The sequence below is a fragment of the Ambystoma mexicanum genome, chromosome 1p (genome assembly GCF_040938575.1).
Source record: "Ambystoma mexicanum isolate Mex_15411 chromosome 1p, UKY_AmexF1_1, whole genome shotgun sequence".
Classification (NCBI taxonomy): Eukaryota; Metazoa; Chordata; class Amphibia; order Caudata; family Ambystomatidae; genus Ambystoma; species Ambystoma mexicanum.
The window spans coordinates 78,093,112-78,237,290 of record NC_090921.1 but is presented as its reverse complement, the minus strand read 5'-3'; the positions used below and the strand labels follow the sequence as shown (position 1 = coordinate 78,237,290).

Here is a 144,179-nt window from a genome sequence, read left to right as displayed (position 1 = left end):
CAGTCCACGCTCCTCTACCAACACAAAGTGCTCTGCTGACTGGAATGCTGGTTCTCAGGGGTCAATTTCTTACAGGTGGTCCAGTTTCTGCATATGTGGTTACCTGCAAGGATAAAAATAAGACTGGCAAGCATTTGATTTTAGCAGAATGGGATGATACAAAGTGGTATCATTCAGATACATAAAGGCATTTGGGGAGGGAATTGGGGCCCTCTCAACTTCCTCCTATGGGGTAGAACAGGCAGAAACCCACTCGGAAGACCTCTGTGGGAGACCTACCTGAACAACACCAGGAGGAGACATAGGAAATCAAATTCAAAGGACCACCTAACACCCAGCCTCCTAGTGACCATGGCAGAGGCAAAGAGTGCACCCCTTCCTAAGGATTTCAGAAGGAAAAAAGGCCTTCGAGTCCCCAGGATTTATGGGGTACCAGGAACAATGGCAGACCCAAAACACCTCCTCCTGGAAGTAGTCCAAGGAAGGCCGACCAACACAGGCTTTCGATTACCTTTGCTACAGAGTACACTGGTACAAAAAGCAAACACTAAGAATAACCTAGCAATTATCACTTCAAGTTAGATTTTTGCTACAGTACTTCAGGTTTCAATACTTAGTTTGACACCTTCTCACATCTGCAACCAGGTTTTAGGAATGGTACATCAACTACACATCACATCTGTATGATTATTTAAGCAATAGAGCTTTGACACCAGGTCAGTTTCCTATGGATGTTGTAATATTTTAAGATTACTCTACAGCATTTGGCCGTATCAATAGAAACCTATTACACAATCAAATAAACCATGGAGGGTGGGCAGGAATTTTGTTATTCGGGTACCTTTTTTGAAGGCAAGCATAACGCAATGGTGGACTGAGAAAACAGAATGGCATAGCACTGTCGTCGCTGTCCCAAAGAAGCGGGTTTGATACGTATTATGGTTATTCCTCACTGAAGCCAACAATCTTTGCAAAATCAAACAGTAAGCATGATGGCATTGTATGGGATTGCAGCCAAGGGTGTTGAGGTGGCTAGCAGCTCCAGAGGGCCAATATTTGAGGCGCATCTTGTGGTTGCCATAATATATTCCCAAAGCCGTGACCCAGCTAGAATTAGAAATTACATTCCACACAACAATGCATTAGACATGTCTAGGACATTATTCTTTGTGCTGTTCAAATGGTTAAAGATGAAGTGGGAGAATTGTATTTATATATTAAGGACATGCAAAAGAAGGCACGACAGTGGGTTTGAAACAAAAGACTATTTAAATGTCAAATAATTGGCACAGGCATGTGTAGCATTCTTACCTAATTATAGGTTTATTATATAGCCTATTAATGACATCTAGACGTGGGTTAAAGCACACTGTTGCCTTAAACCATAAGAGTTGAATAGTGTATGAAGTATTTTGGGGGATTCACAGTTCTTAAATTCAGGGATTGGGGTTATGCTACATGATCAGGAAGCGAGTGGCACTCATTTTTGCTGGGTGGGTACCCATCTGCTTTAGAGCACTAGGAAAGCAACTTTACTGGAGTAATCCTAAAGTTATTTTGTTTAGCATAGGAATTGGATTCTGTGAGGAAGTACGGAGTGCGGATAAGTGCCTAAAAGTAACTGGAAATAGACACGCCTTTGAGAGAGTGAGAGGCATGTCATTCACAAACATAGGCTTTCTATTAGACAGCACATTTTGCACACCACTGTTCCACGGGTTGCCTCAAAACATACCAATAAAATTACTAAAGTAATCAACAAAAAAAAGGAGTGCACACCAGGCAAGTAGCAGCAATTTATTCTGGGCTCGGTTACAGCTGGGAAAGCGAAATTCAATGCAGAACTGCATGCAATGTGCTGTTAAAATTATGCCCTAGGCGGAGTCTGCTGCAGAGTCTTGTGGTCAGTGTCGGGCAGAGACTCTACAGCGCTTTTCTCCAGTATCCAGTTAGGGTGGAGATACCCTTTGTCCTCTCTCTACCTCTATTTTGGCCAGGACTTAAATTACCCAGCAAGCCGCGGAGCGGCCGCGGAGTCTGCTGCAGAGTCTTGTGGTCTTTGGGCTCTGCGGGCTCCCGCGGCGCTCTCGCGACCCCGGCCTATTCCATCTGAAGATTGTCAAGAGCGCCATATCCACCCACTGGACTGCCGTCTAAACTGAAGAAAAAAAAAAATCTGATCAAAGCTTGGCCACATCTTCACCCGGCCCACCGGGCTCGTTGCACAAGTAAGAAACCCTCCCCCGCTTTCACTTTTCCCAGCTCCCTACTCTTTCTGCAGAGGCGCCCACCAACTCCCTCCAACCCTTTGCTAACCATTTGTTGTTGGTACCCCGCCTACCGCGTCTTTCACTTCCCCTCCCCACTCTCCCCCCACCCTCCCCCTCCCGGCACGTCCGCTCGATTCTCACCCGCACTCACTGCTCATTTATCTCCCGTTGTACAACTACTGCACGAACCTAGCCCTCGTTGCACGTATCGCTATTTCCCAAATTCATTACCCCTCCTCCTCCGACGGCATCGACTAGGTCCCTCCCCCTTCTCCACCGACACGTCCGCCCGATTGTCACCTGCACTCACTGTCTATTCATATTCCGCTGTACTACTGCTACACGAACCTAGCACGTATCGTTAATTCCCAAACTTTCTGAGAACTCCATCAATCTTCCCCTCTACTCTCTATTTGGTGACGAAAACATCTCTCCCTAATAAGCTAAGGAAATCTGTGAAACAGCCCTATACCCCCCCCCCCCCCCCCAGCGCTATTGCCGTCACTGAGACCAGACTAACCAAGCTACTTGATGCAGGCGAACAATTAAGAGCACCCTGTAAACACTTCACGGTTTTTTGCGACAGAATTCACAGTACAAGGCTTGTAAGACCGCTTCCACTTCTGCCAACTGATCCCCATTCATTCCTTCTTTAACCAACGGAGCTACACTCTCGGAATTTTTAAATCTTTCACCCAACAGGAGATTGATAGGGCCAGTCCCTCAGACTGTGGTGAACAACATTATCAATACTATCAACATTATCAAAACAACGGAGACGCCACTTCGCGACTCTCTACTTCTTCACCCCACAAGAGACCGATAGGGCTCCCCCCTTGGATCTTGTGGCGAACAACACCCCCAAACCAACGGAGTCGTTACCTTGGGACCCCCAACTTCTCACCCCGTAAGAGACCGATTGGGTCAGACCCTTGGATCTTGCGACGGAAAATACTATCAAGTAATAGAGACATCAGACAGAGTCCCTCAGCCTATTATCCCACAAGAGACCGAAAGGGCTTGCCCCTTGGATCTTGTGGTGAACAATATTACCAAACCAACGGAGACGTCATCTCGGGATCCCCAACTTCTCATCCCACAAGAGACCGAAAGGGCTTGTCCCTTGGATCTTGTGGCAAACAACATTACCCGGAAGCAATTATAACAACTAAGAGCTTATAAGAACAAGAACTGAGAATCTGATACCTAGCTTCTAACGTCTTGCTAGCAACTCTCGCTCTCTTGTGGGTGATTTACTTAAAGAAGAAATGTCGTCACCTAGACCGAAGCAACAACCAACCGTGCGACCAAAAACAAGATTAAGAACCAAAATAGGTACAGCAGCATTGTCTGTCCTTGACGTATCACAGTTGACGTTAGAACAATCACTTTCGAGAGTCCAGCTAGCAAAACAGACACGGAACCCCCAGATACAGACCGCTACTCACGACACTGAACATCACCTTATTAAACATGCCTCTGATAACAACTATGAGGAAATATTAAGTGTAGCTCAAGCAGAAATCGTTCAAAACAAACTCCTAAAGGAAAGCGACTTAAATATACCTAGAATTTACGATGAACCAGCTCTGCCAGACCCCATCCCTAATACATCACACTATCCAGGCCTATCAAGTACGCCTGAAATTTCAGTAAGCGGAAACATTCTGCCCATAGAAACTACTAAACAAACCGATGAAGAACATCTCGATGAAATAGAACAAAAAAAAAACTGTGACAAATGGATAAAAAGACATAAAAGAACCGTTATACATGAGCTCAAGACAAGGCCAATCTGAGAAATCAACTAAATCACCTCAACCATCACTTGGGGACCGAAACCAAGAATTGCCTACAGTCCCTCAACAACAGACGCATAATAAAGAACCATACACACAGAACACGAACGCTGATCCAAATCACCGGTCCTTCAAAGAACACATCCAAGCCTTCGACGATGCAAAGAAAAGCCAAGAGGCGCCAACTTCCATAATAAAAGGACAACAAGCAAACATAGCCACTCAAGAATCAATTCAAGGAAACGATTGCACAGGAGAGTCTAACCCAAAAACAGTCGATGTACAGGTCATTAACACAGATCATACAGATATAACCCCCATTGGAATTGGACCACATGACCCCTCTAACAAAAGGGGACCTCACGAACCTCACAATTTACAATTAGAAGAACAACGGACTTCCATAACATTAAACAACTCACAAATAACTGTAACTCAGCAAGCGAAAAAGGAGAAAGCAAGACTAGCTAAGCTTGCATGGCTTCAAACACACAACTCAGGCAAATATCCACAAGCAACTGAAAACGTTAACAAACAAATTATAACCAAGGCAAAAAGATTATCAATGGATATAACAGAAATCGAATCTATCATGCTAAATCTTGACAAACGAAAAGAAATATTTGGCACAACATCAGGAATCCATAACTCACAACTGACTTCAACGCCTTGTCTTTTACAAGACCTTGGAAACAGAACAATCAAAAAAGAATATGAGACGATTCAATCGGGTAACCATAAGCCCCCCAATCAATTTAACTACGATACAGATGAATCATTTTACACGCCCGACATTTTCAATAAAACTGAGCAGTCAAAACAGGCAGCATATGCTTCAGAAAGCAAACGTCCAATCCCACCACCTGTGAACACCGAACAGGACAAAAACACCAACCCCAGGATTCCAACTACGATGCTTGACCTGCAAAATATGTTGATTGCAGTGCTCTCGCAATCAATGATACCTTTCATTAAGATCCAAGAATCAATGAAGGATAACATCAAAGATCAAGCAACTCTGTTAGCCATGATTCATTCTAAACAGATATACATCGAGAACTTCACCAATACACTAGAAGTCCGACTGAACTCAGAAGCGGAACAATCAAATCGCTGGCAACAACGACTAGCAGAAATGGCTAGAAGCGATCGAGAGGAAAAAACAAGCCTAAACCTTGAATTACTAACCCTTCTCAAAGCGTGAACAACAACAAAACCAACGAGTGGATATAAGAAATAATCAAACACTAGTTTCACAAATAAATGAAAATCGTATACAAAGTATAAAGGCACAACTGCAAATACCTGATGGAAACACCACCCAACAGAGATTCGTGGCTGCTACAACTTTACACCAAGAGGCACGAGGCGACGGCCATCCAAAAGAGAATAAAATGGAACAATACAAGATCTTTTCGAAAGAAAAAGCAATCACTGCTGCAAAACCAACACAGCCTAAAACCGTCAAAAAACAACAAATAGGCTCCAGAGCGTTTCTCAGAGCAATAAGACCCACAGAACTAATCCCACAAACAAGAACATTGGACTTGTTGGAAAAAAACAATTTAAGAACCGCGGAGAAGAAATCAGCGGATACGACCAATGTCATTACTAGGCAGTTACAGAACGGAACACCATCCTTACGCCCTCAATCCACATCAGATTCCGCTTCGCAAGAGGATGATCTACTAAACTGTACAACCCATAAACACCAAGACTCAAACGATATGTCATCAGACATACAATCTGTAACACCCTCAAGTTACATAATACTCGATGAATACAACAGCCCCAGAGACCTGCAGTCAAGACTGCAATACGAAGAAATCTCAGAAAGTTCTCTACAGGAAAATTCAATCATATTATCCGTTAGCAATTGCTCTTTATTAGCAGAAGACTCTGATCAAGTCACGGACAACTCTTTCATTGTACACATAACATCTACATCCGACTGCATTTTGCCAACGTTTATAAACCCATTGCAACAAACTCAAATCTACGAAATTCATATTGAAAATCGAATCAACAGAAAAGAACCTCTTATAATGAACAGAACAAATACTCTCCGCCTGCTTGGAGCAATACCTCAATTACAACACAGAACAACAACTGAGATTGATTTAATCAGTTTTAAAGATCACAAATACCTAGACAAAATTGTCGCTGAAATTTCGAATCAAGATGACCAAGAACTGATAGTATCAAAAAGTGCTGAATTTCTAAAACTTGGGTTCAAATGCTGGGCCACCACAACAACAAGGAAACACTCGGCAAGAAACGATAGGCCCGCTCGCACAAATGACCACCACGTCAATAACGAAAAAACGATCAGAGACAAAAGAGCAGACCAATGGAACCGTCATGATCGACCCTTTAAAAGGCTTTACGATCTAGAGCTTTCATCTGCTGAAACCATCTCTTCAAGAAGCTCAGCTTACTCATACTCATAACAACTAAACAATAAAAATCTTACATGGTCACTGTGCTCATGGAATACAAGAGGGAATCTTCACTTATACACTCAGCCATCAACTGATCTTGAGAACTTTCAAATCATTTGTCTACAAGAGACCTGGATCACTGATACACCAGCATGCGATGGCTTCCTTGCTCTCCTAAATCCTGCTATAAAAAAAAAATCAGGGAAGGCCAGCATCAGGTCTCCTCACTCTAATTAAAATAAACCCCTATTGGAGAGTATTGACAACCGAAAATATAAACCCGTGGATCCAGATGACCATAATAACAACAAAGACCCATCGAGACCAAAAAGAAAATGATGAAATAAAAATTGCCATATTCAATCTTTACTGGAATCCAGCAGCCATTACAACTAATGAATTTATCGACGCTGTATTCATTACAGTCGATAACCTAATTGACACCCACAGAAACCTGGAATTAATACTTTGCGGAGATTTAAACATCAAGCTCATCACACAAACTGGTACTCCACGATTACCTGAACATCTATCCGCTAAAGCGTTAAGATGGATGAAAGAAATCCCTATCCGAGATCTTAACCTGCTAAACCATGCAAAAAATAATTCTTCCCCCTTTATACCAACATGGAGGAAAGCTTCCTCTGTAGCAATTATCGACTATATCTTTCTCTCCCAAACTTTGCAAGATTCGGTCGACATTGCTCAAACCATAATCTGTGATACCAGCGATCACAATATGCTAACAGTTCAATCATACTCTACCAGACAACAAGAGGCAGCTTTAGTACTACCTTTACTTGAACTGGATGGTACATCATCAAGACTTCGCATCCCACAAACAGCACTAACATCACTGCCAAAGAAACTATTAACCTCCAAAAAGCCAGATTTGGAAAAATTGAATTATGAATGGATTCTGCTCCCGTTCCAGCAAACAGTCAAAAATCGTTCACAAAAAACCCATCTGCACAGTTACAATGAGGAAATAGCAGCAAAAAGGAGCTAGCGAAACGAACAAGACAGTTCAAGAAAAATAGACAACCGGAAAACACCAATCAGATCGCCAAACTAAAACAAACTTACAATAACTGGAAAAAATCTCAAAAAGCAATATTACTACAAAGTGATGCAGAAACAATAATGAAAACATATCGGACGAATAATACCAAAGAACTCTGGAATCTCTTGAATGAAAATCATCAAAAACAACTAAAGCTAACAGCTAATGTATCAAAGGAGACATGGGTCAGCCATTTTTCAAACATGTATGCAGCTCTACTTGATTCATCTGAACAAGAGGAAACCAAAAATAACATAAAATGGTCAGTTTCCATTTCATATGAAGATCTTTTATCCATGATAAATCGACTTAACACCTCAAGAGCCCCGGGCCCTGATGGACTTTCGAATGCCATGCTTAAACAAGATCCCTCGGCATGGGCAAGCTTTCTGCACAAGATAATTGAGATTATAAACTCACATAATCAAATTCCTACCACCTGGAAAACGGCAACAATAGTTCCTATACACAAACAAGGCCCGCGTGATAACCCACAAAACTTCCGCCCCATTGCCTTACTTGATCCTTTAGGGAAACTCTTTGCATCAGTCCTACAAAAACAACTCACTGCCTGGGCCAACTCGACGGGCAGATTCTCAACACGACAAACCGGATTCACCCCTAATCTTGGAACGAACATCAATCTTCTTCTACTCCATCTTATTAAACATGAAGCGATTAACAGCAAGACCAAGATATACGCCGCGTTCATCGATCTAAAAATGGCCTTCGACGCGATATCCCGGCAAAAATTATGGGCGAAACTTAAAGCATGGAACTGCCCTTCGAACATTCTCGAGCCCATCAAATTACTCTACTCAGATACTTCTATAAAAGTCAGGCTTACAAAACAAGGAATGACCACTGAAGCAATACCAACATCTAACGGATTGAAGCAAGGATGTCCTTTAGCAGCGACTCTGTACAACCCCTATACATCAGATATTGAACAACATCTGGAAAACAATAAATTAAACCCCCCAAAAATCAATTCAACCCCTGTCTCCATAATGGCATACGCAGACGATATTGTCTTAATGGACAAAACTCCATATGGACTGCAATATTCACTCACAGCCCTGAATAACTATATGATCCAAAATGACTTAACAATCAACATCAATAAAACAAAATCTATGCAATTGACGAAACCTCAACCTAAAGCAAAAAAACAACTGACCTTCAACATCAATGGAATCAAGTTGGAAAACGTGACAACATTCAAGTATCTTGGTATTACGATCAACCAATCAAATACAGAAGCAGAATGGTTGGATAAAATCGAGCAGAAGGCGCAAGCATTGGCACGCCAAGGCTGTATCCTACACAGAAAATTTGGAAAGTTTTCATTTAAACCAATAATTGCGTACTACAGGCAAAAATACATTTCAATAATAACTTACGGCTCTGAAACAATGCTGAATGCACAAGAAGTAAATTGGACGAAATTTGAGTCCATATTCTGGCGTAAGATCCTATCTCTACCAAAATCGTACCCCATGCCACGAATAAGGTACGAACTTGCAACTCAATCAATCACCTCAATGGTACGATGGAAACGTTTTGACATCTATCGCAAACTTCTGTCCGACGACAAGACACCGGCAATTCAAATTCTCAAAACTAAAACGGCGACATTAAATACCACGGCACTATTAAAATGGAAAAAATCTATCGCCAAGGAAATGGAACAAGATGAAATATCTCAAGAACTTCTAATGAAGCGCCCCCAACATGCCAAAGTTAAACTTCTACAAAATGACTGGCTCAAAACCATTGAACAGAAGAACTCCTACAAGCGGACGCTACACTGCAACAAGGACAATAGAAAACTAAATCAACCACAACCATACCTGCAATTATTTCCGGATCCAGTGATTAGATCAATATTCTTGAGAATTAGATTGAATATCCTGCCGACAAATTGCTACTTAGCCATAACAAACCGGATCCCTAAAGCAAATAATTACTGCCGTTTTTGTGAAATTCAAACTACTCCGGAGACCATATTTCACCTAGTTATGGAATGTTCGGCTCTGGCAGCCCAACGTATGCAATTTGGGGCCCATTTCGATTTGGCTTTAAAAGAAATGATCACGGATGAAAGATGGAACACCATCCTCAGTGGAACTAATAACAAATACATATTTACAGTTGTCCTTTTTCTGACTGATATCCTTCATCTCAAACGAAAAAAATTGTAAAAACCCTTCATACATTCTCTTCGTTTTTAGATAAGATCTACCATGATGCAAAAGTTTCACTAAACTAAGACATCAAAAAAAAAAAAAAAAATTATGCCCTAGGAAGAAACCTTCATAATCGAACAAACTAATTAGCATCAAAACATATTGCAACAATAGGTCAATCCACCAAGTGAAGCTTATTGGCAAAGCTATGTTATCCCCCTATGGCAGGACATACATTGCCAGAAATTATTGGGTGCCGCAAATCTTACCACACCACACTCATTCCCTGCTGCAACATCACAGTCCAAACCCACGGTTCCCACATCATAGTGTCAAAACATTGAGACATTAGACACGACCAGTGGAACTTGATCTGCCGTCGGAAATCTCAACAAGTTTCCCATGAGAGCATAATCGATCATGACACTACATCTGTCAAAACATTGAGACATTAGAGATGACCAGTGGAAGTTGATCTGCCGTCAGACATCTCCACAAGTTTCCCAAGAGAGCATAATCGATCAGGACACTTCATGAGCCTTGAACTGTTAACAAGTTATGGACTTAATGTTGTAGTCTAGGAACTCTTTGAGCCTCATCGCAGGCTGAGATGTGCTCAGGGCCAATTTGAAACAGCCATGGTGTATTTTCAATGTCCGTAAAACAGTTTCCAGAACTAATATGCTGAATTATAAAATGGTTGTACAATTTCTGGCATCCGTTGACACCCATGAGCTTTGTTTCCTGATCTGAAATGTATCAAGAGCTGCTTATTTCATTCCACAATATCCTGGGCACGTGTAGTTTGCAATGTGCCGTCAGCTTCTACCACTGCTAGACAAACTAATAAAATAGTACATTTATTTTCTAGTTAACATGAGCATCCAGGCCTATTAGTAATGCCTAAATCTAGTGTTCTATTGCACATACCTACCTGCATCTTAAGCCTTTATTTGGAAATTTAGTTAGAACCTCGTGCCTTTTCTCCACGCAGAACTTACATCCACACTAGACTGCGATGCTGGAAAGCATGCCCGCAGAAAATGTGGTGTGTAAATAAGTGCACTTAAAAACAATTTCCAACAATGTAAAAGTACATTTCAGACTGCAACCATTTCAATGGCCTGATTTCATACTTCAAAGATATAAATCAAGCATTTCTTCAACCATTGCCTCGTTGATGCAGACAGATAATCAGAACTGTAAAACCTTAAGGATCCATTTCAGAAAAGATACAAGCGTTCCGGAACACTTATTTTTCAGACTTGAAGCATACAAGAACTCCATTTTGTGGCATTAATGTGCAAAGAAAATGTATCTAATTTTAAAATGAGTCATCTTTCAATGGTGAACCTATGGGGGAAACAATTAGCTATGAGTAGGTGCATGATGCCAATTTTACTAATCTCACACATCCAAATCAAAGTTAGGTCTCAAAAACAAAATTGCCATTTTACATTAGGATTGAATTCGCCCATCCCATCTAGGTCAGGGGACTGTGGTGAATCACGTTTTGTCACAAGGCTGGGGAGGAGTTAAGGATACATAAGAACATGCACAAAGAATATAGGGATTAATATGTGAAGATGAGCCTTGAAGAATTTCTGGATACAACTGGAGAGTGGTGGCCAATGGGAAGGGAACAGAATAATCTAGAGGACTGATCCCCATAGAGACTGCAGACTGAAGCTATCAAGAGCGGGATGTTCAGTTGAGGTTTGAAATTGGTTTCCATAGAGTCAACTGAAAAACATTTGCTAGTGGAATAATTCCAGACTGACTGGGTCCCTCCACCAGTTCTCATGAAATTAAAAGCTACATTTAAAAGTAATTAGAATCCTAAGCAACCAACAAACTGTCCCTATATTATCAATAGTCAAATACTGAGAATAAAAGGAGGGAATCGTTAATTTGACAAATGCTAATTTACAGGAGTAATTGCCCACATCTCCCATTTATGAATGCCCAGTGAGAAGTAATCTAACTTAAGCCCAAAGTATTTTGTATCGAGAGGCACACTTTGAAACTGAAAGCATTTTGGTGCAACTTAAATGCAGACTTTTGGTAAATATAAACTCCATTACATAGAATCCTTGGCTAATGCCAGTGCAGAATCACACAGGCCAGAAGGCAAGTCATGATACACTGTTGTCTAATTTAATATCATGTGATAAGTGGCCATTGTGAGTCTATACATAAATCAAATAGCTGCACAATCAAAATTAACACAGAAATCATATTAAGAGAAAACCGTGCAAAGTGTTAAACCTCAGTAATCCTGTATCTTAAAATGCACAAGCAGACTTGTGCAATGTGACAGGGTAAGAATGATGAATATTTTTAATTTTGTAATAGAGCAGGTTATATCTCCGGCCAAAACACTTGAGCTAAATGAAACCTCAAAGCGAATAGATACAAATCAGTGCACACACAGACACGTGTTTAAAGCAAGACATGTATACATTGAAAGTTATCTACACATGTTCAGAGAAAGCTGCACAAACATTCTGAAAATAATGCACCCATGTTCAGAGAAGTGCTTGACATTCTGAGAACATTATTTTTCTAATTCAACCCTGTAGGAGTCAGTTGTGATCTGTTCTTGCCTCTATTTAAATAATCTGCACATTTACCAATGAAATACATTGGGTAGCCTAGATAGAAGCAATCATAGAAGGACAATATCTAAATTCATACAGTTTTTATAGTGTAATCTGCCATCATGCTAGCGCATGTCAAGGCTAAGACGAAGTCTATGAAGTTTCAGAAAATAACATTCGAACACTTGCAAGAAAAAACATTACAGTAATATTTCAAGGTAGCTGAATATGCGTGCAAAATTGTACATTAAGGGCATGATTTAAATGTTTACTTTGATCACGTTTAGCTCAGAATTTAACATGGTTTTCTCATAGGAATAAAATATTTCAAAATTAGCCACATTGATTTTCCCCAATTTGTGGCATGCGTCTAGATTTCATTAGGAATTGGCGCACTGAAAAAAAGTGTTCACTTAGACAATTTTGAGACCTTGACAATTTAAGATTTATCTATATATGATGCAATTCACAATTACATTTTGTACATTCATATTTTATACACCACACACACGATATGATAAACCACACACCAACCAATACACACAACCAATTTGATTAACATTTTCAGATTCTTCTTTATTTCACGCATGCACAGAATAAATATGAATCTTTCACCTGTATCTAGAGGCACATGCACATACATTACACACTTTACCTCAAAACATACAAAGCCAGGGCTCACTTTGATGTCAGTGTTGCGCAGAGGTAATAAATACCAATTTTTAATACACACTGTACAAACTGCTGTATTAGTTTCCCAGTTCATAATGATTAAGATGTTTCCACATGGCCCACAGTAAAAAATACCATTATAAAACACATTACAATAAGCAAAGTACTAAAAATGTAATTTACAGAACAGCCATGACCCCTTTAAAGTGCGCAGTCAACATAAGGTGAATCTGCAGATAAAATGAAGGACAATGCAGATCAATGCTGACTCAATCTGAAAGATCTAAAAACAGGAATAGTGTCCTATTTTATGTCCATATAAGCAGGACAAAACAAAATAAAATGATACAAGTCTTCTACTGCATATCCGCACATTGGGAAGCACTCTAAATCTGTGAAGACCTTCGAACTGGCATTGGCCAATGGCTGCTATGGTTCTGTTCGATGGACAGCTAACTCCTTACATTCCCTTTTCTCATTAGCTGCTGCTCTAAACAGGCTTTTGTAATGTGTGGACCGGGCAGCAGTGTGCTCAGAGGGAAGAATGCAGAGGCATTATTTTCAATTAAAAAATGACCTGAGTCAGGGAATTCTCTGCCAATTATCCCTGGCCAATGAGGTTTGAATAATAAAACGTGTTAGACTTGTCTTCTCATTTGACCACAGGCGTAACCAGAAGAGGATTGGTTCCAGCGCCCACTGGTCCTGATGAATAGCATAGCTGGGAGCGGTCCGCGGCAGTCCCAAAAGGCTCTTGAGGGATGTGTAGTCTTGTATCTGTAGGGGCAGCATTTTCATGCAGCCATAAAGGACAGCAGCAGTCGGGGTGCCATAAACTTTCAGTATCAAATCTAAGGGTTGACCATGGCATCGGGCTTCAAAACGGGAAAGCCCACCTACATATTGGGCCTGCTTTAGTTGTTGCTTGCCTAGATGGGCTATATCCATTACAAAAACTGAAAAACAAAATCCTAAATAATCAAACTCTTGGGATAACTGCCCCATTACAGACCATAGGATTCATTTTCACGAAATTCCTCCCAACAACACATGCAATCACAGCCGATTTTGAAACCTCACTCAAACCCGTGTGAATATTGATCAGTTTCTGAAGGGCCACTGGAGTTATAGCAATCAGAACTGTCTCATCAGCGTAAGCTGGGGTTGGGAAACCCCTACCACCCCATTTCAGCAAATCTGCCTGGGAGTCCGCCAGGGCTTTGTGTAGACCATCAATATACTAAGTAAAAGGAACTGGGGCTAAAACCCAGCCCTGGCAGACACCCAAACCAACTTCACAGCAAGCTGTGATTTTGCCCATCTGGCCCACTACGCACATGAGCTCGATTTCCACTGTGTAGCTCCCGCAACACAGTCAAGATCTCCTCTGGGCACAGTCTACAGCTTTAAACCGTTCACTTTGTCAAAGGCATTGCTCAGGTCCACGAATGCAAGATATATGGACTCAACCCTGGATAAGAAAATTTGTGACCAGTAAGTACAGGTTCAAAGCCTGTGCCATTGTGTGCACTCCTGGTCTGAAACCAAGCTGAATGTCAGAAGAGAGTTCCTTAAGCCATGTTTCAATATACCCCAGTAACACTCTCCCAAACATATTGAAAGTAGTATCAAGCAGGGAGATTGGTCGATATGACAGTGGGTTAGCATGGTCCCAGCTTTAAAACAAAAATAAAAAATCAGGAATAGCCGACAACCAGGAAACTGGATATTTGCTGAACTCCAAGAAGGCATTAGAGGCCACAGTTAACAGTGGTGCCCAGACTTCAACCTGATCTTGAGAAAGGTCAACTGGAGTAGCATCCGGGCTGTGGGAACAAATACGCACTGGTTTATTAATTGGCAAAAGTACCTCCTTGAGCGTAAAATGCAGGGTGGAACTGGAATTCAATCCCCACTGGGAAGGACTCATACCATTCAACAGACCAGAAAAGTACTCCAGCCATAACTGTTCATCCACATGCATTCCCTTTTGCGGTCACATAGACCAGCCCCCCATTCACAAATTCCCAAAACACTTTCGAGTCCTGGATAGCGACTGCCTCCAGCATACCCAGCCATGCTACCTCATCCAGCTCGATATTTCTAGTTTCCAAGGCTGTGCAATACCTTGTTCTTGACTCGAGGACATCATGCTTGGGGCAACTGAAGATTTTTGGGGGCACCAGAGCATTTCTTTTAGCAGAGACACCACCCCTTCCTATTAGCCTTCCTCTTGGCTTTCTGCACGAAAAACCTTCAAAAAAGGATCCCCCATCAATTCTACAAAACTGGTTTGCAACTGGGTAGTGTTGCCGGGATTGTTGCTCTCAAAATTTTGAGATGGAAATTTGAGTCCACAATTCTGGCCCAATTAATTCTCCAATTCTGGATCATCCCAACATCTACTAGCTAAGGGAAATTGTTATTTGCAGCCTTCCTCTTTCCCCAAAATCACCTGCAATGTGAAGCTTACTGGATGGTGAGCACTACTGGGAACCCACAGTACTTCAAATTCCAGGAACTTATTTCACATTTGCACAGAGACAAGCGTAATCAATAGTGGAGGATCCCTGATGGTTTTGAAATGTGGAGGGGTGGAATTCGCCAGAGGTCAGGGCAGACACAGCCATTGACTGCCCACATACCCATTGCATCGGCCAAAAATAAAATTTGATGCCTTTGGCACAGAGCCGAGCATCCGGCATTGGTGCTTTAGGGATTTTGAGGGTCATGTATTCCTAATGGTCTAAAAGATCATCCAGCGGGCCCACGGCCATTTGAAGGTTCAAATCTCCCCCAATAGGAAAATAGGACAATCTGCTCAATACCAGTTGAGTAAGAACGTTTGCAGCCCGTGTGCCGGCTATTATAGAAGTTTAGGACTGTTACCAAACTGCCCCAAGCAGCATTTGGGAGGTAATCCATGTCTGTCCCTGGCTTCCTCCCTACAATCAAGAGAGGCCTTTCATCAAAACACGCAGACCATCAAAGCATCTAAATGTGCAGCTTATATACAAAATGTACTTGTACGTATAATGTATGTACACTACACAAGCTCAAAATGAATATACAGATATGCAAAATGTACATGGACCGGTAAATTAGGTGCATTATGTACACGGACATGTAACATGCTCAAAATGAATGTATATCTTCTATAGCACATGTACACAGCATGGAGTGTATGTACATTACACAACTATAAACACTGCATACTATAAACCAATCATCACGTAACTGGAAACAAAGTTGACTTTTTACACAAAGGGGTTATGGTTAAACCAACTAAAATGTAGAGTCTACAAACATTATGCACCATCAATAAAATAAAGATTAAAAACCAAATATGGTAAACTTAACTCTCCCACAAAGCATACCATAAAGTAATGTACACATAACAGTTGTATAAAAAAAGTACATTAAATGAACACCTATAATAAAATACACCTAATAAAAGTGAAAACAAAGTATAACCATGTTTGTAATAAATCTATTCTAACACTTAAATTCTAATATATACATCGATTTTCCATAAACCACTACACCCCATTCATAGATAACTTTATCTGCCTAATTTACCAACGTCCATCACTCTTAGACACACCTGGTGAAGTGCTATGTGCACAGATATTTTCTGTAATCAAACAGCAGCACCAAAACTATGAACTTTTTATTCCATCGTAATTACTTACAAGTGATGGCAACCTACTCATAAAGTGGCTCATGCTCCTGATATTCTGTTGTGACATGTCGAGCCATTGCCTCTTCCCATTACACCAACATGCAGTATGTCCTTGCTTCTTTTGCCAACCGAAGTTCTGGCCCAGTATTTGCCAATACAGGTAGTTTATTCTCAGCAGTAGCAAAATTCTGCTTAACGCAGGTGATGCACATAGCTTAAGAAAGCTTGTATGGTCTTTGAATTTATTAATTCAATTCATGGTTTCAGGATAACTCTTCAAGGTTGCCAGGCAATCTAATGTGGTGCCCAATCCCATCTTTCTAATTTGACCACACATTTATTTTGGAAGTCTTCTTCCCAATCAGGATTCCAGTCAACAGCTCCAAGTCTTGTTCACCAATTTAACATTAACTAGTCCCAGCTATGCAAGCTCCATCTCCCAGACATTTTAATAATGGGCGCTTTGGCATGGTCTTGGATTTTATGTATAGTGAGCACCTTTTTAGTGCCTTTGTGGGTAAAGATATAAAGCCTATTTAGATTGGTACACTCGGCCCAAAACCTTCTATAAAACTTCCTTCTATTACCTTCAATCAATTTAGGTCGCAAAAACACAAGTCCTCTAGGCCATATAACATGGTGGGGCAAAAGCACCGCTTATATAGCAACAGTATGCCACAGGCTATAACTAGAGAAATCTTTGGAAAACTTTACGATAATTGCCATTAATACTACAGTTTTCCTACTGTTCTCGCAAATCTGTTTAGTTCCCTTAAGTCGCTAGCTCAATCATCAAGTATTTAAAGCTTTTCGTAGTCAATACGATTTCCATGCATCATGACCTTCGGGATATTGGTTTCTGTCATGCATGCTGGACGCTACGCTCGTAGAACAGCTAGACCGTTCTACTCCAAATGGAGGCTATTCGATACGTTACCGGGAAAACGACGTTTACACTTTTCACGTCGCTAACTTCACGTGACTTTTGCTTCGTCACGTGAAATACGGTATCACGTATTTAAGCAGCGTAGAAACTTCACTCGCTGCTTCTGATCGTCTCTATTGGCGTCGTGTAGCTGAACCTCTGATCTACATCCTGGTATATTCCTACAGCTACTTTTGGGCCTTCGATAGCGTGTGTTCCGCCACACGCTGATTCCTGGAGCTATCCCTTCGCGTGATAATCCACACGCGCTCCTTGTCTTCACACGCGGCTGGCCAAGGCTGCGTGAATCCTGCCCGCGTGTAAAATCCACACGCGCTCTTTGTCTTCATACGCGGCTGGCCAAGGCTGCGTGAATCCTGCCCGCGTGTAAAATCCACACACGCTCTTTGTCTTCATACGCGGCTGGCCAAGGCTGCGTGAATCCTGCCCGCGTGTAAAATCCACACGCGCTCTTTGTCTTCATACGCGGCTGGCCAAGGCTGCGTGAATCCTGCCCGCGTGTAAAATCCACACGCGCTCTTCGTCTTCAAGAGCGGCCGGCCCAGGCTGCGTGAATCCTGCCCGCGTGTAAAATCCACACGCGCTCTTTGTCTTCATACGCGGCTGGCCAAGGCTGCGTGAATCCTGCCCGCGTGTAACATCCACACGCGCTCTTCGTCTTCAAGTGCGGCCGGCCCAGGCTGCGTGAATCCTGCCCGCGTGTAAAATCCACACGCGCTCTTCGTCTTCAAGTGCGGCTGGCCAAGGCTGCGCGAACCCTGCCCGCGTGTAAATCCACACGCGCACGCTGTCTTCACACGCGGCTGGCCCAGGCTGCGCGATTCCTGCCCGCGTGTAAATCCACACGCTCACATTGTCTTCAAACGCTATTTTCTTCTAACTCCTGCATCTGTGGAATTAACAGAAGGATTGATCCCTAAGTGGGAAGGAAGCCTTTCAAGGATTATTGGAAGCGACTTTGAACTGAACTTTGGACGCTATCCTGTGGTGAATTCAACCCGTATCTAGCGTGAGCCTCGTTCCGTCCGGGATAAGTCTCCCTTACTAATCTTCCCTTCCCTGTCGTTTTGTTCTTCAATTCAAATCCATCAAGAGGCTTCTGGATTGTTCTACCCAGAGATACAGGTCAGTGTGATCATTCCTGTCATTATCTAACTCATCATACTCAGGTTGGAGCAGTTATTCATGATACTTTAATTTGTCCTAGGCTGGATTACCATACCTTACCCACGCCCTTTCCAGTGATCCATCGCTCTGCCTGTTTTATCAGCCAGAGGGTTGTATCATTTGGAAGGTCTTTGTTGACTTCACGACTATCAAGTCGGGTGAACAGGGATCCGGAAGACCCTACCTCCTGTATCCTTTTGAATATCGTATCCTTTTCAGTTGATACTTTGGTGCATTCTGACAGTTTCCCTGTGTGCAAACTGCATCGCCTTAGTTTTTTTCAAAGTTAATGTTTAGACCATTTGTGTACCTACACAACTCCATCAGTGATCGTTTAAGGCCAGAGATATGTGCAATCGCTCAGTATCAAACCAGCATTGGATACCCACCTTTGCTCACACTCCCCAATACCAGTGGGAGATCCGCAATGTATATGTTGAAAAGCAGGGGCACCAACACGCATCCCTGCTTCACTCCTCTGCGGGTTATCTGCATGTCGTCATCCCTGCTGGCCAACCTTAACTTGCACCGAGGTGTTCTCTTAAACCACACACCACTCGTAGTATTCCCGTCAGCACAGAACTCCACTTTCAGGCACAATGTCTCAACAGTATCAAAGGCCACTTGAAAAATCGATCATGGCAACACGCAAATAGTGTTTGCCTTTCATCTTGACTGCATGATAAAATTATCCATGAGGCTAAGGCAATGTACAGTACCCAACCCAGATCTAAATCACATTTGGAATTTTCCAACTTTGTCTGCTTGTTTAGGATAAGTGACACAAAAGATTATCCTAACACATCGAGCAGAGCATCGCTAGGAGTCTAACATTTGTGGGCTCCGATAGTTTGCCCATTTTATGTATTCATCAGAACTAGCAACAATCACCAGAAGGTTGGTATGGTGCCTTCAGTACAGACGCTTGTGTAGAGGCTCAAAAGCAATTTAGCCCAAAATTCCAGGGCCCTCTTCAATACTATATTGGCAATGCCATTCAGTCCCGGCACTCTTGATTCTTTGAGCTGGTTAATTGTATTCTCAATGTCATCCTGATCAAAGAAAAGGTTATAACTTTTCTTTGTGCTAATTACCTCCTGCTAATGTCTGTTGGGATAGTCAAAGGTGCTGCGAATATATTCCGCTCATACTTGTGCGCCTATAGTGTTAGTCACATGTTTTGTTTCAGTAGATTTGGTGCGACCTAGCAACTGCCACATCGTTGTGTCCTTGCTCTTAGCCACTGCAATCAAGTGCCGACATTTGGCATTTTTACTGGAGCATTGCCACCATTTAAAATATAAAAAATGCGTGATCAGGGCAAATATTCAATTTTGGAAACAAAAAAATACACCAAAATAAAAATGTAAATGATAACGTACAAATGTACAATGTATAGCCGGTCAAGTGGCACAGCGAGTAGAGCGCTCGCTCTGACATCAGTGCAGACAGAGCCTGCGAACGCAGGTTCGAATCCCGGCAGGGCCAAACTCAGCCTTTCATCCTTCCGAGGTCGATAAATGAGCACCACACACCGTGGGTAATAATAAGCAGCGCTCAGATACCTGAGGGTTCGTAGCGCTATATAAATGCCAAATTATTATTAATAGTTGAAGTAAACTAATCAGGCTATGCATTCAAAAATATGCAAACATGTAATGTGTTGTAAAGGAGGCAAAATGTAAATACTAACAAACGTGCAAATGTAATCACATTAAAAACAAACAGTTTTAATGATTTATTAATAAGATCATTACAAAACATTACACTTTCACTATAAAGTATTTCAGCAAAAAAATATTGCAAACCACAAACGGGGCGCGTTAAGGTTATGGTATTTAATAGAATTTATTTTAATTGGCTAAAGTATGTTAACTTAATGTTATTATTCTTAATGTTTGTAGACTGTTGGTATTACCTTAATTTTTTCTAAAGCTTTTTTCAAATATATGTAATATGCCATGGAAATGAATCCTTGTGAAAGAACCAGTAGAGAGACTTATGAAGGCAGGGAAATGAGTGACAAATTGTGCATTTATATGACCGTGATATTCTTGGTAAAGCCGGAGACCACTTTAGTTGAAGTGGACTATTCTTTAAAATACATTTTGAATTTAAAAAATAGCTGTTTTTGCCCCGACTTGTCAGTGGCACTGCATATAGGGGACATGAAATCAGACATGTCACCCTTATGGTAATCCAGAATTTAAATGTGTCAAAATGTAGTTCTTCAATTCCAGTATTTACATAAGAATGGATTTTTTCTTAATGTACTTTTTTTTAAACAAAAAAAAGAATGCATTTTATGTCTTACTGTAAACATCATGCATGGTGTGTAGAAATTGTGAATGGACACTTGAATAAATTAACACATGAAAGGCTTGTTAAAGAAAAAACAATCTGGAAAAGCTGGGTCTCACAGCTTTCTAGAAAGATGATCAAAGATAGAAAATCTCAGATCAGGAAGTTCCACAATTGAAAAATTCGAACCACAAAATGGTACAGCCATCCATCTGAGAAGTTAGTGTGATCAGGAGCTTCTTACATGTTTCGTCTTCTCAATATATGCTAGAAATTCGGGGCAATGGCTCTGGAGGCATAAAAAAAAAAAGAGCTGGACATCTCAATAGATTAACAGGGAACCAAGGCACAGAGAATTGCAGGGAACCAAGGCACAGAGAATTGCATAGAGTCCCTATGACTTCTCCTTGGTATCGTGGCTGCCACATTGTACGAATTAGGCACATTAGGGTAGAAAGAGCCAGTAAGAACGATTAAAACCAATGGCCTTCACTGGCGTTTGTTAGAAAGAGTCAAGGTCGCTGAAAGGTTGAATAAAATGACAGCCATGAGATGGTGGAATTTCTTCACTGCTGCAATGAGGCATACTGCAGCATGCATGAAAGTGCCCATAGGGGCCAGCGTAGTGGTTGGGACACCCATGAGTAGTGTGTTGCCAATATCCAGGTGGTAGCACATCAGAGCCTGGACGACAGATCTGAAGTCTGAGGTGGGGTGAAAGGTTTCATTCATTGCAGGAGTAAGAGCAAGTACTATGAGGTTTGCATCATCATGGCGAAGTGACTTAGAGTTCACAATCTATAACTAAGTAGAAACGTTTAGGGAGAGAACCAGTTGACATCCGTGCGCGCCAGATGTGTTTTGTGGCAGCCCTCTAGAGAACTTCTACCTCTGTTTTGGTACGGTTGAGATTCAAGAAGAAACTGGACATCCAGGCTTGAATGGTAGGCGACATTCATTTGGCAAAGGTGGTCGTCCTTCAGGTATGGTGGGGTTTCATCAGCATACTCATGTTATTTTGGATTTCACGCCAGTGGGTCCAATTAGAGGTAATTATTTTCAGAAGTAACAGCACCTCTGTCAAAAGGGGTTGTCGATGACAGGAAGAGGCTAGAACCTTGTGGGACTACCGCAGGGAACTAGGTTTTTCAATATACAAGTGCCCAGCTGGATGAGTTAATGTCTTATGGAGAGTCAAACCATTGAAGGAGTGTGGCAGCGAACCCCAATGTGGGAGGATAGGGTGTTGAATAGCACTTTGTCTATGGACCATGTTGAATACAGCCCAAGAAAGCACGGTTTGCTTTTGTCCACGAGTAGGGGCCTCGATTACCTGGATGGCGACAGTTTGAGTGCTGCATCGTGGTTAGAAGACGGACTGGTATTCTTGTAGTATTTGTTGGATGATCTTAGTGTAGTTCCCACTCTTGCCAATGAAGGGTAGCGAGGCATTGATGTGGACGAAAAAAAGGAGAGCCTCTTCCATTATGTTCCACTACAGGAATGTGGCTGGTATGACAGTTTTCATAGGAGGTGGCCTTGCGTGGAGCAAAGGATGCCATCAAGTAGGGTTAGGATCTTGATTTTCAACCATCTTGGGACATGAAGGTATGGAAGCGGTTCTATGGTGGGTATGGTGTCAATGACTGATCTAGTCGTTTTTGTCTGAAGAACACATTGAATGCATTGCACATCTACGATTTCGGGTACTTCGCGGGCTGATGCAGTGTTCGACTGCTTTGAAGGCGGCTCTGCTCTTGAAGGCTTCTGCTATGTGTGCAGTGCAGCAATCTGATTTGGCTCAGTTGATCATTCTGCAGGCTAAACAGAGCCTTTCCAGGTAGTGAGATGTGTTCTATTCTTGTTTAAGGAATTGCATTTTTACTATTGGTGAGTTCTTGTCCATCAGTGTGTGGATAGCTTAGTTTTGTTGATTCGTATTGTCACTAGTGCATGGATGTTGCCAGAGTGCAGTTGTGCTTGTTGAGAAGCAAGTAGACTATGGATGGAGTAAATTGGCAATCAGGATGGTGAGTTTTCTTCAGTCTTCCAACAGGAGGTTTTTGAGTGAGCAGCGGGGCGTTTTGGGTTTTAAACTCCCTCAACGGTAAGTCCTGTAGCTTAATCGGTATGGCTGCTTCAGTAGAGTTGTATAGGTGGAAGAGAATGATATCTGGTGAAGCGGTGAATACCAGGTCTTGAGTGTGGGTGGGAACCGTGATCAGTTTTGTGATGTGGATGGTGTTTAGGAGATCAAGAACATCTTTGGTTGCTAGCGTTCCTGGCAGATTGTGGTCTCCCAAGAAGTTAATGGTTGACAGTTGATGCAGTGAGGAGATTAGCGATTTCATCCAAGGCGGCGTTACTCAGTGCATGGCAGATCAGGTGGAAAGTGGCAATTGCAGTGTGGGAGAGCTGAAGGCTACATATCTGAACTCCATGAAGTCGTGTGGATGACTGAGGCCCCTACAAGACCTTCCTTTACAGTTGATCTGCTGCAATCGGCAGGGGCAAGGAAGTCCAGGATGTGGGGCTAAGCCAGTGCCAAGGTTGTGAGCCGTGAGGACATCCACAATGTGTGCCACGTGAAGTACTGCTGAGCTAATGAGGATCATGCAGCTGCGTGTTTGGGTTGAGTAGTTGTAAGAGGCTGCATGGGTTACAGTTGTGATGGTGCATGCCAAAGTGTAATATAGGCCAAAGTGAATAAGGGGTGATTCATATGGTGGTAGGGTTCTCGCTGTGTTGTCTAGGGGTTCCAGTCCTTCGCCCTTTCCAGACTCTAAAGGGACCAAATGGGTGTTGTACTGGTTGAAGCCCTTGATTCAGTCAGCCCTTTGCTCAGGACACCCTGCTGAGGAAAGTGGCACAGAACGAGGAGGGGAGCAGTGTCAGAAGAAATGATGAGTGGGAGAAAAGGGCCAGAAAAAATAAAATAAAAAGGAACAAAATGGTTTTCGCTTAAATCTCTTCACAAACCTTTACATTACACCGAGCTCAACCTTCTCCACCCAAACTTATCCCATCAGTACCTGGAAACAACCCACCCACAATTACTCAATGGCAGATTGGTCAACGTGTCTGCATTTGTTGATCCCTGATCAAAATGCAACTATTTGAAGTAAACAGACTAGACTGTCCTTAAACCATACGGGTCACTGTAACAAGCGACCACACCAATGTTGAGAGAAATACCAGTGGCCTTCAAGATTCTCCACAAGAATTGGCCCGTTGACACGGGTGGTGGCCTCACACCTCGAAGTGTCCCTTCCTGACAACAGCATTGGTCTCTCCAGTGCCCCTACTCTCTAAAAGCAGGGTAATCCTAGAGTGCGCCAGCAAAATGTACCAATAACTGGGTCCTCACTTCATTGTAGGCTGACCACCCATCTCCTACAGCAATTAAGACATCCTTTGCTACATCTGGGAAAGCAACCCCAACTTTCAATCCATGAACACCGTTGGAAAACATGTGTCCACCGATCCAAAAGGTCATGTCCCAAATCTTACATTCAGGGACGACTGCAGTCTGCTGGGTTACACCACATTTCCTGACCAATCCATTGTCGCGTCTTCACCTGCCACCTCCCTTTAGCAGACACTCAATGCCCATCTACCATGTTAATCTCATCCATGCTCTAAAAGAAAGCATTCCTTGCATCCCATTTCATCTCCTCTGGGAATGTGCTCCTGCTAAACCTCCAAGTCCTGCAAGACAGACCACTGTTTCCAACCAACATCCTCCTCACTGCCTTGGATGAAACAGTTCCATCTCAATCAAGAACTGGGCCACAATTTTATGGTCCGAATCCTCCATTCCAAACATCTGCTCTGTACCCTGGAACAAACCTGGCCAATCTTAAAGCTCTTCTGCAAAACCTACATGCACTTCCCACCTTACCGTTAAACACCACAGCAGCCTCCCTCCTAGCACATCATATCTAAAGAACTGACTGTTCAAACTGTCAAGCTTTGCATCACACACCACATTCTCTGAGGAACTCTTAACACAATTTCCACCACTCCCCTGTAAAGGCATCCATGTTGCATCTCCACCCTAAACCACTGCCTTCAACACTTTGCCCCAGCCCCCCCCTCCCAATTCCTTTGGCCTGTTTTCTGCTCCCCAAACCACCAGCCACCTTCAAATCCAGCATTCTTCATACAAAATAGGCTATGTTCCCCATATCAACTAATCAGCACCTTTCAGCCCGCAAAGCATGACATTTACACACAAAGTCCTCCAACAAATCATTTACAAAAGACTTGCCTCCCAAATACTGATCTGCCTTTCGTAGCCCAACTCTTGAAAGGTTGACCCTCAACACAAATTCTACTTTGAGTAGAACTTAAGGCTTCTATCCTCTACATATAACCATATCTGATCAGCTCCAGATGCAAAACACAGGCTGCTGGTGGAGCCTGTGCCATCTTAGTCCTTGACCCATTGGATCCCATTGGATGGTTGACAGAGTTGGTCATGGTCGCATCGGCTGGGGCAGCTGGCCTCTTGGACTGGGTCACCTCATTCCCATACACAAGATCGTAGATCCGTATTCCTCCCTTTTGCTGTCCAACCCTCAACCCCATTCTTGTGGCTTTCACAGAGCTCATATTCCTCTGTCTTCCGCATCTACATACACAGACCGCTCCCATTTGCTCCTTCAGCTTCACGCCTTATTCCTACGTGGCCACCCAGATCCTGATAAAATAGTACAGTCCTAGACTCAACCTAATGTCTCCCATCAATGATATGGTAGTGCCAATTGGCTTAAACTTAATAAACCACAGCACCTCAATATTGGCGCCAATTGGATTACTTTGTCCTAGCCATACACCTTCCCCATCAGTGAAATACTTAGCCATCAAACTCTAGAGACCGTTCACTCACCTCCAGATAGAGAGATTAGCTTCTTCGAACTTTTAGTGAACAAAGTGAGCGGTGACTGCCTGAAGAGGTGCACCTTTGCCTACCCTCCTTCCGCATCCGCTACCTTCAAGAAACCTAGAACACTGTAGCCAGTCTCCTACTCGGGTTCATGTTGTACCATAGCATGACAGCTCTCCAAGTCAACTGGCAATCACCATTTGCTTCAGCTTCAAATAACTTTACATGTCTTAACCTGGGGGGTGCTTTTCCTCAACCCCAAACTCAGCGCTACAGTCTATGGAGAAACCTCCAATTTCATCAGACCATCATTCGTCACTTTCAGCGGCAAGGTTAGTCCATTCTTTTGTAATGCTCTGAAAGTGTGGCTCTACGAATAATTGGCCAACTACTCTGCCCTCCCGTTGGACAAAGCAGAGTGGCACTATTCCTCTGAATAAAGCCCCCCCCCCTCCCAAGACAGGCTGAGACTCAACACCCCCACCTCCACGTCCCCTAATCACCAATCAACCCAACATTAGAAACCAACACTTGGCTGCAACCTTGGGTAAACTGTATGGCCTCTGAATCCCTATAGTAGCCATGCTTTACCAACGTCCTGTGGTCAATGACCCAAAGCTCAAACCATACTAGTTGTGTATCAAGCAACGCACATTCTAAAGCTTTATCCACACTACAACAGCCAGAGTTGCCTTGGGCTGGACATGCTAGTCCAACACAATGCCAGTACAGATACAACTTAAGTAATGCCCGTCTCACAAGCAGATATTCAGCATGCCCTCGCCTAGACTTTCCACAAGATCAGACAGGCAGCAGTCTTGTTCCTCAGCAGCTTCCATCAGTCAGTGGATGAAGGATATGTTCATTCATCTGCGCAACACACCTGCTAAGTTGCCTCTGTACGTTGCATAAGGGACACAAATCTCCCAACACCTAGGCGGGAGGGATTCAGACCATTTGTTGCACTCGTTTAAATGAGACGTTGGGTTGGAGGCTAGGATCTTAAACTCATGCTGCTTCAACGTCTAGGGCCCAGGTGGAACTCCTGCAAATCCGATTGTTATATGAACAAATGGAAGACAGAACAGCCAAAGTTGTTTTGAATAAACAGAACCATATGCAAAGATTTATGGTAGACTTTCTAGGCGCTTCTAGAGTTATGGCTCTTGTGGTGCCTCAAATTAGAGGCGCGTTCAGCCTCCCGTCTTTCAGAAAAGGCCCAACAGCGCCCCTGAACCTGCATAGGAGCACACCTGCCAGGACCTACAGATAATTTAGATGTGTGCTGCGAGACCGTCCCCAAGCACACAAGCAACTATGAAGAAAGTGCTTCTGGCCATTGCAGTTATCCCCCTAACTGGAGTTAAAGTGACCTCTTCACACAAGCAGGAAGTGGTAAACAAATACAGCAACTCACTTTTATTGCACAAGTTTAAATATAACATTTGCAATAATGGAGCTTCATAAAATACCAAACCTTTTAATCAATAAGTTAAAAAACTGTATATAGATTTATATATTACTATTTTTTTTTACAATTATTCAAACTCAGAAACACAAACAAGATACTTCTATACACTGCCGGGCAGGGGGCTGCATGGATCAATAGGCAGACTGAAGTTATCCACTGGACGAGAAGGCTGCATGGATCAATAGCCAGACTGAAGTTATCCACTGGACGAGAAGGCTGCATGGATCAATAGCCAGACTGAAGTTATCCACTGGAGGAGAAGGCTGCATGGATCAATAGCCAGACTGAAGTTATCCACTGGACGAGAAGGCATCAGATAGTAATGGAGTAGCGTTCCCCTCCATCAAAACGTTGCTTCACATCTTCCTTTGTGGACACAAAGGAAATGAGTAAGGGCTGTACCAGTTTCAAACATTACATTAAGGTGCAACTAATAGCATCTAGGTAGAGTTTACTCTCCTTTGAGCATAGTTTCAATGCACTCAATCTGACATCCAGGTTTCAGAAGTTGGATCAATTCTAGCCAGACATGCACATACTTCAAGGCGACCCGATGAAGCACAGTTGCTAACACTTTCCCCCTGAGGACACCCACTTCCGGCAAGACAATCTTCATCAAGAAATGGCTATTGATGTACTTTACAAATACTGCTTATGACCCAACCCATCTCCTATGCACTGAAGGGGAGTACACATTTTCATCTGGTGCAATCTCACTTTGGCAGTCCTATACACTGATGGAATCTACATGCCCCATGCCTGGTCAAAGTTAGGCTACCATTTACATCACCAAACAGGCTCTAACAAGACTGCAATCATCAGTTTGTGAAATCACTGTGCCAAACTAGATTGTAATCAAGTCCCATTTGCACATAAGCCATACTCCCACCCCATGCGTCTCCCAAGATGACTGAACTCACCAGGCTAGGACATGAAGGTGCGAACAGTGCCCCTGATGGGAGCCCTGCAGATTGGGCACTGGCTCAGACCAGCAGCGCATTCTCTACACACCACCAGATGGCCGCAGGGAACAAAGACTATAGACACCTGGTTGTCCATGCAGACTTTACACACGCGCTCATCCTGCAGCCGACGCAACTGCTCCTCTGCAGTCTCCTCGATTACTGAAAAAAATAGGAGAGATCACATTTAATTACTATTCCCATTAGCAGTAGTACGCCGATTTGGAAATTGTAAATCCCACAATGCACTACATAATCCATGGCCATCCAGTGGTGACAGGACACTTGTTGAAAATCAATGAGGCGGTAGGTCGCTGTTACGTTTCACTCCATCGCTCAATGTGCTTTGAACTCTGAAGTAAACTGCGAGAATGGGTTTGTGCGGCTTGCTGACAGGAGTCGGTGAGAGACCGACTGGGACCTACTTTGCTCTCAACCTGGCGTGGTGCAAATGTCCCAGAAACCGTGCATTCTAGGGTTGAGGACCCGCCCTTCTAAGACTACATTGATGTTACGCCAATTTCAGGCAACAGGCTCATGTGTGAAGGTGCTGAAATTCAGGATAGAGTGTTCAAATGTCATGTAGCCATGTCCGGAGGGTCCTAACAGGTGACTGCAAAATTTGGTGCAGATTTGGGAAACTGAATTGTACAAGGAAAAATGCTTCACCATGCCACAACAAGCACACACATTTTCACTTCATTAATAAAGAGGATTTCAGAGCACCTGCCATACAAGGACAAGTTCACCCGCAGTGCCAAATTTAATCCATAGAAGGAAAAGGGCACAAGGCAGGGTGAAGGGACTACAGATCATGGCCCAATCTTTAGGTCTCCAGACGTTGTGGACTACAACACCCATCATCCATAGCCAACAAAGTAAACTAAGGGATAATGGGAGTTGTAGTACAAATCAGGCAAGTCACAGGTTGCATTACAATTTGGGAACGGTAGTTCTTTCCAGAAGACCGTGCAATTCCAGATACTGCAAAATCATAAGTTACTACTTGTAGTGCAAATGGCCACTTATCCAATGCTGGATTTGTACACTGTACTAATCAAACGGGGGTTTGCAGGGAGGGAGAATCAGTAGTAGGCCTAGGCCATTGCAGTCAGAAAACATGAACTCTGAAGTAGGGCTTGAAGGCGCTGTTCAAGAAAACAAGTGCTCGATTCCAGAACAAGTATGGGCAGAATATTATGGAAATCTCAGGCAGAAGGGGTAGCGCCCATGACAGTTCAGTCAGGGAATGTGTTTCTATCCGAGGAGCCTTGCCCAACCCAGTTGATACTCGCCACCAAAGTAGAATTGGCACTGCTGCGTCAAAAAAATAAGTTAAGGCACCAGGTCCGGACAGGGTTCTGGATAGACTTCTATAGAAGTGAGTGTTGTCTGGGTGCCATACCGGACCACATTATTTAATGCAGCATTGTGCAGGATGCAGGTTCTGGTGTCCTGGACCACTGCAGAAATTGTTCCAATAGCGATGACCCTGCACATTATATGCATATTTCCTTACTGGATACCAGGGGGATAACATTTGCCCAGGCATTAGTTCCACCTGGACAAATGGGTTCTGAGCAACAAGATAATAGATCACCGCCGGGCGGGGTTTTGCGAGGGCTTCAGCACCATCCAGCAAAGCCTCTGCTTGGTTTGTGAGATACACTGTGCTCAAAAATAAATATGTATGTTGACTTACGAACTGCATTTGACACAGTGGAGTGCAGCATTCCAGGTGATAGGATATATGATATGGCATTTATAACCCGCCTATACATTAGTGTTTCAAGGCGTGACGAGGCAAGGGAGTGTGAACAGAGGGAAGACAGAACGATCTTACTAGGCTAGGCGACAATTGGATTGTGCAAGTGCAGGGGAGGGGGAAGTGCCATGCATAGGATAAGCAGTAAAATAATAGAGAATAAATTAAAAGTGCGGCCAGCTGGTGACAAGTGCAAGGGTAAGTGCAGACATCAGGTGTCCAGTGCTGGTAGGGGGCTGTAGGGATACAGAAACAGTTCCAGAGTGCAAGGGTTGCCAGGGTGGCAGTGCAGGTGTGCAACTGGTGGGGAGGGGACCTGAGCCCGAGAACAGGGTAGCCAGTACAGTGTCACTTTCAGCCAGATAAGCAGGGGAAAGGAGGAGAGAGAAAGCCGAAGCAAAGAAGAAGTTCTTGAGGTGCTTCTAGAACGGAGATGGTGCTCCAGAGAGGCAGGGAGGCCGTTTCAGAGGGAAGCCCCAGCAGAAGAAAGATACCACCAAAATGTTGCTTGGAGAAGCGACTGACCCTGAGGGAGTTGGAGGCGGATGAGCCAAGAGCTCGAGAAGGAAGATATTAAGTTAGAGAGCTGAAGGTATTGAGGCCCCAGAAGAGATTTCAGTCCTGGCGAGATCCGATCCCTGGGCTTGAGGCCAATGACCAGTCTCGCAGTCCTGTTTTGGATGAGTTGCAGAGGGAAGAGAGTAGACACAAGTAGATTAAGAAAAAGGCTGTTGCAGTAGTCCAGCCTAGAGAACCAGAGCTCTGGAGACAGTGAGCTTCTGGAGGTGAAGGAGAGGAAAGTAATACCTCTGAGGAGGTGCAGCTGGTAGTGTGACTTCGAGAAATCAGATGTGAGGAGAGAAGGAATGTGGCGTCGAAGATAACCAAGGTTTTTAGCCTCACAGATGGGAGCCAAAGAAGAGGGCTAAGAGGTCAGCCAGAGTGACAGGAAGGAGGGAGCAGGTGTGCCGATGAGGAGAATCTCGGTCTTACTGGCATTAAGGCAGAGATCATTGGTGGCACACTCCTGGATAGTTGTCAGGCAGAAGAGAGAAGGAGAAGAGGTGGCAGAAGTGAGCCTGAAAAGGAGTTGGGTCATCCGCATAGACTGAAAGTTGGGGAAGAGAGCAGCAATGCGGTGGGCAAGTGCCAGGTATTGTTTGAAAAGCCAGAGAGAGAGGTTAGACCCATGGGGAACACCACAGGTAGATGGAGATAGGAGAGGACAGACCCAAGTAGGACGTGGGGTCGATCGGAGTAATGAAGGCAGCCAAGCCAGGGCCTGATCAGTTATACCCAGGTTACCACAGACAGTGGAGCAGGATGGCATGGTTGACCGTGTCAAAGGCAGAAGAGAGATAAAGTATGAGGACACAGGGTGTGTGGAGTCGAGGTTGGAGAGCAAGTCTTGCACTGCTTTCAGCTATTCAGAGGGATCACTGCAGTGGTCTGCTGGGGACAGATGGAAAGAACCCTAGCAGGATTTATATTAAGACTGGGGTTCACCTGGATTGAGTTCTGGCTCTTAAATGGTTTAGCATCTTCATTAATGAAGTTTTGAAGAAGCTTTTGGGCATGCAGACCGACACCCTTTCCCTGGTGGGTGATAAGCTCCCAGCTCTGCTGTTTGTAGACGACCAGTACTTCCAACCCCTGTACGCAAGCAGTTGGAGATTTTTGTTGATTTCAGCAAAAGGAATGGGCTCGCCTTGAACATTAGCAAAACTTAGGCTATAATTTTTTATGCTAATGTGAAGAAACAGAAGGCTTAGACTTACCCTGGAGGATAGAGTAATTGAGCAGGTTGTTTCATACGATTATCTGAGGGGTGGGGGGGAATAGGGGGAGTCATGGTATACTGCGGGTAGACAGTGCAGATTGAGAAGGCAAAAATCATGTTGGCCAGGTATTGCGGGGCCCTTGCTAGGTTCACAAATAAGCACAGAAATGATTATCTGAGTGTGGGGGCTGGGGGAGGGTCATGGTATACTGCGGGTAGACACTGCAGATTGAGAAGGCAAAAATCATGTTGGCCTTGCTAGGTTCACAAATAAGCACAGAAATGAGGTGTTGCGCGTTTCATTAGAGGCGTACAAGGCCCAGGCACAGCAGGACGCAGCTGTATCAGGCTCAGCTCTGGGGGCATATGGCTATTGTCCCCTTGCAGTGGTGGAGAGCACATTTTTGAAAAACATCCTTCGGCTGCTGCTTGAGACTGGCCTGCAAGCGTTTTATCTGTGCATTGGGACTGGTGCTCTACTGGGACCGCCTATGTTCTGATCTTGTAAATATAAAGCAGTCCTGGACGTTCTGCCTCAGCAAGGGAGTAATTCTCTAAAGTGGGTTTCCCTCCCATGTAAAACACCTTGAGACAGTTTGGGCTTGGTGGTCTGGCCCGGCAGTCTTTACATCCTGCATCAAAGAAAGAAAGATTGCTGCAGAGGGAGTGGGGAGGGCCGAGAGCGATAGTCAATGTAACCAAGAAACGGGTCAGCTGCAAAGAGTACCTAGACTATGTTACCTCTAGGAGGGAAAATGTTTTTATCTTAAATTAAGTCTTGGGATCCTGCCCACAGCTGCTCTACTGCATAAATGGAATAACGCCAATCCCCAAACATGCAGTTTATGCGAAGATCTGTAATGTATTACTTTGCCCTGGGACCAGGCCTTTGATGGAACGTTTCCTGAAGTTGTTGGATGTTTTTGCCATTTAGTAACTATTTGAGCTGGGCATGGACATGGAGCATAGGCACTCTTGACAACCATTTATTTTTGGTTTAATGTTATGTAACACCCTGCCCCAATTTATTGATGCTCTACCGTTTCATCATATGATGAATTTGTGTAGGATTGTATTTTATTGGTGTTTGATGTATTTATGCGGTGTTGCTATTATGACTTTACTGTCGAAATAAAGCCTATAAATGTACTATTCAGTTGTAAGCAACTGTAGTAACAATGAATAGCTTATCCACCAGTGATTACACAGCATCCATTCTGGACGCAAGGAGACCTTGTTTGAGCACCAGGGATAGGCCATAGCAGTAATCCAAACTAGTGTGTGTAAGAGTGGCACCTGCTCCATGTCAGGAAAAGGAGTTTGCATAAGGGAACATTTTCAGGTCATCAAGAATTGTGTTGGGGCCAACCTTCAACATCTGCCAGACACATGAGTTTCCAAATGATATGAAGAGCTATTCTTTCCCACCCAAGTGGTAGCAGGGTATTGTATTAAGGCCTTGACAAAGGGATGAGTTGTGTAGCCCGTTACCATGTGCAATTGGTATCAATGGACATAACTAAGGGGGGTCCAAGAGGATGCAAAAGATCCAGGTCATGTCAATCAAGTTAAGTGCATCCGTTACAGACCATAGGATACAAGGATGGCAGAATGGTCAGCTTTTGGGAATAGTCAACAGTTGTGCCTGCCATCTGTTCACTGGAGGTTCTGGAATTTAGTGTGCAATTTTAAGGTTCTACAAATTATGTCATTTGCTCCTGCTCTTGCTGTTCTGCTGGAAAAAGGCAGCCAGGACAAGGCAGATGCTCCGGTCCCTACGGGGCAGGCTGGACTGGTTTACGGTCCAGCAGGACTGGTCGTTGCAAGGGCGCCTGGCTATGCCGGACAACTACTGGAGCACATAGGGCAAAGCTAGCAAACGGCCAGTGCATAATATGAAGCATCGGTATCGCCCTGGGATGGGTCAGGAGCTGAGGTGCTACAGTACCATACTGAGTTCAGAAGAATATCCTTGAACCACCCCCAAATTATTTTGTGCTAGTGTTTAATTGCTCATTAAAGACAAAAGAGTGAAAAAGTGGTGAAGATCTTTCACCAATAAATCATTTACTGACTGTTCAAATTCTCCACTCTGGCATACAGTGGGACATGCTTCCACAAAGCTGCAGAGAAATACCAAATTACGATGCTGCATTGACAACTTGCCAGTTTCCTCTAAAAAAGTACCATGATCCATCTTATTGGCTTTGCAGATCAGTTAATACCTGCAAAAAGAGAACCAAGTTGTAGGTTACTAGGGTGCGTAGGCAAGAGGGATTCAGAATGCCCCATATATTGAATGCTGGGACTAACTCCAACTAACAGGGACGATTTCAAAGAGAAGGGAACTATACAAGGGTCAACTGAAAAACTGCAGAATCCAAGCTTAGATGCTGCTCCTCAGACCCTTCCAATGAGTAGAAGCATGGTGAGGTGTGAGGATGCGAGGCAGGGTTGCGAATCAGGTGCATAGAGCTTGTGAGAAGAAAAGTAGAAGTAATCAGAAAATCCCATCAAAGGCACCAGAAGAAACATTATGCTCGACAATTGCACAGGAGGGTAGCATCAATCCAGCTTGCCTTGGATGAGCCTGTGTAGGACCCAGGACAATTTCCCTGTTGGGTGGTTTTGATCATCAATGAGGAAAACTGTATTGTGCGCAGTGCGTCCCATGCAATGAGAGGCCAGAAGGAGGATGAAAGTAGTTGCATGGCCTCAGCAGGATGCACTCCACGAAAAGGCAAATTGTGCAGTGGGGGAGATTTCAGGGGGCGAGGCACATAACCCCGATGGTAATCAGTCCATGCACATGTTAGTCTGCCCACTGATTCAGATGAGTGACCAGCAGAACCTCAGGCATGCACCAATGAAACGCCTCACCCCACAGCACAACCAGATAACACGCTTGTCCTAAGCCATATTAGAGGAACACCGGAGCTCAAATGACTAGGTATAGAGCTTACCCTGCATTGCTTTCATTTGGCTGCTCATGGCCTGCAATTGGTGTGGTTTGTGGGATAGTAGAATTCTCCCAAACAAGCCTAGATTACCATTTCACTGTGTTAGCAGGTCCCTACTGGACCCCAGGCAGTCCATGCAAAGAGCCTTGCTCCGCCTCCTTACTCACACATGCATCACCCTCCCTCCTTTATTGCTCTGTTGCTGGACTCTCCTTCCTTCCCACACCCGGCAATGGTGTTTAGTGGGTCACGTGACCCAAACAGTCACAAAAGCAGCTTGCCGAGTGCAGCCGGCAAAGGAAAACACCAGTTTACCATGGGCCAAACCCTGCTTCAATGTCCCAAACTCTCGATCTGTTAAGCGAAACCACTCTGTGCCCTATTGATTGACTTTCCCTCTCCACCCCCCCACCCCCCGTTTTATTGGTGGCCCTAAATTAATGTTTGCCCCCCTTGTATGAACGGTTCGCTAGATTGTTGCCAGACTATTTTGCTCCTGGCACCCAAAGTCGGCCTTAACCAACACCCAGATGGTGAGAGTCACCCTTTCCTGAATGGTGCACACCTGCACTCCCACCCTCTTGTACGCTAGTCTACTGCTCCTTTAATAACAGATGGCTAAAATCAGTTATTTACACTACACCACACAGATTGAGATCTTGGCCTCTCATCTGGATACACAAATGTCACAGCCAAAAAACTTGCACAGGAAAAGTGCACTACCGATTTTATAGGGTTGTGTGCAGTGGCAGACACCATTAAACAAGAACACTTCTCAATCTGACCCATTTGGCATTTATTGCATTAGAATAGTCAAAGCCCTGATCAGGACCGTCGTGTCACCACCAAGGTGGCATGCAGAAGGGTCCCAGTTTCAACAGTTCACCATTCAGGGTGGTTCTGCATCTGGAAATGCTCTGGATGACATGAATGCAGGCCTGGCAAATTTGTAAAAAATCCCACTAGACCTGCAAGGTGAGCTCCTTCGTTTACATACTTGACCTAAGAGAAATGCACTTGCCCCATGGTGACGAGTGACAAAATATTTACCATTGTTTCCTGTAAAATGAGCATGTCTCCATAAGCACGCTTCAAATATGGAGCAATGCTGCCACCCAAAAGGCCAGTCCTGCACAGTGAACATTTTGCCAGTTACTGCAAACAAAGTTGGCTTGCAGTAAGTGTCAAGTAAACACTTCAAACATCTCCATACTCACCAGCAAGGTAGAGTAACAGGCAAAGGGTACTCTCCTTCATAAAATGTACTTGTCAAGCCGAGTGGGCTAGTAGATTGTGAGCCCTGCTTGAACAGTGCGTCTACATGTACCTGTCTCCTCACCCAAACAGAAACTGAACAAGGTGAAATACATACGATCCTCCCTCTTCCAGTGGGCAGAAAAATGTACTTCCAGGTATGAAGCAAAGAGGAGTAGGATGCACTAACCATGGCATCCAGCCAGAGTCATGCAAGACAAGCCAGGTGAGTCCCTGGGTTGTCAGTGGACAAGTCACTGACAGAATAACCAAATAAACATGGGGCAAAACCCCAAAGAAAGTTCCTGAGGGGGGAATATTACTGGGTGTCTCAGTCTTTTCAAAATTTAGAAATAAGCCTTTTTTTATGTTAGCACTTCATTGGACCATATACAGGATTTACTCTCCAGATACCCGTATCAAAATTACGACAATTCTTTAGACATTAAAAAAAAATCTCTAGTTACCTGAAAAACAGCAACTTTTGGAAAATGTTTAATGAAATGAGACCCTCGGATTAGTGGAACACCTACTTGCAGAACAGTTTGATGCAAGTGCTTCAAATACAAGAAGTCATCTAAATTACATCAACTGAAGAACCAGTTCTGTCCGCTAGAAACTCCCATCTAGGACAATCGTAGTGCTACACTAGCTAGTTTCCTGAAGATCTGTTCAAAGAAATCCTAATCTGTTAGAAGAAAGGACGCCATCTTAAAACAAAGGATGACATGAAGCATTGGCTTTGAGGTCAGCAAAGGAGACAGCGAGGACCAAAGCCGGCTTAGCTGAAGATCCGTTCTTCATGAATCGCCTACTCAACAGCAAAGTATTTTGGAGCTGGACATCTGAATGTACCAGCAGTAAAATTAAAGACAACATCCGACAAATATCCCCATGATGTTAGACTTTTGCAGACAAGATATTTGGATTTTACCGATATGGTTTGGATTTTGTATTGACCGGGTTTAGGTGGTCATTGCCAACCAAATATACAACAAAAAAAAGAAACTTGAGGGGGAAATATGATGTGAGCTGATTGTGCCACCGGACTATCCACAGCAGCACCAGCATAATTGAAGAGCGAAATACACGCAAATAAAATGGGCCTCAAATATCCTGTCATTGGAGCCACAAAACCAGGAGCAGCAGTCAGGTGAGAACACTGCTGGAGCATCTTGGGGTGTGATCAGTGGCAAAGAATAGGACTAAAATGAAGGGAAGTAGCTGCGAGTTGGGGGTGTGGGTGGGTCTTGCCTGTCTTGGACACACCATTCAGAAGAGGTAACGGGTGGAGGAGGGCAGCAAAATAAAAAATGTACGTGGAGCAGAGCAAAATTCAAGGGCTAGGGAAGCGTTCCCAGAGAAAGGAGACAAGGGCTGTGCTAAAAAGACAGCAAAGTTAAAGATCCAGAAGATGGCAGGAAAACTGAGCTAGACTCTGCGCGGGCCCTTGTTGCAATATTTCACTGATCCTCAGGAAAGTTATGCATTTCCTACAAGAGAAAGGGGAAAGTAGGGTTCCAGGCACAGGCAGATGCTACTAGTCAAGGATGAAAAGTGCAAGAATAACTAGTGAAAACATGGCGGAATGTGGACAGGCATAGAGCAATTTCAAGGAGCATATGGAGATGAATTTCAGGGATTGTGCCCATGGTTTACAAAAACCTTACACAAATATTAAACATGTATAAATATATTAAGGATGCATCATGGACATAAAATATACAAACATTTCATACTGCAGATGAACACATCAAAAAGGACTGCATGGGATCATGAAATTCCTCATACTTGTATTTTAAAATATTACATTTAGACTACCTAAAAAACTGCAATACTGTAAATGTCAGGGAAAAATTCCCACTACACAAACTTTTCCATAAATGATCATAAATAAAAATGTAGATGAATAAATTGACCAAAGTGCAAATAGTGTCAGAACATGCTAGGAGAGGCCATCCCCCCCCCCCCCCACTGTAGTTTTACAACTCGGACACAAAATTCCCCCGAGTGGAGATGCTTCAATAAGAAATCTCTCAGGTCCCAGGCTCCCCTGCCAGTCTTTGCACTTGCCTCCAGGCCTCTGCACTATGATCAGACTGTATCCCTACACATTATCCCCACCAAAAATATTGCCGTACATATGGTTGGTCTCGCCATAGCGATATTTTTGGGGGGATCATTTGTGGGAGCAGGGGTTGTGGAGGTGTCCCCTGCACATTTAAAAATAGTGCATGCAGGGATTGCGGGGGTGTCTCCTGCAGGCTCCAAGCGTCAATCTCGCCGCTAAAAATATGGCGATATTTATATATCGCCATATTTTTCCGGGGATATTAACACTGAACCGTTCAGACTACTGCACTTTCAACATATGCTACATGAGAGGTGTAACCTCTGCACTTAAACCAGGGCCCTGCTGGACTGGGGGCACTTAACCCCCCCCCCACATCTGTCTGTCCATTTGCATGACCTGAATTTACTAGGACTAGTCGTTAGGACTTCTCCGACCCAGGCCCCCCGGCCCCCCCTCCCCCCTGTCTCCAATCCCTAGTTTGGTTGTGCCTGTAACACTTCATGCACTAGGAGAAATGCCGTCAGGCCTAGTGTGCTACTTTTAGATCATTCGGAAACTTCTAGGTCTACGATGGACTACTGTATTCCCTTGCTCCTACCCACTGAACCACTTCACTTGCGCATAAGCGCTGTACAAACAAATAAAATCGTGTTAATTCTTGTGCTGCAGATGCCTAGGCCACAGAGTAGCACAGGCGTATTGTATGAAGGGATCAACTGGACGCAGTTGACTTCAACAGGGTTGACAGGGCATAGAGCACATTCACTTCCTCAGTACGTGAAGCTTGACTGTTGGAAGTGTTACAAATAAACAGGACCTGATCTGATTTACGTTGTCTCATTGAGAGAACATTTTTGATGAGTCAAATATGTTACTACCTTTTAACATCCAAAGTGACACCACCAGACATAAAAGGGTACGAAAAAGCCACTAACTTACAAGTTTAGAAAATCCAAGTTGGGGGCGGGCATTCTCCTCCCACCAAGAGGACCCCCTACCACCTCTGCCCCCAAAGCAGTTAATGAAGGCAACAAAGGGTGGATACATGCATACCACCCCCCCAAATATTAAAGAATGTTATGAATGCGTTTTATTTCGGAAGTATTTATGGGAAGAAAACCTGGTGAGGTTAAAGCTGAATGGAGACATTTCTCCCTACATAATACAAATAACTAGCATCAACCCTGCGAGGGTTGAAGACTTGAGGTAGAGTTAAACTTGCACCAACACACCTTTACTTGTGACAATCACATAGGAACCCCCTTCCAAAGAAGAAGGGATTTTTCATAACTGCAGAATGGATATTTTATACAAAAGCCACCAAATGGGTTTGTTACATTGTAATGACAGTAGGCAGTCGACTGCGGAAACCCCCAGCAGCTTAAATACCACTACCTCACCATCAACCCTTAAACAGTGCCTCTGGTTCTCAAAGTGAGTCAATGGTGCATGGTTGTGCATAGTAAAAGGTGAAAATAGGGTGGGGCGGGGAGGACAGGATGTCACAACGTTTCCCATAGTGAATGCACAAGTGTGAAGATGGCGAATGCATCTTTTTGCCAGCCAGAGACCGAGTACAGGACAATCCCAAGAGACTAAGTTGAGTAGTTCACCCATCCATGCCTACATAAACATGAGTTTTACCGGCCATGCAGCACATTTACAACATCCCACTATGTGAGTACACCCACCATCCCCAACACATCACCTGTATCCTTTGATGAGGCGGGTCTGGCTCCAGTCTCCTGGTTATGAGTCTCCAGCTCTGCAGAGAAAGTTTAGGAAAATCCAGTGAGGTCCACTGAAATCGGGTTTCAAAATCAAAGACAACTGTCTTCATAGAAGCATTCCACAAAGCCTGTCAAATGGGTGGGCAATATGGCAGGAGATTAAAAGCCTGAGGTAGCCTGACATAATAGGATTGTAGAAGTAGAGGGTAGGGTGTGGGGGCGTTTTCACAGCACATGGTTACCAGTTTTGCAAAGAAGCTTTTAATCAGCACAGCTGGGTACAGCAGACAGGTCGCCCCCGTAGAACAGATGTAAGGAAACATGGTGGGGTTCAGGAATGCTCATGACCTGAAACCACAACACAGCAGCTGGTGTATTGTTAATTTGCAAACTGCTCAATGAAACCATTTCAAGAGGAGGACCTTTGCAGAATATTCTATAATCGATGCAACACCCCCCTTCAATCCACCTCCCCTTGCCTAGTGTTTAAAGTGCGAAGAATCCTATCCCATTCCCCAGAACCTGGTCTGGGACCCTTTTCATGAGTCCAGGGGAAGGCAGCAGCTCTGATGCGAACCCTGGGAGTGGTGTACTGCGGGCGGACGACATTTGGGTATTTGGGTATGGGGGCACGGGGTGCACAAATCAGAGTAAGACTGAGGAACCCTTTTTAAACTTTCCACATAACCTTGGCCTGTTGAATATCCAAGGAAGGTAAAAAACCAAATTCCCTTAAATGGACTACATGTCGCAGAATCCTCAGGGATGGACGAAGGAGGGCTGAAGAGCCATGTAGAGTTAAAAGGACAGACAGGAAGACCCAACAGCCTTTGGCAGGGTCAAGCAATAGTACGAACGACATGCACCTGAGGCCAATGAACCCACCTGAGGCACATAAAAGGATGCAGTAGAAAGTAGCTGGAAGGTCGGCAGCAGAAGCAGAGCCTGAGGCTGACAGATCACTAGAAAGTGTGACCAATGAAGGAGGCGCTGGAGCAGAGGAAGAGCAGATTCCAACGGCAGGCTCCAAACTGGTCTGGTGCTCACAAACCACGTTTGGCTGTGGCTGCATTGGAAGAAACTGGCACTTTCCAGGTGCGTCTATTGCTGTGAATGAAGAGCTGAAGTTGTGCATTTACCCAAGGCCCGTAAAAGGAAGCAGAGGGAAGCTGGAGAAAATACTGCATTGTCACTGACGGATCCGAGACACCTGTATTGCAGAGGGGTGGGCATCCCAAGAGAGCCTGTAGCAGAAGCAAGAAAGTCAGGAAGTGGAAGCCGTCTGCTCAACTGTAGCCGGTTAGTGAAGCTCCATACTCCACAGAACTCCTGGTCGGTAACTGTAACCAGCTGAATTCTTAAGTTAAAGCAAGTGCAATTGTACAGAGTCATGGGAAGTTTCATCACATGCAGTTAAAGTGCTTGCACAAGAAGAACATCTTTCCCATTGCATAAAAATCATTACCGTAGAGGTTGCATGTCTCCTATCAAGAGGAGAACGTTAATGGTTCAAGAAGTAGCAGCCGACTTTGCTAAAGTGTTACAAGAATATTTCACACCAAAGAAAGGCTGTGTACAAGACAGCGTTTCCCCATCCACATTAAAGCAGAACACTGCCTGAATAAAAGGGAACACACATTCATAAGTTGAAGTTTGTCAAAGAGATCACATGAAATTAGTTTCTGTAGTTGAGCTCGTGGACCACGTCCTACTCTAAAACCTTTCCTTTCTAGGATCTTCCTTTTCTCACCCAAGGCATTCCGTTACGAACGATAGTGATCACACCTCCAGAGTCTACATTGACAACCACTCCGCAAACCCCATCCCTGCTCCTCTTGAGATCCCACACGGCTCATGCCTTTGCCGAACCCTCTACAAAACCTACACCAAACCCCTCGACACACTATACCTTGGGTATCACCTACACAATGTGGACGACACGCAAATTCTCATCCCCTTTCCGGCAACTACACCAATGATTCCAACCATTAACAGTCTTCCGCACCACCCGGTCCTGGATGGCTACACAACCTTTGCCTCAATGACTAGAAGACCGTTTCATTGTAGGTTCACCTCTCGCCTAAAAACAGTCAATCCTGCCTACGCCTCCATCAGGCAGGTCTACTATTTCTGCCCTTAAACACAAAAACCCTGGGGGTCTACCTTGATGCGGAACCAACCATGAAGAGGCCGGTCAATGCTTTTACATCCTCTACCTACCATACTGCAAACCTCTCATTGAGTAGATATCTTGAGCCCCAAAGATCTCCTCACCATCTAGAGCCATCATCCTGAGCAAACGATTACTGCAATGCTCTATTCAAGGGCACATCTACGACCAATCTTGTGAAGTTAGAGCTGCTGTGTGCGGCACCAAGAGGTCCATTGGCTACCAGTAAAACCAGACTGACTTCAAAACCTTGACAATAGCACATTGCTGTATATACAACGTAGCCCCTATATACCTTAACCACTATATCACAAAGAACCAGTACTGCCGCCCTCTGCTCTTCCAACCAACTTACGCTAGTCAACCCACGCTATAAACTGTACAGAGCGGGGGAGGAGTTTGAGCACCACAGCCCCCACTCCCTACCTCCACACTTATGAAATGTGCCATCCTAGAAACTGGTGAAAAGGTTTATTCAACAAGTATGATTAACAGTTTAAGTATAGTCCATCTAGTGAGCTGGAGCTTACACCGTGCTGCAGGAGCAGCACCACCTCCACCTTGCTCTCACTGCAGGCTAGGCTGGCGGAGCACCACCCTGCAGCTGCACTATTATTCTGTGCCCATCCCGTGCATCGAGTGCACATGAATATAAATTCAGCCTTTTCCTGCAAATTATTGGACTGAAATATCGCCATCCACGCTCCTTATGGAGCAAGCTGCCACAAGAAGGAAAAGCACTTCATTTGGGACCGCCGCCATTGGAATCCACGAGGAGTCTATCTCGTCAAAGATGGCCGTCGCCATCATCCACCCGGGAATCCTGCCTCTTGCAGGCTTGCAGCCCGCCCCATCAGCTGATTGGGCCACCGAGGCTTGAATAGCCTATCGTGAATCGCCGGAAGGCGAAGCCGGCTCGAGCAACTAAGGCACGAGAAGGAAGGCACTTCGCCTGTCCCAGCCTGTCCAGCTCTTCCAGTCGCCCTCGCCCACAAACTCTGCCCGACAACACTCATAGCTTTCACTCCTTTGCCGTGTACCAACCCTTGTCATCTGCGTGATTTTACCACTTTGCATGCGGTCCTGAAGTGCGGCCAAATCGCATCGGTGCCCTCAAGAGCAGCCGAGGTCCTGCGCACCCTCCTTCAACTGGTAAGAACGGCTGTTGTTGCATGAGCAAAGCATGTGCCCCCTCACTACCAGACGCATCATTCGTTGTTGACACTGCTAGAATATCCCTGCATTCGCTGCTTCCGGATGTTGATATCAGCAACTTCAGAAAATTAGCATCATTTGACACCAAGTGGCTCCTCCCACCATACCCACCACTGTCCAACCACTTAGGCTTTTTACCCCCATTAACTAACCAGATCCAATAGTCCATACTGGGCACTGCTAGGCCGCTGAGACACTGCCCTCAATACATCAGACAATCAGACATAGTCTGCTTTAACTGTGTTGCGCCTTTTGGTCGATATCGGACCTCTTTAATTGTGTGTGCCTAGGATCATTAATAGACCACCTAAGTGCGCTGGGCCCTTTGGACGCTATCTGACCACTTTAACTTTGTTGTGCCTTATGATCGCCACTATTGTGCTGTGCCCATGGTCGCCATCAGAGCACTTTAACTGTATTGGGCCTTATGGTCGCCATCTGACCTCATTGCTGTATTGTGCCTTATGGTCGCCATCAGACCTCATTGCTGTATTGTGCCTTATGGTCGCCATCAGACCACCTTAACTGTATTGTGCCTTATGGTCGCCTTCGGACCACTATAATTGTGTTGTGCCTTATGGTCGATATCTGACCACTTTAATTGTCTTGTACCTAAGGTCACTAATGGACCACTTTTAACTGCGTTGTGCCTTATGCTCGCTATAGTCCACATTGTTTATGCTGATTTGAGCCTGCACCCCTGGTCACTATAAACCTCACTGATCTGAGCTGGTCACCAACAGTCAACATTGATTGTGCTGTGGCTCTTAGCTACTTGCCAGCTACTTCCCGAACCACCATCTGAACTATGCCACCCTGGCTAGCTCTCATGTTCCCTTTCTGTATCATGCCCGACTGCACACCCTGCAGCAGAAATGGCTTTGTCCCATTCAATAATGGTTTAGCAAAGCTTGCCTGCCCTAGACACCACCCCATTCCCTGCCCCACTTCCTTCCTACCCTCCCTCCTTTCTCACTCAGTGGACCATAGCACTAAAGCTAGTGCCACCTCAGGTTACACTCCACCTAACCGTACCACCGATGATCACGCAGACAACATCAACGATCCCTCGCCACTATGCTCACCTAGTGTCCTATCCCCAAGCCAACAGAGCAAACCTTGTCCCACCACAGTCAGGAATCTAAGACTTGCAACCAGATGTCACCATTGGTCCTACCACCGGAACACAGTCATTAGGTTCAACCCTATCAACTCTACCCAGACCATAGATGTCCCATCAGAGGCAGAAGCCCCACCAGCCAACATTCCCAAGCCCCTAGCTAATCTCAAAGGGGCGCTCATTAACGCCCGCTCGGTCCCTGCTCATGCGCTAGACATCGCTGACTTAATTGTGACTGAAAACCTGGACTTTCTGGCTATCACGGGAACCTGGTTACATGCAGCGTCTGGCCCCGCCCTATCCCTTGCCATACCAGATAACTACTCTATCATTAGATGCGATAGGGACAACAATCAAACCAAAGGAGGTGGTTTAGCATTTATATTTAAGAGCCCTCTCAATATAAGAGTTGCTAACAATCACCAGCTGCCATCTGCTGAACTACTCTCAATTAAACTCCCAATCTCACCCAATCATACCGCCCTTGTGTACCTCATCTATCGGCCACCTGGTCCCATGTCCACATTCATAGAAGACATCTCTTCCATCCTAGCCTCTAGTACCAAGCCTATATCCCAAATTATCCTACTTGGAGACCTTAACCTAGGATATCTGGACACAAACGACACTAAAGCTTGTGACCTTGCCAACGTTATATCCGACTTTGGCCTAACCCAGCATGTCAATGTACCCACCCATATCAAAGGCCGCACATTAGATTGGGTCTCAGACATGAATTGCGCACTAAACATAACCTCAGTGCTACCATGTGCATGGTCTGACCATCACAAAAATAACATTCTCCCTCAATTCTTGCCCACCTGTGCACAAACCTTATACTGTGCCACCCACACTTACTCGCAACAAGAAGGATATTACAACTGAGAAACTACTCCCACTCATCCTCCCACTATTAAACTCTGTCTCCACAACCTGTGCGGACCCTACCGTCCTTGTGGACACCTACAATCGTGCTATGTTAAAAGCACTGGACACCATTGCACCTCTTAAACAGCGCAAAGAAAAACCACGCAACCACCTCAACTCCTGGTTCACCCCACACCTACGTGACCTTAGGAAAGACAAGCGTAAAGCCGAGACCCTCTGGAGAAATTCACCCACACCAGCAAATAAAATCAACCTTCTAACCATCACCCTCTCGTATAAAGAAGCCATACTAGCAGCAAAAAAAGAAGTTTACAATAACAGAATCATGCAAGCTCATTCCAATACCAAGGAACTCTTTAAAATTCTCAAGGAATTAGAGTCCCCAGTTGCTCCCCTTGACACTTGCACCCCGGACACCGAATGGTGCGCCAACATTCAAAAAGCTTTACTCAACAAAATCACCACTCTCCAAACCAAAATCAACACAAAAAAAACAACTATCTCCTTGACTCAGTAGGTAACTCCCAACCCGCCAATCTCTCCTCCCACAATCACCACCTCAAACCTTTCAGTTTCTCTCCCCCAACCATTAAGGAAGTGGAAATTATCATCAAGAAGTTAAAGCCATCTAATTGTCAAGGCGATGCCTGCCCAGCTCCTATCGTACAGGAAGCAGCGCTTGAGCTCGCCCCCTTTATCACCACCCTTATCAATTCCTCCTTTAAATCTGGCATAGTAGCAGATAACCTCAAGGATGCTTGGGTAATCCCCCTAATCAAAAAACCTAACCTAGACCCCAACATCCCTACCAACTATAGGCCCATCACCACGGTCCCATACCTTCTAAAAATCTTGGACCGGGCGGCATACATCCAAATTCAAAGCTATCTTGACAAGAACAACCTACTAGGACTTAGGCAATCCGGTTTCCGGCCGAGACACAGCACAGAGACCGCTCTAATAGACCTAAAAACACAAATTGAGGGCCTGAAAGACAAGGGCAAACAAGCGCTCCTACTCCTCCTAGATTTATCAGCCGCTTTTGATCTGGTAGATCACCAAATCCTTTGCCAGCATCTTAAAACGGCTGCCCATTTCTCTGATGCAGCTACCTCCTGGATCAGTTCATTCCTTGCAAACGGATCCATGAGAGTCTTCTCATCTCTTGCTGCAGCTGACCCAGCACATGTTCCTTGCGGTGTCCCACAAGGCTCATGCGTATCACCCACGCTCTATAACGTCTTTACGAAACCACTCTTTGATATTCTTGACCATCTGGGTGTCACCTATACAAATTATGCGGATGACGCCCAGATACTCATCCCTATCACGGGTGACTACGCAACTGACGTCAAAGCTCTCAATGCAGTTTACACCGTCATCCAGGCGTGGATGGCCCACCACGGTCTCTGCCTCAACGACGAGAAGACTGAGCTACTCATCTTAGGCTCCCAATCTAAACTTGCAAAACTTGACAGCAAATATGACGCATTCAACATTGATGGCAACATTATTAAGGTCTCCACCGTTACTAAAACACTTGGAATCTACTTAGACTCCACCCTCTCGCTCACCAGACAAACTAACTCAGTAGCTTCAGCATCGGCTTACACGTGCAAACTAATCACTGCCTGCCGTCCTTTCCTAACTCTGGACAACTGCCTTATCCTTGCCAGAACCCTTATTTTATCCAAAATTGATTACTGTAATGCCCTGTACCTCGGAACTAATCAAAGAAACATCGACAAACTTCAGGTAACCCAGAATAACGTCATTAGGGCTGCTCTCAACATTCCTAGGCGCACCCACATCTCATCCACGAGACGGAACTTGCGATGGCTCTCTATCCCACAGCGTATTGCCTTCAAAACTCTTATCTTAAGTTACAAAGCACAGAACAACGCAACACCAGCCTACTTGTCAGAGCGCTTTACACAACACACAGCCCACAGACCACTAAGAGCTGCGCAAGCACATTAACTCATTATTCCCAGCTTTAAACTACAGACTGCCAGAGGCTCAAGCTTCCCGGTATTGGCAGCTAAGCTCTGGAACTCACTACCCAATGACCTCAGGAACGTCCCCTCCCTCCAATCCTTCAAACATAGAACAAAACAATGGCTCTATGAGCAAGACGAAGAGTTGACCACCATGTGGTAATCATCCATTGCATGCTCTACAACCCCACCCACTGTTGTATTTATTGTGACGACTTTCTATGTATGCTTATTTACTATGCAATTTGTAATCTGTCTTTCTGTAAACTTATGTAACCCTTCTAAACATGCGCCCTGATGCCTTTGGGCAGGCTGCGCAATATAAATAAATACAAATATGAACTTTCTCCTACTTACCCGACTACTTGACCTGTTACTCTGCTACTATTCTGTACAAACGCTGTGGGACTGGGCATTACAAAAATGTTTACAAATAAATAAACCTGACTTGTGTAATATTCAGAGCAAAGACTATTTGTAGAAACTGCTGAAATCACAAGAACAAGCATTACCCAAGCCAGTAGACCAATCCTTTGTTGACGCTGTTCTAAATGCAGAGTCCTCTGATAAGGGGTTATCTAAGGCTGGGAGTGTGGCAATACAGCTTTGGGGTAGCTACTAGAAACCAGAAGATTACATAAATCTGGGGAAGGGAGCTAGGTGCTTGTTAAACAATCTGAAGCCGAGACTGATTTTTGTGGTAGCTTTAAGACCGACAGAAGAGGCCGCCCTTACTTTTGGTACAGGAAACTAGCCTACCTGTAGAGGTTGAAGAGTCTTGTCTAAGTTGCCCAATATATTTTCAAAGTATCAAGTTTGAGCAGCAGAACTGTGGTCTAGAATTGTCCTAACATTTTTATTTGAATATAGTTCAGTAATAGACTGAGGCAAAGGAGCCTGCATTCACAGTCATTTGCAAAAGGGAGTTCCCATGGAGAGAGCAACCCCCTTTGAAGAAGCATCCTCACAAATTGTATTGAAGACACTGTAGGAGTAAAAAAAGTAAAGCAGAGGTGGTATTTTTATTTTGAACACTATCCAGTCTATCCTGGAAGGAGGTTATCCAGGATTACTGTTGGGAAGGAGAACAGGTCCTCCACCCCCACCCCCCACCTCCCCACCCTCCAGACTTTTCAGAATGAGAAACTGTAAACTGCACATCGAGGGAGCTGGAAGGTGGTGTGTACACAGGAGTGCATTACTGCATAGTCCATGCATAATGAGCCATTTAGAAGAGGGGAATGCAAATGCCATCTTAGTTATTGGCAGCCATTTCGGAACATAGGCCCAAGCGCAGCAAAAGCACCAACATGTGTCAGTATTAGGCTGCATTGCAAGCAGACCAATCCCCACCACGAGTGAGCTTTGGCAAGTTACAAGTCTGCCATTGAGGCTGTAGGCCTTTGCGCTCTGGAAATGTGCTCTGCAAGGCCTCCAGAAGGGAGCAGAGTGCCTCTTGGTAGTTACCATCACATGATCCAGATGGCTCCACAGCCTCAACACCCCTCCCCTGCGGTGCAACCCTTATGTTTGGATCCCAAAACCCCCCCACATACTATGGTGTCAGCCAGGCACAGACCACCCATAAAGCCGTTAGCCTTTCTTTCTGATCTTTGTGATTGATCGAGGGTCTATCTTGCCTTCACAATAGTGTCTTGTGATTTGTTCTGCGAAGTGCCAGGGAGGGATGAAATTATAGCTCAAATCGAGGGTGGAGGGCCTTGGGAGGCTGCCGACGCATCTGAGTGAGTTGTATGTAAGTTGGTATGACCTTGGCCCACTGCCTGGGCCCATCTCCATGTCTGCCAGGTGCACCATCAGTGATAGAGTAGAAAAGGAACTAATGGCTTGTTAGGCCCCGTTCTATCACAAGTGATAGAACTAGCAGCAACCACATGACAGACCAGGCGGCTGAGGCCAAAGGCCTAGTATCCCCTATGGAGCACACCACCCATGTATAGGGTCGCCACAGCCAGCCTCGGTTTCCACCGTAGGTAATGAAATGGATGATGCCAGGCATCACAGCCCCAATTTGCCAGAACGTTCGACAGCAGCAAGGTTCTTTGCTGAAGCACCCATTTTGTAAAAATAAATACTAGTTATCCCTGCAAGCAGTGTCTTGAGCCTTGTATTTTTTCTGGCGAGTGTGCAGGGGCTTGCCTTCATTTGGTGACCCAGACGTGATGACGGTGGCAGAAAGAGCCATGCCCACCAGCAGCAATCAGTCTCGGTGGTGGGCAGGAGGCGTTAGAATTGCAGTCTGCGCTTTGAAGCGGGCGCAGCTCCGGGGAGAGTGCAGGCCATTGTTGAGACCCTGTGACTGAGGAGTTTGGGTGACCATGCACATGTTAGTATGCCCTAGCAAGTGATAAGTAGGGGAGCAGTGTACATGTATGAAAAATGGGGATTGTGCAAATGGTGGAAGGGCAGATAATGTGTTTACACATTAAGAGGAACAAGTAAGAGATGATGGTATCATTAGTTTTGTGAACACAGGTAAACGTAGGAGGTCTGCATAATTAGTGTGCTCTGATACAGTAGTATTTGTTTTAGTGTATTGCAAATTTTTATTTTTGAAGAGTGGAGGCCAAAAGTGGGTCATTGCTGGTATGATATTTTAAGTATATTGGGCGAGAGTAGTGTGGTTTTGGATGGGTGTGAAAGGGAGGGAATTTCGACTGGGGCAACGGGGGATGCGGGGGGACGTATGCAAACACCACTGTCAGCGAGGTATTGAATGTAAACACAAAATGTCTCTACTTTTCCTAAAGCACAACACCAAGGCCACATTCAGGTGCTGTCCCCGGTACAAGTGCACCCACCAGCACAGGCTTTCAAATTTATGGTCGGATCTTTATATATTCCCCAATTCCATTTACGATGCAAGCTGCACTTATTTGTAGAATTATGAATGGATATATCTAGGATCACAAAAAGGGCGAGTATCGACGCCTACCATGGGCTTGGCTTGCATGCTATAGAAGATGTGCACCACCCGGAATTGTCCAATAGTTGGTGTAGACACCAGAGCACTGTGTGGAGAGAAAAGTGAATGAGAGTTATGCCTGTTGGTAATGCATGTGTCAAGGGCCCCCAAAGTTTGCGCTGCAGGAAGTACCCATTCTAGAGGCTAAATGCCCGATAGATCTAGTGCTCTGTAGGATACAAGGCACTTTCCAGCACATACATAGACTTGAAATATCGGATCCAGATCAACTACAGTTTAACAATACTAAAAGTATCCAGCAGAGGCCACATTTGGTGGTACAAGGACTAAAATGTGGCAAACAAGTGACAAAAACGAGTTTTATTGCGGGAGGCTTGATCGAGTTTGGAGACAAGGTCCTGGCCCGAGTGAACACAGCATGTGCACCATTCTGGACCGATACCGCAAAAATGACGTGGCTAGAATAAATGGAGAAACCTGCTGAAGTGCACACAGAAACTACAATGACAGGACATTTTAGCTAGGGGCCAATGAATCTTAATAAGACTTCAGCAGTGCCTTTGACATCTGGGATGAGCAGTGATGGGTTAATACTGGGTGCGCCTTCAGCAAGCGTACTTGCACCTCCAACCATCATGGAGGGGCGACTGTTCGCTAGCTACCTTGCACTCTTTGCCGCTTGCATTGACCAAAGAACACCTCCGAAGGGAGGGGGGGGGGGCAGCATCAATGGCAGTTCCCACTTCAGAAGGTGCAACTAGAAACCCATTGCAGGCCCCAGAGTTCCACATCCTTCCCTGAGAAGGAAAGGCAAGACAAGTTGCGGAGGAAGAAAATCTCAAACTATCCCACAACTCATCCGAACTTCTCAAATACCCAATGAATAAGGACTGTTTAGCAGCACACTTTGCATCACCATCAATGCCTGGGGGTCCAAGCAGCTGCTAACGCCAAATGGTTAGATTGCATGCTGTGAACTGATACAGCTAGCAACCGACACGGAACAAGGGTTAAACACCATAAAAGTAGTTGCGGGCCTAGCGATTGATGCAGAAATGCTACATTCTTGACTCCACAGCGATGGAAGGAGGCGTGTGCAAAAAGATTGAAGACTCCTGTTGCACATTTGTGTCTCAATGATGCAGAGAAAGCTCCCTCACAAACAGGAGCTGTACACACCCTGGGAGCGTGCATGAAAGTAGCTGGAATAAAAAGTGTGGACTGGTTTCAAGGTGTTTTGTCGTGGGCCCCCTCCTGAAGGGGCAATAGGGAAGATGTTGGTACCAGTGTTCGTGCTGGGTCATCTTTTGCACCTGCTGTGCCAAAGCAGTGCCTAATGGCGCTAAGCATTTGGGTAGGATATATGATATGGCATTTATTATGCACCTATACACAAGTGTTTCAAGGCGCAACAAGGCAAGGGAGGGGGAACAAAGGGAAGACAAAGAACACTAGGTTACTAGGCCAGGTGACATGACGATCGTGCAAGTGCAGTGGAGGGGGAGTGGGAGGGAAAACTGGGGGGTAAGGCGGTGGGGGCAGTGCAATACATAGGATCAACAGTAAAAAATAAAATAGGTAAAAGTGCAGCCAGATTGTGGCAAGTGGATGGGTAAGGGCAGACATCCAGTGTCAAGAGCTGGAGGCGGCTGTGGGGTTACAGAAACAGCTCTCCCCCACCCCCAAAGTGCAGGTGTTGCCCAGGAGGCAGTGCATATGTGCAACTGGTGGGGGAGGGCAGCCAGGTGACCAGTGCAGTATCCGTCAGGAGTTCAGCAGGGGAGAGGCGAGAAAGCAGAAGCAAAGATGAAGGTCTTGAGGTGCTTCCGGAACCGGAGACGGTTCTCAAGTCTCAGGGAGGCTGTTCAAGAGGGAGGCCCCAGCCGAAGAAAGACCAACCACCAACTCGTTGCATGGAGAAGCGACTGACCCTGAGGGAGTTGAGGCAGATGAGCGAAGAGCTCGAGAAGGAAGATATTTAGGAAGAGAGTTGAAGGTATTGGAGCCCCAGGCCCCAAAAGGCCTTGTGGGCAATGCAGAGGTTTTGAACTTAATCCTCAAAGCCACTTGGAGCCAGTGCAGAGATTTCATTCCTAGAGCTACACAATCCCTGGGCTTGAGGCAAAGGACAAGTCCCACAGTCCTGTTCTGGATGAGTTGCAGAGATTAGAAGCAGGCAGATTTAGAAAAGGGCTGTTGTAGTACAGCCTAGAGAGAACCAGGGGTCAGGAGATGGTGAGCCTCTGGGGGAAGGAGAGGAAAGGAAGAATACCTGAGGAGGTGCAGCTGGTAGTGCAGACTTCTTACAGATGAGAGGAGAGAAGGAGAGAGTGGAGTCGAAGAGGACCCCAAGGTTTTTAGCCTCACTGGTGGGAGGAGGAAGAGGGCCAAGAGAGGCCGGCCAGAGAGCGACAGGAAAGGAGGGAGCAGGTACGCCGATGAGGACAATCTCCGTCTTACTGGCATTACGACTGAGATCATTGGCGGCAATCCACCCCTGGATGGCGGACAGTCGGATGAGAGAAGAGGTGGCGGAGGGGAACTTGAAAATGAGCAGAGTCATCCACATAGCACTGAAAGTTGGGGCACAGCGTGGCAATGCGTTGGGCAAGAAGTGCCAGGTATTGGCTGAACAGCCAGGGAGAGAGGTTAAACTCCTGGGGACTACCACAGGTAGAGGAGAGAAGGGGGGGGGGGAAGGACCCAAGTTGGAGCTGGGAGGGTTGATCGGAGAGGAAAGAGGCCATCCAAGCCAGGGCCTGATCAGCGATACCCAGGTTATCACAGATGGCTGAGCAGGATGGCATGGTTGACCATGTCAGGCAGAAGAGAGATCCAGTAAGATGAGGACAGAGGGGGTATTAGTTTAGTTTATTTTTTATTATTTGTATAGCGCCGCCTGGACCTGGGGCATCCAGGCGCTTGAATGGATTACAACATAATACAGTACAGCATGGTCCGTAGGTGGACACCACAGAAAGTTTAGAGCATTATCAAGCAGTTACAGGTAATGTGCAAGGTATTGCAAAAAAGGCAGAATTTACACGGGTTGCAAGCAGTAGGTGCGATAATAGGGTAGAGATGGGCGTTCTAGGCTTCTTTGGTCAGTAACCAGGTTTTGGCACTGTCTGAATCTATGAAAGGACGATTCAGATCCAAGATTGAGTGGTAGTGCGTTCCAGAGTTTAGTGGCTGCTTTTTGGAGTTTGTATCTGGGGATATTTAAGCAGTGTGTTTGAGCTGATCTGGTTGGACGAGATGGGGTGTGGTGAGTGAAGTTGTCGGATAAGTATCTGGGCGCTTGGTTAGATAGGCATTTGTGAGTGAGAGGGTTTTATATTCAATTCTCTGCGGTATAAATAGCCATTGGCATGAGAGTCTGACGTCGGAGATGTGATTATGTTTGGGTATGTTCAGGGCTGCTCGAAGGGCGTTATTTTGGATAACTTGCAGCTTATTAATATTTTTCTGGCTGGTGCCCAGGTATAGAGCGTTACAATAATCATCTTTGGAAAGGTCTAGCACTCTAGCCAAGGTGGTGCAGTTGGAGGGTGAGAGGTAAGGTCTGCTGGCATTGATGAGCTTACAAGTGTAAGCAGTGGCGGATGAGATGGCGTTGATGTGTCTTGTCAGTGTGAGGGAGGAGTCGAGGTAAATCCCTAGGGCTTTGACGCTGTTGGAGACAGATGTTATTGCCGTCGATAGTGAATGACTGGTAGAGTTTGTCAAGTTTGTTGAGTCTGGGTTGGGAGCCTAGGAGAAGCTCAGTCTCGTCATCGTTGAGGTACAGGCCGTGCTTGGCCATCGATTCTTGGATAATGGAGTAAATGTGGAGTGCTGTGTCAGTCTGGAGTAGTCGCCTGTTAATGGGATCAGTATTCGAGTCATCTGCATAATTCGTGTAGATGACACCCAAGCGGTCCAGTATGTCGAAGAGGGGTTTTGTAAACACATTGTATAGTGTAGGGGAGATGCAGGAGCCCTGAGGGACGCCACATGCGACTGGGGCTGGTTTGGCAGAGGCTGTAGGTGCAAAGACCCTCATGGATCTGTTCAGGAAGGACTGGATCCACGCGTTGGCATTGTCTGAAAATTTGGCTGCAGAGGATAGATGTTTGCAGAGGATGTGGTTGACCAGGTCGAAGGCGGCCGATAAGTCGAGGAGAAGGAGTGCAAGTTTGCCATTGCCTTTGATGTTGTCCATTTGTGTCTTGAGGTCAATCAGTGCAGTCTCGGTGCCGTGTTTAGGGCGGAAGCCTGATTGTCTAAGTCCTAGTAAGTTGTTTTTCTCAAGGTGGTTCTGTATCTGAAGGTAGGCAGCTCTGTCAAGGATTTTTAGGGGGAAGGGTACAGTCGTGATAGGTCTATAATTGGTAGGGACACTTGGGTCTAGGGTGGGCTTCAACTCTCTTCCTAAATATCTTCCTTCTCGAGTAAGGGAAGAACCCAAGAGTCCTTAAGGTTGTTAGGCACTATGTTGGATGTGAAAGATGAGTTAATGAGGGATGTGATAAAAGGAGCAAGATGTTTGGCTGCGTCTTTGAGGACTGGGGCCGGGCAGATGTTACATTGGCATTTGGAGGGTTTCAGCGAGTTGATTTCTTCAACCTCTTTAGTAGTTATGGTGGAAAATTCAAATAGGTTATTGTCATCCCTTTGTGGGGTGTGATTGGGGGGGTGGTGTTATCAGCAAAGGTGAGACTTTTAGACTCGATTTTGGCTTGTAACATGGCAATTTTGCCTAGGAGAGCTTCTTGTATTTTCGTACACCAAGAGATGTCTTTGTTACATGTATCTGGAATGGGTGAGGGGGATTCAAGGTCTCTCAGGATGTTGAAGAGCTCTTTGGTGTCGGATTTGGCGTTGCAGATTCTTTCATTATACATGTTCTTTAGTCTGGATGATTGTTTCCATGCTAATCCAGCTTGTCTTTTGGTTTTGCGGAGCGTCTTTAAATCAGGGGTGAACCAAGAATGAGATGTGCGCGTGGTTTGGCTTTCCATAGCTTAAGTGGTGCTACAGTGTTTATGGCCTTAAGGATAGTTGTATTGTAGAGCTCTACTAGTTCAGTGGGGTTAGTAGTGGTGGGTGAAAAGTGATAGGTTGGAGTAGAGGGAGGAGTTTCTCTGCTGTGATGTTTTTGTTATTTCTTGTGAGTGTGCCTGGAGCATTAGGTGGAGGCACAGGTGTTTGAGTGCCTTTGTTGATGGTGAAAGTGATGAGGTGGTGGTCGGTCCAGGCGCATGGTGTGTTGGAGAGGATGGTGGCATTGCAATTAAGATCAGCTATCCAATCAAGGATGCGACCTCTGTTGTGTGTGGGTTGCGAGATGTGGTGGTTGAGTCCGAATTCTGAGATGGTGTTTGCTTTGTAATCTTTCTCGTCGTTTAGACCTAGATTAAAGTCGCCTAGGATGAGTAGACGCGAGTTGGGTTTGATATTGTTAGAGTGTAAGAGCTATGTCTTCATTGAAGGATAGTATGGGGCCTGGCGGTCTGTAAATGAGGTGGGTGGTGATTGTGCTTGTGTGGGTTGTGCATAGTTTGATGGCGAGTAATTCTGCGGATGGGAGGGATTGGTTTTGTACGTGCCTTATGTTGAGGGAGCTTTTTGCGATAATGGCTACTCTTCCGCCTTTGGCCGTTTGTCTGTCTACGCGGTAGATAGTATAGTCACTGGGTTTAGCTAGCGCTAGTGCAGGGCCGGAGGCTAGGTGGAGCCAGGTCTCGGTAATAGCTATGAAATCAAGTTCATTGAGGGGGATGATGTCGGCTATATCTAAGGCATGGGCGACTAAGGAGCTCGCGTTGAGTGCACCTTTGATTGTTTCGGTGGTATGGCATGGTTTTTTGATGAGGGTGCGAGGGGAGGAGGCTTTCAGGCAGGGAGTGATCTGGTCAGTAGGTGGTATAGTGTGTGAGATGAATGGCAGGTTTGGGTTTAGTGCTGTTTTGTTTATTGCCCTTCAAATTTCTGGACAAAAAAAAAAACTTGTTAGGATATAGTGTCTGTTTACCCGTGGTCAGAATATCCAAAGCAAAGTCGATGAAGGTGTGGTCTGACCAAGGGCATAATGAAATATCTGGGGTGATAATCTTTAAATTAAGGGAGGCTACCCAGTCCAATATGGCCCTTAGAGTGTGTAGGCTTGTGTATATGTTGTACAAAACCCATAGCCTTCATGAATCTAGCAAGTTCCTTGGCTGCTAGATCTTTAGGGTCACCTTTCCAAAGATTAAAAACTCCCATCAACCACCATTTGGGCTTTCCCTTAAGTTGGGAAAGGACCAGGCTGTTCAGTTGTACTACAAAGCCTGGCATGGTATTGGGGGGGGGTGGGAGGAGACGATATATTGTGTGGCGAATTATATATGAATGGGGTAAATTGTAGACATGATCAACATTTCTCTGCTCCAGTTAGGACAGGGATCTTAGGTGGTAGAGTGTATGGGCTTTGTGAGAGCAAGTTGGTAGTGTGTAGGGTGCATGTCCAGGAAGACTGTCCGATTATGTTGTAGTGGATTAGTAAGGTTGACCTGTGTAATGCCATTGATGCAAGGGCCATGTGGGCTTCATGCATTTGGAATACTTTGTGGTCTTGTGTTAAGATAGAGCAAAAAGAAAAAAAGTACATCAGAAAGCGTCCAAGGTGTATTCAATGAAAGTGTATTGGTATCCTGCCATAATGATAAAGTATTGGTAGTCACACAATGACATTCTAGGCCTTGCCCTAGCTACCACGCACTTCACCATCTATGGTCTTTCTCAAGGCTATTTATTTGCAAGTCTCTTAAAGTTACAATATGATTCCCTCTCAAATCTGCATAAGTACTAATTGAATAACAATGTTAGAAATGATATTTAGATTCCAATCAGTTGTCATCATAGTAAGTGAACAGGGAGTGGGGTTAGGGAAAAGGGAAAGCAGGAGACGGGAGAAAGACATTGTAATGAGTCCCACACCTTGCTCCCAAGCAGCGATTACCCTCACCCCATTGCAGAGACAAATATTGGAATATCAATGTGCTGTCCCTGTGACCTCAGTATGTATAACACTAGTGATCCGATAGTGTTCCCATTTGATTGGTCAAATCAAATTAGTGATTCCTTATGTGTTGCCGTATGTATGCAGTATCCCAGTGTTATAGTTTATTGCAAGTTACTCTAGGTAGGTCTCACCGTAACTTGGATACCATTCATACCAATCTAGGCTTCACAGTTAAGAACTCTGTAGGATAAGAGGGAGGGCTCTTTGTGGATGGTTTCAGATCTTATGCGGGGGCTGTCTACAAGAAGAGTTGATGCTACAGGGCATGTTAATACTGCATCAATAGAAGGGGTGGTGATTATTCAGAGTTCTGTTTTATGCAGCACATTGACATGATCCCCGGCCACCCAGGGCCAATCGCTGTTTAACTTATTAGCCCACACAAATCTGATGCCGACAGATTGGGTACTCTAAATGCATACATCGAGGGGCATGTACAGCTGAACTTTAATTCCCATAATCAGTTAACACAGCTTATAAAAAGACAAATTAAATGGGAAAGAATTAACCCAAAGAACCTATGCCAGAAGTTGGGTCCTGTATGCTCCCAGCGATTCTCCCAAATTCAAGGATGACACGCAAATTCATGAAGCGTTCCATATTTTTCCGTCTATACTTCTAAAGTGTTCTGATTCCATTGTTCAATTCAAATGTTATTTGAAATGTCATACTGTTATGTAACCACTGCCTCAAAGATATGTGCCCGGTAGCCCCCAGGCCTGGTTTGCGCTATACAAATAAATAAAAATACAAATACAAATACAAATATTGCCGTGACGTCGAGATCACTTAAGCTTTTGGCAACCTTGCGTGCATATCAAATTTTCTTTTTAGTGAGGTTTTTCAACAAAAAATCGGCCAGCCTTTGGATGGTTCGATGACAACTGCTCCAAGGGTAAACACAAACTTTTCTGTCTTGAAGGAACCCTGAGGCAAGAGTTGCCAGATCATTCGGTTGAGGTCAACATATGGTTATGCAATAGCCAAGAGGATACAGGAGAAAGCGGGTGAAAGCCTGGCATATAATCAGTGGGCACTGAAACATGTACCATAATTTTTCAGGACTTTTGGCAACCTGAAATCATCAGTGGTTTTCTCTCTCTCAATGCTTTAGCGATTGTATAGTGAGCCATTAATAAACCAGCACAAACCAGGATTTGGGACCCGCTGCAAATCTGTTCGTCTTGGGGAGATTTATGAGCTCAGTTGCCAACATGTACATTCAATGCTATTCTGGCTATGGGGATCATACCACCGTTCTGGACAAAAGCAATACATTTTCTGAATTTTAAGGATGAATGCGTAACCCCAGCACTTAGTTGACATTCAAGAACTTTGGCAGGGTTATATTAGAACATATAGAGGTGGCTTACAGTTGGCAATGTTTTAACATACGTGGCTTTTGGCCAGGGATCAGCAATCGGCCAAGTCGGGTTTTCGTTCGAGGGGAGAAGGTATACTTGGCCTTCATGGACTGGAGAATGGCCTTCGAAAAGGTCAATAGCGCCAATCTGTGGGCCGTGCTTGGGTCTTTAATTGACCAGAAGAGCTGATCCAGGTGTACAACGGGAACCAGGCATGTGTAAGATTTGGCGACCAGGGCCAGTGCACGTCCTTTGAAGTGAACCTTGGGGTTCGCCAAGGCTATGTGCTGGCCCTGGTTCTTTTCAGTCTATACTGGGCTTTACCAAGGTCTTGTTAATACTTGGGCGGAATTGCCAAAGGGGGCAACTGGGCCCTCAGACTAGCATATGCCGACAGTCTTTGCTAAGACACCCAAAGCCCTCCAGAAACTGATAGCGGAATACAGCAGGTTCATGAACGCTCTAGACCTTGAGGTCCATACAGCCAAGCCAGTGGTAATGGCATGGGAGGAAGTTAATTAAGATGCGTTGCATGGCCTGCGATAACCCTGTGTGCACGACTGACTTTCTTCCATTTCACCTCATCAGCAACGGGCAGGGCACACAACAGGCAAGTTACCAATATGGGTCAATCACAGATTGTCACAGCCAGATGTTAAGGTCAACCCTTGAACAAGATTCTGGAAGTCTATAAGGCCAGGATAAAGGCATACAGTAATTACAGGGCCTTTCTCTGGGGCTTTCAGAATGTGTCCCAGCTACAAATCAAGGAATATAAATCCCTGAAGGGTCTTTTGGGCCTTTGGTGTGCTCCATCAGGCATCCAGTTCAGACTACCCCAGATGAATGCCCCAGTCTTAACCCCGTCCAACATCTTGCAGGAAAGTGTTAGGGAGAATTCTCAAAATGTGCTAATTAGACCCCCAGCAACTTTGCTGGATTTCTAGGATTGGATTTTACCTGGGAAGAGTGTGAGCCCTTTTCCCCACTCTTCCCTGCATTTTGGTGTGCGTTTTACTTGTGTTCTTTGGTTATGGAGGTTTAAGACAACTTCATAGGCATCATCTTTTTCTGTGTGTCACACAGCACCTACAGTGCAGTGGCACAGGGATGTCTTTCAGACTCCCCAAGGTTTAAATACCTTCTCTGGGACAGACTACAGTCTCCCAGGGCATGTAAAGTAAAATTGGCTTTACTAGTCTTTAAATTTACAGACCCAGCACACACTATCTTCCTATAGAATGCTCAAGGGGTTGTCTGGCTCCCCCGCCCCGGACCGCCCCGAATTTACCAAGTGTAGGGTTAGTTGATCAATTCTTAGCCTTAGTTGCTCGCGCTCTCAAATTACGTGTACAAATTTCTGGTGGGGCGTTTAATGAGAAAGTGATTACTTCATAATATAATTATAATATAGGATCTAATGTTCTGTGTCAAAAACCGTAATATGAATTAAATCCAGATTAGGAAACAACCAATAGAAGTCAGTGACAAAATGAAGTAGAGCATGTCCAAATGTGCCATTCCATTAATGTCCTACTAACGTTAGCAATATGTAAACAAAACATCCCATATCTTATCCAAAATCGCTAGTGACAGCCAAAAAAGGAATTGCTAGTACATAAAAGCATCTTTGCCTTGTTTAAAAGAAAAAACCCTTGTGCTTAAATTCTGTAGGTTTTACTGTAAATTCCTCTTAATCCCGTTATACCATCTTCTATCAATGTCCTATCCACAAGCAAATGCACCAACAAGAAACGTTGGTAATCCGTGCAAATAGCTTCATTTACACAACGTATGTATTTTAACTATAAGGTTTAGGTGCTGCTTACTGTTGCTCTGGTCGTCTGCGTTGGCTGCTTGCTGTTGACTCACAGCATGAGCAGCCATTTGAGGTATTTAAATGTTGCCATGGTGATACAAAGCAACAGCTCCATTTGCAAGAGAGAAAGGGGAAATAGTAATCTCCCATTTAGCTTCTATTCTTGTCAAGAAGAATAGAGTAACATAGTTTATAGGTTAAATCCATGTGAAAAATCGTTTTCTCATATTTGCTAGGCATGTGAAACTATGTACCATCTCGTGCATGGCACATGAGTGAGCACCCTTCTTAAAGGCGTACTCACGAGCATTCCCATTTGGTCTATATATCCCTTAAATAGACCAATTCAAACTATAAAATGTTAGCGATAATGCTTCTCAAATACAAATCAGTTTTGTCATTTAGATTGCCCCGGACAAATGACTGGAGCAATGCATTGTGGGCACCGTAGTCTGACATTTGGTCATTAATTTAAATGGTCCCTGACATGAAAGGCTGGGACAATGTATTAATAAACTAAAGATGTTGGCGATAAGGCTTCTCAAATATAAATTGTCATTTATATACAGAATGCCCCTGACAAAAGGCTAGAGCAATGCATTATGGGCAAGGTAGTTTGAAGTTGTCATTTTTAATTTAAATGGCCCCTGATACAAGTGGCTGGGGCAATGCATTCATAAAATCGTGGTTGTAAAGGGCCTAAAGTATGGTCCAGGTATTTTCTATTCTTAGTTTTTATGGCAGATATGATGCAAGCAAACATTGTCAGTGTACTGGACGCCTTTATAGACCATCACTACTGTGTTGTGTACAATAATGTGAGTGATCTTATATGTGAATAAACCTTCAATTCCTCCTACAATGAGGTATTGGACATCACATTCGTTATTCCATTATTCATCAGGCTTTATCATGGAGCATTGGTTCATCAATGTTCATCAAGAAACTCATAATGTATTGCTATTCATCAAGCAATTCATCATATGTTGGTATTGGCAAGTACTTAGCATTCAATTGCTATCATGTACTCATTACAATATAATACATATCACACTGAATGTGTCAATATATAAGAAACAAAATGGACAATATCGCCGCATTTTTTAACACGTTAAACATTGGAGTATATTGGTCAATGCTTTTACGTTCTGTCTTCCATCCAGAACTTTTGGACGTATACTAAAGTCACCTCTGGTGGTGTTACAGGAACGACACCATTTCTGTATCAAAATTTAAACCTAGCACTGTTGTGTTGAATAAGCATATCAATCTAGCTTCCGCTTGGCATAGAGCTTTCACTCTGTTGCCTCCTCTTTTGGATAGAGATACTTGCTTTACGGCCACGAATCTGATAAGGCTCGTATCATCCAATTGATTTATTTTGCCAGTGCATGGCTAACGGTAAAGTTGAGTCTTGGCTTCCAATCTTCGTCAGGTGCTCCCGAATCCTAATTGAGCTCCTTTTTGGTGCTGCCTATGTACATTTCTTCGCAGGTACAGATTATTACGTACACTACATACTTTGTTCTGTAGTTAATCATTTGTTGTATTATGAGTTTTTCCCCCATTTGGACCCACTAGGTCTTTTGTTTTGTCATTTGCAAATCTGCACATTGTGCAAGACCCGCATTTTCTGAAGCCTGGTTGTTTGATATCCAGCCATGTGTGTTGCGTTTCCCCTTTTACATCTGGGAACAATGATGGGCAAATAATAGATTTCAAAATACTTGCTTTCTTGAAAGTAATAGGTCTGTCCTCAATATAATGATGTAAGTGTTCATCCAGATAAAGTAGGTACCAATTTTATGTAAAATCTTTGATTCTTTGGCGGTCCTTGTTGTATTGGGTTATGAACACTGTTGATCTTTTCTCGTAGCGTGTCTGAGATTCTTAGTTTTTTCGAAAGCCTTCTGCAAACATTTGGATATCCTTTTTTTGACCCGATTTCTGAGGAGATTACATTCCTGTTGGAATTTCAAGTCATTTTTGCAATTGCGTCTCGCTCTAATATATTCCCCGAGGGGGAGGTTATGAATGGTCGGGCGTTGGTGACAGCTGTTAACATGCAAAATAGAGTTTACTTCAGTTTGGCTTCCTAAGTTTCCAAATGGCCATCTTTAACATGTATGGTAAGATTCAAAAAGTTAATTCGTTGGGCATTGTTCTCTCCGGTGACAGTTATATCAAATGGATTCTGATTGAGTCTATCAGTGAATTGATGAAGTAATGAGTCTGGTCCATCCCAGATTAGAAAAATATCAATATATCTGATCCATAATTTAACTCTTCCCCTGGAAGCATGGATCTTGGTATACTGTGAATTCCTCTAGCATGCCCATGAAGATGTTAGCTAGTGCTAGGGCATATTTCGTCCCCATTGCTACTCCTTTAAGTTGTTGATACAAACTATTGTTGAAAGTGAACAGATTAGAGTCCAGCATTATTTGTAACATCTCTTTGAGCATGTCAATTTGTAAATAGTACGAAGCAGAATCGTTCCTGAAAGCAAAGTCGATGGAGGCAAGTGCCCATTTATGCTGGATTGATGTATATAGTGCTTTAACATCTAGAGTAGCCAGTCTAAAAGAATCTTGCCAAGCAAATGATTGAAGTATGTTGATAAACACTGGATGAGTCTGTAGGTAAGATTTTACTTGACTTGCTCTTGGTTTCAAAATACCATCCAAATATTCAGATAGATTTGCAGTTACCCATCCTATACCACTTAGGATAGGGCGGCCCTCTGGGATGTTTTGGTAATCCTTATGAATTTGGTAGAAAATACATGGTTGGAGTTACTGGATTTTTGGTTATAAGATGAGATCTTTCTTCATCAGTGATTAAACATTCTATGCCAGCTCATTATTAATTCTTCAATATTAGCTAGTATTGCCTGGTGTACTGCAAGGTTGATTACCCTGTAACATCCTGGTGTTGACAAATGATTTACTATTAAACTTCAGGGGAGGCGTGGGTCCCCTAATCCCCTTGAACTGTTTGAGTACACAGTACCACTATTAATATTGGACCCTGAAGTCACCAAACAGGCCAGCTGTACCCCCAAGCCTGACATAGTGTATACTTATGTAACATTACAGCTTGGCAACTAGGCAGACTGGTGAACGTACCATACAACAATGGCAGCATATCTAAGGAAACGGGAAGAAGAAACCAAGAATCTATTTACGAAAAGAGGTGACATGACACGCATTTTCAAACTTAAGCAAAAGACAAGATCTTCGTTCCAAATTCATACGTCTAGAAAGATTATCTAAGAAAGAGATAGATAAGTGTATTGGGAGACAGTCTCCCTAGAAAACTATGTTAAGAATTACCAAGTTCCACGTGGCCTAAGAATACTTATTTCCGAACTTTAACAGTAGTGATGACAATGACCTGGCAGAAGCATGGGAAGCTAATCTCTCAAACAGCTCAATGAAAATGATGGATTTACTAATCGAACATGCTACAAGAGAGCATAAGAGCAGTAGAAGGGATTGAAACCGTTAAAAAGGAAATAACAGGAAATCCAATGAAGAAACCAAACTCAAAACTATGAGAAAATGTATGATATTCTACAAATATATCAGGATGAAGTGAAAATTAGAAAACTAAGAAAAAGTTAGATGATCGGGACTATAGGGAGGATAGGGTCTACACCTTCCAAACAAAATATGATAGTATAAAAACATCTTCCAGAAGTTCCACACCAAACACATCTTCAGCTAGCTCAGAAGCTGACTCGGAACAAGAAACTGGAGGTGGATACCTCACAAGGCAAACAGGATAAAGGATACATGAACCAGATTAAACGCTATAAAAAAGGGAACAGAAATTTGACACAGAAGTCAGTCCGTTTTCAGTTACCACTGATAGTGAATATCCCCAATATGCCCCCAGGAGGAGAGGAAGGGGGGGGCATAGGCAGTGGAGGACAGGAAAACACAGCGGAAAACAAAAGACACTAGGGCAAGTTCGAAGGAAACCAGCAAGAACAAATAGATCAGGACTTGGTTATGAAACTCTCTAAAAAGCCATATCACAATAGACGAGAGAAAACTATTGAATAAGGGATTATCGTTTACAAGATATTGATATCCACATTGACTTGTTTAAGTTTATACGTAAACTTAAACTCAAAAAATGTTTCGCAACAAAGGCTCCAGGAGATTATCAAGCTAAAGAAATACCAACACCAGTTAGTGACCCAACCATACAAGACATGAAGACACCTTTATATTACGATCATTGACAGAAGATGAGGATATTTTGACCACTAAGGAGTTGAAAACAAAATCCAAATTAATTCCACAATTATCGAGTGACAATATAATTGATACATTTTATAGAACAGTTATGCAAGATCTATACAACATAGCACATACGATACAAGATGCCCCACTTCGGAACAGGATAACCGGACCAAAGGAGAACGGAAAGCACTTAAGATCCTTTCAGAGGATACCTCTATAGTTATCAAAGAGGCAATATTGTTATTATGGCCAGAGAGGACCAACTATGGCGGGAAATCATTTGTCAACACCAGGATGTTGCAGGGTAATCAACCTTGCAGTACACCAGGCAATATTAGCTAATATTGAAGAATCGATAATGAGCTGGCATAGAAAAGGTTTAATCACTGAAGAAAGATCTTATCTTATAACCGAAAATCCAGCAACTCCAAACATGTATTTTCTACCGAAAATTCATAAGGATTACCAAAACATCCCAGAGGGTCGCCCTATCCTAAGTGGTATAGGATGGGTAACTGAAAATCTATCTGAGTATTTGGATGGTATTTTGAAGCCAAGAGCAAGTAAAGTAAAATCTTACCTACAGGACTCATCCAGTGTTATCAACATACTTCAATCATTTGCTTGGCAAGATTCTTTTAGACTGGCTACTCTAGATGTTAAAGCACTATCAATCCAGCATAAATGGGCACTTGCCTCCATCGACTTTGCTTTCAGGAACGATTCTGCTTCGTACCATTTACAAATTGACATGCTCAAAGAGATGTTACAAATAACACTGGACTCTAATCTGTTCACTTTCAACAATAGTTTGTATCAACAACTTAAAGGAGCAGCAATGTGGACGAAAAATGCCCCCGCACTAGCTAACATCTTCATGGGCATGCTAGAGGAATTCACAGTATACCAAGACCCATGCTTCCAGGCGAGAGTTAAATTATGGATCAGATATATCGATGATATATTTCTAATCTGGGATGGACCAGACTCATTACTTCATCAATTCACCGATGGACTCAATCAGAATCCATTTGATATAACTTTCACCCGAGAGAACAATGACCAACGAATTAACTTTTTGGATCTTACCATACATGTTAAAGATGACCATTTGGAAACTTACACTTTTAGGAAGCCAACTGAAGTCAACTCTATTTTGCATGCTAACAGCTGTCCAACGCACGACCATTCGTAACATCCCCTCGGGGAATATATTAGAGCGAGACGCAATTGCAAAAATGACTTGAAATTCCAACAGGAATGTAATCTCCTCAGAAATCGCTTAAAAGAGGATATCCAAATAAATGTTTACAAAAGGCTTTCGAAAAAACTAAGAATCTCAGTCAAGACACACCATCTCCAAAAAACAAAATCAGAAAAGAAACAAAGATCAACAGTGTTCATAACCCAATACAAGGACCACCAAGGAATCAGAAAGATTTTACATAAACATTGGTACCTACTTCATCTGGATGAACACTTATATTGAGGACAGACCTACTATTACTTTCAAGAAAGCAAGTACTTTGAAATCTATTTGCCCATCATTGTCACCAGATGGAAAAGGGGAAACGCAACACACATGGCTAGATATCAAACAACCAGGCTTCAGACAATGCGGCTCTTGCACAATGTGCAGATTTGCAAATGACAAAAGACCTAGTGGGTCCAAATGGGGAAAAAAACTCATAATACAACAAATGATTAACTGCAGAACAAAGTATGTAGTGTACGTAATAATCTGTACCTGCGAAGAAATGTACATAGGCAGCACCAAAAGGGAGCTCAGAATTAGGATTCGGGAGCACCTGACGAAGATTGGAAGCCAAGACTCAACTTTACAGTTAGCCATGCACTGGCAAAATAAATCAATTGGATGATACGAGCCTCATCAGATTCGTGGCCGTAAAGCAAGTATCTCTATCCAAAAGAAGTATCTCTATCCAAAAGAGGAGGCGACAGAGTGAAAGCTCTACGCCAAGCGGAAGCTAGATTGATATGCTTATTCAACACAACAGTGCTAGGTTTAAATTTTGATACGGAAATGGTGCCGTTCCTGTAACGCCACCAGAGGTGACTTTAGTATACGTCCAAAGTTCTGGATGGAAGACAGAACATAAAAGCATTGACCAATATACTCCAATGTTTAACATGCGTTTAAAAATGCAGCAATATTGTCATTTTGTTGTGCGTTTCTTATATTGACAAATTCAGTATGATATGTAGGATATTGTAATGAGTAGATGATAGCAATTGAATGCTAAGTACTAAGATTGTCTTTGCCAATACCACCATATGATGAATTGCTTGATGAATAGCAATACAAAGTTTCTTGATGAACATTGATGAACCAATGCTCCATGATAAAGCCTGATGAATAATGGAATAACGAATGTGATGTCCAATACCTCATTGTAGGAGGAATTGAAGGTTTATTCACATATAAGATCACTCACATTATTGTACACATAACACAGTAGTGATGGGTCTATAAAGGCGTCCAGTACACTGACAATGTTTGCTTGCATCATATCTGCCATAGAAACTAAGAATAGAAAATACCTGGACCATACTTTAGGCCCATTATAACCACGGCTTTATGAATGCATTGCCCCAGCTACTTGTATCAGGGGCCATTTAAATTAAACATGACCAAACTTCAAACTACCTTGCCCATAATGCATTACTCTAGCCTTTTATGTCAGGGGCATTCTGTATATAAATGACCAAACTAATTTATATTTGAGAAGCCTTATCGCCAACATCTTTAGTTTATTAATATATTGTCCCAGCCTTTCATGTCAGGGACCATTTAAATTAATGACCAAATGTCAAACTACGTTGCCCACAATGCATTGCTCCAGTCATTTATGTCCGGGGCAATCTAAATGACAAAACTGATGTTTTTGAGAAGCATTATCGCTAACATTTTATAGTTTGAATTGGTCTATTTAACAGATATATAGACCAAATGGGAATGCTCGCGAGTACGCCTTTAAGAAGGGTGCTCACTCATGTGCCATGCACGAGATGGTGCATAGTTTCACATGCCTAGCAAATATGAGAAAACTATTTTTCACATGGATTTAACCTATAAACTATGTTACTCTACTCTTCTTGACAAGAATAGAAGCTAAATGGGAAATTACTATTTCCCCTTTCTCTTGCCAATGGAGCTGTTGCTTTGTATCACCATGGCAACATTTAAATATCTACAAAATGGCTGCTCACACTGAGTCAACAGCAAGCAGCCAACGCAGACGACCAGAGCAACAGTAAGCAGCACCTAAACCTTATAGTTAATACATACGTTGTGTAAATGAAGCTATTTGCACGGATTACCAACGTTTCTTGTTGGTGCATTTGATTGTGCATATGACATTGATAGAAGATGGTATAACGGGATTTCGAGGAATTTACAGTAAAACTCGCACAAGGGTTTTTTTTTTTAAACAAGGCAAAGATGCTTTTATGTACTAGCAATTCCTTTTTTTGCTGTCACTAGCGATTTTGGATAAGATGTGGGATGTTTTGTTTACATATTGCTAACGTTAGTAGGACATTAATGGAATGGCACATTTGGACATGCTCTACTTCATTTTGTCACTGACTTCTATTGGTCGTTTCCTAATCTGATTTAATTAATATTACAGTTTTTGACACAGAACATTAGATCATAATATAATTATAATATAGGAAGTAATCACTTTCTCATTAAACGCCCCACCAGAAATATGAGCATGGGATTGTACCCGTAATTTGAGAGTGCGAGCAATTAAGGCTAAGAATTGATCAACTAACCCTACACTGGGTAAATTCATGGCAACACTACGGTATAATCTGGAATTCTTTACCTGAAAAGGGATTATGACAGTATACTTACCATTTTTTCTTTTTCTCTTTATCCCTTGTTTGTTTTTTGATTCTCTTGTCTCCATCCTTCTCTGACCTCTCCCTCTGCAACATTTGTGTTTTTTATTGGATTTTATATTGTATTTTTATTTCATATGTTCGCCGACTTTCACATGGATACATTGTATATTTACAATTTGCATTGATTGCCAATTTTCCTACCCTATGCATCCATCCCCAACCCGTATCTGTCTGTGGTGATATTAATACATTGTTATGGATACATGCTACATGTATTTTTCCTTTCTGTGATTCCATAATGGTTTTCAATGGACGCCTACTTGTTTTTTCAATTTTTGTTGTTGCTTAGGTTGGGTGCATTCTGTGAATTAACATATTGGTCTAATGTTAATTTCACCAATTAATGAACATAGTGAATTATAATAACACAAGAGCCCTGATTTGAGAAAGGCCAAGGAAGGCCGAAACATGTGTTATCTAAAGGGCAATTCAATAAAACATGTACCGACATTACTGGGCGCAGAATCCTGGTTCTTTGTTTTTGTGTTTTGCATAGCTCATGACGGGTTTCCAGAGGCTTACCATTAATCCAGTGAACTGCAACCTTAACCAAATATTAAACTTCAGGGGAGGCGGGGTCTCCTACTCCCCTTGAACTGTTGGAGTACATCCCATTGAAGTAGTTTAACAGTACCACTATTAATATTGGACCCTGAAGTCGCCAAACAGACCAGCTGTAACCCCAAGACTGACAGTGTATACATTAGTCTCCTAGGAGACCTGAATGCACTCTGGGGCGATTGGCCGGCTGACTGTCCGGCAAGGACAGCCACCCTGCTGTGCGAGTGACAGCCAGGCTAGAAAAACCTGTTGGGACTTGGAAAGCAGAGTTGACCACTGAAATGAAAGAACCGAAGACGAGCAGAAGGAAGAGGACTGCTGCAACTCCTGGACGACCGGTTAAGCCCTGCTGCAGGTCTGAATTGCCTGAAACTTCAACAGAGAAGCCCTTCAAGGTTAACTTCTTCCCTGGAGTTTGAGGGAACAACCAGCCTGCAAGCCACCTGGTCGAATTTTCAGAGTGCTGTTGAAAACTGGATAGCCAGTGGGAAGGAAACCAACTTGTGGACACGCCTTAATCCGACGTTTTGCCAAGCTTGTGGCCTCATCCCTGGGCAGTGCAGGAGCTTCCCCCCGCCCCCCCACGACGTTCTCCCTGTCCCCACGACTTAAGCTCAGGAACAGCGAGATCTTATCGAACTGCCAGGAACAACTGCCTCAACTACAGCTCTTCACTGTGCAAACGCGGTCCTGAAATCTTTTCGCCCGAGAAAGTGCGTGAAACTTTCCAGACTTCGAAGGCCCGTCTTTCCCTAAACATTCAAACTTTTCACCTAGCCAAATTCTTCTAAAAACCATGGCAAAGAGTGTTTACTACCAGAACTGTGCTATCCTATACAAAGACTGAACCATTGACTTTGGGCCAGGCCTATGAACTGAATTGCTGGTTGTAGTTTACTGAAACCCTTTGCCCTGCCTATGAAAGTATTTGGGCTGTCGATTATAACCTTGTCGTTTCAAACCTTGTGTGAAAATAGCTGAAGTGCCATTTTGCTCCCACTTCAGGGGAGCTAAACTTGTTAATTTACTTACCGATTGTGCATATTAGTGTGTGATATTGAGCTGCTCTTGCTGGTGTAATGTTTTCAAACTGTAAATAAATGTATATTCTTTTACCAAGAAACCTTTAGTGTTTGTTTGAACCACTATTTGTTGATCCTCTGTGTAACTTGTTCTACTGCTCACTTCAACTCTTAAGATAAGTCTGGCTGCTCAGCCATCGCTACCACTTTTACTGTGTAGTACAGGCTTGTACCAAAGGTGAAATTTTACTTACACTTGTAGTCTTAATTGCATGTAGTGTTCCCAAAGGGTACTGTATGTGATTCTGCCTAACAAATGCTTTGTACGTAGGGACTGACTGCAGGTTACTGCAAATGGACAAAAAGCTCAAAAAAGCAGAATAGACTGTATACAGCCCTATTTCACTTTGGTAATCAGAGCTGCCAGACGGGGCCATTACAAGGGCCAGTTTAAATTCTCTCATGCTTAAAGTTGACATAATGTCAACTGTCCACTAGGACTACTCTAAGGAGGACATTCACGTGGCCTTGTTCTGCCCAGCGCACGGTCACATTAGAAATCCAACACTTGTGCCAGTAATGCTGCAAATCTTATGACATTCTGCTTTATTCTTCTCATTGCATGCCGGAGGAAAGTAGCATGGGCTTCATCATAGCAAGAGAGCACCGAGTCAGGAAATTGCAAACATGATTTTAGTGTCTGATCATTTAATGCCATTTTAATTGGCATTAACGTTTTAGGATGAATTATGAAGTTTAATGGATTTTTAATGATCCAAATAAACTTACAAAAAAGAAAAGTTAAACTCTGTGGGGTAAGTGATAAGAAAATATAAATCGTCACTCATCTCCTGGGCACTTTAATACCAACAGAACATATGGAGTTTGAAATACCTACTCACCGAGTCTCTATTGTATGTATAATAAGTAGTCTCGTTAATGCTCACTGTGGATTACAGCCCCATATATGTGCATGCTACAAAAATAGACCAATCTCTGCACACATTTAGGTGACAAAGCGAACAAAGTTACAGAAAAGCAGTTCTCTAAATAGATAATCTGGCTCGCCAACAAAAATCGATGAGGATGCCTTGTCAGGGTCATCCTTTCCGCAATCTGCGTCTGTTTACACAGCAGGCGCCATTTTGATTGAGGTTTCTTATACGAATAAACGTGAGATCACGTAGGCTACTCGTGTGACTGTAGTCGCCCTGACTCGGATCCTAATAGATACTGATTTCCAAGTTGTATTGCCCTGAGCCGGTCTGGTTTGTGCAACCCTAGCTTGTATGCGGGTGCTTGTGATGATTCCAAATGTGTTTCTCATCCTCCACCCGACATCCAACATGGCCGCCGATTCTGTAGCCAGAAATCGCCCACTCCGTGATCCTGAGGAAACCAATTCCAAGATGGCCGCCGCAGCGGTAACCATCGCAAACGCACAGCACAGGCTAGTTGTTCTCTCCCAGGAAGCCTCTCAATCTTCCACCTTAACTTCCTGTTTACCTCCTTATAACCCAGCAACTTCAGAAGGAAGAGGCGTTGCTACTCTCACAGGAGCCGGCACACGCTTCGTAAGTCCGCTTGCTAGAATTACGAAAAGCTCTCTCTTCCAAACAATTCCTCTACTCCATACTCACGTTCTTGTTTTCCTCTCCTCCCTTTGATTTCAGAAGGTATTACGGAACCCTTCTTTTTCATTTCCGGGATCGGATTTTCATCTAAGCACGCTTAGAACCGGAATCCTCTTCATACCTCCTTCTAGTGAGTTCCTAGGTACAATCTGTGGTCCATCTTGTTTTCGGTGATCAGACTTCGGCTCTTCATTCTTCATCCTTCCTTTCTAGCGATATCCTGTTGGAATTCTTTGGACGCTTCTTTTCTACTCAGGCTGGCTCAAAAAAGACTTGAAAGAGAAAGGGTAGGGTTACCTCCTTATCCATCCCGCTATTTCAGGACTATATTCATTTATCCTAATCTTATGGGTTCTCTCTTTCTACCATTATAGAATCACTTACCTTTTACTTTCCAACGGAGATCCTTTACCTCTCCGCACTCTTCCTGTTAGACGCATGGTAAGCTTCTAAAACCTTTCTATAGGTATTCTTTTTTTCACCAGACTATCAGGATTAACTGTGTTTCTTTTACTTACTACATGTAGCCCAGTAACTAAAACAACTCGCCTAAATCAGCAGGAAATCAGCCAGAAGAATACCCAGATCAACTTTCCTCGCCTGGTCTTCACAGGGAAACAACGTACCCCAGCAGCTCTTCAAGGGTTTTATTCCCCACGAGGGTTTCCCTCAGGGTTTCACTGAGGACAAGCTCTTGCAGGTCCTTTGAGAAATCCTCAGGAGAATTTCTCTTATTCTTCAAAGGATCACACCTATTCGTAGAAACACCAGGGGTTCTTCGGGTACCTGTTCATCCTGCAAGATCCCAGGTAGGTGGTCTTTGCTTCTTTTCCAGAGTATTTTGGAACAAATTTGTTGTCGATTCTTAAACAACCATAATAGTCATAACAGTTAGCAACGCCCGAGTGTACATTTGTTCCTTTTACGCTGGGCAAGAGGCATAAGAATCACAAATCATGGATTCACAACAGCAGCAACAGCAACAGCAAATCCAACAGCTGATTGCTGCCGTTCAATCCTTAACTACTGAAGTACAGCAGTTAAAACATGAGAATAATTCCTTAAGACAACTCCAACAGCAAACGGCCCAACAGGCTGCAGCCCCTCGTACCCCACACTGCTCAGAAGTTCCTCCAGGACCCTTACCTGGAGGACAGTTTGATGGTAACCCGCATAAGGTTAAGGAGTTCTTAGACTCCTGTACTGTGCAATTTGCCTTTAAAGCAGCGTATTTTCATACCGATAGAGATCGTGTGGGATATATGGTCGCACAAATGACTGGACCAGCACTGGCTTGGGCCACACCATTAATCACTAACAATAATCCCATTTTAGATTCTCATACTGCATTTTGCAATAGCATCCGTACCATGTTTGGCCGTCAAGAGATTCGTGTGGCTTCACAGGAACACCTCCTAGATCTAAAACAAGGAAGTTTAGACATTTTGGCTTATATAACCAAATTCAAGCAGATGGCAAGTGAAACCACATGGTCAGATGACGCTCAAGTCACACTCTTCAGAAGGGGATTATCTGAAGACCTCAAAGACGAGGTGTCTCGGGTCCCACGCCCCACTACACTATCTGAATTCATTGCATTGGTAATGCAAATTGATTACCGCATGAAGGAAAGAGTACTAGAGAGAAAGAAGGGAAGGAATACACGAATTACGTTCGCTCCTTCTTCCCGTTCACAGTCTAACGATGAACCTATGCAATTGGGTACAACAGCTCGAGGTCCTTTGACTCCCGAAGAAAGAAACCGTAGGAGGACCTTGGGTTTATGTATGTACTGCGGTTCGAATAACCACATGGTACAGGATTGCCCAATTACACCACCTAGGCGTTCGGGAAACGCCAGCTCCCGGCCGTAAGAGGAACCACGGTACGGGAACCAGCATGTAAACAAGGTTCCTCTCCAACATCCTTCTCATCCTTCTGTACCAGTCAGAGTAATTCTCAGATGGTGGTACTCATGGTATCCTTCTCTTTTGGTAATCGTCTGCTTCAAAACATACCAGCTCTAGTGGACAGTGGAGCAGCCGGAAATTTTATTGATGATCAATGGGCCATTTCACACGGTATTCCTAGGTCCTCAAAGGTAGAGCCCATTCCAGTGGAAAGTGTGGATGGTAGTCCCTTGATTTCCGGGCCCATCAAGGATCATACCAACCCCTTCATGATGATCATCTCAACTCATCAAGAGATTCTTACATTGGACATTATTCGAACAGCCCATCATCCGGTAATTCTAGGATTACCGTGGTTAAAGAAACATAACCCGTTTATTAACTGGACAGCTGGATCTTTCTTTCTGGGATCTGAATACTGTATCACCCATTGTGTCAAGAATCAGCAAACGGTGAGGGTTGATTCGGCTCCAGTACCCTTGAACAACCAATGGGTAACCTCTCTTAACCAGGTTTCTGGTCTTCCAGAATGTTATCATAAATTCCAGGAAGTTTTCTCTGTCTCAGAATACACTCAACTACCCCCTCACCGTAGGGATGACTGTTCAATTGAGCTGGTTCCTGACCAGCCATTACCTTTTGGACGAATGTACATCTTGTCTGAGAACGAAAAGGAGGTTCTTCGTGAATATCTCAGAACCCATCTAAAAAATGGACTGATTACCGAATCCACTTCACCTGCTGCTGCCTCTCTGTTTTTCGTTTCTAAAAGAAACTCCAAGGAACTCCGTCCGTGCATAGATTTCCGTGGACTGAACAAAATCACAGTTCCAGATAAATACCCTATGCCATTAATACCCGACATCCTTGAAGCAGTCAAAGGGGCCAACATCTATACCAAATTAGATCTCAAGGGTGCATATCATCTCATCCGGATAAAACCGGGTGACGAATGGAAGACGGCATTTCGAACTCCGTTTGGACATTTTCAATACAGAGTAATGCCTTTTGGTTTGTCCAACGCCCCGGCTATTTTCCAGAGGTTTATGGATCATATCTTTGCAGACCTGTTACTCCACAATATGGTCGTCTATCTAGATGATATCTTGATATTCTCTTTCAATGTCCAAGAACATCAGAAACATGTTGAAGAGGTGTTACGGCGGCTCCAACAAAATCATTTGTATTGCAAGATAGAGAAATGCTCCTTCCATCAAACTCAGGTTACCTACCTAGGATATGTTCTTTCGGCCAGAGGAATGGAAATGGACCCTGAAAAGGTTTCTGCAGTTCAAAACTGGCCCACTCCCTCTTCCGGCAAAGACATCCAACGCTTTGTTGGATTCGCAAATTTTTATCGAAGGTTTATTCCCGAATTTTCAAGGCTCACCCAACCTTTGACAAATCTGCTCAAAAAGGGAATAAAGTTTTCATGGTCCCCTACTACAGATCAAGCATTCAACAAACTTAAGGAGTTGTTTACTTCAGCCCCTATCCTGTTGACACCGGATCAATCCCGCAGGTTCATTGTTGAAACTGATGCCTCTCAGTACGCCCTAGGTGCTGTTCTGCTTCAACTTGATAATTCTAATCAAGAACGCCCTGTAGCGTATTTATCCAAGACACTTGCCCCTGCTGAACTGAACTATACAGTTCTGGAAAAAGAACTCCTTGCCATCAAGCGAGCCTTTGAAGAATGGCGCCATTTACTCTTAGGGGCCAAACATCCAGTTGAAGTCAGGACGGATCATCATAACCTTCGGATCCTTCAATATGCACAAACCTGCAATAGCCGCCAGGCTCGTTGGGCTCATTTCTTTTCTCCATACAGAATTACTTTTTCATTTATCCCTGGAAGGGACAATTCAAAAGCTGATGCTCTTTCACGCAAGGAACACCTTCCCAACGAACCATTTAAAGCAGAACCCATCTTTCCCCTTACGGCTTCAGGGCTACAAACCACATCAGATTTTTTGTCACGACTCAAGATTCAATCTAGACACATTACCAAGGACCAATTATCACGTGCCAATAGAATGACCTTGACCAAGGTTGATGATTGCTATTTTCATGGAAATAAAGCTTTCATCCCCACTCGACCCCTCCAAAAAGAAGTCTTGGACATGTGTCACTCTTCATTGACAGCGGGACACCGTGGGTTCCTATCAACTCTGGAATTGATGTCACGTTATTTCTGGTGGCCGACATTCCGGAAGGATGTCAAAGAATATGTTGGATCCTGCCCTGTCTGCTTACAAACCAAGGTTCCTCGAAAAGCACCTCTTGGAGAATTGGTAAAGATGCCATTACCCTCTCGCCCTTGGCAGATAATATCAACGGATTTTATCGTTGACCTCCCACCTTCCGGGGGTTGCTCCACTATAATGGTAACCATCGATACCCTGACTAAGATGGCTCACTTCACTCCACTTGTAGGATTACCATCGGCAGCACGGATGGCTCGCATCTTTATCAGTAACATCTTCACGTTACATGGTTTACCCGAAACTATCATCTCTGACAGAGGGTCACAGTATACCTCACGATATTGGAAGCTTATCTGTTCCCATCTTGGTATTTCTCGGGCTCTCAGTTCCGGCTATCACCCCCAATCCAATGGCCAGACCGAGAGACTTAATCAAACACTGGAAGGATATCTCCGAAGTTATGTATCAGCAGCTCAAGACAACTGGAAAGAACTTTTACCCATGGCCGAGTTCACATATAATAACTCATACCATTCTGCCATTAAAACAACTCCTTTTAATTGTACTTATGGATTCAACCCCACATCTTTCCCCACTATGAAGAAATCTGAAACCAAATTTCCAGATGTGGACTCTCTAATGCTTCAGATACGTCACGGGCATAGTTCAGCCTTGACAGCACTACAAAATTCTCAAAACAAAAGAAAGTATTTTGCAGATCGACACAGAACCCCAGCTCCAGTGATTAAAAAAGGAGATTGGGTATGGCTATCCTCTAGGTTCCTTCCTCGCCATCTAGTACCATCCAAACTCTCTCCACGATTCTTTGGTCCATTTCGGGTCATTTCAACTATTGGTACAGCTGCCTTTAAACTCCGACTTCCGGTCTCCTGGTTCCGGATTCATCCGGTCTTTCACGTCTCACAATTAAAACCTGACAATCGAAGTACTTTTCATCCTGTGGTCTCGGTTCGCCCTCCCCCAGAAATGTGTAAAACCGGACCAGAATATGAAGTTAAAGAAATTTGTGACTCCAGATATCATCGGGGTCGGCTACAGTACCTTGTGGACTGGAAGGGATATTCTCCTGCCGACCGCACATGGGAACCTGAAGCTGCAATTCATGCTCCTCGCCTCGTTAAGAAATTTCACCTCAAACACCCGTCTAAACCGGGAGGAAGCAGGTCTAAAAAGGGGCATACTGTGATGATTCCAAATGTGTTTCTCATCCTCCACCCGACATCCAACATGGCCGCCGATTCTGTAGCCAGAAATCGCCCACTCCGTGATCCTGAGGAAACCAATTCCAAGATGGCCGCCGCAGCGGTAACCATCGCAAACGCACAGCACAGGCTAGTTGTTCTCTCCCAGGAAGCCTCTCAATCTTCCACCTTAACTTCCTGTTTACCTCCTTATAACCCAGCAACTTCAGAAGGAAGAGGCGTTGCTACTCTCACAGGAGCCGGCACACGCTTCGTAAGTCCGCTTGCTAGAATTACGAAAAGCTCTCTCTTCCAAACAATTCCTCTACTCCATACTCACGTTCTTGTTTTCCTCTCCTCCCTTTGATTTCAGAAGGTATTACGGAACCCTTCTTTTTCATTTCCGGGATCGGATTTTCATCTAAGCACGCTTAGAACCGGAATCCTCTTCATACCTCCTTCTAGTGAGTTCCTAGGTACAATCTGTGGTCCATCTTGTTTTCGGTGATCAGACTTCGGCTCTTCATTCTTCATCCTTCCTTTCTAGCGATATCCTGTTGGAATTCTTTGGACGCTTCTTTTCTACTCAGGCTGGCTCAAAAAAGACTTGAAAGAGAAAGGGTAGGGTTACCTCCTTATCCATCCCGCTATTTCAGGACTATATTCATTTATCCTAATCTTATGGGTTCTCTCTTTCTACCATTATAGAATCACTTACCTTTTACTTTCCAACGGAGATCCTTTACCTCTCCGCACTCTTCCTGTTAGACGCATGGTAAGCTTCTAAAACCTTTCTATAGGTATTCTTTTTTTCACCAGACTATCAGGATTAACTGTGTTTCTTTTACTTACTACATGTAGCCCAGTAACTAAAACAACTCGCCTAAATCAGCAGGAAATCAGCCAGAAGAATACCCAGATCAACTTTCCTCGCCTGGTCTTCACAGGGAAACAACGTACCCCAGCAGCTCTTCAAGGGTTTTATTCCCCACGAGGGTTTCCCTCAGGGTTTCACTGAGGACAAGCTCTTGCAGGTCCTTTGAGAAATCCTCAGGAGAATTTCTCTTATTCTTCAAAGGATCACACCTATTCGTAGAAACACCAGGGGTTCTTCGGGTACCTGTTCATCCTGCAAGATCCCAGGTAGGTGGTCTTTGCTTCTTTTCCAGAGTATTTTGGAACAAATTTGTTGTCGATTCTTAAACAACCATAATAGTCATAACAGTGCTATATTAAATACTGCATATCTCGTCCTCTAATCTGAATGTTAAACCGCATGGTGATTTGAACCATTGTGTCACTTAGTGAAATAACGTCCTTATCAAGACTGACATTTGAAAATCAATTCAGATAATAAAAGTCTTGATTGACCGTATTATTTTATGGTTCCATATAAGCAATGTCGACCCTTGAGGTCAAGTTACTTAGCACTTATAAATATGTTAGTAATGTACCCTGCCTGAAAATGCACTATGTTAGCCTGAAAATAATTCACAACAATAACAGAACACAAGTCATGATGAAGATGGTGTGTTGTGGTTCGGTGTGTAACCGATTGGCTGAATACTGGCTACTATAAACACTGCTCGCAAGTCAGTGTTATAGTAGAGACTGCCTGTGTGCTCTGGAAGCAGTAGTTGGGGTACTTGTTATGGGTATGCCCCACGTCCCAGTACTATTAAAGGTTATAGGTTGAAGCCACTTGACCAGGATTGGGTGAATTTTTTTAATGCACAGTTGAAAGTAGCACAATAAGGCGTAGCGACCTATGGGTTCTGGCATTTGAGTGTGGGAGTTTGTCTATTTGCTGGGGAGTTATATCTGCCTCATGTCCCGCATGCGCAGTGATATGTAATAAAGAAAGCGCTCTGCCGGAAGGCAGCCAGTTAGGGGAAAGATCCTAGCTTAGCATGATGCGCGTTACGTGCCTCCTTCGTCATGCACCAGAAGGCCCACAGATGCGGCCCCTTTTGATCCCTCTCCCCACCGACTGCACCGCCAGGAGAGAACCCAACACTGGCGACGAGTTCACAATCGGAAAAGTGTGCAGTAATTAGCGCGCAACGTACTGCACGACACGACCAATAAAACACTCACATTTTTGGAAACACTGGGATACCTTCCACACGTGGTGAAGAAAACAGCAACTGGCAGCCCCAAACCATGAAACATTGCACTGCTGAACCACCTGGACTCTGTACAACACAGGTGAGGAGGAGCTCATCGCCTATCACACAGGGGTGCACAACAGATAAGGGCAACATGGCAACTGGTCTCCACACCACGGCCCATCACACCAGCAAGGATAGCTGCATCACTAGCACCACCCCCTCAACATCATGGAGGTGCCACGGCTGCACTGGGGCCTTTCGACCCCTACACAGATCCATCAGTGGGGCACCGCTGGATGCTGTGGATCCAATTCGAAATGGCTATGGACTGCAAGGACTAACCCAGAAAAACGAGTTAACACCTCCTGCTCAACGTGGGCGAGGTCATGCTGCGCGCATTTTCAACTCTTTGGTCAAAGACGAAGGGGCAGACCAACTAGCCAAGGACGCCCTCACGCAACATTGTATGTTGCAATTAAATCCAGACTAGAACTTGCGTTTCTGAAGATGAGACACTGGATGCCTACCACACAAGGCTCAGAAGACTAGCTCCATCATGTGAATTTGACAACGTTGGAAAAAGAAAAAGGCGCCAAATCAATGGCATGTGCTCGGAGAAACTGCACCAAATGGGGTTAAAAAGTCATCACCTTAGCCAGGACGCTCGAATATGGACGCCAGAGGGAGCTGTTGCACATGAGAGCAGCACAAATTGGCACCACACTACAGAACCTTCAACTGGCGCAAACAGCGCAAAACGCACAAATCTCCAACAGTCAAGAACCGAGGGAGGACTACAGTGAAACAACTCGCCGCAGTGGCAACCAAGAATCTTGGGGCAGACAGGAGGAGCATGTCACGAAAGAACCTGCCAAGGGCAAGGAACCGTGTGTGGAGCATGCACTTGGAAGAACCACTACGCATTGTCTGCAGATCCTGAGGGCAGCCTCAAGGCCTACATCCGCAACAGGCCAAACAAGCAGATACGAGTCAAGTAGCAATGGAAGACAAGAGATGTTCCAACAAGCTACTCAGGAAGTGATCCAAGGGATTGCAGGAGTGCTGAATGTCAGTGAATACATCCTCACCCACGCCAGCGACAGGAAGGAGCCCATGCCTCATCTAGAAATGGTGGTCAGCAGGCTAGAGACTGCAGGCCTCACCATCCACCGGGACACATTTCTGAAAGAACGTTTTACGGGTACGTCTAACAGCAAGGGGTTATCCGCTGACCTACAAAAAGGTAATAGACAAAAGGAGGCCTCCCCACTGACGACACCCACGGAAGTATGCAGTTTCTTGGGAATGGCAACATTGCGGCAGATTAATTCCCAAACTGGCGACTATGTCCGAACCACTCAGGGAGCTCACCAGGTCAAACGGAACTGGAGCCACGAATGCCCGGCAGCGTTGGAGTGAATCAAGAAATCACTTTTCTTCAGACACAATAGCCTATCACAACCCAACCCTGACAGAACTGTAGGTCAATGCGAGCTCTGTTGGCCTTGGGGCCATACGTGTACAACAGTCATGGACAGGGGAAACCAAACCCATCACATATGCCCGACGCCTACAGAACAGCGGTACTCCCACATCGAGAAGGAGGCTATAGCGGTACTCTGAGGAGGTCTGCCTCTGGCCAAAAACTCCTACAGGGACCACACACCACTCATCCCGATCTCCACAGGGTCATCAGCACACCCTCTGGCCAGAATTGGGAAATGGTTGCTCCTCCTACAGTGGGAGTTTGAATTGGCCTACCAAACGGGTACGGACAACCCAGCAAAAGATACAGAAGACCACATCTGTCAAATCATACACACCCTGAAGCCCAGGGCAGTTGGCATCGACGACATTGTGGAGGCCACCCAAACGACCCTTGCTGTGACAGTGAAAAACATTGGGTAATTGGAAATCATTCCTCTGCCATGTACACAACTGCACACCAGGGGCCAGACATTTCCTCACCGGTATGTTCCTGGTAGGACAGGAGCTGTCACTGGCAAAGGACTAATCCTGAGAGGCACCCACAGTCTTCCCATTAGCCTACATTGTTGCACCCGCACACGAAGGGCACCAGGGAATGGTCAGGACAGAGGCCAGAATATGCCACAGTGCAGACACCAAGGTGGATGAGACAGTCACATCCTACCAGCCATGCCGAATCACAGGAGCACCTCCAAACCCTGAGCCAATTCAGTCGGCAGAGTGCGGATCATCAAGATGGGACGTCATCAGCATCGACTTCTGTACTTTGCAAGAAGGGACATATATGCTGGTGGCTATTGACCACTTGTGATACACGAGGCATCCTCGACAATGGCAGAGACTAATTCCAGCGCTTAAGATGTTTTCAACACACGGACTGCCAAGACCCATCAGGAGCGACAATGGGCCCCCTTTCCAGGCGATGGAACTGAAGTACATGGATGATCTACACAAACATCACCACATCACACCCAGGTGCCCACAAGCAAACAGGGATAAGGAGAGATTAATGAGGACCATCAAAGTATTGCGCATATCCAGATCCCAAAACAGCCCCTGGAAAGTAGATCCGTACCATTTACTACGGAACTACAGGGTGACTCCCCACAACTCCACGAATGTACCCCCGGCAGTCCTCATGTATGGGGCCATGGTGAACTCAACTATACCCCATCAACCTAGAAGGGGGTGGGCATTCGATGGCGACCGAACCCAAAGGAAGAGTTGCAGAGAACAGTCATGAGGGACCAGAGACAAGCAAGATGATCCAAGCACAAGGTTTAAGATCATGTTCTTTGCGAAACCCCACTAAGTCCAAGCTGGAAACCCGCTATGACTAAGCACCCTGGACAAAGATCCGAACGGAAGGAATGATGGCGCCGGTGGCATGAGTTCACCAGATAATCGCCAGGAACACATCCTGGTTCGAGAGGGTACCCCCAGCAGATGTAGACCGGGAGAGAATTACAAGAAGACTATTAGCGTTCACAGCACACCAAGCCACAGATGTGAAGGAGACGCAACAAGTGTGCCAGGGGAGCCGCAAGAAGACAAGGTGTATCCAGAAGATGGGGGTAAGGGGGAGATAACCCAGAGAATACCACGGCAGAGGCCCAAAACAGTACAATCTAAGGGCAGCCACGAAGGCCCTAGAGAGACTAAGACTATGAATGGTGAGAGAAAGGTAGAGGGCATGCACCTGTGCCAGACTAGTTTTGCACAGGAGAGTTACACATGTTGGCTTTGACTACTGATAGGTTTTTGTTGACAAAAATGAGGAATGTTATATCCGCCTCACATCCCGCATGAATAGCGATGCAAGGCATAATGGTGCAAGATCCTAACCTGGTGCAACGTATGTTACGTGCCTCCTGCACCAGGCACCAGAAGACCCACGGATGCGGCCCGCTTGATTCCATTCCCCACTGGATGCACCGGCATGAGATCACAACAGGGACTAGTACTGGCCGTACAAGCTTTGTATGTGGTTGTTGGGGGGAGGGGGTGCACCTCATGCGTCAGTGGCGAGTGAACAGGTCAGGTTTGTGAAATTTACAATTTACGGTTGCGAAATAGAGCAGAAATGATAATCTGCATGCGAGTCTGGGGGTCATTTAGCAGGTGTTCAATTTTGGTGGATGCTTGGGGGTTGAATTGAGGAATCCGGGCATTGTTTATTTTGTTGGAAGGGAGTGCGTAGGGTGTGATTTAGCTTTTCTATATACCCTGTGTGAAGTAGCTTTCTTACATGGATTAGGGTTTCAAAATAATGACGTGAGCATACACCCTGTGTGATGCATCGTTTGTACATAGATCATTCAAAAACAGACATGAATGAATATGTTTAGGCATGTTATAGTTGGAACACAACTATGCTGGGTGTCACACCATCTTCTGGAGTATGGGAATGGGAGGTGCTTAAGACCAACCAATGTTCATGTGTCATGTCCGATATTCCACTGTATGTTTCTATGGGTGTTAAGTCCTGTGGTTTATCATTTAACGCTAAGTTTATACTTTCAGTACACATGCCATTCAGTGTTAGTCTGATTAGTAGCAGGTGGCACTCCCCCAATCCCCTACAGCCCCTCGCCAACACCCCAACCCCTATATATTGTATTTGCTAGTTGGTGATGTCACCGATGGCTCTCAAGTGAACAGTGGTGGTGGCTTAGGTTTCAGGAGTGAGGCAAAGACCAGGAGTGGGCACTGGCCTGGGTGGTGGTGCCGGTATGCCTTCAGAACTGCCCAACATGTGTGCCACGTAATAAAGACGACTTATCAGTATTACTAAGTGGTCACTGTTCACCCGCATCAGAGCATCCCCCAGACCGTGGCAATCCCACAACATCATCCCTGCTCTCCATCCAAGGGCAACACAATTTAATGGAAAGAAAATTGTCCGTATCTAGGCAGGTGCAATATTTTATTAATATTTTCCCCAAGTACCCTATGGCCTTTTGACGAGTGCAGTTTGGTTGCCCTTCACCCTTGATAATTTGAAGATTCTCTTATAAAATGCTTCCTAACATTTAATGCTTCCTAAGATTTAAATATACAAAGGACTTTTGGGTAATTTTGCACAATGCACTCTCCTTTTGCACCCTATTGAAAACCAATTCTTCTGAATCAAGATGCCAATGTCACTTCTAGGGGCAATTTGTTGCAGTGCCTTTTGGACGACGCTATGGGGTGCCTCAGCATGGTTTAGCATGAACTTGCCGATTCCAACTTGCTGTAGAGTTGGGATGACCTAATAGTTTAATTTTCCCAAGACCACTTATTTGCTCCCTGTGCTTGGCCTCAGTGAAGGCTACCATCTCAAACAGCCTACTCCTAACCACAACCTTCATTGCATCCACATAGTATGTCCTGCTAGCACTTAAGTGGAGTGAAGAGAACATTGGTAATCATCTAGGTGGCTAGCTATCAGGCAGATGGTCCAATCGCCAAGAAGGTATGGGGTGAGCCATTTCCCTGTGCCCTTCAAGCACATCCAAGTCAAACTCGGGCAGGCCTGTGAGGAATTGCCTACATGCCACAGTGTTACCCCTTTTCAAAGGAGCAAATCACGATCAGAACCTGGAAATATGTGCTTCTAAAAGGCACCGGCAGCATCACTTGACAATGTGTGCTGGCGATGAATGGACCTAGACAGAAAGCCCTCTGGATTCTAGTACAGTGCATCTACAGATAGTCATGTATGCCCCCTGAGCGTGTCCTTGCAATAGGAGATGTTCCTTCCCTATGCTTTAGTGTTTCCCCAATGGAAAAAATATTTGTATGTCAGAATGTGGTGCCAAAGCTTAATTGAGAACGCAACATTTCATATGCATCCCTAAACTCTGGCCATGGTGCTGCCTCCAGATGCTGTACCCCGATAAATGTTTAATACTTCGCTTCATTTGTTTTGATGGATATGCCCCCTTTTCATTTGACTTGGTGTTCACTCACTGTCTCCATTACACAGGACCAGTCTTCTGTAGGTCTGGAGGAAGGCACTGTTTATTCAGTCTACACGCCGAAACATTTACGCAATTCGTCAATGAACGTCGACCCTCTTATGGTATAGTAGACCATGTATTGACATAATGGGAAGCACTTACCCTCTACTCACTGGACCCTTTCATGCCTCCAGTACATTTGTGTACTGACATAACTATCTTTTACTAAATGAGCATCACCAATATGAGGTGCAGCTCAAAAGGTGTTCTTACTTTTCATTTGTTTCAGCATGACCAAAGTGGCATGTGCAACATGTCAAGTGATGTCAGTTATTGTAACTGATTGATTTGGTGTTGTCACACCTGTTAAACACTGGTGGCTATGATCGCTACAAACAAGTTGCTATAGCGTGTATTACTGCATTCAAAATTTTTTGTTCTAAGTCACTGGGCTTTTACTCACTATGTAGTTGTATTTTGTGTACTTGTGTTTTCTGTATAAAGATTTATTCAAAAAATGAATCATGAAATAAAATATATTCTAATAAATTTTATTACTCAAGAGTATTAACTAAGATTAATACACTCGGGCAAGTACCAGTTTAAGTACCGCTTTGCCGCTGTCCTCGCTGTACGCGCTACTGGATGGGACTGCCCATCTACCTGGCTGCTGCTGTGTATTTTGACAAGGTGACTTGTTTCTTTGGTGGCCGTGTAAGCAAATCTAAGGAAGACCCACTTTGTGTTGTGTCAGTGAAAAAACCAGTAACTCCTGACGCCGTGTTGGTCTCCCTTTGTTATAGTGACTGACAGCCTGCATTTGTCCCGCCCTGTAACATTGGGGATTGGCTCCCGTTTGAACCATGTGATCTGCCTATTTAACGTGCACGCACGCGCACTTGGGCAATTACCGGTTTAAGTACTGCTTTGCTGCTTCACCGCCGTGGTACAGCAGGCGCGTTGGGGCTATAATTGCTGCCCGTTTGTTGGTTTTGGCCCTTAGACTGCATTTAAGGATTGGAAAGAGTGAATTTGTTTGTCACTAGGTTTGCATGAGCACAGGATTTAAAATGTACACCTTGAAATCCAGTATGCCGGTGGGTATTGCAAATATTGCTGTTGAGGCGGCTCTACCTAAAGTGTCACTACACACTGCAATTACACCAACCCCATGCAGTACCCGTGTGTCAGATCAAGGGGGGCCTCTGGTCAGTCCTGCCACCATCCCTGTCAAACACTTGATGTGTTGTATGCAGTTGACGCATCAGAGGGCTAGCATGCTACCAGCATAACTTTCTACACACATAGCTACACCGAAACAAGGCTCGTCTACATCTAATGTATGCAGTAGTCGTACAGTGATCAAACCATTTTAGACTCAGTAAAAGCAAATAGTAATAAAAATGTTAATTGTACTCCACTTGTGCGGTCACCCATTCTTTTTCCAAACCATTCGGGTGACAGCACTCATCTCGATCTACGCCAGCCTGTGCGAATCTCCCATCTCCATCAGTATTTAAGGGCGCAGTGGAATCGGTTTTTTCTTTCTCCGTCATGCGTTTCTTCGCTTTCATTTGTGCAGCCCACACCAAGGGCGCGCAGGAACACCTTGTTCGCTCACGGAAGCCAAGCCCCATTCCATCTAAGTCTGCCATGTCGGAATTGGCCTCAACAGCGATCAACAATTCAGTACTAAGTCTCTTTCGATTGTTTGAAAGATGTCAGGATAGCAAACCAAGCTAACCTGTTAGAAGACTAACATGTGGTCTTAATGCGAACTACAAACTCTTGACTGACCACAATCTGAGGTGTTTGGGAGTCAACACTGCACTCGTGCCCATATTGCATGGGGTCTGCAACCTTTGGCTCCCAGATGTGTTTGGACTACCATTCCCATGATCTCCTGACATTGACTATGCTGTACAGGCCGGATGGGAATGGTAGTCCAAACACATCTGGGAGCCAAAGGTTGCAGACCTTTAGTGGAACCAAGAACCGGCGCTTATATGGTGTCCCCTGGAGTGGTGCGTGTGCCTGTTCTGCCAGTCATAGAAGACATCATTCGCCCTGCTGAGGTTCCTCTAACGGTCGAGATTTTACATGTAGATAAAGACTCCTCGTATAGTGATCTCGCGTCTGAAGCTTTGCAGTCCGCCAATGGAGGCGATGCATTGGCACCTATTCCCACAAACAGAATGCTGGCCATATAGCTCAAAAGAAAACCACCACTTGAACCAAGAAAACCAATATGCCTAGCATCAGGGGGCCAAAGCATACCTCAAATGCATTTTTCCAAGCTTTTGGTGGTACTATATCGCCTCTTTGCTCTCGCATAGCCAACCTTTGTGACCCACTAAATGGTGCGAACCCAAAAGGGACTGCAATAAATGATCATTCTGCTCATGCCCCAACTGCTAATGAGATAGGGGCAGCAATTGTTCGGTCTTTCTGTCCCCCGGTGCACTCGCCCCTGAATCAGCTTGGAGACTCACTTGAGCAAGTCAGAGTCGCGGAATGGGGAACTTCCCTTGTACCCAAGTGTTGAATATTCAGTTGGTTAAGGATCCGATCGCAATTACCTGCGACAATCGGGCCCAGTCTATGGTTGCATCAAACAAATGATAGATGCTTACCTACTTGAACGTTCCTCAATGCCGGCGATATCAGCATCCCAAGTCGTATCAGATGGTCAGGACAAACAAGGTGTGAGTGGAGTAATCAATCTCCCCTCACCATTATCTTTTGCAGGTGCCACTGTCCATGGGACTTTGCACAACAAGATGCCTCACATGCAGACTCCTCGTCCACAGAATTGCTACATCCCATTGCTCCCAAACCAATACAGCAAAAAGCAAAATATTGGGAGCGCACACTCATTCTGAAATGTAGGGAAGATAACTTTCCTTCAAAGGTGCTGAATCGAAGAAGTGTTCTGAACATTTTTAGTGGCGTGAGTGCACTCCAAGATGGGTCTTCACATGACAAGAGTGTGCAACTATACAACTCCAAAGTTCAGTTCCCAAGTCCAACATTTACCAAAGCTCTCATAACCGTGAGATCAGAGGGTTTGATGCCCCTTGGAGCGCATAAGTAACCACAACAGTTGGCTACATCAACAGCTCTGACCATCGCGAGCTGGAACTCAAGAGGTCACTCCCATCTCCAAACCTCGCTACAAAATCCCCCGCTGGCTTTCCACATCATTGCCTTACAAGAAACCTGGTTGACCAATACTCCAGCTTGGGATGGCTTTGATATTGTTCTGCTCACAGCGTTACCAACAGGAGGGCGGCCCTCTTCAGGATTGTTGGTAGCAGTGAACTTAAAAATGGGCCTGACTTTCAATGCGTAGACGACAGAAAGTGCCTATATCCTTTTGGTAAAAATTACTGTGGGATCTCGGATCATAGCCCTAGTAAATCTATACTGCAACCCGGTGGCAATGCCGCATGAGGATTTTATGCCGTGTTGAATGGAATTTCATTTAATCAACATTGCCACCCATATAACCCACACTATCATTTTGGGAGATTTAAATTTGGACTGGTATAATGTGAACCGGCAGACTAAAGGTTCAAAAATGGATGTCATTTATGGAAGAAAGACAGTGCCATGATAAATGGAGCAGTTAGCAGTGATATTCCTGCACACTACATGGTTTTGCAATACCATACTAGCACGATTGATTTATATGTAGACAAAAATCTTTTTCAAGAGGTCCAGAGCAAGGCTTTGCACAAACCAGCTATTGGCTATTAATTCTTCAAAAAACCACTTAAAATGGTCTTATGCAAAGGTGTCAGCCTATAGACTCTCTGGAAAATAATGCAAGGGTGGCCACACCAGTACACTATACAGAGTTACTGTTGCTGTTTATCAACACAATTGCCACACCATCAAAGTTTACATTGAAGTAAAAACACGTTTTTGACTGATATACAAATTGAACGTGCTGCTTATAAAAAGAAAGGGTCATCCTAGCAGCAGGAACTATATATCATTTCAAAAAGAGCTGAATAACGCTAAATGCTTATACAAAAAGTGGGTTAAATCAAGAAAACACATGTTTCAACATGATAGTGAACACATGACATGCGCTATGGCGCACAGAAGTTCCGTGCATATGTGGATGTTACTTAAAGCCTGCAATCTACAAGCCGATGCAGCTTACGGCTGTTCATGAAGATAAATGGGTTGAGTATTTTTCCAACCTGTATCCTGATCCAGGTTTTGCTGAAGCTCAAGTGGCTCAGTCACAATCATGGTCCTTGGATTTTTCTCCAACAAGCATTGAAGCTCTTATACGACAGGCCAGTACATCTAGGGTTGCAAGTCCAGATGGCATTACTAAGGTCACATTAAAATCAAATATTGTCGACTGGGCCCTTATACTGGATCAGATTTTTCAACTAATAGTGAAAACTCACATGGTGCCTATGTCTTGGAAAACATCAGTGATCATTCCCATTTCTAAAAAGAGAGATCGCTCCCTACCCCAACATTATGAGCCTATTGCCATGCTGGACGTCCCTTGTAAGATCTTCACAAAATTGATGCTTCGTGACTTTAACAGCTGGACTCAGGCAAACCATCTGCGTGATCCGTCCCAAACAGATTTTGTACCTGGTATGGGCACTCACATTAATCTGTTATGTTTGAATGCAATTAAGGCACAGTGTCAGGCTATGAAACAACTGACATACTTTGCGTTCGTAGACCTACACTCTGTTAGATTCAATTTCCCGCGTGCCGTTACTGAAAAAATTTGTAAGAGATCATTGTCCAGCTACATTGAGATTATGCATGCTTTGCGCTCTGACATCCATTTGTGTCCGGCTCTCGCTAGACGGGGTGCTGTCTGCTCCCATCAAAACAGCAGAGGGACTCAAACAGGGTTGTCTGCTGGCATCTGTCTTCAACTATTTCATACATGACCTTAAAAACGTATCATCTCAGATTCACCAAAATTGGGCATATACACCATCAAGGCGTTGATGTACGCAGATTCCAAAACCCAGATGGGACTGCAAAATCTCTTTACAGCTCTTCCGGTCTACATTCATCAAAATGAATGTAGTCAATACACGGAAGACAGATTGTTGTGTATGCACCCACCAGGGCGGGACCCAGAAGCTTCGAGTGGTCAATTAACCAAGTATCCCATTATACTTACCTGGGCATGTGTTTTGAGGGCACAAATAATTCAAAGACCCAGCTGGATTGGGTGGAGAGGCAACTTGACGGCTATAGCTCGAACCAGTTCAAATATGGAAAATTTTCCATCAAGCCAGCCTGGTGTTATTGGAACCGGAAGGCAGTTCCAGCCCTATTATATGGTCTGGAAACACTCCCAATTAACACCCACTTTCAATTTGGCCAATGGGAAGCTAAATTCTGGCGACAAATTCTTCATCTGCCAGTATGTGTTCCTCATGCCTGGCTTAGGTATGAACTGGGTCTGGTTTCTCTCCACACGCTCTATAATTGGAGACTTTGTTCTCCATTCAGAAAGTGTCTCATTTCCACCAATGCCAACGTTACATTACCATCATTATCTGCCTATAGGTTTCTAACAAAAGATTGTTTCATGACCACTTGGGTAAACAAGTGGGGTCAAATCTTGGGTGCTTCCAATATGACCATTGAATTGCTGATTTTAAATCCTGATGAGGCCAAAGAGAAGTTACTGTGCTGATTGGATCAGTACTTGCAATTTACGCATGCGATATGAAGGTGGTGACACTTGTAGATTTCCAAAGAAATTGAGTACCTTACCCATTTACAGAGCACCAACACCAACATATAGACTTGCAATATTACGCCTACGGTTCAATCTATGGCACACAAAAGAGGTCCTTAGAAAACGGCATCTGATGCTACCTAGAGACGACATCTGTCGTTTCTGTACCGAATTAGGGGTATCAGACTTTAAAACATCTGATAACCCAGTGCCCAAATTTAAGGGACAGTAGACAAATCCATTTTGCAAAACATTGCAAATACCCGTGTAGTATTGAGTGGAAGGTGTGTTGGTCCATAATTTTGAATTGCATCCAGCTACCGATTCAATTAGCCACAGTGAATTTCCTAGAGTCTACAATTGGTTCCAGACACTGTCGCAAATTGTTAAGTTGATGGTTTTGTAGCTACGTGTTACTTCCATTAGAGCTGTTCTAGTCTTTCCATTCTGTTTTTTTGCTTGCTGTTTTCTGCATTTAGTCTCTTGGGTTTGTGGCTCTAGAGGCCATAACATGGAATGTAATGTCTTCATTATGTGTTGCTCACTAAGAGACTTTAATTTGTATATATGTGTACATGCTGGGTATGTTACTTTTTAATGTAATGACATTGAAAGATTGATTAAATTCAACTAAATCAATAAAAACAGTATTAACTAAGATTATGTACAATTGCTTTGCATTATGCCTTTGGATGGATGCCCAAACAAATTCTTTGAGTCAATTGCTCCCTCCTCGAGAAGAACCATTTCTTATGGGCTACCAAACAAATATCAGCGGACCGGGTCAATCGAAACTGGTTTTCTTAGCATCTTTACCCAAGAGAAGCACTAGCAGATCCTTCATGAGCATCAATGCATGGACTGATTTTGTGGTGGGGACTGTCCGACGCATTTCTACAGTAACATTCATGGTCTTGAGCCTACTTTTCGTTTTGTGGGGTTGTTTGCAATGCCATTTTCACCGCTATACTCTAGATCCAACACAATTTTATTTATGGCAAATGTGCGGTCTGATCAGAGTTTTTTTAAATCTTTGAAGGCAGATGTTAGATTCTCAAAACGGTCATAAACCAAGTGCACCGGTGTGTGGGTGCTCCATTTAAGTCTTCAGGAACTTGTGTTCTAGTCAGACTGGTGCCAGCTATTGTTCCCCGCAGTGATTTGGGGCCTTCGACTCACTGCTTTTCTTTCTTGGGCTTAACGAGCAAAACATGCTAGTAGAGCATTGTGCAGGTCAGCAACTAAATACTCAACCTGGGTTCCTCAACCAGCTCAACTATTCGAGCTCCTGCATCCTCCCCCATGGATGAAAAACAGCAATAGTGGGCCTCAGGTTCAGAACCAGCCGCCCCCTCAATAGCCTCTGTCCTGTGGCCACTAACAAAACGGGTGGGGGGCCCATCTTCCATGTCCACACTTTCCTACCTCGGTCTCCCTGGGCTGGGAGGTCCTGTCCCACTGAATAGTATCGGGACAGTGGTGGAGTGGGGGCAGCACACAGTGAGGCAGATCCTTACCACTTGAAGTGGCCACAATAGTACTCCCTATGCAGTGTCCCCTTGGAGTCTTTCACAGGCTTTGTCCTGGTCCAGCCCTGGCCAGCCATCCAGGGCTCAGTGGAGTGTGGTAGTGGGTGGCCTCTATTAGTGGGCACTTCATGACACTCACTTAATCCCTGGCTCCAGGATCCTCAGCGGTTTAGACAGCCACAACTTGAGTCAGCACCACCATGCACACAGCCTCACATAAATAATCCCCAGAAGATTAAATCTGCTGCCACGGCTTTGCTTTAGTCCAAGGAACCTCCTATGTTGTGTAACAGTATTCAGCCCCAAAAGCAGTCTCCAGGAACAAGTTGTCAGTAGCTCTGCAGTCCAGTCCATTGGCCCACCACTCGATAGTCTAAAATCCTCACCTTTCAATAGCGTTCAATAAAATTAGAATTTTTACGTTATTGCCAAGTACTTTTAAAAGTGATGCGAAACAAAGAAATCTGAGATGGTTGCCAATTAGATCAGTAGACTAGAGCCCCTGGGGGTGAGGGGGCGGCTATGGACTGAAATTCAGATTAATCTTGGAGGGGTAAGGTCCACAGGCTGATGCACACTCCAATAGAATCCCAGGATCTCTTTCAGCAATTACAATAACAAATAGCCCAAATAAACACAAATAAACCATCGACCTGCAATCAGTAATACAGATAACTATCATCATGGAGGACTTCAAAATGGCCACCAACGTGGAAAGTAGGTGATGGTTGCCTCAACGTTTATGTAGATTACAAACAGAAATGAAGAGCGTCTGCAGAGGACGTTCAATGAGACTCTTGCCATCACCTTATTTGCTTTTCCACAATTCCAAAGTAATTCGAAGCAACTCATGCCTTTTTAGTTACAGGCTGGCCATTGATACTTAATTGTCTGTGGATACATCTGTTTGTAACGTAACCTGGTTGAAATGTGGGTAAAATAAGGATTACTGAAAGCTGCAATTATAGAGGATATATTGAGAACCAGGCTTAAACTGACAAATATCTTGTGGCCCGGCAAGTAACAATGATCATAGTCAAGGTGCCATGTCACTCACTGGGCAAAAACAGCAGTACGATGGTGCACCACTGAGCCCTTTCGAAGTCATTCCCAACCCCCGGCCCTCCTTCTGCGCACCTTCAGCAGGCATCCCTCACCCCATTTCTTTCCCCCGCCCTCACCAGACCTACCACCCTCACCCTGTCAATCTCCCCCACCTGTAAATCCTGCACTGCACAAAGAGCGGCAAGATGGGGAGACAGATTAGTGAACCTCCTTCCCCAGAATACACCAGAGAATGCAGCGAGACACCCAATACGCTCAACAGTGCCAGCAAACACCCCAACACCTCCCGCTCTCACTGTCGCCAATCAATTACACTTCACCCCAACTCCCCACTTCCCCAGCCTTCGCGCAGCAAGAGCAGCTCTAGCCAAAACCCCAAACACCAGAGACGCGTCCACTCTCACCCACACACCCATGAACGTTTATAGTGCAACGAAAGGACGAGACATCAGGCACCTAATGCACCCCCTAGCATCACCCACACTCCACACAATTCGCAACCACTGCTGCAGTATAGGAGCGAAATCTCACCGCCCACACCAAACCCAGTCCTAGCGCTTTTCACCTCTACCCCCTGACCTACCCCACTCCAATTATTCTTTCAACTCCACACTCCACTCACACTGTTACTCCCTCCTGCCAATCCCCACACCAGACCCCACTGTTCCCTCCAACCCTACCAACCCTACCAACTCTCTACCCAAAAGGGCATCTCCCGCCAAATATCCAGCAACCTCATCGCCGGTTTCCAAAAATAAACTCCACATTGACCTCATCACAGATGAAACCCAGACATCCTATTCATTACTGAGACATGGTTCTCTGATGACTTCGAAACCCTCGCGCACGTGACTTTCCCACCTGGCTACATTCTCACCAGGGCTCGCAATATTACACAGACCGATTCAATCTAATGACCAAGGACACCACCACCAGAGCCACAGACTACGAATAACAAACTCGCACCCTACTCATCTACAGACCTCCCGGCTAAGCACTGGCAGCCAAACTCATCCTACACCCAACTAACCATCCTTGGGTATTTTAACATCTGGCGCGACTCCCCATCAAACCCTATGACCAGGTCATTCTCAGACAATCTAGAACCACTCAACATGAAACACCACACCTCCACTCCACACATACGAGAGGCCACACCCTCAACGCAATATCCAGCACCGCAAACTATCTACCCAGCCCCGCGCCTCCCGTCATGGACCGATCACTCAGCATTGTGTTTCTCCATACCTCTGATTACTCTGGTCAGCGGTCAATGTCCCTCCCTCTCGCGCACCCTCCCCCCTTCTAATTTTCCCATTTGGAACAGAGTGGCGAACACCCCAGATCTTGAACTCTCACTCCGCAAATCCCTTAATGCACTTTTCCTCCATGAAGGACCCCCCTGCAATAGAATCCTTCGACCTCTGGCTTACAAATGCCCTCACGGCCCTCCCCCTGTCAAAATGTGCCTTGCAGAATCTGGACAACACCGGTTTTTCAGCCCCAATCTCAAACTGGGCTTGGAGAACTGACCCGTCATCCCAGAACAAAACCGCCCTAGCAAGGATTTACAGATCGGAAATCAAAAAAAGCAAGATCTCTTACTATGGGACCAGAATCCATAATGCTAAGACTAAGAACTACATAAAATCATAACAGAATTAAAATCTACCTCATGCTTGCTCTTGCCCAATCCAAGCTCCCAATCCTTACGAGACTCCTTCTTGCTCCACTTCTACAAGTCCACCAACGAAAAGACAGACTGCCATGACAGACTGCCATCATCGCTAAACTAACTCTTACCGCCATCTCCCACAGTCCTCGCCCAAAACTCCACACATTTCTTTGAATCGCTCTCCCATCACACCAAGAATTCCTCTTGTAGCAGTTGGCCACCCATCAAGGTCGCATGAAGATGCATGCCCACCCTCAATGCTTAAAAAAAATACTAACTTCCGCCTGTGCCGGTAACGCACACAATCCTTAATCACTCACATCAGGATCTTTCCCGAAAACCATAAAAACATCCTACATCAAACCCATTCTCAAAAAACCAACTCTTGACCCACTCCTCCCCCAAAACTACTATCCTATCTCCAATATGAGTTTCATCGGCAACAGATTGACCGCACTTCTTACAGCTTGGCCAATTTGCCGAAACCAACAACCTCCTACACCCGGCGCAATCAGGCTTCAGACCACTAAAGGGAACAGAATCTTCCCTAGTCTCCCATCTGGCATGACCTAAAAAGAACAGCCGATGCAGACGGCTGTGCGGTGCTCATCCTGCTAGACCTCTCTGCAGCCTACCATTGATCACTCGATTCTATTAGTCAGACTACAAACACTAGTAATCAAAAGCACAACCCTTTCTCTCATCTGTCGCAAAACATGCACCTCGGCCAGTTTACATCCCTATCATGACCAGTATGTAAAGGTGTCCCCCAAGGAGCGTCCACATCACCCCTAATCTTCAACTTCTACATACAAGCCATTCCCGCATTCATCCGCTCATACAGCCTTACCTGCTACAACTATGCAGATGATACCCAGATCTTCAAAATCACAAATTCCGAAGACTGGCAGCCTAGACCCATCATCGTGCCTCTTGGACACTGACCACTGGATGACGACCAACCACCTCATCCTCAATCCTGGGAAAACCGAAATCCTAGACTGCAGGATCGCTCCCCCAACCAATCCTGTGGCCCAAATCACAAGGACAAACACCAGCACCCGCAATGTGGTAAAAAACCTTGGATGCAAGTTGGACTCTGTTTTATCCCTCACCCAACACCACTAGAGTATCTAAAACCTGCTTCCAACTACAAATTCTCAGGCAGATTTTCCCTACCTCACCTTTCGTCACTGTTTCTCAGCCATCATCTGGAACTCCCTTCCCCTACACATTCGCAACACTGAAAACCACCTGAAATTCAGGAAGGCCCTTAAAAGCCGGCCCCCCCCCCCTCCCCAATAGTCTCCTAATCCATTGCAACCTGAGAATACACCACTAATAAACTCCCCTGCATCAAACGCAACACAGGGGCCGGTAGCTCTCGCACTGGTTTCACCACCACCACCACCAACTGCTCAACACTGCCAGCCGACAAGTACTTCAGGTAAGCCATCAGCTTTCATTGTGGCACACCTGAAACACCATCAACCAACCCAGTACATCACTCCCACTCGACTAGCACTCCAGGTAAGCCAGCAGCTTTCGCTGTGGCACACCAACATTCTCACCGCACCCCATGCACACAGGTCCACATGAGACCAAGAGAATGTAACCAGGGTAGCACACGCCCATCACTAAGGAATCACTGCGATTGACAATCTCCCATTGCCTACTCCGGGAACGCCCATTACTAGCTCCCACTACATCTACGCACAAACCATCGATGACTGGCATACGTAAAACCAACTGTAATGCATACCGAAACCTACAATATTAGGCCTGGGCCTCTCCCACTGAGCAGGATTCTCGAATCTAGGTTTGGCCTCTAAATTTAGTGTATGGAGCCTGCTGCGCTTGAGGTCTGGCCCCTCCCACTGCGCAGGACTCTCGGGTATAGGCATAGCCTCGGTTTACTGTGATGGAATCCACAGTATTGTGATACCTGGGTCTCCATCACTGTACAGGATTCTGAAATCTAGACGTAGCATCCATGTTGGTTTACTATATGCTGAAACCTACTGCACTGTGAAACCTGGGCCTCTCCCACTGTACGGGACTCTCAAACCTAGGTGCTGCCTCCATCTTTTTTTAATTATGCAGATACCTGCTACATTGTGAAACCTAGGCCCACTGGTATAGGACTAAAGTCTAGACCTGGACAAATACCACCCCAGCCGAACCTTGCAGCTTATGGTACATATATCTCACACCACTAGTGTGGACAAGCATCCATGCATGATCGAATACGGCTAAGCACATCCAGTCTAGCTTCACACAGCCATCTGGTGCCTTAACACCTGCCACTAGCATACAGCAACTACCACCCAAAGGAAACCCAGTATAGCTGGCCTCAGATTGCCATTGTTGAGAGAGTGTCGCAAACACTCAACAGCACCCGCCCACATGTCTGACCTCTTGGGGCTGCTTAGTAAAGCCTTGCCAGCCACCCAAGTCTTAGAACAGCAACAGGCATCTCCTAAGCTAAACTACCTAGATTTTCCCACCACATCACTATGGTCACCAAGGGTGTTCCTACCGAGAAGAAAGCGCATCGAGGCCACACAAGTGGGGAAAGAGCGCTAAATAACCAAATACAATATAGAATTTATTTTGTGGTTTTCAGTACAACAGACCAGGCCCCAATTGGGAAAGAGTGCTTAACATTAAATTATATTTTGACAGTCTGATGAATGCATTTTCAAAAATACGCCCATTTACTCAAAGATAACTTATTTCCATTTTTATTATTTCCATTTTTACTATTCAATCTATTCTTAAAATGGGTGACACCAAACATATGCAGGCAACATCATGGACGGCAGTGAAATCCTACAGAGTGGGGCAAAAGCCCAAACGTAGGAGCACCAATACAAAGGTCCTTCGGGCCAGGTCCTTCTGGCCAACAAAATGGATATACTACCAAACACAAACCATTAGACTTCATGCGAGCAAGTAGGGAACAGAGCAGGAAACTTGCATAATATATAGTGCCAGGTCAGGTTTCTTCAGGAAAGCAAGGAAGACCGAAGGTGCAAAGCAATCATCCTTGAATACAACCTGGCATGGCATAATTCACCGCCCCTTCCTGCAGTATATCAGATAGCCGGGGGAAAACTACAGTATCCTGTTCTGCTACTAGAAGTGATTCTCCTTGAGACAGTGGCAAGAGTGACTAATGTGTGCAGTGTTCTTGCAATGCTAGAGCTCAGGCTTCTTATTAAAGCATTAAAACTGCATTTCTCATAGGTGTAAAACCCTCTTTTGTTCACTTGTTTCATAGGCTGGGGGTAACCAGGTATGAAACAGCAGGGGCGGGGGTGCTCGAGGTCAGCAAGCCTCCTCAGGACTTTTGGGGCTAGCAGTTTGCACATGTGCTGGGTTATGGAGGTGCTCCAGTGTGGCATTCTCAAAGTGCCCACCTGGAGACAAAACCAGTATAGTAAAATTGGGATGCCAGCAATTTTATAGGGATAGCTGGCGTTTGGGGCTGCTGGAGCAATTAAGCTATAGAGAGACTACTTCTGCTACGCTGCAATCTTTCAGTTTCCTGTTCCAGGATGGCAGATGTAGAGGCTAGTTCCCATATATTATGCCAGCATGGCTTATCTGTCGAGTATTGACTCACCCAGTCATTGGCCAATGCGTTGCATTCAGCAGGGGTCGGGGTGCATGGAAACTGTTGTAGGACACATAGTCCACATACTTTTGACAAGATTCATCTCAAGTGAATAGATTCTGCAGAAGTCAGTCGGGTCTAGGAATCGGCCTGTAGTTTCATAAGCAGGCATTCTTTCCACTTCTTTGAGGCAGAAAATTGATCCGACTGTCCTGGTGAGTGAGCATCTCAGGGTCCCAGAAGATAGCCTGACGTGTGGTGCATTGGGTGGTCGACCAGAGGTTTGTACTAGGGCTCTGCAACAATTCATCCAGGAGCCAGTTTTCAGACAGAGCCAGCCAACAGCCAAGCCAAGAGTGATGCACTTGGGCTCCAAAAATGCTGACAATCCCAAAAGAGCTGTTTTGGTTCTTCACAAGCCTGTTCAATTTGCCAAAGTAACAGTTTCTCAGATGCAGTCATGCTTTTGGCTATTCCAGCAGGCACACACTGGCTCCCTACCCATTCTCCGCTGGAGGTTGAGGAAATGACTTAATAATCCATCCCTTTAAATCCCTCCCATCTGGAAACCCACCTTGAGCCCTAAACCTGGGTCTGATCCGTCAACGGCTCCAAGTAGTATTCAGAGTGATTGGTTTGTACATAGCTGAATCCTAGCAGGGGATGGGTTTCAAGCCCTCTTCTAAAGCCAAAGATCTTGGTTTGGTCTTCCCTTGTGTTGTAGTACAAGGTCCGACTTAACACAAGTAGGCTAAATATGCTGGTCCCTCCTCCCCCCCCACCCCTCTGGCCTTACTTCAGGCCAGTATCTGGTTTCCACACAATCAACTAGCACTGGAAAGGTTATATCAGATCCCTCCTCACCACCTCCCCCATTAGAGGCTGATTCCACAAAACATTCTGCCTCTCACTGCATATTGCTGCAACCAGTGCAGCTTATAGAAGTGGCCATTCTTTGGACGTCAAGTGCAGCACTGATGTTAACAGGTTAACTATACTTGCCCAATCTGGTGTATCCATGCTGGGACTAGGCCTAGACCCCACATGTCCTGAATGGATCCATATAAAGCAAGGCTCAAGCCAAAACATGCAGAGGAACCCACCCTCCCCGCCCCCCATAGTGGAAGTGCAACAAGAAGGCATCCCAAAATGAGTGCTCAATTAACAGTGTAACACCAACAGTACCATTGAACAGCACTAACCTTGGCGTGGAGACCGATTTCCTTCCGTCTGCTGCTGCCACAAGTCACCCTGAGAAAACACCAGATTGCTACTTAGTTGTGGGCAGTGCTCATTTACGAGTCCCCAATTAAAATGTTCGATAACTAGTGCATAAATCCTCAGGGTCTCCCCAGTTAGTAGAAACTCTTCAGTGTGGTGACTCAACTGGCTTAAATTCACACAAGGATCTGATTGCATAAATCCGGTCAATTGAGATACTCTAAAACTCTCTGCCCCTAGAGACCCACAAAACATTGATGTTTGGGCCAAACCTCATTTTGTGCCCCTACAAAGCTTCCAAGAAAGGGGGAGTAAGGCAGCCGCATTAGGTCGCTGAAGACTAAAAAGGCTTGAATTGACCAAGTGATTTGAACTTGGCAATAAATTATTAGGATAATGGTGCAATATTTATCACTAACCCACCACCAGTTTAATTTAACTCGAAGAGAATAAGTACACAAAAGTCATGATTAACATCAATTTGAGGGTCAGAGTAAGGACACCCATCATGCCGTCCCTAAAAATGAAACCACAAGATGGGGTGACATGCTAAAGTGAAGGCCAAGGAATCAAACAGGAGAAATTAATAGTGATCAACAGATTCAACAATGGGTATGCAGTCCTTCCCCCACCATCCCTAATGTGAAAACACAGATACAACCGAAAAAACATGCAGAATGCTAGCAACCTTTACTCTTACCGGGTTCACTGAACTACCAAAATACTGCTCCTGGATACGGTGGATGTAATCTTGTCCCAGGGACTGCTGCAAGAACTCACACCTGGGTGAAGGTGACAAGAGCAAGGAAAAGAAAATAATAAACTCAGTTAATTTCAGATTCCAGTCAATTTCCAGAAGACTTACCACTAGCAACAACCAATACACTGAGGCCAGCAGATTGCAATCTTAAAAATCATGGCTGACCAAGTGGACGTAAATGGCTTTACTTAATGCATGAAGTTGAGCATACGATACAATAGGACCGCAGAAAGGTATCCAATCTGACCACATCCAAAATAATGTTGAAAGATTTAAGAGTCCAAGTCAAGCACCAGGATGAAGTGCCTTCGCCATCAACTGACCCACAGGTGGCAATTCTTGTAAGCACAGCCTCCAAATAAGTCTGACACCAGGATAAATACAACACTCCCGACCCCAAGTGCTCATGCCCCCTGAAATGACAGCAAAATGGCCATCCCGTACCACCCAAGAAACGATGGGAAAGCTGTGACCCATTCATTGCAGTCCACGGTTCCTCAAGTCTTCAGCTTCTAAACCTCAAACGGCTTCCCTTTTCTGGGCAGATCACCTGCTAGGAATGCATGTTCCCATTTCTAAAGGGCATGCCAAATCACAGTCATCTACATTGAGTAAACAATGCCATTTTGAGGGAGAAATCCTTCATGTCAAATATATCCGACTATACTCGGAGAAGTTCAATGTATGTGAATTACAGAAGGGGAAAATGCACCCATCCTCTAACTCTTTTCGGTTTGCATCGGTGTAGAAGAATGCTGCGTGGTTTAATCTCTGCATCTAGAGCATTTCAGAGTGTGTTGAACAAACCTCTACAAGGTGTGTTTATCAAGATATTCTGGTATTGGGCAAAGATGTTGAAGAGCATCTAAGTGTCTGGGAGAGACTAGCGAATGCCAATTTAACAATTTGAAATGCAAGTTTAGGTTAAATAGTGTTAAGTATCCCGCCCATGAGTTGTCTGCAGTAGGGATAAAGCCTAAGGTGTTCACCTGGTGCCTCCGTTTGCCGCTCTTTTTCACCAATTAGCAAGCCCCGCCCACCTGGTGCCTTCCTGTTTGCCGTTCTTTCACCAGCAAGCCCCGCCCACCTGGTACCTTACTGCCTGCCGCTCTTTTTCCCTACTTAAGGAGCCCTCCAGCCTCTTTTCCTTTGCTGATGGGGAGCAGGTGCAAGTGGATCTAGGTCACGTGGCCTAAGCCCCGCCCACCCGGCACCTTCCTGCCTGCTGCTCTTTTTCACCACTTAGCAAGTCCTGCCCGCCTGGTGCCTTCCTGTTTGCTGCTCTTTTTCACCACTTAGCAAGCACCACCCACCTTCTTAGCCCTGCCTCTTCCTTCTAGCTACTATTAGATCAAGGGCGTCTCTCGCCCGGGCGTCCTAAGCGAAGGGCAGATGAAGAAAAGGGGAATTCCTGTTTGGACCTGTTCAGACCAGGACGACCCAGGGCACGACCCCCTGCTCAGACAGCAGGTAGGCATGCACCAACATGTGTTACTCACTCTGGTCCCCCCGTGATGTTCCCTTGTGACCCCTCCCCATTCTCGCACACAGGTGTTGCCTGTTTTGCTTGATTCTTCTACCCTGCTCCCCCTCACCCCTACTTCTGCAGGAGTCTGTCCTGATACATTCTGGTTTCACCATCACAGTCTTGTGGACAATGCTGGATTTGACTTTTATGGACTTCATTCATTCATGGTGCGTCACCCTTTCTCAACTCTCATGCTGAACTTCTTTTGCATCTTCGCCCTTAATCATGCTGTTCCCATCTTCATCTTGTATCCTGGCTTGCAACATGAAGTGTTACTACCGACTTCTGCAATTATATTCACACTCCCTCTTGCTTCTCCACTCTTGACTGCTAACTGTTCGCTCCTCTCTTCCCTTCTCCCTGTTCCCATCTCCTCCCCTTACTTTCTTCTATGCACTTTATCAGAATTGTCCCTGGACCTAGTATGATAGCAAGCGCGTCTCTCTCCGACTCCCTCTTACTGGTTTTTCCTCCCCAACCCCCCTCCAGCACTATCTGAAACGTCGTCAGGCCTAATATGATAGTCGCTTGTTTTGTTCCTCCCCTACCTTTCTGAACCCCTCTCCCTCACCTCTTTTTCCGGCTCTACCAGAAATGTCAGGCCTAGTACGGTAGTCGCCTGTCTGTTTCCATTTCCTTCCCACTTTCCCCCTCCCTTCCTCATCTATGTTTTCGCTCTTGCACTATCTGAAATGTTCAGGCCGAGTACGATAGTTAATTTCACATTCCTACTGTTCATGGCCTGTAAGAATGTCATTGGTTTTTTCCCCTTGTTCCCTCCCTTGCCTTGAAGTGCTTTGAAACACATTGTGTATAGGCGCTATATAAATAATCATATCACATTAGAATCAAGAGAATGAAGGCACCAAGGGAATTAAAACAATAGTTCCTCATATCCATGTCTGGTGGAGTATTACAGTAAATTTGTAAAATATTTGGCAGAAAGGACAAAAACCATGCAGATGTTGATAAAGGGGTGAGGTTTGACTGGTGCAAGAAGTGCGAAAGGAAATTTGAGGATGTAAGATTAAGTGTGCAAGTAGGAAGGATAGGTATCTGCCAATTGTAAAGTGGCAGATAAGAAATGAGAAAATTGTGGAAAGGATAACAGTTGTGAGGTATGTGCAGAAGGATGGGTGTGGATGAGGCATTGAGAGGATCTAGGAGCATAAAGAATGAATGGAGCGCAGAAATGAGAATATCAATGAGGAGATTGCATAGTGGTGCCAGAAGGAATGAGTCATGATGCCAACCCCCGGGGAACCAGACCAGGTCCAGCAACCCCGGAAGCAGGCATCACGTTATTTTGATCAAGCCCAAAACCCCCTGCTAGGGGCTGTTTGGGTGCGGTCCTGGCGCCTATGGCGCCAGGCTCATAGAGTGGAACTTACCTGATGCGGACCATGCTGCAAGCTTACCTGATGCAGACCATGCTGCAGAGCTCCAAGCCAAATGAGGCTTGGAAGGGACTATTTTACCTAGGGACTATTTTTTTACTCAGGTGGGGCTGGGGAGGAAAACTTAGCCGGGACTACTTTGAGCGATTTAAACCACGCCTGAAGAGCAGCACACGCTTCGCGTTATTCTGCATCCAGCAGCGTAACGCTCACCGTGTCTGCAAGCATGCATCCGGTCTTCTGCCACGCCCGCCTCGAGTCTGCAGGTCCTAGAAAAAGGGAGTAACAGAAGGAGAAAAGGTTAGAATAAGAGCAAAACCTTCGATCCTTACCTGAATTCCGGATCCACTGCGCCTTCGAGCTGGAAGGAAGCATTTTATGTGCGCCGCCTCGCCTGCTGTAGCGCCGCCCTGAGCTCACCGGCCTTCGCAGCATCCTCACGATCCACTGCATCCTTCTGGACGTTCCCGCTGCACTCTGGCACCTAAGGGAAACACAAGAACAGCAAAGGTGAGCCAAGATAATAAACAGAGGCAATAGTAACTACCCCCATAGACTTACTTGATTACCGCCGGGGGTAATATTCCTCTTCACGGGTCTGTGCAGTCTCCATTGCATCCTTGCCGTACCCCGGCCCCTAAGGGCAACAAAAGGACAACAAGGTGAGACAAAGGGACAAACAAGGGGAACTCTTCTCACCGCAATAGACTTACCTAATTTTCCCTGAACTTCATATTTTCTCTCCACACTTGAATAAGGGAGCAAGCAAAAGGTTACATTCTGGCCTTATTTTATTGAACTGTGTAGGATAAGCCAAATCCTTACCTGAACTTTGTCAGCTACCACGAGGAACTCTTCGCTGGGGTCAAGCTGCAAACTGCAAGGAATCGGACAGAAGTGAGAATCGGACAAGAGTGAAAGTCAGACATGTGAACTCTTACGAACTACATACTTTTCAGAGTCAATATTGCTCTGGAACTCACCAATTCCTTCGAGCCAGTGAAGCAACTGGTTATCAATGCGCCCCTGCGCTCAATGCAGGATGGAGAGCTCATCTTTTCAAACCATCAGGTGAGACTATAAGAGGGGACATCAAAGGTGGGATTTACGCTCAACTCCACGGGTGGTTAACTCCCTTTCTCCATTTGCAGAAGAATATTCTTAAGGGCCAAGCAAACGAAGCTAGGTGGGCCAGTCCAGTCCGTCATCTCGGCCCTACGCGTCACATTGGTGGAGACCGCAGCTGTCCAGTTCAGAGTTCAGACCGACGCCTCTGTGGGAGCCAGGTGAGAGTAACACCGAGGGAAGATGTACTTGGTATTGCTCATGAGGGGCAACTTGGTGTAAGACGAAAGGTCTTATTAGTCAGGATTTCTGGTGGCCTGGATTAGATTAAGATGTAGAGACATTTCTAAAAGAATGCTAGGGCTGTAGGAACATCAATAACATTCTTGTTGCCAGGGCACTGCCAAGGAATTTACAATTCAATTTGGGATGTGGTTGCAGTAGACATTTTGGGACCAATATCGGCAAGAGGACACCATAGTGCTTATGTAAATGTGTTTGTTGACTTGCTGTCCAAGTAGCCCGAGGTCTACGTAGTAAAGGATATAAGTATGCACAGAGTTGTGAATTATCTTGAGGCAATGTTTTGAAGGTAAGTATTTCCTAAATAAACGGTGTCGGACAATGGCCTGCAATTTGTGTGTAGAGATGGAAGGATTTTTGAAGGAGAATGGGGTGGAGCATAGGATAACTGCTTTGTATAACCTGAAAGGAAATGAAACTGTGGAAAGGTTCAATAGGACATTGATGGAGGTTATATGTATTGCAATAGCAACGGGTGGGGACTGGTCACGGGCTGTGATGAAATTAAATGATATTTTATTTATATCGCGCTCGTACACAAATGTGACCAGGCCAAAGGGAGGGGGAACAAGGGAGAACAAAAAAGAAACCAGCAATCTTACTAGGCCCAGTGACATTTAAGAAAGCGCAAGTGCATGGAAAAGGGAAAAGGGGGAAAGTGCATGGAGAGGGGGGCTTGGGAGTAGTGGAAAGTGGAACAGATAAAATAGATAAATAAAAGGCAATAAACAAAGGCAGTGCAGCCAGCAAGTGGCAGGTGCAGGTCAGATTAGGTATATAAGTGCAGGAGAAAAAAGGGAGGCAGACTGTATGGGTACCACATACAGAGCCCCAGTGTAGGGGGTGGCCTGGAGGCAGTGCATGAGGGTGGCAGGGTGAGCAGGTACCTGGGCCCAAGTGACAGAGGAGGCCAGGTGCACGATTCCAAGAAAGATGCAGATCAACAGGGGAGAAGGGGGACAAAGGCAGAGGCAAAGAGGAAGGTCTTGAGGAGATGGTTTTCCTCAAGTTTCAAGGTGGCCGGGAGGCTGTTCGAAAGGGAGGCCATCTACCCCAGCTTGTTTCTTTACAAAACGACTAACCCTAAGGGATGGAACAGGTGATGCAATACAGAAGGTTACAGGTTTATATTGCGCACCAGACCCAAGGGTATTCGGGCGCGAATGCAGAAAGAGGGTTGTTCATCTTAGGTTAGATGTTACAAATCAACAGGGGTACAGCTACGGTTGCAATGCTGTAGACATGTAGTGTCAAAAAATCAGTACAGTGAGTTAACAAGAATGCAGATGTGAGATAAATAGAGCAGAGCATAGCAAATATACAATATACATGAGATCCCAAATGACAGTAGGGCGACGTTGGGCATCATGATCTTTTAGCCATTGGATCAGATTGGATTTGAATTGCTGGTAAGGGAGATCTTCCCTTAGAGCAGTTGGAAGGGAGTTCCACAGTTGTGCTGCTTTAACAGCGAAGCTACTCTCGCCAGATTTAGTAAGTTTGAATCTGGGTACTAACAAAAGTTTACAGTAAGCTTTTCGTAAGGGGCGAGAGGCTGTTTGTCTGGTGAATCTGTCTATAAGGTATTGTGGGGCTGCATGGTTGAGGCATTTGTGTGTAAGGGAGGCTGTTTTGGAGGAGGATTTGGTCTTCTGTGGAAAGCCAGTTGGTAGATCTCCTAAGGTCCGATATGTGGGCATTTTTAGGGAATTTTAGGGCGGCTCTCAGGGCATTTTTTGAAGTGTCTGAATTTTGGAGGTGATGTATTTGTTACTGCCTATGTAGATGGCGTTGCAGTAATCTAGTTTCGACAGGATTAATGCCCTTGCTAGAATGACGCAATTATTGGGTGAGAGGAAGGGCTTGGCTGCTCCAATTAGCTTGCAGGTGTAGGAGGTGGCTAAGCCATGGAATTCACTTGTTTACCAAAGGTAACCGTGGAGTCTATATAAAAACCAAGGGTTTTAACTACAGTAATGATGTTATTGTCAATTATGAAGGAGTCATAGTTGGGGTCCAGTTTTTTGATGTTGGAAGAAGTGCCTAGTTTTGTCATCATTCAGGCATAGACCGTGGGCGGCCATCCATGCCTGGATGATGAGATAGACTATTTACAAAGGCCAAATCCTTGTCATAATCTCCCGTCAACGGGATGAGGATCTGTGTATCGTCTGCATAGTTGGTGTAGGTGATACAAAGACCGTCTAGATCATCGAAAAGGGGCTTTGTGAAGATATTGTAGAGGGTGGGAGATGCGCAGGATCCTTGCGGTACGCCACAAGTAATGGGTGCGGGGTCAGCAGCTGCTAGAGGAGAGAAGACTCGCATTGTCCTGTTATCTAAGAAAGACTGGATCCATGCGACTGCTTCCTGGGAGAAGCAGGCTGCCGTGACCAGATGATTGAATAGTATTGCATGGTCTACCAGATCGAATGCGGCAGAGTGGTCAAGGAGTAGTAAGAGAAGTCGTGCCTTTATCTCTTAGTGTGTCTATTTGTGCATTAAGGTGTGTTGAGACATTAAGAAGGAGATTGCCAAATTCAAGGATGAGACTAGGTTTGATGGGTAAGTTTGGTTGTGATCGTGTTGTGGTGCCTCGAGAGGTTATACAGGAAAGGATGTGTGGTCAAGTTAAATCCAAAGTGAGGTATGACAGAATAAATTGAGTGAAAGAGCGGTCGATACAAGAAGGGGTGGAAGTGTGGAAGTGAAGGTAAAGAGTGGAAGAGTGCAGAAAAGGTATATGAAATACTCCGGCCCGTTGTGTGCGGTGAAGGATTTTGGGAATACAGTGCTGCTGAGCAATGGGAGGGCTTTTCTTAGTTAATCTTCACAGAAGGGAAGGTGTGTTGTATACCATAACGCGTAAATAATGTTAATGAATTCAGTTGACGTGCATGTTGTAAACGTAAGTGGATTGGACTGTACAGGACAGCATTCCATTCTAGATCCCCATTACCTGCAGAGGCGAGTAGGTTTTGATATGAATAGAGGCAGTTGCGGAGCTGGAAGCAGTTGGGGCTGCTTTACCTGCAAGACTTACTATATGTATTTATGTTCACCAATAAAATTATGATGCACCTAGTGGGTCATCTACTCCATTTCTGGAAATCGTAAAGGAGCCACCCATGGTAGGATGCTCTTGCAGTTAATGCCCCCTTATCCTATCAACGCACAGTTAATGCCCCCTTGCCCTTTAATCAATGTACAAACTCGACCAGATACAGCAGTTTAGTGATCTGCACTACCCAGTGTACAGGTTCTGCAAATTTGACACCAATCTGAAGTATCACCAACACGGGCAAGGAGAATAAGGGGTCACATCACACATTACAATAATCCTTTGGAGTTTAATCTAAAGGAGAACAGACCCCAACCCATGTCTGCACCAACATCCAGAAGGCAACTTATGCAGGTGCCAAAGACTTTCTCCCACCCACCAAGCAGCCTTTGACAGACCACACCACCATCCTCAGTTCAACATGTGCGCCACCTGGTCCTGGCTTTCAGCAAGACCCAACCCGACTGCCCCTCCTTTCAGCCTGAAAGCATTTTCCTGATGTATAATTCAGGGCTTCTATCCCATTCTTTAAGGATCATGTCCAGGCCCTACCGTCGATTGTTGACTTTCCTTTTTCCACTTAAGCCTGCGACATCCAGCTCCTATCGGTTTCGGTAGGAAGCTGGGTGTCACTGCTTCCAAATAAAAGAAAACTCCATCTGAACTGGTTTTGGTGGCCCCGGTGAGCTCTTGGGGACTGTTCAGTCCTCTCCCAGACACTTGACATCCACGTCTCCACTGTCAGAAACAACTGGGTCGATTCGGACAATACTTTTCTCAACCCTCAACTTCCTCTTGCCTACCTCCTGCAATCTGTCTCTTAAACTGCTTTTCCCCGCCTCTTTCCTTCCGCGCCTAGAAACACTTGTGTACAGGCACGTTACATATATCCTCCTCCATCCTTCCCATCTTGGACACTTGGGGCATTTTATCCAATCTTGCTTTGACCATGTAAGTTCAATCCATTCTTGATCTACCTACTGGGACACCTTCAGACCATCTTCAGCCTTCTTCGTGCAGATCATATGAGGGCCTTTGATATAATCTCCACCCAACGCCCTCAACCCCCATCAAGTAGAACATACATTTTAACACTAGAAAGGTACCAGGACCCTCACAATTGGCCCTTTTCTTTGATCCAGACTGAAATGCTATACCTCAAGTCTATGTGTACCTTAGGATAACTTCTCCATTTCTCATTTTCGTTACTCTGGCAAATAAGGACAGGTCTTCCCGGTCCTTTTCCCCCCTCCTTATAGATTCCCTTCCGTCCATAAATATTGATCTTTTCAGGTTTTTCTGTACAAGAACCTGGTTTCCTTCCATGCTTAAATGGTCATGTAACGCAAGTGGTCTTTCATAGCGCCCTTCTGCCCCCATTTGTGGTCTTGCTCTCCTAGGAAGAGCGCTAGGAACACTGCACTTTAGAAACAGAAACATGGCAGCAGAGGCAGTCCAACACGAAAAATCCCTCGGAGTAGCACAAACAAGGTAGCCACTGTACACAGCTATGGCAAACAAACCCAAGACAACTAACAGCCTGTACAATCTCATCTTGCAGTCTGTCGAACTGTACTGGGAGATAGAGTTTAGCACCTAAAACGGTTTGCAAAAGGATCCCAGCAATACAGGCGACATGGGACCCACAAAAGGTTTGGGCACACAAGCATTTTTCGACGATATAATCAATTTCCCATTTAGAGATTCAGGGGACAAAGTAGCAGAGAGGCAGACTGGAAGGTAAATGTTAGTGAATAGCACGACCAACCCCATATGCCCCACCTGAAACGCACAGCAACTTTACCTGGGGAACCATTTTGCATGTTCAGTCCAGGGGTCGTCATCTTCCTCCCAATTACGAAGCCCCACGTCACAGTAGAAGCACTTTACATGATCCCCTTGGCCTGTAGAAAATAAGCAAACGATTACTGGACTCAGCTGCCCATTCACCCCACAGACCCAATACTGGACTCAGCTGCCCATTCACCCGACACATTGACATCCCAATCTAGAATTTGGGTTAAAGTGTCAGCATTTGAGAGCTTGTCTGAAGAGTTCACCTTATTGGCAACTATAAATGAGTAGCAACTTTGTGGCCCCCAAAAAAACATCATGCAGCTCCATTTTTTCCTCCAGTTTTAACTGCTGGGCATTTGGGATTACTACATGCCAAGCTTACCATACATCTAGGGAGAAGGATCCAAAAGGTACACATTTAAGGGAAAAATGAATTCATAATATGCATAGAGAAGATCATAGATGGCACTGCTGCACCAGTTCACAATTAGTGTGTCCATCCCCAACTCAGGTCATCTGAGCACAGGAACTCCCGGCACCGCTTCCCAACAGGGAGCGGGCAGAATTGCATGCCTTGACAAAGCACCACCATTTCAAAACAGTTCTCAAAAAATGAAAATCCCTCAGTGTCCAATGGACACTAACACACCACTCACAGTATACAGTTCAAGACTAGGAACTTAACACCTAGCACAACTTGGATATTTCAGGTATTTTGTTTGTCAAAATCCTGTCTGTCGAGGTATTGGCCTAAACATCGGTTTTAATCAAGCGCTCACCAGTGCCTGCAGAAGAGCTAAAGATAATGGAAAATGTGCAGTAGGCTCCATGCAATACACAAACAAATGCACTAAATGTTAACAGGAATACAAAAACACTACAAAAAAGTGTGAAGCAGCAGACAGCCACAACGAGCACTCTTACTGTCCAGGTCCACTGCCAGCCCCCCTCTAGCACAGAATCCCCCTCAACACCCATTGAATGGTCCATTTTGAAATGAAACACCAATACCCTCTCCCACAAAACCTCCACCATCCTGCTGTAATGAGATCTTTTGGTCGAAAATGAATGTTAATTTTGGATAAAGTAATTTACAAAGCATCGTATTTTAAAGTAAATACGATTATGAAAAGATTTTAATTTTTATGAAAAGTAACTTCTCTGCCCCCTCCCCCCCACACACACAAAGTTTAGCCACGTCAATTTCAGTATTTTTTGTTCTACTGTGTACCAGAGAGTCACTGCTGACTCACGATTGTCTCCATTGCATTCGACAAAGACCCCGATCAAACAGCTGTGGCTACCCGGGACTCAGGAATTTAGACTAGGGGAAACTCCCACAGAGAATCCCAAAAAACACAATGGAATGGCGTTCTCCCAAAAACCAATCAGCTGCCATGACTGTAGATCATGCTTTCCATTCACACCTCGCCAGGAAATGCCCCATTGGTTTCCAGAGCCCAGCCACTCTGCACATGGGCTGCACAGAAGCATCGCAACAGAGCAAGCCTCACTGCTACAGTCTGGCTAGGGTTGGCCCCACTCCATAGTCACCGTCTCCGCTGCTTGCCCCAAACGGTGGAAGTCTTCGCCCCGGGGCAAGGCACACCATTATCATGCCGCTTGAGCAATGTCCTCCCTTAATAGGACAGCGATTGGCTTCAGGCTCGCCCTTGTATTGTGTGGTTTGTTTATTTGTAGAGGGAACCGGGCCGTTAGGCAGCTGGGCGCTTATGAAGTCTTGTTACATTCTCTTCCCTTCTCTGTGCCATCAGCCCCCTGACCCCACTTAGCATCCACCACTGGGTAGCAGCTTTGTAAATCCAGTCATTACTAAAGATGTAGTGGAGGTCTTCGTGAGGTTGTGCCCATTTACCGATTCTGCCACCTTCTGGTTTGAAGTGTCTACTACAGCATATGTAGCATCCACTAAAAGCAATGCTCCAGCCACCAATATGGTCTTTATAGTGCAGTTTGGCAAAGCAATTTTTAATTTCAGAAATAAACACAAAAGCAAACAGCCAGCAATGCTCAACAGTACTGATAATCGGGCTAATCAATGGTCTTCATACGCTTGGCCATTCTATTGAGCTTTCCCTAAGGGTTAAGCCAATGCAGCTGGTAAGAGTGGGAGGGGGGGGGGCGATCTTGCCTTACCACCGAACACAAAGAATGGACCAACGCCATGGTAGTACATATGGCAAGACGACACTTACCCGTGTAGAAAAAGCCCGCCCGGGCCAGTTGCTGTGGCTGCACCTCAGCGTACAGTGGCCAATAGCGGAAGGAGGAGAGTCGCGTCCACTCAAGCACCATGTCAGGGTGGGCAGCGTGTTCCGGTAGAGGGCTGTCCCCGGTAGCCATCCTCTGTAGCTGGCCTAGGATTTGCCCATCCATGCAGTCCGGACGCCGGCCTCTAGGTTGGTCTCTGGGGCGGTTGTGCACCTCCCTCCCCAAGACAAAAGGACAGATCGGGAAGAACCTCTGGTGCTCTGCCATTACGTTCTCCCCCAGTTCCCAGCTCTTCAGGATCCCCCCACAGGAGAAGCACTGCACGCGGTCGCCAGGCCCAATATAGAAAAAGCCAGATCGGGCAAGGTCTATGGGAGAGACTGGTGCTGAAGAAGGCCACCGATGGCGGAACGTCTGCAGTCTGTACTCCTCACACCTCATACGAGGTTGACGGAACTCTGGGGGTGCCCAATCAGGAACAAGGCCATTCAGCACAGACTCCACCGTCCGCCGAGCTAGACTGCTGGAGCTGGACGACCGGCGCCTGGCCCCATGCGCAACGGCTGATCGTCTGGACTCAAAGTAGCTCATCGCATTGGCAGATTCCAAAAATCAGGGCCAAGCAGGAGCCTAGGGCTCCAAGAGATTTCACACAGAGGACAGCTTTAGCAGGCGATGCTGCTCCAGCACTCGGCAGGCAATTCTGTTCGTAGGCATGCAGTCGGAGGGCTGCCACGGTTCTAGCACCTGATCGTCGAGGACCACAAAGCCTAAAATCACAAAAGAAAAAAAAAGTTATTGTAGTAAAAACTGGAAACCAGTGTACAAAGAGCTCAGTTGAGTGGCAGGCACACGACACTGGACTGTGAACAAAGGCCCGCAATGAACATGAGTTGGAGGAGGACAAAGGCACGTCAGTGTACTGGATAAAGGTCCGCAGTGTTCCCTGTACACATTTAATTTATACAATGGACACTAGCTACAAAACAGAAAATGCCTGTTGGCTGCGTGACTCAGAGCAACCAAAAGGAGGAAACGGTCCCAACAGTCCTCTACACTAATTTACGCAGAGGTTAAGCCTTTCACGCCCTATGAAAACATGCCCCCACCACAATCGTGAATTTCCCCAAAGATGCTTCTCTTAGGAGCAAACCCTGCTCACACCATCGCATGTCTCCAGCACACAGACCTGCCCAGCCAGGATACTCCTAACTGCCTGCATCCCATACAGGGCAGTTGCTAGCCAACCTGGCAACCAGGGCAAAACACTAGAATGTGCCCCCCCTGACTGGCACACATCACTCACAAATTACACCTCTTGTGTGACAAAACCCCTCCACAACAACAAATTGCTATAGAAACAAAGCTGGTTTCATCACATTGTAATTAAAGTACTTTACAGTGAAAGCACAGCTGTTGCTCCCAAGTAAATGATTCTTCCGTTACCTGTACTTAGGGAAGGCCTTGCCAGAAGGCAGTTTCAAACTGTTCGTACTGGCACACTGCTGTGTAACCAGCCTTCCCGGGGTCTGAGGGCCCACTGGCACCGTGTTGCAGGAGTTCCGTTTGTATCACCTCACTTGTATTTAACAAGTGGAAATACTAGACTAACCCTATGATAGAAGGTTATCATGCTAAAATGTACAATCATCTGATACACTCTTCTTTAAACTATTTTTTTTAAACCTTGTACGTGTGATAAATGTGATAAATAGCACCAATGAATGCTCCGGTCTGCTTTGCATTAAATCACGAGCATTTCAGGAATATAACAGTGATCAGAGATATCACTAATGTGATAACTGTGATAAGAGGGTTGCATGTGTGAATCTCCAAATGCACAACACGTGCTTGGTGCTACCATAAAACAGATATTTTACGTTATTTAGATGAGTATGAAATGGCTGCAACGTCAGCCACTCAGGCTGGGTCTCTGTGCGAGCATGATCAGCCCCCAAGCACATTTAGAGAATTATATCTATAGACAGGAAATATGCCCTACAAGCGACACAAACACACAAAGAATTGTACCCCTTACAAACTTCAGACTGACCAGTAATAAACTGATGAAGCGTTTTAAACAAAACCAGATTCTAATGCTTGATAAAGGGATAAACAGTTACTCAGCCAGTACCTTGTCACCATAACGCAGTCCTCAGGGGTTATTCCTGCCCAAAAGAGCAGGTCCACGCTTTAACAGATCTTATTGGTGCTATCCTGGAGCTAGTGAAAATCATGGTGTAGCAGTGTAGAAAGGAGTTTGGCTTAGTAGGGGTACAACTTGAGGCAATTTACCCTCAGGTAACAGGGCGCAGCAGTTACATGAATATGCGAAACTTAGTTACAACAGCAAAAATATATACATACAGGAAAAGCGAGATTATATACACACAGGTATAGGTACACTATGTGTGGATATGGACTACTGGATCAGACGGAGCGCTTTCCAGCATAGGGAATGTAAGCAAGTGAAAGTTAAATAAGGTATACACAAGTAAGATAGTGGAGAGGAGGGGTGGTACTCCTCACGGTAAACCCTGGCAGCATGTTGCGTTTAATGATCCTGCGTTTTCAACCATAGGACAACGTTAGTCCGGAAGTTATGGTAGGGGAGATCCATTCTCAGAGTTCCACAGTTTAGCTGCTTTCACTGGGAAGCTGTTGCCCCCTATTGTGGAGCGATTAGGAATGAATGGAGGGGCAATCTCTAAGCTGTTCTTGTGGGTCTCGAGGAGGTCTGTCTGTGGAATCTATCGATCCAAGTAGGTGGGAGCAGCTTTGTTGAGAGATTTATGAGTAAGTGACAGGGTTTTTAGCAGAATGTTGTCATTAATAGGGAATCAGTTATTCTGTTGGCTATATGCCGAGATGTGGTCCCTTCTAGAGATGCCCAATGCCGCTCTAAGGGCGTTATTTTGTAAGGTTTGTATTTTGCTGGTGATGGCTTTGGTAGACCCTAGATAAAGGGCATTGCAATAGTCCAGGCGAGACAGAATAAGGGCTCTGGCAAGGGTCGTGCAACTTTTATCAGAACGAAATGGCTTGGCTACATGGATCAGTTTACACGTGTAGGCATTAGAGGATGCGATGCTAAGGAGTTAACCTGTTTATTAAATGAGGAGTTCACTTGTTTATTAAAGGAGAGGTTTGAATCCAGGTAAACACCAAGTGTTTTGACCTCTTGTCCTACTTTGATTCTGTTGCCATCGATTATAAATGAAGAGTAGACATTGCCTAATTTCTTTAAGCTGGAGGAGGTGCCCAGGATGAATTCAGACTGGTCATCATTCAGGCATAATCCGTGTGTGGCCATCCATGCCTGGATGAGGATGTACACTATTCACCAAGGCCAAATCCTTTTCATAATCCCCAGAAAGCGGAAGGAGGATCTGGGTATCATATGCATAATTAGTGTAGGTGATACCGAGATGATCCAGATCGAAAAGAGGCTTGGTAAAAATATTGTAAATTGTGGGCGAGACCCAAGAGCCCTGTGGCACGCTGCATGGATTCTGTATTCATGCTTTATGTATTCAAGCATGGGCACAATGGCATACTCTTCAGCGTTACATATACAAAACGTTCCTGTGTGCCATGGTATGGACATGTGACACATACAAAAACAAGCATTTGTGCCATTACATAGAGGAACATGTCAAGACGCCATTAACCAAGGGGGTAGTGACTTTTGCAGTGCATTAACCCCCGCTACACACATTGATTTGCCATGGACTACTGTCTGCATGGTGACACTAAACCCGCTTTCCCAATCAAGATGCCAAGCCACATTGATGTGCCATCTGGTGTGCGCTAGGCAGTGGTTGGCTTATTAAGGAAATGAAGAGCTTTGCTGCTGAACGGATGGATTTAGTCCATGTCCCAAAGCAGCCACTATAATAACTAAATAAAAGCAATACACGTTTTGGAGTGTCAAATTAGACCCAAAAAGAAAACCTGATCAAATCCTTCTGTGTGGCACGTTAACTCTTTGAAGAATGCACAAGTTTGGTCATCTCACTGATGCTTTGTGCTAGCCTTCAGAATAAAAATGCCCCATGTGCAGTTCTTAACACTAAAATGTTAAGCACATACTGTGTGAAAACAATCGCTTGTTAAATGCAGGCTCCGTCAACACAAAGGGCACAGGGTGTGCGTCTCCAGAGCAGCTCAGTATGCATTCCTTTTTAAGGAAGGAATGCTTAACTTCTTCCCCAGCAGCTCAGAGGCAGCCGTCTGGGTGGGCCCATTCCCTCACACCTCCCCCTCGCTATTTAGGTGTCCTCCCCAGGCATTCACCCCCACAAACAGGGCAACTACAGGACGAACACAGCCTACCTAGCCACAACTCGCAAGCTCAGATGGGAGCAGCTCCACTGTGAGGCTCGAGACTATACTGGCACAGAATGAAAACGAGGAAACGCGCCTTCTATGGGGCACCGCATCCACCTACTGGAACCACTCCAACCGCAATAAGTAGCCCACCATTGCTCCTGCCATTCAGGAAGACCACCAGACCCTGGCCTTCAGTTAATACCCAGGCTGCACTGCTACTCCTAGATAGAGAACACCTTTAGTATGGGCTATACAAGCTACTTACTGTATAAACTGGTAACCTCCCTCTGCATCGACCCAGTTAACTGAAAATTATCTGAACAGAGATGTGTTGCTTTCTAGCTAGGTTCTCACTATATAAACCCCAATATAATTACTTTCATCTGAAATTTAACTCAAGAATGCTGTAATGACTAAAGACATTCACTTTTGAAATCTGCACTCTCAGCCATCTGAGCTATTGCACTGGCTTCCAATGAGGAGAAAGGTAGTCAGCTGGAGCCGAATAGCTTTTCCCAACCCCATCTGGAATTTGGCAGAGAATTCCTAAATGCTTAACGGTGGCTCACAGACGGTGCGTAAATACCAACATCTAAAGTCACATACGGCTGCTAGACCATTCTGAAAGTAGGAGGCACATGTCAGGAGTCCATTTTGACTCATCAATGGAGCATTGCATCAGTTCTTGGTTCATCTTTTAGCCAAAGAGTGCCAATTAGGTTGTCGATGGGAGGACGCTTGCAACAGACCATGCACAAAAGCCATTAGGATCGGGCAAAGGCCGGGACAGTGGCAGGGGTCCTTCAGCCATGCGGGCCAATTTATGAGGCCTGTGCAACAGCTTTTCAAGCATTCCATTATTCTCCGATAGGGTTTCTTCTGAACACAGTAATAACTGCACACAATTCAGATTAGATGAGCAGGATCTAAAAGCAGCTCTTGGGTATCCAGCATTAATCAGTGACCAGGAGCTAGTACATAGCATTCTGCGAGTGTACTGCCCACATAAGATGGAAATATAGATAAGCAGGATCTAAAAGCAGCTCTTGGGTATCCAGCATTAATCAGTGACCAGGGGCTAGTACATAGCATTCTGCAAATCAAATTTCCACATAAGAAATATACAATTGTATCCATTATTTATGACCTCTTGCGCTTTAAATAATGTCAGATGTGTGGCATTTATAGATTGTCCCAAATACAGAGTTAAATACACAGGTGTTTGTTCGGCATCAGTTGGCCTGGGAGTCAAACGTAGCTTCTGGTAACTGTTGGTGTCAAGCTAACCAGGCTCTTCTGGACTGCAAGCAGGAGCTAAATAGCACCCAGCGCCCCTTAATTTCGAACCCTGCTGTTCCTGCAAGGGGTTGCATTTGGATTTCTGGATTTCACTCCCAATGCAGGAAGGCAGGGGACCAACTGGGCACTGTTAGTCCATTGCAGGAAAAGTAAAACTGCAACTCCCAGAATGCAAAGTGAGGCTAGCTTAAAAGCAAGGCAGGGCTGAACGCGCTAATAAGGATGCAAAGCCACTTGACAGCAGTGGGATGGGACAAGGAGACGGGGCCGACTGTGGCAGTTTGCCTTTGCCCTGTAAGAGTAGAATTTTGGGAATGGCACTTAACATGTCCCATTATGGCAGCCTCAGAGCGCAAATTAAAAACAAGCTGTTTTTGGGTAGGCATGGGAAAGGCATTTGCAAGCCACAGCCATTAGCTGACCAGCAATGGTAGCAGGTGCAAAATGGTGCAGAGTACTAGGGCCTCCAATAGCAGTGCCTGCAAATTGCAAATATTTAAACACAAACCAAACTGTTGGCTTTGCCAATGCATGCTTTTAACAGAAGTGAAGCGCACACAGAGGGCTTATGAAGTGGCTAAGACTGGTTAAGATCATTACACCAATAGTAGGTTTACAACTACAATTATATCATTAACTCTCAAAAGACATTCACCTGACTAAAATCTAACTGTTTCTGTGGGCATGTCCCCAGCGCCAGGCCTCCTGTTGCTCGGTGCAGGGAAGAGTAAAGGGGGCAAGAGCAGGCTTTATGGAAGGGGTCCGCCCGTCCCTTCCCATTGACTGCACCAGCAACAGCCACCACCGTACTTCAAAAACTAGGAATACTTCCAGGAACTAGTTCTGCTCGGTCTCGAAGCAACCATCCCCACTCGATGAGAATGGTGCACGACTCCGTCCCAGAGGAAGCCTAGGGATTCTGGATCTGTGCATCACGAATTGCCAGACACTGGAAATCACTCTGAAGATTATACAATGGGATAATACAGTGATTCAGAGTAAGGCCTGGCACCATGGCCTTTCTAGCTATTCAGTTAGGATGGAACACCTGCCCCCACCCCTTCCAATCTGGCGAGCTTAATAGCTTTCCTTAAGCAGTCATTTGGGGGGTTTAGTGCTTCCCTGCTGGCTGCCTTTTTTTGTACAGCCATGCAGAGGCCAGTAAATCCACCCTGTGATAATCTGTAGTAACTTGCTCCATTGCTACATCTAGGGTTTGCTACAGGATGTGGTCACATGCTGGAGTGGAAGGTATGCACATATGCCCTAAAGAAACATTAGTCCTCACAATTTAGTGCACTTTAATTGTGCACTACTGGCCAAGACAGACCTTTACAAAAACTGTTCAATCACAAACATGTTCAACCCTTCGGGGTGGGCATCTAATATGCTGGGAAATCGTGGAACTCATTGAGCTAGCCAGCCTTGAAACCAAGGAAAAAACTCAAATGTTCCTATTATAATCTGTGTAAACTACAGTTGCCCCCCCAACAAAGTCCTTCACCTCGGTTGCAGTGAATTCACTCACTTTTTTCTTGCGATACATGGGTTTTGTGATAAGATATGTGCTTATTTCTTTAAATAAAAACACCTCACTGACTGAAACAGCTTGTCCCAAAAACATTTCAACTGCCCTTTTGCATTTTAAATCCTAAGACTACACCAGATCAATACCTTTTTTTATTATGAACCTATACAGGCAGGTGTTCACAGCTGCAGATAAGAGGGCTCCCACCTGCAAAACATGCAAGAATGGCCCGAAAGAATGGTGCTGGAGATTATGGAGGCTGTGCTTCCCTGCTCAAGTTCCATGCTTGTCCAGTCCTGGTTAGTTTGGGCTTTTTAACAGGACTTCAGTGACGGACAGGCAGAGTGCTTTTAAATAGAGTCATTGAAGGCAGGACATTACACAAGCAGCGCATTCACAACTAATTAAGTCATTAACTCTCATAAGACTGTGGGATGTATTTACCCATGCATCCGAGCCATACCTCAAAACTGTGCAGTACTGACATGGAAAACATCATGATGGCCAGAGCTTCCCAGAAAATGCACAGGTAAATGCATGAAGAATAGGCTGCCACTCATTTTTGCCGATGTTATGGGCACAGAAGGACACTGCCTAAAACCACCATTGGACTACCCACACAGTAGTCTGAAACCATTGGGAATGGCAATGCTGATTGCCAAAAGCAAACCCATAACTGTGGAGAATTCATTTTCTTAAATCCCAGAAAGGGGTGCAGTACCAGTACTCACAACTATCCAAAAGCCGGCGTTTTAAAACCACCAGATTTTACTTTTTTGTAGAAAACTGAATAATTGAACCCAAAACAGGCCAAAGAAAGACTTACTGAGAGGTGGATCCAATGTAAAGTTATATTCTGAAGTGACTTGAAGGTTTATAACAAGACTGGCTGAGCTGGGGATTTCAACAGTTTAAGTAAATTTGGACTGAAAGATATTAAAAATCTCAAGGTTTAAGAGAAATGAGTGACCTACTTTTGAGTGTCACATAGGTTGCAATTGTTTAAATGTCATAGTTTTGAACTTAGAATCAGCATTCTAGCTGCATATGTAAAAATGTTTAGTTTTATTTGAATGCAGAAACTGGGGAACAGAAATGACATGTAGCTAAGAAAATGGCTTAAGGAACTGAATTCTGCCTGGCAACTACCCCCATCAGGAGTGAAACTTGAGTCACAGCTGTGTTCCCAGGCCTAGCTGCCCGTTTGCTGGCTACACTAAGGATATGCCATCTCTCTGATAATTGAATTAAGGGGAGCCCCACAGAACACAGGAGCTCTGAACAATGCAACCCCCTTCGCCCAGGCAGATGGTTTATTACAGAGGTCGTAAAACAGCTTCCTCTTGGCAGAAGCTGGGAGAGGCAGGGTCTCTGAGCTTGGCAGAAACTGGAAAGACTGGTTTCTGTACCATGTGACATGAAAAGACACCTCTATAGCCAGAATATTGTTTTAGAAAAAGATGAATAACTCAGAGCGGACATGTGAAAATTGTATAAATGACACCATAATTCTTGTGATTTTTCTGCCCACATTTTAAGAGGTTCTTAGACCCGGTGGTATGTTCAGGGGGGTTTTAGCGGAAAAGAGGATATTACTCAAAATGTGTGCATGTGAAAAATCTGACACTTCATCAACTAATGTCCATACTCCTTGCGCACATGTGTGTAAATTTGGGGTAATGTCCGGAATTGCAAAATCAGTTAAAAAGTGCAAAATATTGCCATTTCTGAAAATCCATACTTTACCTCCATCAATCTCCAGAGAAAGCTGTGCAGAAAGATCCAGACTTTAAATCCCTCAATCTTCAGAATCCAGAGAGAGAGCAGACCCAGATCACTGTGAAGTGCAGAGACCAGAGTCCCGTCTAAAACCTGACCAGATCCATGGCGAGGCCCATTTCACTCAAGAATATAGTGTGAGTACCTAGAAAACTGTGCAGAACCAATCTCTTAGTTAAAATAATATAATCAATTCTATTTTAATCTAAGTAGAACTGCCTCCTAACTGTCACCTGTCATTTGTAAAGCTGTCACTTGTCATTTTCTAGTTGCAAGCTGCACTTGTCTTTTTTAACTTTAAAATTTCAAATCTGAAAAACGACCTTTATTTAATCGCTCATATCTCCGCGACCGTTTGCAGTAACTTTCATCTGAAAGCTGAGATCCTAGGCTTTCTTAGGACCCCAAAACGATAGTGATAGTCCTTGTAGTTCCTCTGTAATCTCGCTCGGCGCAATCGCGAATTTTACCGCGATTTGCAATTTCTTCACGTGTAAAAAGCTGCTGCTGCTTGCCTTCCATTTGCCAGAAATTCGTTTAACCTGCTAATCATCCCTGAATCATTGCTAGTGTGAGCCTGGACTAATATTAACTCGATACCACTCACCCTGAACTTCTAGAGGGAATTAAAAGCAAATTTAGCATATTTTTCACTCCATTTCCAGCACATTTAAAAGCATTTTGCCTGTGTTTTCAACTTCTGTAGTCTAAGTTGCTGGGTGAACTGAATTACATTTGAATTGCATTTCTGAGAACTGTGTGCTTCCTTCCATTTCCTTGCATTGCATAAAAGGGGGGGTGAATTGCCAGAGAAAAGTGATTACATTGTTTTGTTGAAATCATATTGAGTATATTCTATACTGCATTTCATTCATTCAACCTTGCATTTCCTTGAACCCTATAAAACATTCTCTTCCACATTATTCTTCTGTCCCTATTTACCAGTGTGCTATCTTATCCATTTCATGTCAACTCCTTAGTGATTATAAAGAAGTGTGCTAGTGCCAGATTCTCTGTTGTTAATCTTTATCATATCAGATTAAGTGTGATATTCAATTATTAATTTATTATAAAGTGTGATAGATATATATTGCTTTACTTCTCAAATAAACCTTTTAATTTGCAAAACAGAACTACTTCTTGGCTCAGTGGGGTCAGGAGGATTCCAAGAGAGGGGTGTTATATAGGGGTAGTCATCCAGAACGCATGAACTGGACATAAAGATATATCAATAAGGGTTTTCATTCAGTATTCTAGACTAGGCGTTGACTTGGCTGTAGTGCTGAATTGAATCCTCTTACAACTGCTTTGAAAAATCATTTGCAGGCACTAGAGTGACAGGTTTCATGGTAAAGCTTGATTAAAGGGAGCTCAAAGAGATTAGGTTATTTCTAAAGCACTGGCACAGAGCTTGTAGGCATGGACGCGCTAGACAACAGACACAGAAAACAAAAACTGGCGATTAGGTCAAACAGCAGGATCGCTGGAGCAGAGCAGGTTATTGAGTGGTCTTCAGTCTGTTTAAATGTCACTATCAAGGGGCAGGCTCTGAGGTCAAGAGGCAGAAGATCCCAGAGGCACAGGGCTGCATATGTAAAACATCCACCCACCACAAGGGACAGTTTGGCTGTAGGAGTCTGGTCCACCAGATCAAAAGCTGCAGTGAGTTCCAAAAGCATCAGCAGCACAGTTTTTCCCATCACAGCACTGCATGAAGTTTGCTTTAATATACAACTCTGTACTGTGCGTGCTTCTAAACCCTGATTGCTCTGGACATAGGATGCCGAGTTTCCCCATGATGTGGTGTTTTGGGCAGGGAGAGGCAGAACCTGGCTATATAGATATGTGGAACTGATAATGCACCTGTAAACAACTGCTCCTAGGAGCGACAAGACAAGGAGGCGGAGGGGGGTGGGGGAACAAAGGGAGGACAAAGATCTTAATAGGCCTTGTGTCATTCAGATCGCGTAAGTGCAGGTAAGAGGAAAGGGAAGAAGTGCCAGGGAGGAGGGGGGGGGGGGGAGTGCAGTGAACTCAAGTGCAGCCAGCAGTGACTCATAAGTGCAGAGAGAACGAACTGTAGGATTGCAGATAGAGAGGCAGTGCGCGGGCGCAGGAGCCTGGCCCTGGTTTCAGAGGGTGACCAGGTGACCAGTGCACAGAGCAGTCAGGTGCATCAGCAGGGGAGAGAAAGCGGAGGCAAAAAGGAAGGTCTTGAGTTCCTACCAGAAACTGAGGTGGTTCTGCTCAAGTTTGAGGGAGGGAGGCTGTTCCAGAGGGAGACCCCAGACGAGGAGATAGAGCTGCACCCTGCACCCAACTTTCTGCTTGAAGAAGCACCTGATCCTCAGAGTTAGGTGGCTGAGCAAAGAGCTTGAGTAGGTAGATGTTTTGGAAGAGAAAGTTTGACGTACAGCAGTTCCACGCCCCAGAAAGCCTTGTGGACGATGCAGAGGGTCTTGAACTTGATCCGTGCAGGCGCAGGGTGCCGGTGAAGATATTCCAGAGCTGGGGCGATGCTATCCCTGGGCTAGAGGCCAAGGACAAGTCTCGCAGTCCTGTTCTGGATACGTTGTAAAGGTCAAAGAATAGAGGCAGGAAGATTCAGAAAGAGGCTGTTGCAATAGTCCAGCCTAAAGAGGACCAGAGCTCTGGAGACAGTGAGCTTCTGGGGGAAGGAGAGAAGGAGAGGAAAGGAAGAATACCTCCGAGGAGGTGTAGCTGATGGATTAGATGTGAGGAGAGAATGAGAGGGTGCAGTTCAAGAGGACACCAAGGTTCTTAACCTAAGAAGGAGCAGCAATAGAGCCCAGAGTGGGCAGTCAGAAAGGAAAGGAGGAAGCAGGTTTCCCAATGGGGAGGATCTAAGTCTTACGGCATTAATGCCGAGATAATTGGTGGCACACCATTCCTGAATTGCAGCCAGACAGTCTGGTACAAAAGAAGCAGAGGTGGCCGAGGGGAGCCTGAAAAAGCCGAGTGTCATCCACATAACATTGACAAATTGGGAGTACAAAGTAGCGCTGCAGTGAGCAAGAGCTGCCAGGTAGAATTTGAAGAGCCAGGGAGAGAGTTTAGACCCCTGGGTAAAGGCACAAGTAGAGATAGAAGAGAGGCAAGACCCCAGTTGGACATGGGAGGGTCAGCCGATGAGAAAGTAGGTCAACCAGGCCAGGGCCTTATCAGTAACACCACAGTTGTCGCAGATGCGATTGAGCAGGATGGCATGTTGACCATGTCAAAAGCGGGGGTATGGCTCCAAGGAGAAGGAGGACAGGAGGAAGATGAGAGCAAGTCGTCATGGGGGTTTTGGAGAGCAGTTTTTGTGCTTCTGGCAGCTCTGAGGCCAGACTGGTGGTCATGGAGGCAACCAACAGATTAAGTATGTATATTAATAGAGCGGATGGGGGGGTAGGCAGTTCCAATGGAAAGAGTGAGAAGTTGGAAGGAGCGGAAGCGGGAAGGGGCACAGGGTGGAGGAGGAGAGAAGGAAGAGATCTGCAGAAAAGAGTGAACGAGGAGTATACAAAGTGAGAAGGAAGGATAGGTAGAGAGGGGCAAGGTCATAGAGGGATTTGAACTCTAGACAGGAAAATGTGAGCTGTGAATGAAATGAGGGCCATCCTAGTGAGTTGAGATAAGAGGAGATGGCGTGAGGTGAGAGAAGGCAGAGGGGGCAGATGGCAGAGTGGTAGATGGATTTGAGGGGTGGGGGGGCGAAGAGGTGAGAGGAATGGAGATGGCCCCTGTTCTTAGAGTTTGCCCAGTAAAGGAGTGATGAGATCGGGCAATAGTTAGCCGGAGAGGAAGGATCAACCGAAAGCTTAGAAGGGGGTGCACATTGCTTAAGAGGGTGTGGGGGAAGTTCCAGTGGCAAAGGAGTGATTGCAGAAATCAGCTAAGGCTCGAGCAAAGGATTAGCAGGGTGATGAGCAGTCAAATAACCGAACACCTAGAGGCTGCGTGTCCCTCATGTGCCATATCTCCCATCTGTAGTCTAACGCAATAGTTTCGGCTTATAGGTGTCGGCAGGGTTCCTAGGTCTGGCAAGGATCCAGGGCCACGATAATGTCAGGCAGGGGCGTTGCTAGGGGGGGGCTAAGGGGGCTATAGCCCCTGATCTTTTGGTTGTAGCCCCGGATAGAATCCCAGGAGCTACAGCCAAAAGACTAGCTAACCCCCAGTCCCAACAGTTCCTAGCTCCCCTGATGTCAGGAGTGTCGGGACTGGGGGATAGCTAGCCTTTTGGTTGTAGCGCCAGAGCATCTATCCGGGGCTACAACCAGAAGATCTGGGGATACAGCCACCTCAGCCGCCCCCACTTTAGCAACACCTCTGGGCATATGGCAATGCTTAGCAAATTGTTAGCCAATGCGAAACAAAACTGCCATGGTTTTCTTAACAGTAAACAAGAGCTAGGAACAGGTGCAATGACACTGCTTATACATGAAGTGGGCGAAGGCTGAAGTGGTCAATAGCTGCAGGAAAACCCCTACCATTCAGAAGACTGCTTAGAAAGGACATTGGCCATCTTATCAAAGAACCCAGGAGGGGTAGGTTTGGGGGGTGAGAGGAAAGGATGGTAAGAGTGGGAATAGCCATTAGACCTAGTACCGTCACTGTCACAACGGATGACTAAGTACACCAAATGCACAGACTGTGCCAATCTACACATCCCATCTCGCGCCCCGTGCCAATAACCTCACCTTCACCAACTTCCATTTTATAGGCAGTGCTTGGGGGTGCCACGGCAATTCGCCAAAACTAAACAGGGCGCAGATAATTCAGACACTCTGCAGCAGCAAATGAGCTAGAGGGGTCCGAGGACCACAGAGCAACCCGCGCCCCCCCCCAAAGCCTAAGGAGGTTAGGGTGAAGACCCACCACACCTCCCCGTTCGCCTTCCAAGACAACACTGCACCAATTCCGCTTTTCCGCTCATCCATTACCATGCAAATCAAAGTTAAACATTTTCATTAAATAAACAAAGTTTAAAAAAATGTTTTTTAGTAACATAATTCCAACAACTACTTCACATACTCAACAAAATTAAGTTGGACAATTCATGGCTGGCAGTCCCTGTGAAATAGCTTCTGCCGTAGAGATACTCTAACCCCGCACGGCAGGCAGGAATATAGCTGAACAGACCAATTCTCCTGCTGGAGCGCCCCGTCACAGCTCCAAAACAAATGACTGCCCTTGGCCCCACTGCCCACCCCCTAAATGCCTCAGCAGCAGGGGCTCAGCCGACCGAGCTACGGCGTTCGCTCTGCACACTGCCACCTGACCAGGCAGCAACCCCCGCACCCCTCCCCTCCCCCCAGGTCATGCATTGCACGCCCCGGCGGCGGCGGCGCGCGGTTGCTGGAAAAGTCAGGCGCGGTGGAGGGGGTCAGAGGTCAGCGCAAGCGCCGCGCGCGGAGACAATGGCGCGGCGGCGGCGGCGGCGGCGGCGGCGGCAAGGGGCTTTCCCCCCCCCCCCCCTGGTGCTCTGCAAGAGCGGAGGGGCTGCGGCGGGACTCCGAGCCGCCCCCCGGAGTGCATGCAGTACAGGGAGGGCGCAGAACGCTCAAAGTAAAACAAACAATGCACAACCCACCCCCCACGGTCCAGTTAATCTCAGAAACACCACGTGCAGCCTAACCATGCATGCACCCCCCCCCCCCCCAGGGTGCTTCCACTCACCAACCCTTCCACTACTGCAGGCCCCCCCAGCCGCGGTCACTTCTATATATACCCTCCCAATCCACCCACAGGGGGCCCTCCTCGTGTCAGGTGCATCCTATCCGATGAAGGCCCTCCCACGCACGGTGGCACGGCTCTCCATGCAGCCGTGGGTTTTTTTGTTTCTCTTTGCATTTTGTAACTAGTAGTAGCCACACGTGCCCAATGGCCAATCTAAAACTACAATTCCCACAACGCCGATAATGAAATCCACGAAGGTGTGTGTGAGCTACTCATGCATTTCGAAGGGAACACCTTTGGCCTCATTTAACAGTAGAACCCACCCCCTCCCCCCACCTGACATTCTGGTCCGTTGCTGAAGTGACTGACAGTGCCTGCATTTGTGATGAGTTGCCCTTGTGGCTGCATGGCCAGCACTTTACAAGGCCTCACAATGACGTCGGCAACACAGTTCTTCTGTTAACCGCAGCATCTTTATATGTGTGAATGTTTAGGTCATTAGCACTGTGATGGTAGGACATTTCCAACTGAAGACGACCCCTACACAGCCCCAGTCAACTACATATCTGTGCCTGGCTCAAAAACAATCAAAGTAAGTAACCTAGTAAAGCTCCCTTTTCAAGAATATTTCCCACCCATGATATCTACAAGCTTGACAATAAAAAAAAGTTCTTTGTTTTGATGTTAAAAGATAAATATTCTTAACATCGTGCCTAACAGCCAGCTGAAAATGTGTGACAAATCCTTGTACCAAGGTGTACTTAATACACAATTTCTTTTAGAGTGTCTCTTAAGGTAAAACACATTTTTAGGCTTACAATATTTTGCATTGTGGGACTTGTAGTTTACTCTTCAGTATGTGCAAAATAAAGTTAGAATGATATTTTTTGGCTTAGATGTTTTCATAAGCATTTAGTTGTTGACAGATTGCTTTACTATGTGATATGTGTATTTTGCAAGTAAACTGTATAAAACAGTATTAGTGAATTCCTTAAAAGCCAAAACTTAAATATTTAGTAGAGCGCAGAAGTTATATGGTCAAGTGCTGAAATTGAATAGTGGGTTAAAAATCCCTGCTCCACGCTTAAACCTAAGCGTGCGTGCCTAGGTAAAATGTAACTGCAAAAAGCACAGTCCTTAGAAGTGATTAAGTTCATGCTATTCGAAAACGAGACTCTCTTGCAAAGGGGCAGATTTAAACCGTGCCTCTTAGTTTTTATCCCATCCAGGTCCCTGAGGACGTCACCTAGCACTGCATTATTGTCACACTGTCCCTCGCCCAGTCCCATAACACTTAATTTTACATAGTCAATGCTCCAGAGCAGTTAGTTTACAGGACTGCAATGAAATGACTACTACACCGCAGGAGTACAGGGATAAGTAGTGGCTAAACTGCCTACTCAGCCTAACACTACTAAGGTAGCAGTAATAGCACTCGTAAAAGTAAAACAGACACAGCACGATGGGTATACTTCCTTTGCTTATTTTGGTAACGCGGGCCGAGAGCAGGCTATGTCTTCAGGAAGTGTGTGAGCTGATACAGCTGCAACATAATCAAGGATAGTATCAGACTTAGAGAAGGGAGGGCACTCTGGTTTGATAAGCAGGGGGGTGCAGGCAAAAGATTTCAGCAGGAATGGAAATGTTCATGGGCCTCATTGCTGGTTTGCCGGTAAGAAATCGTAGTTTCCGTAACGCCGGTCCCACTGTTTTCGCCAACCCGTGATGCCGGAAATAACAGACAATCACAGGTTGTCAGGCACGCGCATTCTGTCATGCATGAAATGGTGGCACCAGCATCATGGAAACTCTGTGAAAAGTGGCCAAACAAAACTGCACCATCGCCACCCGAGCCAGCGTCACTGGAAACAGCAGCACTGGAAACAACCGGCACCGGAATTCCCGTGACCGGAAATGAAGTGATCACCGGAATAGGAAACAGTCCAGCGGCCATCATAAAAACACAATCCATTGCAATCTGAAGCATCCAGTTGCCATCTACCCTTCCTAACTGCATAAATCCATAGTGGATCATGTCAACTCGCATCTGTGAGACCCGACAGCGCAAGCCATGCTTCTCTAAGGCGCAGCTTAACATGCTTGCTGAGACCATTGTCCTGCATGCAGGGGAGTTCTCCACAGACCGGCGCCACCAAACACATCAGCGCAAAAAGTCCATAAGGGAAGAAAAGGCACAGAAGGTCTCAGCAGTGGTGACAACCCCACACACAGTCAGGTATTGCCACAAGCGGTGGCATGACCTCCGCCTGAGGGTCCAGAACCTCCTGTCAGCAGACTGCAGACAAAGCATGGCCACAGGTGGTGGACCCTCCTCGCCAGTTAGACTCATGCCCTAGGAGAAGTGCAGCAGTGTGCTGCACATGGAGTCCATAGAGGGGGTTGGCGCTGCAGAGGCCAGAGCCCGGGACCACCCGACGAGGCCGGTGACTACACGTAGCACCAAAATACTGAACAACCCCCCCTGACCACCCTGCCTCCACCATTGTACCACCACATCACTGAGATAGGAATTACACTGTCCCCAACCCCCAGAATACACCCTGCAGGCACATACCCCAGACCTAAACCAACACCCATTGCGCTGTCGTGGCCATACACCTTGGCCCCCTCACAATGACCCATGCCGGTAATACATGTTGAATACTGCCCAGGTACCCTGTACTGCCAAGTGTAGAGGCATCTTCCCTCACACAGAGACACAGCACCCTGCCACAACGTACTGCATGCATGCCTGGCGTGCCACCACTGGCACCAAGACATAACAATGTTGTCCCTCAGGCTACACCTCCTGCCCTTTCCACCCTGCCAACACCTGTGGTAGCTACGCCTGTTGCCCCATCCACCCTGCCAGCACCTGTGGTGGCTATGCCTGCTGCCCCCTACACGCTGCCAGCACCTGTGGTGGCTACGCCTGCTGCCCGCTACACCCTGCAACTGTCTGCATGGCCAACAGCAGGAGGATGGACACTACACCCCCTCACAGCAGCCACATACACATGTCCATGACTCCAGCGCAGAGGAGGCTGCTGACGATGTAGGAGACACCACAGGGGACACCACCGACCATACCACCTATGAGCAGCCTGAATTCAGCCCCATGAACCTCTCAAGCCCCCCACGCCCAATATTCCCCAGTTTTAGGGACATGGCCGGCCGACTGCGCCGCACTGAGTAACGGCAGGAGAGATTAACTGCCCTGGTGCAGCAGCACCTTGTGGAATCCCGCCTGATGCGTGGCGAGGTTGCCTTGCTGGGCACTAAGGCCCCGCTGATGCGAGAAAGCATGCCGGCCATTGGATGGCGCACTGCACGCACCCTTGGACGTGCTATGTCCAGAATTGGCCTCATGGCCACAGGGTCCGCAAGGGCAACGGTATCATGTCTGCCATGACAGAGTCGATGGCAATCACCCTGCAGGCACCCTGGACAGACGGGCCTGTGACCCTTCACACACGCCATCCCCAAGCTCCACGCCAGCCAGTTCTCTTAGTGGCAGCCCAAGGCGGAGGTCGATACGCCTCTCAGGCACAACACACAAGGGCAGCCCAGTTGGCAAGTGGGCCCGTAAATAGGCCAAGGAGTAACATGTGCCATGGGTGTGTCTTGGGCTAAAACATCATGGACAAGTGACACAAGTTGGGGGCGGGGGGTGTGGAGGGATAGTTGGGGAGGGGGTGTGGGGAAGGATAGTTGGGGAGGGGGTGTTGGTCCACCTGTTAATTCAAATCATACATTTCAATGCACTGGGTGTTGCATCTTTCATGTGATTGTGTGATTTATTAGGTGTACGATGTAGATTGTGGTTGGTGGCCTAGGCCATGTGCATGTGTGATGGGCTCAAAAGTAGTGGCTGATCAGTTCATAGTGTGCATCACGCCCATCCATGGCATCCCTGCAATGGGGCAATGGTATTTCATCCTCGCTGTCAGTGTCTTCCTCCACCTCTGCTGGGTGCATGTCCTTGTCTGGGGAAGGGGAATGTTGCGGCTGATGCACATGGTATGTAACATGGCACAGGCCAGGACTATCTTGCCCACTTTCACGGGGCTGTACATGACTGCACCCCCAGATCTAATCAGGCAGCGGAACCTTGCCTTCAGCATCCCAAAAGTTTGTTCTATGGCGCACCGTGTTCTTGTGTGGGCACGGTTGTAGCCATGCTCGTGCTGGTCTTGCGGTTGCCTGACAGGGATCATCAGCCATGGCATCAAGGGGTATACTGCATCAACTACATGGGAGGGATACAAGGGGACGAAGTCATTGTGGTGGTAGCGTCATGGAAGCCAAGTCTGTATTTTGGTATGTGTCACATGGGATTGGCACAAGACGTAGGCAATGGCACACATGACCCTAGTATCCGGTGCCTTATGTTTAAGGCTACCACTTTCCTGTTTTTACAGATTTTTACACATCCATGCAGACGGAAATCAACCTACTTACAAGTCTGTATTTATTTATGTATGTAAATGGAAAATAAGGGTAAACCAGGTCTCTCTGTCTGGTTGTCTATGATGTCACTCATACTTCGCAGGGCAATCTCATTGCAGGTTGGCAACATGGATAGTGCAATAGTTGTATGGAAATCGTAGTGAAGGTCGAAAGTTTGCTGACAGCATCTATCTCAAGGCAGCAGTAGTCACAGGAGCTATCGTTTGTTGCTATGGAATGAATGAAGCTAGGATTTCTTAACTGTATGTCTGCACACATGCTTTAATTCATGGATTTTTGATTTGCAAAGAAAGCAGATTATTACTGGTTGTGAATAATTATTTTATATGACACCAGTGAAATGCAGATTAATACAGAATGAAAGGCACAGGAATAAATGTGGATGAATACAGAATGAAAGGCACAGCATTACATGTGGATGAATACAGAATGGAAGGTCCAGAAATAAATGTGGATGAATACAGAATGAAAGGCGCAGCATTACATGTGGATGAATACAGAATGAAAGGTCCAGAAATATATGTGGATGAATACAGAATGAAAGGTCCAGAAATATATGTGGATGAATACAGAATGAAAGGCCCAGAAATAAATGTGGATGAATACAGAATGAAAGGTCCAGAAATATATGTGGATGAATACAGAATGAAAGGTCCAGAAATATATGTGGATGAATACGGAATGAAGGGCCCAGAAATATATGTGGATGAATACGGAATGAAGGGCCCAGAAATAAATGTGGATGAATACGGAATGAAAGGCCCAGAAACATATGTGGATGAATGCAGACAGACATGCCAGTTAATATATGCCATGCACCGGAAGCCTTAATCATGATGCAAGGGGGGCGGGGTGCTTTCAATTCAAATTTCCCTCACCTTTTCAAACCTACCTTGTGCATTGACCCTATGGCAACAGCAGCTTCTACCTTGTCCATTTTGTGTGCCACTTCTGGTTGCGTTTGTATGTCATACAATGGTAATCTAACACATTTGCTCATCTGTGTTCAAACATTGTTATGCTTCATTTCACATGCATATGGGCATGTGCACTTGTGACAGGCAGGTGATCTGGCTACATGCTGTGTGGTACAGGGCTTAGGGGGAGTTACATCAGTCTGACATTGCTGTGGCGCAAGTGGCGGGGGATGTGCACAGTGTGTAGATGCTGGGGTGGGTGGTATGGGTGAAATGCAATCTGGTACTTGTAGTACAGGTGCTGCGCCGGTCTATCTGTGCGTAAATTATGATGGGGTGTGCTCCATTTGCCCATGCACCACATGCCAGACATGCCCTCCCGCTCAAGCATTTTATCTGTTTACATGACATTGCATTACGCACATGAACTGTTGACAGTGGACAACCCACCCCACCCCCCTTTCCACAGTGCAAATGCTATGGTACTTTGACTCACCCAACAGCCAGGTCCGCTCTCCGTGGTGTCATGCCATGTACCCTGGGAGCGCAGAGGTCCGCAGCACCATTGAATTGTGCGTGGAACCAGGGAAATGTGTGCAGCAGTGGGTGATGAGGAGGTCTGCATCGCACACAACCTGCACATTCAAGGAATGGTACAGATTGCGGTTGCGGTAGACCACCTAATTTGCATGTCTGGCCACCAGCTCAACATGTGTGCAGTCCAGCGCACCGATGATGTTGGGCATGCCTGCCAGTGCGAGGAACCCCACTTTGGTGGCATTCACCTGGGCAGGTGTTCTGGGGAGGACTATGTGGTCTGACACATGCTGCAAGAGTGCATCCAGGATCTGGAATAGCACCCTGGAGAAACAGGGTTGGGATAACCTGTGCAGCACTCCCACGGTGTGCTGAAAAGTGCCAGTGGTCAAGAAATGCAGCACTGATACTACCTCGAGCAAGGGGGGATTGCAGTCCTAAAGTTGATTAGGCTGCTGATGTCATCATAGATCAAATCAACAATGTGTGTAATTATTCTCCCCGTCCAGCCGATACAGGGTGTGGATCTGTGCTGCACTCAGGTTCCACGGTGTGGCCCTTATGCAGGGTATGGGTGGCTGCCTTCAGGGTGCTACCTGCTGCCCATTGTTCATGGCCATGGCCACCATCCTCCTGCTTCTCCTCCTCTGCCTCTCTGCCTCTTCCAAATCCTCCTTTTGTTCGAGCCCTGCAAGCAGGTCCCTCAGCTCCATAACTGCTACTGCAGCTGCCATCATGGTTGAGTTGGGTGTGGTGCTTTTGAGCATTCTTGGGGCTAATGGTGTGCAGCTGGGCTGATTATGTACCCGTGTGGCCTGTTGGTGCACTCCTGAGACTGCTTTCCAACTGATCCGCGATCCTGGTGTTTCCGGCGCGGTGATCACAGTGGCATCGACATTGTTTCTGTGTTGGCAGTACTCAGAATGTGCCCGTACGACCGACGGGCCAGTGTTTCAGGCACAAGCTCTGGTGAGATCACTGGTCGCAGTCACGGTGTTGTCGTCAGTGGTGGCACCATGGGTCGTATTTGCGGTAACAGTGCTTCCGGCACCGCAACTTGTAGTGAGGTGGTCCGGAAAATGGTGCTAGATTGGCAATACCGGCACTGCTATTTCCAGATAGCCACACTTGTAATGAGGCCATATGCCTTTTAAAAAGCAAGAATTGAGGCATAAAAGCCACTACGGTCCTTTAAGGTGGTCCAGGAACCAGGGCCTCTTAAAATACCTTTTGTGTCTTGTCTTTGGGGGCTTAACAGCATTGAGCTGCTTTTCTATTCTCTTTGCTGCAGTTGAGCCGGTGTTGCAACGGCCGAGTCATGCATTTCCAATGGCAAGACGACAGTGAGTCAGTGTAGGTACTGGCTCCCATTGGATCGAGTCGGCATTCAAGATGGTCGAGTCGATGGTTTTCAATGGTTTGAGTTGGCAGTCGAGTCGGCTGAGAACCAATGCTTCTGTTTAGTTGAGTCAACGTTCGAGACAGTGAGTCAGTTACTTCCATGTAGCCAAGCAGGTGATCGGGCCAAGTCAAGGTGGTCCACTTAAATGGGTCGAGGCAACATCTAGATGGCTCGAAGATCAGGAAATCCGTTCGCAGAGCACGGAAGTTGAAACAGCAGTACAGCAGGTCCTGCAGTGGCTCGAAGTTGATAAGGTGCGGTCAAACCGGCTCAAAGATGTCTCGAGGTGATAAAACAGTGTTGCAGCTGCTTATGGACTTCTGGATTGTGTGACAGGGTAGACTCTTGACCCTGTCAAGAAGGTGCAGGGTCCGCTCCCAACCTGGTGTATGTGGCCTACAAGGGTGCATGCCAGAGCCAATCAATCCTATTCCAGAGGCAGAGGGAGTTGGAGGGGGCCCAGTCTATGAACCCCCTGAAGTGCCTGGCATACTTATGCCATGTTATACTTATATTAGTACATCGGTCTGCTGCGCCATGCCTTCCAGCCTCATTTCTGAGTACTTTTCCATTTATTTCACTTTTAACTTCAGAAACGTATTCGGCAGTAGCAGAAAGCGACATGAGGGTAAAGTTGAGGGTTGGTCGCAAGTTCCGCTCCTTTGACATTCCTGGGGCTGCAGGAAGGAGTTGTGCCAAAGACACACACAAGACAGGGCTGTGGAAGTGACACAAATGCCTGAGAGTGAAAAGGAAGTTGGAGTGGGGCTTTTGAAGCCATGGGACAGTGTAACCCCGCCCCAAGGGAAAAGAAAGGGATAGATTGACCACAGAGTTCACGTGACAGTAGCGAACAACGGGGAGGAGGAGGCGGTAATAGAAAAGGAGATCCCAGGAATCTAAGACCTGCGATTAGAAGCAGGGAGGAAGGGTGTTCTTTTGAGTTCAGGAGGGTGTTTGGTGAACCAAGAAAATAGGCGAAGGCAGAGGTTGGAGCAGAGTACTGAGGAGTGGCTGGAGATACAGCAAAAGAGTGGAGGTGAGATATTCCATGTGTTGAAGGTAGTATCATATTTAAGGTAACCTCCATTTCTTTGCTCATCGGGGTACCTCTTATGTACTTCCTGCCCCTCTGTTACAGGAGTGTTTACCTCTCGCGATATAATAATAATTTTTTGTCGGTTTCTTAAGGTCCAGTCCCTCATATTTGCCCGCAATCAGGGCTTGCTTTCTCTAAACGGCTATCTTTAGCTCGTCAGTTGGTTTCTACCTACATCCTATCTTCTCAACTGAATACATGAGGACCGACTTATCTACAGCGGGTTCTCCCGGTACCACTTGAGGTAAGCTATACCCCTTTTATTTGATCCTCACATGATTGGATATTCCCCCTCTCCCGCCTCCCTCCGTGTCCTCGCACCATGGGGCTGACCTGGGGATGCATGTGGTGGGCCGGGGCTCTGGGTGGCTTAGGATTCCCTGGGAGGGACCAAGGGCCATCATTCGTATTTTACCGGACAGGGATTCATCTGCAATTTGTCAGAGTACCCCCTGTATTAGAGGCTTAGCCTCACATGGCACTTAACAGTTTAGTGCATACAGGACCACGGTCTTATACTTGCACACATACTTTTCCCTACACTTGAAACTCAATTTTGTATATGTTTGTTTCACAACCTCTTTACATTGTATTTCTATTGACAGCAATTCGTTTTTTTTTCTTCTATACCCTCATGCACTTGCTTTCCTTTTTTTTTCCCCTTCATCTCACTACAACAGGGTCTTGCTACTTATTGCCCTGACGAAGGCGGAACAGTCTTTCAACTGTGAAGATTCTACTTTCTCCGCACAGTTACCACCGCTGAAACGCACTTTCTTGATCAGAGGATATTGGAGGTTCTTCACTAACACGCCTCGCTCACTTTGGGTTTCGAACCCTGCCCCTTGGTGCTTTATTTGCTAAGGACACGCAGTAGTGGCATTCATTACTTTGGGTTCTCAAAACTCCCCTCTGATGCGTTGGCAGACCCAATCCCAGCTTCCTAATATTTTCAACCTGGGATTTCATTTTCAAAGGAATATGTATTCTAGAAAAACTGAATGCCCATATATGAGTAGGAACTCATGTTTTTGTTAAGTAATATTGTAAGCCTAAAAACAATTTAGGAACTCCTGCCTTTGTCCGGCTTTGGTCCGGCATTTTCCTTTTTCTTTTTGCTTTGGTTTTTTTTGCTCTTTGGACTTGTTTGGTTAAAAGTGCTGATTTGGTGGCTCCAACCAGTTAATATATGGTTTCAATGATTTCACCTATTGTTATATATGTGTATTATATGGCTTCAACCAGTTAATATATGGTTTCAATGATTTCCCTTATTGTTGTGTATGTGTATTACATGTTTGACTTAATTGTATGTACAAATATTTCGTATTAAATATGTTTTTGACACAAAATCCAATTGTAATGTGAGGTTATGACTTTGAAATATACAAATGGGTGTAGTGTTTTACATAACCAATGAGGTTATTTCGGGAATAGGACCCATATAGGACTTACCTCCCTAACAGTTTTCATGGGCCCTCCCCTGCGTTACCAGTACCCCTTTTGTTGTGTACATTGAAGGTAGTACCAAGCATGAGAGAGTGAAGTGGCTGTTAGGAGAGTGAGTGTTAGAACAAGTGGAAGTAGAGTGAGAGGGTGTGGGAGAAAGGAGAGAGTGAGAGTAGAGGGTGAAGATATGTATTAGTCAGTGAAATTGAGAGTGAATGGGAGCGTGGAAGTGTGAGCAAAAGGTGAACGAGGCAGGTGTAGACGGGGAGGTTGAAAAAAGGGAGAGTGAGGAGGGAGGAGAGAGAAAGAGCAGCAGAGAGATATAGAAAATAGAAGCGAGGAGGAGAGTGAAACATCAGAGGGGCAGATAGGTGGAAAGACACGAGGGACGAATGGAAAAGACAGAGATAAGAGGGAGCATTAGGAGGTAAAGGGAGAGAGAGAGAAAAAGAGAGAGAGAGGGCGAGAGAGAGAGAAAAGGAAGGAAGAGAATAGGGCAGTGAGGGAGAGAGGAGAGACAAGTGAGGGAGGGAGAGAGAAGGAGGTACCAGAGCAGGGAGAGGAGAGAGAGAGAGAGAGAGAGAGAGAGAGAAGGAAGAGAATAGGGCAGTGAGTGAGAGAGGAGAGACAAGTGAGGGAGGGAGAGAGAAGGAGGTACCAGAGCAGGGAGAGGAGAGAGAGAGAGAGAAAGAGAGAGAGAGAGAGAGAAGGAAGAGAATAGGGCAGTGAGGGAGAGAGGAGAGACAAGTGAGGGAGGGAGAGAGAAGGAGGTACCAGAGCAGGGAGAGGAGAGAGAGAGAGAGAGAGAGAGAGAGAGAGAGAGAGAGAGAAGGAAGAGAATAGGGCAGTGAGGGAGAGAGGAGAGACAAGTGAGGGAGGGAGAGAGAAGGAGGTACCAGAGCAGGGAGAGGAGAGAGAGAGAGAGAGAGAGAGAGAGAGAGAAGGAAGAGAATAGGGCAGTGAGGGAGAGAGGAGAGACAAGTGAGGGAGGGAGAGAGAAGGAGGTACCAGAGCAGGGAGAGGAGAGAGAGGAAGAGAGAGAGAGAGGTAGAGAATGTCAGAGAACAATAAGGCACACCTAGAAGATGAAGTATATGATAGTATTAGAACATATGGGCTATGTAAGGAAGGCATTGTATCAACAGTAAGATGGACACAAGTAAGCACGGTTCAAGGGTGTTTATTGGACTTTCACAAGGGTGTGATAAACGCCTATCTAAACCTAAATCCACAGATGGGAGCAAGCTACGACCATCAAATAATAATAATAATGCAGTCCTAGTGGAGTCTTGTCAAATAAAAAGGCCCATACTAAAAAAAAAAACCTATAGCCCTTCCTTACCCTTATTTACAAATAGTGTGGGGTAATGTTCATGAAAAAGAAAGAAGTGTTCACATAATGATATTTGTATATATTATTTGTATTTATTATGTTTATATAGCGCTTTCATCCAAATCGCTTTACATTGTAACAACAGAATACATAGAACATTATAACAAAAGAGGCAATTTACAATGAATCAAACCAATAAAAACAGTAAGCAGAGCAATTCATCAGTGAGGGGAAAGAGGAAGGCAAAGGAGAGGAAGGGGGAGGGGGAACAGAAGGGATATAAGGGTGAGGCAAGGGGGATAAGTGGAGGGAGGAGAGGGTCATAGGGAGGATTGGAGGGAAGGGGAGAGGATGAGAGGTGGGGAAGGTTTCAAGGCGGGGAATGGAAAACGAGAGATTTCAGGGAGGTGCGAAAGGAGGAAAAGGTAGGTGTGGAGCGGATCGAGAGAGGTAAGGAGTTCCTGTGGAGGGGGGCTAGGAGCTGAAAGGAGCGGAAACGGGAGGAGGCACATGGGGAAGGGGGAACGGTGAGAAGGAAGTGGCCGGCTGAACGGAGGGAGACGGAGGGATTATAGAAAGAGATGAGAGAGAAGAGATAAGGGGGAACCAGGTCATGGAGAGATTTAAAGACTAGACAGAGAAAATGAAATTTAAGTCGGGAGTGAAAGGGGAGCCAGCCAAGAGAGGAGAGCGAAGAGGAAATGGAGTCATGCGGGGCAAGGAGACAGAGGGTACGGATAGCTGAGTGGTAGATAGATTTGAGGGGAGCAAGATGAGAGGCAGGTAGTCCAAAGAGTAGGGAGGAGGAGTAGAAGAGGCGAGAGAAGATAAGGGAGGAGATTAGAAGTTTTGTTGCGTGAAAGGTGAGAGAGGAGCGGACCTTGCGAATACTGAAGAGGTGGTAGCGACAGGCACGAGAGGTAAGAGAAATATGGTGGGCAAAGATATGTCAGAATGTTCGGTCCGTTGGCCTCCCTTTCCCATTTTTTCTCGCACAGGGCAAGGCGGTTCACTCGAGCAAAGCACACACTCTGTCTTCTTCAACCCGAGGATTCAGTTCTATTCCCAGCAAATTGGCCTCCTGGGCCCAATTCTCTTTTCTCATCAAAGTCTCTTGATTCAGAGGGCCTGATGTTTCTTGTTACAAGTATTTAACTCGGGTTCTTCACCCTGGATCCTCCTCAGATGGGCTCAGATCCCTGTTATTTTATGGTCGTTATTGCGGATCCCCCTCTTTCGAGCTCAGATCCCACTTATTTCAAAGTTAAGAGAACATTTGTTTTCACGGGTGACTCATGGTCCACCCCAGATCTCCTTCAGCCGGGCTCCGATCCTTCCCCTTTTCCAATTGTAGTTCACCTTGGTTTATCAAAGACTTTCGAATGTGCACAGGATATTAGCTAGACCAGTTGCAGGACCACTTTGATACAAACATCCGTTTTACAATACAGTTGCCACTCAGTTGGATACCTAACAGAGACCTTCGAATGAGCACCCACATGCCACCGGACCACTCTGTATACGGTATCTCACTTGGCCTCCCAAAGTTCATTCACTCCTTTGGTTTTCCAATTATATCCACGTTGCTCAACACATGCGTTTCACACAATGCCCTCTTTGGATTTCTTCATATAATGTTGCCACTTGCAACCTTGATTCAAACACAAGCTGGTTTGGTATCAGTCTCTCTGACTCACCAGCTGTGCTGTCTTTACTAGAGCTGCTTTGTTGTAGGAGCCAAGGACCGTACCACGACAGCAATCGCTCCTCCCTGTCTGGGGTATCGACGCAGGAGAGCCCCGGGTACCTTTGATGCCCAATGTAGGTTTGTTCAGCTTTAGTTCCAGGTGTTAGGCTTCTTACTTTCCAAGGTTCAGGAAAGTAACGGTCTTCAAAGGTCAAGGGAACTTCACTCCTTACAAACCTCTCTGGTCTCGCCGTCTTTCGCCTTTTATTAAACTGCCATCTGGGAACTACTGTTTCCTGGTGTGCTTTCCCTTGCTCCTTCAACACCTTCTTCCGCCTCCTTCGCAGCCCCATATCTTTATTCACCTGGGTCATGTTAAAAAGCTGCAGGTGTGTGTAATGATCAGTAATTGCCTGACCATTGTATTGGGACATGTCAGGTATACATCTCTGGTGTTAGTCTGTTGTCGCTTACGGGGGAACTCTCTGTGTGAAAGTGTTTGTGTCGGGAAAGGGGGAGGTTGAGTTCCTAGGTATCCTACCTGGTAGAATGGGGAAAAGGTGTTACAGGGAAGGGGGTACCGCGTGTCACCATCCAGTGCCTCACTTCCACACACCGAAGACCAGGCAGGATCACCTGGGTGAGTGATCTTCGGGGAGTGGGACACCGAATGGTGAATCCTGGTATCCCCTTCCCTGTAACACCTTTACGCCATCATAGCAAGTAGAATACGTAGGAACTCAACCCGCCCCTTTTCCTACATGAACACATTCACACAGACAGCCTGCTCTGGGAGAAAACAGACTAACACCCGAGCAGTATACCTGACATGTCCCAATACAATGGTCAGGCGATGTCAGGTAATTACTGACCAACAATCACACCTGACTTCAATTAAGCTTCCCCACACGAATAAAAGGCGGAGCACGAAAGCTCAGTCTGAGCGAGGCAAAGTACACTAAGAAACAGCAGTTTTGAGACGGCAGCTGAATAAGGGATGAAAGACTGCGAACTACGAGAGGTTTGCAAGGAGGAACATTCCCTTGACCTTTCTGGAAAAAACTGTTATGATCAAGCAACCCCGAGATTGGAGAACTTAAGGCCCGTAGACAAGTCTGAAGAATCTTGCATTGTGTGTTGGAAGTACCTGCGCTCCTCCTACATGACTAATCGAGTCAGGGAGAATCAGCAGCCACCATGGTAGCGTCCTTGGCTCAAGAACAAAGTAGCGGCAGAGAAATCAACACAGCCGGTGAGTTGGGGAGACCGATTCAAGACCGGTCTGTGTTGAAGCCAAGGCTGCAAGCAGCAACATTGTATATCGAGCACTGGAACGAACATTGTTAAAACGTGTGTGATTAAATACGCAAGTAAAGTTGAACTTCTGATGAATGTTTGAACTTTGAAAGGATACAATATCGTTGACAGAGTGGTGACCAGTGTGTGTGTGTGCTCAATTGAAGGTCTCTGTAAGATATCCAGCCGAGAGTGGACAGAAGTGAAAGTAAAGAATTATGAAAAGAGAAAGATTTTGTGAATTGAAGTGGTCCTGCGGCGAGTCAGGAAAATTCCACGCACAATCAAAAGTCTTTGATTTTTGTAATAGAGAAGAAAAGATTGGAAAATGAGATAAAATGGTCCGAGCCCCATAGAGGGAGATCAATTAAGAACATTGTGTTAAAGGGGGTCTGAGCCCGGCGGAGCGGGACCCGGGTTGAACAGTAAATCACCCAAGAAATTGTGCATGTGAAATTCCTGAGAGAAGTGGGTATGACCCCCGCGGAGGGGGATCCAGGATAAACAGTAAATCACCCAAGCAATTGTGCCTGTGAAATCCCTAGAAGAAAGGAACTTTGGTGTTTGTTTGTAGCATCAGGTCCTCTGAAATAAGAGACTCTGAATGGCAAAGAAACTTTGACAGAGAAGACCCTGATTCTGTGGTCTCGAACTGTATCCTCGTACCAAAGAAGCCAGAGTGTGTGCTAAGCACGAGTGTGCTGCCTTGTCCCGTGCTGAAAACGTGTGGAAGGGGAGCCAACGGCTCAAATATCCTGACATATCATTTCTTGAACACTTTTCTTTTGCATGACATTGTTTCCCACACCATTTGTATTTAGAAGTAAGGTTTGGCAATAGGTTTATTACTATAAGCCCTTTTATTTTGACAAGACTCCACTAGGACTGCGTTATTATTATTTGATGGTTGTAGCTTGCTCCCACCTTTTGGATTTGGCCATTTTAACAACCCATTTGAAAGTTCAACTAACACCCTTGAACTGTGATCACTTGTGTCTGTTCTACTGTTTGACAACATGCCTTCCTTACAGTTCCCTATTCTAAAAAACAACAAACGGGTGCTCGTCAAAAGGATGATGAAAAAATAAACTCAGTCCTGTGTCAAAACTATGTTCACCTAACTTCTATTGTAAGGGTGTCAAAGAAGGAGTCTGCCAAGGAGATGCCATGTTTGGGTTATAGACTTTTATTTTAATACTACAAAACCTAACAATCCCTGTCTCTATGAGGGGTTTCTCTGCCTCAACCTAGGAAAATAAGGAAATGTCAGAATGTCTGTGAAATGATGATCTGTACTTGTCCAAAGCCCTGCTTCGATCCCTTACATTTAAACCTAAGAAGTTCTAAAACACAACGTTCTTCTACCAGGAGAATGCCTCTCGTCTCCTCGTATCCGGTAAGGTAAAAGCCCAGGAGAATGATATAATATGATAGGTTATTTATAACACACTTAACACCCAGAGGTTTCTAAGCGTGGACCCGGGGATCGAACCTGTGTTGCTCCGTGTGGTCTTGCTTCCAAGACGAGCACGTTGCTCCTGGGCTATGCTCCCGAGACAATGGGCTATGTCTCAATTCTCATGTCAAGCTCCGAAAGTACAAAGTAAAAGAAAAGGTCTCTCACCAGGAGAATGCCTCTCTTCTCCTGGTATCTGTTGTCTCTAAAGTCTACAAGAACGCCTCCCTTCTCCTTGTTTTTCTCCTCTTATCAAAAAGGTGTCTCCGTAACTCTTGTAGCTCCTGCCAAGCTTTCTCCATTAGGCCCCCAAAGGCTTCAGTGGTCTGGCCTCCTCTCCCAGTGCCTTCTTGTTAAGGGATATTATTCCTTACAAATAGTTGTGTTGAGATTCGCTAAGTGGTGTTTTGACTACTACTGCGAAGAGGAGATACTCCTCTGATGCGTCTTGTGAGAAACCTGAGGGTATTCTCCCAAGCAGACGTCGAGAATCCCTTATTCAGGTGGCCAGGAAGAGGCTGTTGTTCTCAGATTCCAGCCCTGGAGGCAGACAAGCAAAGGAGGATCACCTGGATAGGGGAACCCGGGTTCGTGCACAGAGAAATACCCCAGGTGAGACACAGTATTATACAGAGGAAAAAGCTGAGGAGGACGAAGTCCCTGAAGCCTTCATAGGCTGGTCCACGTTTGCCTCCCTTCCGCCCAACGAATCTCTCTTATCCAAAACCAACGACCCCTCCATCACGGGTAAATCCCCTAGGAGCCAAACCCTGTTGCACTCAGAAACCACACCTCTCAGAATCCCTGTTTTCCTGTTTCCTACCTGAATACTCCCAATCGTGCTTCTCCACATTCCTCTAATTATTTTTTCCCGAACACCCAGTCTCCTTTTACAAAACACTACTGTTCCCGCAATCCCCCCTGTTCATTTCACGATAATAATCACAGTCATTCCTGTTTGTCTCACTTACTAGTCCCTGGGGATCTGTCATCCAGGTGGCCAGGACGCAGCCATCGCTTTTGGATCCAGTTCCTGGGGGTGGACTAGTGAAGGAGAAGCATCTGGATGGGGGGTCTTCGGGGAGTGGAAGTGGAACACCGACGAGTGAGACGTGGTATTGCTCTTCTTATAACACCTTTTCCCCATCCTACCATGTAGGATGCTCAAGCACTCTACCCCCCTCTTTTCTGACACGAACTCTTTCGCACACCATGAAAGACAATGGTCTAACATAACACCAGAGCCGTGTACCTGACATGTCCCAAACAAAAGGTCAGGCAAAGTCAGGCAATTGACCAGACTCACACACACCTGACAACCCTTTCCCTTCCCCACAGGAATAAAAGGTGGAGCACGTAAGCACATGACGAGCAAGGCAGACTGCATGATGAGACAGATATCGAAACATGGCAGTTCAAGAGGACGAGAAAGGCGGTGAGAATCGAGAGGGTGACAAGGAGAGAAGCGACCTTGCCCTTTCCATCCCAGACCCGCGAAGCCTCCGCACAAGGAATCGTAAAACCGCGAACAAAAGCCCACTTGTGTTGCAGCAGATGTCAACGGTACACAGAGCATGCCTACGCTGATAAGCAGGACAGAGAGGCGCCTGCTACCGTGGTACCACCCCTTGACTCCAGATACAAGAAAGCCAAGTGGTACATCACAGTCGGGGGGAGAACCGAGAAAGGAAACTGAACTGTTCTGAACGAAAGTCGCAAAGTGGCACATTAAAGAGAACTGTTAACATTAAGGGGAAAACCACCATGTGGGTGCTCAGCCAAGAGACTCTGGTTGATCCCTCGTTTGTTGAAACTACCGATACCAGAAGGCCTTAGGAGAGCCGCAAGGAAATGATCAAAGTGGTCATTCAGGGGTGTAGCAAAATCCTCTGTACAGTTGAAAGTCTTTGACCGACAAACCATTTGAAAACTAAGGGAGATGAATCCCGCTTAGTGAGAACAGAGAAGGTGTGGTTGACAAGAATGTACCCGAAGAATGGATGCCGACAGGAAGGGGCGATGCATGATGCCCTGAAGAACATTGAGATGACAAGAGTGAACCCGAAGGAGG

At 45.4% G+C, this 144,179-nt stretch overlaps 1 protein-coding gene across 2 annotated transcripts; it reads right to left on the bottom strand.

Moving 5' to 3' along the window:
• Positions 1-27,478: 27,478 nt before the first annotated feature.
• Positions 27,479-112,604, bottom strand: LOC138566271 (baculoviral IAP repeat-containing protein 7-B-like). 2 transcript variants are annotated; one of them, XM_069643366.1, is made up of 7 exons: positions 111,824-112,604; positions 109,615-109,714; positions 100,397-100,478; positions 99,678-99,726; positions 39,993-40,049; positions 28,410-28,613; positions 27,479-27,855 (listed from the first exon to the last, which is right to left on the bottom strand). In XM_069643366.1, the coding sequence occupies exons 1-6, from the start codon at positions 112,428-112,430 to the stop codon at positions 28,414-28,416; spliced, it is 1,095 nt and encodes a 364-aa protein (XP_069499467.1). In that variant the 5' UTR covers positions 112,431-112,604; the 3' UTR covers positions 27,479-27,855; positions 28,410-28,413. The 2 variants fall into 2 exon arrangements, with proteins under 2 accessions (XP_069499467.1, XP_069499473.1); XM_069643372.1 differs by having other exon boundaries at positions 27,479-27,851.
• Positions 112,605-144,179: the final 31,575 nt, after the last annotated feature.

What these genes read in the sequence shown, in the direction of transcription:
- LOC138566271 (XM_069643366.1), bottom strand. Translation starts at nt 112,430, where the DNA reads ATGAGCTACTTTGAGTCCAGACGATCAGCCGTTGCGCATGGGGCCAGG. An exon ending in TTGGTAGTTCAGTGAACCCG is followed by an intron (nt 99,727 to 100,396) that starts GTAAGAGTAAAG and finishes GTGTTTTCTCAG; the next exon opens with GGTGACTTGTGGCAGCAGCA. An exon ending in AAATCGGTCTCCACGCCAAG is followed by an intron (nt 40,050 to 99,677) that starts GTTAGTGCTGTT and finishes CTTTCTCTGCAG; the next exon opens with AGCTGGAGACTCATAACCAG.